The sequence below is a fragment of the Podarcis muralis genome, chromosome 16 (assembly GCF_964188315.1).
Source record: "Podarcis muralis chromosome 16, rPodMur119.hap1.1, whole genome shotgun sequence".
In the NCBI taxonomy this organism is placed as follows: domain Eukaryota; kingdom Metazoa; phylum Chordata; class Lepidosauria; order Squamata; family Lacertidae; genus Podarcis; species Podarcis muralis.
In genome coordinates this window covers 12,939,924-13,081,627 of record NC_135670.1, presented here as the reverse complement: position 1 = coordinate 13,081,627, position 141,704 = coordinate 12,939,924, and the positions used below count along the sequence as shown (strand labels likewise).

Here is a 141,704-nt window from a genome sequence, read left to right as displayed (position 1 = left end):
GTCCTGTGTTCCAGAAGCGGTTTAGTCATGCTGGGCACATGACCCGGAAAGTTGTCTGTAGACAAATGCCGGCTCCCACCATTCCTCATCTGTGCAGCCTTCCTCAGCATGGTCCCTGACAGCATATAACTATGGAGACTAGTAGCTGTTGATAACATATGTGCGAGTAGAGCCCTGGTGGGTCAGGCCAAAGGAGACCCACCTAGTCCAGGATCTTGTTCTCGCAGTGAGCAACCAAATGCCTCCGGGAATCCTGCAAGCAGGAATGCCAACAGCAACTCTCCCCACTTGCGGTTCCCGGCAGCTGCTTTTCAGAGGCCTCCTGCCTTTGTCCAAAACGATAAGAAAAGAGACAGAGTCTGCAGTGTAAAAAATCAGGGAAATGTTGTCTGCCTCCTAAAATGAAAGGCTGCAAGAATAAAAAGTTTCCTACCTTTGGTCTGATCCAAGAGGGCTTTTCTCTCTTTTTATTCCTAAGTGGCTTTTCAAAACCTTGTTAATGTGCCTGCTGGTGCAGGAAAGGTCTTAGGGTGCCAGTACACTCATCCTCCTCCCAGGATCTTTAGAAATTAAATCTCTCTGCAGAGCGAAGAGCAGCCACACCTGTACACCAGTGGGCACCTAAATATATACATTGGGGAGGAGGTGCCAGATTGCAGTCACCTGACGCTTTTCCGAGTTCCAACCCCTCATCCCAATGAAACCACCCAAGGAGGGCAGAGCGTGCCCAGTGCCCACAGACTGAATTGTAGAGTTGAAAAACTGGAAGGGACCCCCAAGGGCCATCTAGTCCAACCCCATGCAATGCAGGAATTACAACTGAAGAACCACTGGCAAGTGGCCACCCAACCTCTGTTGGAAAAACCTCCGATGAAGGAGACTTCGCCACCTTCCATGGCTCCAGGAATGGAAACAAAATAACTGGGGAGGAGAAGGGAAGCAAAGAACCTTGAAAACAATGAGCGAGACACATTCATTTATTCAGGGCAGGGGTCAGCAAACTTTTTTGGGAGGGGGCCAGTTCATCATCCCCCAAACCTAGTGGCGGGCCGGACTGTGCACGCAGGACAGCACATGTGTGTGCCCATACACACGGCAGAGGGGGCCTCTCTCTTTCTCCCCCTCTCTCCCCCAACCTCTCCCCTCCCTCTCCCTACCTCCACTGTTGCTCTGCCTGCGGTTGGGAGGCGGCGGCGGCAGCGCCTCTCCTTTTTGGGCCGGTGGGGCCAGCAGGCGCACCAAGCTCCAGCCCACAGGGCAGCCATGGGGAGAGGCCAGCGGGTAGGCAACAAGGCTTCCTATCAAAGCCTAGCCCCCTTCCTCCGCAGGGTGGGGATAAGCCAGGAAGAGGGAGGGAGGAGACGCCACCGCAGTGAGGGGGGGGAATCGCAAAAAATAGCACCCAGGAAAAAAATTGGAAAGAAAAAAATGGTGATCGTGCCAATCCAAGCGGCGATTGCAGAACTGTTCATGGACAGGATCCAGAGGGCAATTGGGCCGGATCTGGCCCACGGACCTTAGTTTGCCAACCCCTGATTTAGGGTGTTTGGACGCCACTTTTCAAACACGCAAGAGTCTTAATAGCACAAGGATGGAAGAATGGAGGAAATCCCGACTATGGCAAGAGAAATGGATGGACTACGCAGAATTAGCAAAATTGACACACAAACTACACGACAAGGATAACTGTGATTTTAAAGATGAATGGGAACCCTTTACAAAGTATTTAAAGAAACAGCAAAATGAACTGGACTCCTTGGCAGGCTTTGAATAAACATTCACAAACTTTTTATTGATAACATTCAGATAAAAGATCTGTACAGTTTTGTAACATGCAGAAAACAACAAAGGTTGATAAACCAGGGAGAGGAGCTGAGGGAAGTCTGGGGGGGTGGGGTGGGGGGTTATGTTTCTGGGGAGGGGAAGGGGAAAAACAGAGGGGGGGATTTAAGGATTATATGTTTTTTGATAAAATGTGATGTTGAAATTACTAATAAAAAATAATTTAAAAAAATGAATGTCACTCTTCAGCCAAAAAAGGTTCCTAGAGCAGATTACGTACAATCAATAAAATCAAGGCGGTCCCAGCCTGACAGGCTCACAGTCGAAAGAACATGGCACACAAGGGAAGCAGGACGGGGAGGGGAGAGGCAAAAATCACACCCAGGCACCAGTTCTTAAATAAGTGGATCCTACCATGACCAGCTGGCATAGAAACAGTTCAGGAGTAGGGGGTGCCTGATGGAGCCGGTCTCTCAGCAAAGCGGAGGGAACGAGCCCTCATCTCTCCCACCGAGGCAGCCTGGTGGAATGACAGCTGCCAGGTGACAGTTGAGGGGGGTTGATGGAGCTGGGACATCGATATAAAACTCCAGAGAGAAACCTCTCATTACCTGGATTGTTCATGTCCTGGTCTGCCCTGAGAAGCTATTTTTAAATGTCCCCTAGGTGGAAGGGACAGCTGCCCATAATAATCAATAGAGAAAGCCAACATTTTAACATAGCAAGGATCGGATGGATACCAGTATCCGATCGGAAACGCAGGTATTTGGTCAGCCACTGCAAGAACAGGATGCGAGACTAGATGGCCCATGGGTCTGATCCTGCAAGGTTGTTGCGTTCTCATGTTATTGATCCCTTCGTGGGGTGGGGAAGCTCAGTGGAGAGTGTGCATACTAACTGAACACAGAAAGTTGAGCAACTGTAAGGGTCAGGGGACAGAAAACCAGAGGCAGGGGCGTAGGAGGGGGGGCGGACTGCCCCGGGTGCCCTCACTGAGGGGGGTGACATACGGCGCACCGCCCACCCACGACTCCCAAGCCTACCCCGAGCTGTCGGGGTAAGGGGGAGCTGCACAGTTTTGCCAGCAGCATTCCCCCTTCCCCCTTATTTTGACAGCTTGGGGGAGGCTTGAGAGTCGCTATCCTGAGCCTGGGGGGGCACCCTCCATACCAGGCCCCCCTCAGGAGCGCACCCACCCTGGGCAGCACGGACATATGTTCCACCGCTGACCAGAGGAAGTGGAATGGGGTAGCTGAAACCCTGAACAGAAGCTCTCCACACACACTCCAGGGCCCCACCTATATATCTCATCATCGTTAGATGAATGAATGGTGCGTGTCTTTTATTGACTAGCCTCCAAGGCCATTACAATTTCAGCATAAAGCAGCCGCATACAAAGGAAACAAAGATTATGCACACGCCTTACATCATGCACAGCAAGAATAAATGGTATCAAACAAGGCAGTCATACGAACAATCAATACAATTTTTTATTTACACAACTTCCCCTTATCCTTACGGGCTGCAAGAGCAAATTTGGCAACAGCCTTTGCAATATAACTTTTGTTCACCTTCTAATGCTTTAAAAACCTAATCAACTTGCAAGTAGGCTTCTTTCAAGTCAGCTGAAGTTTCCCCTGGCACAGTGTGCTCTCTCGCTATTAATGGCTGAAACAGATAGGGATAGCATGGGCCGCCCCATTGACTCGGCTGGAACCAGCAGCCATTTGGCTCCTCCCCTGTCAGAACCGCCTCCACCAGTGGCCAATGGTCATTTTACCTAGATGAATCTGAGGAAGAGGTGAGAAGGAGACGAAGAAGAGTTTGGATTTGATATCCTGCTTTATCACTACCTGAAGGAGTCTCAAAGCAGCTAACATTCTCCTTTCCCTTCCTCCCCCACAACAAACCCTCTGTGAGGTGAGTGGGGCTGAGAGATTTCAGAGAAGTGTGACTAGCCCAAGGTCACCCAGCAGCTGCATGTGGAGGAGCGGAGACGCGAACCCAGTTCCCCAGATTACAAGTCTACCGCTCTTAACTACTACACCACACTGGCTCCATCCGCCAGCCTGACCAGGACTAGCTGCCATTCTGCTCAGACCCACATCTGGGATTTTGGAGGACCTTGGATGGTCTGCCCTCAGTAGAACCCTCAGGACGCCCAAGTACCCAGTGCCCCTTGGACCTCCAAGTGGTTACACAGCTACAGCTTTTCTCCTCAAGCCATCCTACCCCAACATCCTCCCTGGCTGGGATTTTGTGAGCAACAAGCTTTTCCCTGGATCATATACGTTCCTTGGCTCTGACCCCTTGGCTCGACTCCATGTTCTCAGCTCCCTGCTTGAAACCAACACCCTTGACATGGTTGGCAAAAGGAAGTCCTTCTTGATCCGGCAGAAAACATATGGCATGCACCACTGCAAGATGTCAGGACTAGCTTAGGTGTTCTCAATAAAGGATTAGAGTCAGATCAATGGAGGAGGAGGTCTACCAAAAGATAGAAGCCGCATGTCAGAGCTAAGCCATAAGTCATCCCTGAGTAGAAGTCAGGAGAGCAGATCCAGAGACCGAGCCCAGAGACAGTCAAAAACTATCACTGTCCAGGCAACAACCTGCAACGACGTAAGAGTTCTGCTGGATCAGACCAAAGTCTCATTCAGTCCAGCATCCTGCTTCCCACAGTTAGGGGCAGCCCATCCTGTTTTGCCGCCTGAGGCAAAATGGGAAGGTGCTGCCCGACGCTCATTGCCGCCCCTGCTGAAGCCTCACTTACCAGAGTGGCACAGCTGCAGCTTCCAGGTTTTTGGTCCAGCAATACTTGCAGCCGTTGGTCTCTAACTATGCACTGTGTGAAGTGCTTTCTCTTGTCTGTCCTGAGTCTGAAAGGGAAGGCTTCATGCCACTTCCTTAAGCTTATAATACCATTATTATTTATTATTATTTATTATTCAATTCATGTACCGCCCTTTATCAGAAGATCCCAGAGTGGTGAACAACTTTTAAAACACATTAGGGGCAGTGGCGGAGCTTCATGCCCTGGCACCGGGGGGTGGAGAGCAGGTGGGGGCGGGGCTGGCACACACTGGGGGCGGGGCATGCGTCCTGGGGGCACACACTATGCAAACATCACAACGCAGGGCAAACCATGAAGCTTTTACAAAGCTGCATCCTTATGTCAGTCTAACAGGGAGGATGGGAATCGTAGTCCAACAATATCTGGAGATACACAGGCTCCAGTTCTGGCTAAGGGTGAGCGAATCTGTCAATTTAATTTTCTTCCCACTCTTCCCATCTCCACATTTCCACACCAGTCTGCAATTTCAGGCCCCCCAAAATCCTCACGGAAATTCATCGGCATTATAGCACAGGTTTCTCCTTCACAATTTTCAATGCAATTTCCCTAATTTAACCCATTCTTGCCTTTATTTTCACTCATATCTGCATTTTAATGTACCTAACCTATGCATGCCTGGACACATTACCAGGCTTGAGAATTACATTGCAAAATTCAGAAAAAATGTGAATTTTGAAGAATGGCTGCATTTTCGGTCTGCATATTGTTTCAGGAAATCTGAGTTACAGAATTTTGCCTCTCAATGTGACCTCATTCTCAAAGTGAATTTCTCTTGCATCCCTTGCTTTTAGCCCTGGTTGACTTCTAACGCTATGGAACCTCCATATACCATGGCAGAATAACTTAACGCTGGGCACAGAAACTACATTTAGACCATGCGTATGTTTCCCAGTACATTTCTGAAGCACAATTCAAAGTGTTGGTGCTGACCTTTAAAGCCCTAAACAGCCTCGCCCCAGTATACCTGAAGGAGTGTCCACCTCCATCGTTCTGCCCGGACAATGAGGTCCAGCGCTGAGGGCCTTCTGGAGGTTCCCTTACTGCGAGAAGTGAGGTTACAGGGAACCAGGCAGAGGGCCTTCTTGGTAGTGGCACCCGCCCATGGAACGCTCTCCCAGCAGATGTTAAAGAGAAAAATAACTACCAAACTTTTAGAAGACATCTGAAGGCAGCCCTGTTTAGGGAAGCTTTTAATGTTTATTAGGTTATTGTATTTTAGTGTTTTGTTGGAAGCCGCCCAGAGTTGCTGGGGAAACCCAGCCAGATGGTTGGGGTATAAATAATTTATTATTATTATTATTATTATTATTATTATTATTATTATTATTATTATTATTATTACAGTGCAGAAACTTTTTGGCTGGCTGCAGCTAGAAACTGATGGCCAGTTTTCCCTAATCCAGCAAGGCAGTTTCTCTACCTGTTTGTTTGTTTAGATGCTTTTCTGACAATAAGAAGGAGAACCCAGGTGCGTCAGGTTGAAGAAAGACTTTCGTTTTGCCCTCCTTTTTGAAGCAATCCCATGCCACAGCCCTCTGGATCCGACTTTGCCTGGGGCCTCTACATCTCACTTAGCATCTCCTTATGCACTCCTGTGCTCAGGCGTTGCCAAGATTTTTTACTTTAAAAAAAAAACCCGTCTCTTTCCTCCCTGTCCAGAGAACCGCAGCAACAGCACATGCACAGGCCTTTGCAGGGAGCCGTGAAGCAGACGGAGGGAGGGAGGGAGGGAGGGAGGGAAGGAAGGAAGGCATGCAGAGTAATGGTGGGGGGAGAGACTTGGAGCTGTCCAAAGAACATGAAGTCATCTCGCTGCCCAGTGTCCAAAAATGCCAGAGAGAGAGAGAGAAAGGAGGACTCAGGAAGGGGAGGCTGGGAGAGGCAGAGGCCGCAGAGCGGCTGGGCTCCCACAGAGAGCAATGACATCATCCTCAGGGGGAGCACTTTGGAACTGGGCAGGCGGGACCCGGCACCTGCCCTTCGTGCCAATTTCATTTTGCAAATGGAATTAAAGGGCTTCTGTTCATCAGAGGAGCAGTACAGGGAGAGAGTCTGCAGTGGGTGGAGGGCGCAACAGGAAGCCACACACACACACACACACACACACACACACACACACACACACACTGCCTCCGCCCCAATTAGCAGCAGGGCTTGATCGGAAGCAGAAGATCGGACTTGAAAGCGATCATACTTCTCCAAGCTGAACATCAGCCATTTTTAGGCAGCTGTCACTTCTCCCTCCTCTCCCCACCTTAAGCAAGGTACATTTCAAATGCCAGGCCACCACTGCCATTTCTCACAATGCCTCTGACTGCCTATTATTATTATTATTATTATTATTACACTCATACCTTGGGTTAAAGTAGCTTTGGGTTAAATCTTTTCAGGTTGCGTCCCGCAGCGACCCAGAAGTAACAGAACAGGTTACTTCTGGGTTTCGTCACTCGCACATGCGCAGACGCTCAAAATGACTTCACGTGCATGCGCAGACATGGCAAATCACACCCCGCGCAGAACGGATCCAGAACGGATCCTGCTCACATCCAGAGGTAAAGGGACCCCTGACCATTAGGTCCAGTCATGACCGACTCTGGGGTTGCGGCACTCATCTCGCTTTATTGGCTGAGGGAGCCAGCGTACAGCTTCCGGGTCTTGTGGCCAGCATGACTAAGCTGCTTCTGGCAAACCATAGCAATACACAGAAATGCCGTTTACCTTCCCGCCAGAGCAGTACCTATTTATCTACTTGCACTTTGACGTGCTTTCGAACTGCTAGGTTGGCAGGAGCAGGGACCGAGCAATGGGAGCTCAGAACCACCGACCTTCTGATCGGCAAGTCCTAGGCTCTGTGGTTTAACCCACAGCGCCACCCACGTCCCTGCATCCAGAGGTATCACTGTACTGTTGTTGTTGTTGTTGCTGTTGTTTCACTTGCTACCTAAAAGGTCTTCAAGCAACTTGCAATGTTTGTTAGTCACTTTTCTAACCACCCCCTACTATTATGTGAGTTGAGAAAGCAGCGTCCCCTACAGGGCCACAGGTTCCCTCCGCTGGTCTACACTGATCAGCACTGGTTCTCCAGGATCTCAGACAGGAGTCATTCCTGGTCCCATCTGGAGATACGAGGGACTGCATCTAGGGCCTTTGGCATGGAAAACATTACCACCAAGTTGCAGCCATTCCTCCAAACACCTCCTAACCCCCCCAAGGGTGGCAACTCTAGCGACGCTCGCAACTTTTAACAACGCCATCTCCATGTCATCAAAATGAATGACTGCAGATAGCAGGCCTGAAAAGAGAGGTGGTCCTTGGCAACAAGGGTTACCGTTGGCGCTTTTGGAATTGGAAGCACTTTGAGGGCAGAGACCTGGCCATTTTCATTCATTCCATAAAAGCACAACGTAGGTCGTGGATCGGGAACTTGTGGTCCTTCAGATGTTGTGGGACTCCGGCTCCCATCTTCCTTGCCATTGCCCACACTGATGGGGGCTGATGGAAGATGAAGGCCAACTGTCAGGGAGAGGCAAACGGGAAAAGATGAAAGGACAGAAACCAGCAGTTATAGAGAGCCTAAAGAGATCATCAGCAGCTTGTCGTCTGACAGTCAGTCTGACGTAGAGGGGGAGGAGGATGAGCCTGGGAAAAGTCATGCTGTACACAGAGGAAGTAAGGGGAGGAGTTTTCGCAGACTTGCATGCTGGGTGCGGAAAAGGAGGAAGTAACATTAGAGGGAGCAACTAAGGGGAAGGAGGCTAATGGAAATGCTGGAGATGTACGTTTGAACTTTGTCAAATAAATCAATTGTTTGGTACTGGCTGGGAGCCCGGAGTCTTATCTATGGCCAGCTGGACAGCACTAAGCCTCTGACACCAACCACAATTGGTTAACCACCCCTGTTTCAGAACCTTCCTGCCTGCCTCTACTGGCCCACATCACGTTGCCCCTGGATCAATGGCAATTGCATTTGGGTCAGCGCCTTTTCGAGTGGGACCTTGAAAAGTAAACACCACCCACCTCGCCTGCCCCCAAATTCCTGGGAAATGGCCTTAGGACAGGAGAGGGGAAGGTGGGGACTGAGCTGGTGGAAGTTCCCAAGGATTCAGAAGAGTTTCTTTTCGCACCAAGAAAAGAGATGGAGATGACTAGTCCCAGAATCTCCAGGAAGAAACAGGTGGAAGAAAGAACCTTCCCCATTCAGGTAAGAACTTAACAGGAAATAAGGACCTGAAACAGGGTGAAGCAAGGCCATTGGCTATATCTGAGGGAGTGGTGGAGCAGATCAGCCCAATCCATTGGCCCAGTTGGGACCTATGTGGTTTCTTCCTTCTCAGAACTCTCTCCAACAGCAACTTTATCTGAGGGAAATATGAGACATGTGTATGCAAGACTCACTTCGGCAGCCTGGCTAGGACCAACTGCCATTTGGCTTTCCTGCCCCCCGCCCCTGGCAAAGGAAATACTGGTCATTTTGCCCAGTCATGATAACAATCATACAACAAGTGTTGCTCCTCCCCATGCCTTTTCAACCAGTATCTCACCCTGCTTCCGTTGTGTCTATTAGATGGAATGTCATTATATTTACATAATAAACTGCCTATAGTGCATTGTCGGGAACACTGTCTATTAAAAAAAAAAAGGTATTAAATAAATAAAATGGCATGCTGTAATACAATGACAATGAATTTGTCGAAGAGGCAGAAAGGGGATAGGAAGCCAGAATAAGGATCTGCGGAGCAGGCATCAGGAGCACTGGGAGTGGGAGATGCTTTTGACAGCAGAGATATTTGGACAGAGGTGAGAGGACTGAGATGTGACAAGCAAAAGTCCAGGGGAAAGACTAAGGTTACAGCAGTCATGGCAGAAGATCAATGAAGGCCAAGGCACAGAATCAAAGATTTAGCCCAGGTAGAGGAGAAGCAGGTGGAGTCTTACCAGATAAAAAGAGAAGCAGTGGGAAGGGATAGAGTCATATAATATATTATTACATGCCATCTAATCTCTGAGTGGTGTGAGATTCCAGCGGTCCAAGCGCTTCCCCAGGGTTCATGTTTCCTTTGGAAATGAGGGACAGCGGAGGCTGTCTTTATGAGATAAGGTTTATTTACACATATATACAACCTGAGCCTACGATGGAGGGGTTCAAGAGGGTCCCGTCTCTCCCATTGCTGCAGCCTCTGATTCAAAACAGACAACCCACATTGTGCTATGTTTTCCCCTCTCCAGCTTGCCGCATTTAACAGATTGCAACCTCTTTTCTCTAGGTCACGTCATCACCACTGCAATCCTAAAACGGAAACCTGCTTTTTCTCTGCTAACCATTTCTCCATGGAAGGAGGGGCTCCACTTCCTTGCTGTCTGACACAGCCTATGCCTTTCTAATGGCTTTCACAATGGTTCTTCACCTACATTTTAACTCTTTGATGGTTCTTCTCCCAAGCACGAGGTTCTTCTCCAGGAGCCCAGAAAAACTGGCTTGGCACTTTGCTAAATCCAGTGTCTGGCAGTCCATTTCCTTACTCCAAGCATTGATTAAACTCCAACACCCACCAGACCCAGGAATTTAGGGGAGTCAAGGCACCCTCAAACCTATAACATCACTCCCTTCTAAGAAATCAGAGATCTGACCCAGATGTGTACTTCCCTATAGAAAAACAACAAAAAAGTTAGCAAAGGCATTAAAACACACATCATCAAGAACAGAGCATAAAACAAATTGCCTTTTAGCCCAGCACCAACACAGTAACATCTCATTCCTGTCAAACCAGTTTCCAGCCCCTCAGGAACTCTTCAGGCCTTCTTTTCTCCTTGGTGCACCTCAAAGGCTTTTCTCATTCTTCCCTTTGTGTTCAAACACACACACACAGTTATCCGGGGGGGGGGGGGATCCTTTTAAAAAAGTTTGCCCGCTCTCACCAACAAAAACGTGTAAAAGGCACAATTCAACAGCATTTCCAAAAAAAACAAAAACAAAAAAACCCATTTCTAAAGCTTGCAGGAAGGAATCCTGTAGCAAAAGAAAATAGTCCCAAAAAACACAAACACAAGCCCCCGCCCCCCATTAGGCAGCCCCCTGCATGGTCCTTTGCCTTGAGTTTCACAGAGTTCTCCATTCAAGTAGATCAAACAGCTACCTTGGAGCTAAAATCACAGGTTCAGTCTTCCTGGAAGCCTTCTCTCTCGCTTTGCCCCCTTCCCCCCAGTTGTGGATCAAACACACACTCCAGCCCCAAAACAGTTCCTGCAGCCACACACAGGGCTTCGAGACACAATTGTGGGATCAAACCTGGTTTCTCAGTAGCACATTGGGAGTCCCCTTCATCTTTGTCTATCTTGTGGCCCAGTCCACTTCATGTCCTGCTCCAAACTGCAAATCAAAGTCCTGCCACAAGGGCAAGAGGGGCACTTTCTTCAGAATCAGTTGGCCCAGTCCCCATGTTGGTTGTGCTAGGATCTCACCAACACCTTGTGGCCTCTGGAAGGTAGTCCACTTGCATATGCAGCCTTCAGGCTGGAAAAAGCTTCTCCACTCCTGCTATTATTAGATAGATTAGATAGATAGATTAGATAGACAGATAGATGATGATAGATAGATAGATAGATAGATAGATAGATAGATAGATAGATAGATATGATAGATAGATAGATAGATGATAGATAGATGATAGATAGATAGATAGATAGATAGATAGATAGATAGATAGATAGATGATAGATAGATAGATAGATAGATGATAGATAGATATAGATAGATAGATGATAGATAGATAGATAGATAGATAGATAGATAGATAGAGATAGATAGATAATTGAATCACTTAATATTTTCAAAAATCTTTAAGCACTGCATAAAGACAATATAAATTTCATTCAAACAAAAATACATGAAACCAGTAGGACATAGGGAAGGGCATTCCACAGCAGAAAATGCCCATTTTTTGAGTCTCCACCCCATGATATTCTGTAGGGTTCAGTACCCCAAGCAGAAAATCCCCAGATGAGCTAGCAGGTTGGACAGGCAGTCATTCAGGTAACCTAAAGAGGGACACAGGTGGCTCTGGGGTCTTGGGCTTGTTGATCAAAAGGTCGGCAATTTGAATCCCCATGACAGAGTGAGCTCCCATTGCTCTGTCCCAGCTCCTGCCAACCTAGCAGTTTGAAAGCACACCAGCACAAGTAGGTAAATAGGTACTGCTGCAGCGGGAAGCTAAACAGCGTTTCCGTGCGCGCTCTGGCTTCAGTCACGGTGTTCCATTGCACCAGAAGTGGTTTTGTCATGCTGGGCACGACCCAGAAAGCCGTCTGTGGACAAACGTTGACTCCCTTGACCTGAAAAGCGAGATGAGCGCTGCAACCCCATAGTTGCCTTTGACTGGACGTAACCATCCAGGGGTCCTTTACCTTTTTACCTTTATCTTTTAGGTAAGAGATTTGGGGCTCACTACAAAAGGCCTGGGACTGCAGTCCCCTTAATCATGCCCTAATAATGCAGTGGAGGTTAGTCCATTAGGTAAGGGTTACCATACACCTGGAATTTCCCGAGCATTGCCAGGATTTGGTCACCAGAAACAGTGTCCAGGCTCCGCAACTTTGGGCAAAACTTAAAAACAGCTCAACCCTACATTAGGGCATATGGGGCACTGCCCCATCTCAGTCTACCTTCAGCTGGCCCCCACCTGCCTCCCTTCTTTCTTACAGCCAGCCCAGAGGGTAGCCTTGCTTTTGCCCTTTGTAGAACTCAGCAGTGAGGAAGAGGGTGGATGGCCAAACTAGGACTGGCTGGCTCTGCCTGCCATTGGCTCTGGCGCCACCTACTGTCCGGCTCCCTGCCTCTCACCCCATCAGCCCCAACAGGCACCAGCCACCCCCGAAACAACCTCCATGCCTTTTCTTCAACAGAGAGAACTGGCCTTGCAAATTTTGGTCCTGAAACAGCATCTCCCATGAACGAGCGAGCGAGCGGCGCTCACACCAGCCAAGGAGGCTTCTATCGCTCCGCCCAGCCCTCCTTGCGCCTAGCAGAGGTGTTAAAATAAAGCAGCAGCACAGAAGTTATTAAAGAGAAAAAAGGTTGGCACGAAGGAGGAGGGAACAGAGAACATAGCAACACCTATGCGCTATTTATAAGGAGATAAAAATAGGAGGGGAGGGGAAAGGCAGATGGGAGCGGATTCCACCACAGTGACAACAGTAATAATCTTATCAAAAGAATCAGTCTTAACTAAAAAGAAAATGCCAGAGAAATTAATTGAATTGGGGCCGAGCTGTAACAATGTTATGACACGCATCTCATTGAGGAGGAGGCGGGGGGAAGAGCGTCTCTCCAGCAGATGCTGCAACGCTAAACAAGCTTGCTCAGGAGGAAGCAGCATTGAAATTAAGAGCACCTACACACGAGGAGACATTTAAGGCAGAGGGCGGGTGACCTTTTTGTCTGATGCTGAGCGCTACATTCCCCCAGGGGTTGAGCGGTCAGATGACATGTACCAGTAGTGGGCGGAGATGGAGTCTGAAGTGGGTGGGGCCAGAGGTAAAGCGGGTTGGGCTGCCCCTTTTTTTGCTCAGCCAATCATTTCTCTCTTTGGGGAAGGGCTGTAGCTCATGCAGGAAGAAGGCCTCAGGTTCAATCCCCAGCTTCTCTAGGTACAGCCAGGAAAGACACACACACTCCAAAGAACACCATAGCCTGGGTCCTTCATCCAGTGTTTACAACAACCTTGTAGGGTCAGCTGGTGTTTCCTTCCCTGTGCTGCAAATAAGGAGACGAAGCAGCAATAGGTCAGAGGTGGAGCAGCTTCCTTTCCCCCACCTCCTATCAGCTCCAGCCAGCATGGCCAGTTGTCAGGGATTGTGATGGCCTGGGACTCAGGCTCAGACTCAGAACCAGAGGAGTATCAGTCTGCACCGGATCCTTTGCCTCGGGCATCATCTGAACCAAGTCTGGGGTCTGATCCTGAAGAGTCCCAGTCTGCACAGGTTCCCCTGCAACAAACACCAGCTGGGCCGAGTCCGGGGCCTGAGCCTGCCCTGGCTCCAGATGCGGGGATTACCTCGTTGCCTTCAGCTGGGCCATCACTTACAGCTGCTCCACTACCGGTTGGGTCAGGGGAGGCTGAGGCAGTCCCTGAGTCTAGTAACCCACCAACATCTCCCGAGCTGCAGAGACTAAGGTCGGAGAGAAGGAGAGACCTGAGTACTCACAGGAGGAGTGCTCACCTTTGGGTGAAACAGGGAAGTGAGTCGCCGGGGGATCAGAGCCGGCCGCTACCCTGACAAAGATAAAAGGTTGTCGGACCCCACTCCAGGTTGCAGGAGCAACATTGCTATATGCTAGATCCTGCCTGAGATCCTGTACCTGTCCTTGCCTGGTATCCTGCCTCGTGTCCTGCCTTGGCCCTGTCGGACTGACTCCTAGCGGAACCTTCAGATTCGGGACTGGTCCTGGACCATGTATCATGGGTTACCCCCGGGCTCAGTGCAAGGATGCTGGCACAGGGGCACCCAATGAGTTTCATGGCCAACCAGGGTGGCGTTGAACCTGGGCCTTCCTGTTCCTAGTTCTGACACGCTGGCCACTACACCATGCTGGGTTAAGAGCGAAGAAGCATCCACATTTGAAGGGGTTGTCGAGGCAGGTGAGGCTCTGCTGCCTGCAATTATAGAGACCAGGTCCTGGTTCTCTGGCAGCAACAGGGCAGGGAAATGGTGAAAAAAGCAGGCTGACGTCTCAGCAATAGCTGAAAACAACTCAAGATATCATTCAGAGGAAGGGAGGAAATCATACCTCTGTTGAATTCTGCAGATGCCTCTGTAGCTCACAGCACAAAGCGCCAGTAATTGACAGGGCTGTCTAAACGCAAGCCGTTCTGTTTGCCACAGTTCATGCAAAAACGGGAAAACAAACTGGTGGTGGAATCTAGAGAGGGAGAAAGAGGGAGAGGGGGGGAAGGAGGGGGGTTGGGCCTTCAATCACATGGAAACATCTTCCAAGGCAACATTAGATCCAATTCCTGGCTAAAACGTTAAGAGAGGGAGAGCATGTGCGCACAGGGCTGGCATGTGATGTCTTTAGGGACTTAGGAGATATATGCTCTAACCCTCTTTCTCTCAATAGATCAGCTGCAAGTCTTCTCTCTTCTCGTCACTGTCAAGCGTGACCAAGAAACAGGACCCAGGGATGGCAATGATGCCGTTGCAAAGACAGAAGCCGGGACTATAATTATTCGAAGGAGCAGAGGGTGCCATCTGCATCAGGGCATCAGGTTTCGGGGTCAAGGGCTCCCAGTCACTTCAATGGGACAAAGTGAATGGGCTTTGCTTTCAAGGGAGGGGCCGCGTCTGTACACACACAGAGAGAGAGAGTGAAGGCTGGTCCATTGGGGCAAATGGCGCTTTCAGCCACTAACTTCAGTCTACCTATAACCAGCCCTCATCTGTCTGCCTTCTTACATGCAACCAGCCCAGAGAGTGTTGCTGGCTGGCAGCCCCCTGCTCCTTAGTCTCGGTGTTTCTCAGCAGGGAGGGGGAGAAGCAGGATGAGGAGGATGGGGGCAAAACTAGAATGAGTTGGCTTGCCAGCTATTAGCTCTGGCGCCACCTACTGTTGGGCTCCCTGCCTCCTGCTCTCCTAGTCCCAAAAGCCACCTCTGATGTCAAGGTGGCTCTTCAGTTAAAGGGCCCCAGCCTGCTCCAGCGATCTTTTACTCCAACAGTGGAGGAATAGACTGGGGCTGCACTGGGGCTTCTGCAATGGAGTCCTCTGAGTTAGGGGAGGGCAAGGCAGCATCCTTGGGCCAAAGTGGCGGTGGTACCACATCCTGTAAGGATGCACTTACAGGGTTGATGGTGTGTGCTAGTCCTCTTCTGACTCTTTAGTCCCACCCCCTGATCCCAGGGTCATAACGTGGGGAACTGGCAGGGGCCACTCAGGTCTCTCTCCCTGGCCCTCAAAACTCACCCCAGGTCACACCCTCCTTGGCTTTGCTTCCAACCTTCATCAAGTGCTTTTCCCAGGATGGGGTGTGTCCTTGAGCTTGGATCATGCATCTTGCTTGAGATCTGGGGTGAAGGGGTTCTAGGAATCTATTGCTTCTTTGGGGGTGGAATGTAGCAAAGGGTTACGTCTGTTGCTCCACCCACTTTCCCCCTCTGGCACCACCCACCACTGGCATGTGGGCCCTGGAAGTCTGCTCAGAATGAGGGTGTGGCCCTTGGGCAGGAAAGACCTCTCTGCCCCAGCCCTGGCCTGATACCACAACTAATGAAACCAGCCGTCATGCAGCTGGACCTCAAGATGATCAAAGTAGGACCATAAGATGTCCGTCTGTCAAGGATGCTTTAGGTGAGATTCCCTTGGGGGTCCCTTCCAACTCTACAGTTCTATGAGTCTAAGAACCAGATTCATTGGGGATCATGCTGTGAGGAATTCACCCATCCCTAAGGCTAAATATATAATATATAAATATGGTCCTCGCCGTAACTGGTCTCCCTCTGGTGCCTAACTGAGGTCTTCAGACTGTATACACAGATTATTATTATTATTTTCCCTCACCTCTATAGCACAGAGGCTTTATTCTTTTTTTCTTTTCTTTTCTTTTATTCTTTTTGCATTTCTTCTTTGCCTATAAGCTGAGCTGCAAACTCCACGAATACCTTCTCTAAAGTCTTTCATTTTAGGCTGCTAGATCGTAAGCTCTATATATCTCCCCTTCCTGCCAGAGCAGTAGAAATTGATTCTGGATTAGATTTATAATAGCAAACAGCACACATCTGCAAATGGAAAGCTCTCTCTCTCTCTCTCTCTCCCCCCCCCCTTCCTTCCCAGTTCAAACGGAGCCATCTGCTGCCCTCTTGTGTCAGGAGAGGCATCTGTGCAGCTAATGGGGGGTTGCTGTTGACAAATGGACCCCCAACACATTCTGCAAGACTGGGTTGAGGAACCCAGGGCCACATTTCGTTCTGAGCAGCCTTCCAGGGGACTCCCATTCCAGTGGTGGGCAGGGCAAGGGACAGAAATGGGAGGAGCAACAACCAACCATGTTACCTTTGTGCCAGTAGGATTGCTTCTACACACACTCACTCCCACAGCCTTCTCCATCCAGGCATGCAAGAAGCATTCGCACAGTTCCAAGACACACTCCAGACAAACCAGAGATGATGCAAAGCAAGGCCAATGAGCGATACAGCCAGAGGAGAACACCAGGGACCATATAGAGGTCTGCAGGTTCCTCACTCCTGTCCTCCATGAGTCCTAGTGTTTCTGGTAGCCCTGATTTCCATGCATCGAAAGAGCGCAAGAAGAGCCTGCTGCCAGTGGCCCACCTATTCCATCATCCTCTTCTCACAGTGGCCAACTAGGGGCCTGTGGGGAGTCTGCAGGCAGGACCCAAGCACAAAAGCACCCTCCCCTCCTGCAGTTTCCAGCATTACTGTCTCTGACCATGGAGGCAGAGCATAGCCATTGTGGCACATAGCCATCAATCTTCCAACATTCAAACCTGATGGTCATTGTCCTTCCATTCCTGGTAAAGCAGAGGCTCTGGGCAGATTGGAAAGATGCAGGCCAAGCTCAGTGGCTGAAGCTGGGGAAGAGGGCAGGTACAGGAAGGTTCAGTCAGGAGCCTGAGAAAACAAGGGTGATTTGAGTCCCATCTTTCAGGACCCTGGACAGTGCTCAGGGAGCAAAGGCTTTGTTCCTGCTAAAGGCTATTCTAGTGGGGTAGGAGAGATGAAAACAGTGCCAATATATTTCACATCTGGCAACCAATGTGCCCCTTCTGTTTCAGATAGAACATTGGTAAAAGAAAAGAAAAAGAAAAAAGCCCAGGACACAAATTTTCACGGTCCTCTAGTGGCTATGGTGGCTCATTTACCAGAAGTAATGTGTTTAGTATTAACTTTGGAAGAGTATACCCAATTGTGACCAACTAAACCTCCTATTTTGCTCCTCTAGGAGGCTTAGTTTCATCAGAATCAAGCTCATAGTTCAACTATGGCTCTGGCTCCCAAAGGTGGCATTGATGGCGGCCAACTTGGATGACTTTGAGAGATGATGAGACCAACTCATGGCTATCAATGGCTAAGCAAAGGCAGCAAACAAACAGGAAATGCAACTGGAAATTCAACATTAAAGCACTTCCTGCTCAGGGACTTCCTGTTCTGGGTTCTTTAAAGCTACCATTGCTCTTTGGAGCTTGCATGACAATTTAGATCTTGCTTGTTTCATCGGGAATAGCAGCAGATGTGCACAGAGCATTCCCCCCCCCCCAGCTCCCATGTCAATCCCTCAAATGTCAGTTTCTGTGGAAGCACCCTTGACGTCTTTTTAAAGAAGGAGCTAACCTTCTTACAGCAGGGAGGGGGAAACTGTGTCTTTTTCTCCCTGAAAGAAATTAATCAGGTTTCTTTAGTCTTTCATGGCTGAATTTTTAACACATCTCCAAGTCTGAAATATGTTATCATTTTTTTATTAAGCGCATTAATATCCAAAGTACCCTCACCACTGGCCGGGATAATATAATATTTTAATTAAACTTTTATGGTGTTCATTTCAAGACAGATGCTAAGTGCAGCTGTTCAGGGTTGAAGCAACTTCTCTTTCCTTTTACCTGGATAATGTTTGGAAAGAAGGAGGCCTGTCAGTGCAGTCCTTCTGCTGAAGTAAATGCCACATTGACCCAAAGTCTGGCAAAGGGGTGGGGAGCTTTTCCAACCAGAGGGCCACATTACCTTCTAGGCAATGTTCCCAGGGCCACGTTCTAGTGCTGGGCAGGGCCAGGGGGTTACAGGGGGTGGTCATGTACTGGGGCCCAAACCACCAGACTCTTTCATTTTACAAAAAAGATGTCACTCAGAAATCTATTAAAAAGTTAGAAAGCAAAAAGTAGAAGCAACGCTTAAGATACTGAAAGGTGGGCAGACCAACAAATGTAAACTGTGCCTTTTTACAGTTAGAAGAGATTTGCACCACAGTTAGAGATCCGTCTCTCTGTCCTCTATCCAGGCAAGAAAGTGGCATGATCCGGGTTCAAGGATATACCCTAGCCAGGCAAAAATACTTAAGGAGAGTGGAAGGCAGCGCCTGAGGAAGGATGTGGCTCAGGAAGGGGTGTGGCCTGGACAGGCCTGGAAGACCACATGTTTGGTTCCATGGCTGGGTTGTCTTTGATGTAGGTATTATTATTATTATCATTATTATTATTACTACTAATACTATTACTACTACTACTAGTAGTAGTAGTACTACTACCATCTACCAAGGCAGACAAATGCAAATGATGATTGTTGTTGTTGTTGTTGCTGCTGCTGTTAAGAAGTGTATTTGTATCCCACCTCTTTCTCCAAGGAGCTCAATGTGGCATGCATTGTTCTCCCCCTCCTCATTTAATTCCCACAACAACCCTGTGAGTTGGGTTAGGTTGAGAGGCAGTGGCTGGCCCAAGCTTCATGCCCAAGGGGGGATTTGAACCCTGGTCTCCCAGGTCCTAGTCCAACACTCTAAGCACTACGCCATGTTGGTAATACAGAACTAGATGGATTGGCTCAGTGTAGGGCACCTTCCTACCCATTTCCACCCACCTCTCTATTTTGTTTTATGCCACATTGTCCAAAGCCCCCCACCCTGGAGAAAGAAATCTAGAACCTGTCAGGAGTGCAGGGAAGGGGGAGATCATTTTGATCACGCAAAGGCCTGGGGAAATGGCCACATCTTCCCTATCCATTCATCCATTCCCAGGTGCCAATGCCCCTCTTACCTGGCGTATTTATTTAACATGCCCACATAAATCAGTTCCCCGGATCCCAAATGAATCAGTACCTGTGGGGGAGCTGGCCAGGGAGGGCCGGTGACTTTGCCAAGTCCCTGAAATAAACCTGTCATTCCTCGGGAAGTGCTGGCTCTCGATTGATCGCCGGCGTCTTAAGGGTTCCTTTGCTGCTTCTGCCACTGCCATCTTTCTTTTCTTAACTTACTGTTTTCAATTACACAACGAAGACCCAGAAGACAGGGGAAGGCAAGCATCTTTGCTCAACCCCAGAGAAACGACGAGGGGAGAAGGAGGATTAGCCAAGGCCAGAAGCCTCACCGCCAGCGGAAGGGAGGGGAAAGTTTGTCTAGGCAAATTTGATCAAGGGCTCTCCAAAGAACGGAGGATTATTATTTTTAAATTATTCATTATTTCTATGGCGCCATCAGTGCGAGGGAGACTCTGCTGTGCAATATAGGCAGGACCCAATCCCAATCCCATCTCAGGCTGGAATAGATGCACCACAGGGATGAGCCAATGGGCAGCTGTCAAGGAGTAAGGCTTAGGCCCCCTGGTTTACCACCACTTGGCGACTGCAACGTCAACCAGCTTAACCATCAGCTGATGACGGCAACATCAAGTGATGGCTTGCATATGTGTGGATTTTGTTGTTGTTGTTGTTGTTGTTGTTTAGTCGTTTAGTCATGTCCGACTCTTCGTGACCCCATGGACCAGAGCACATCAGGCACTCCTGTCTTCCACTGCCTCCCACAGTTTGGTCAGACTCATGTTTGTAGCTTCGAGAACACTGTCCAACCATCTCGTCCTCTGCCGTCCCCTTCTCCTTGTGCCCTCCATCTTTCCCAACATCAGGGTCTTTTCCAGGAAGTCTTCTCTTCTCATGAGGTGGCCAAAGTATTGGAGCCTCAGCTTCACGATCTGTCCTTCCAGTGAGCACTCAGGGCTGATTTCCTTCAGAATGGATAGGTTTGATCTTCTTGCAGTCCACGGGACTCTCAAGAGTCTCCTCCAGCACCATAATTCATGCCAAAAATGACTCCACATACGAAGACTTCCCCACGCCCCACCCGCAAAATTTCTCTGATGAAAACAGAGACATCTTATTCCAGAATGATGATGATGATGATGATGATGATGATGATGATGATTTTATTATTCATACCCCACCCATCTGACTGGGTTTTCCCCAGCCACTCTGGGCGGCTTCCAACATACATAAAAACGTAATAAAACATTAAACATTAAAAAATCTCCCCTATACAGGGTTGCCTTCAGATGTCTTTGAAAGGTTGTATAGCTACTTGGCTCGGGGGTCACATAACTCCATACCCTCCAACATTTCTCCAGTGAAAATAGGGACTTCCTAAGGTTAAACCACAGAGCCTAGGGCTTGCTGAGAAGAAGGTCAGTGGTTCGAATCCCCATGACGGGGTGAGCTCCTGTTGTTCGGTCTCAGCTCCTGCCAACCACACGGTGCAAGTAGATAAATAGGTACCGCTCCGGCGGGAAGGTAAATGGCATTTCCGTGTGCTGCTCTGGTTCGCCAGAAGCGGCTTAGTCATGCTGGCCACATGACCCGGAAGCTGTACGCTGGCTCCCTCGGCCAATAAAGCGAGATGAGTGCCGCAACCCCAGAGTTGGCCACGACTGGACCTAATGGTCAGGGGTCCCTTTACCTTTAAGGAAAAGCAGGACGTTCTGGGATCAAATCAGAAACCGGGATGTCTTCTGAAAATTCCAGAACTGTCCCTGGAAAAGAGGGATGCTTGGTGAGTCTGCTGCCTCCCTTTGACTACCCACACCCCCCAAATGGCACTGCTTTCCCATGGAAAGTCCACGGTCTTGGCTTTCCAAAACAGGCTCAATTATTCAGAGCAAGCATGTGCAACTCGACTTAATTGGCACCATCCCTTCTGAGGGCAGACTTTGGCTGCCTGGCAGGGGGAGGAGGGGGTGGGCACACAGTGCCTGGGCACAGACGCCGCGGCCCCCCACTTCCCTCTAAATTCCGACACCGTCAACGTTTTGTTTATCAGTCTCAGATGAAAAAGCCAACAGCAAGCTCGTCCGGGGAGAAAGGCGAAGGGGGGGAGAGAGAGAGAAAAGACGGAGGAAAGGCTATTAAGCGGCATTAACCGTATCTAATTAAACCTTTTCCGTGCATTCGTTTGGCGATTACGAGACCCTTAGAAAAGAGCGAATGGGAAGGGAAAGGGCAGGGAATGGTGCCAAAGCCAGCGCTTTGCAAGAGGCAAAGAAGAAAGAGGGGGTTTTTTTCCCCCTCTTTGCCTTCCACCCGCCCTTTCTTTTCTCCAAACAGCGATTCGTTCCCCTCCCTTTTTTCCTGATGGATAATCTTGCTAAATATTTGCTAAAGGGAGAGCAGATTCACACAAGCCCCCCCTCACCCCCAACCATGCTGCCCCCCCCACCCAGGGCACCTCACAAGGCACACGCCGCTTGTTCAATTATTTACTGACTTTGCCCGCCGCGCAGAGAGCGCGCTGGGAATGCAAAAGAAAGCGAGTCCTTTCTCTCTCTTTAACGTTTCATTGTAAGGCGAAGTCACAGCAGTGACAGGAGATGGGTGCAGGCATATATATATATATATATATATATATATATATATATATATATGGATGGATTGGGCTTCTGAAGATGGAAGGGGGGAGGGGGAGAAAGAGAAAGGCAGAGGCTCCTCGCCGTGTGATAAATAGAGCTGTCACTATACTTGGTGATTATCACATCTAAGGAAGGCCTTCCCCTGACCTTACTCCAAACAGGAGGAGAAGATGTCCCAGTTCCTTAATGCTGGGAACCAAGGCCTTGCCCTCCCCGTCGGCATGCTTGCGTCAGGAAGATGCTCTTCCGTACGGCTGGTGGAAATCGGTGCCGAAATAATTAAGGCTTGTCTCTGGTACAGGCAAGGCCTGGCGTCACGGCCAACGTTGAGCTCAGTCCTTGCGCAGGCTGACATGGAGTCATGTCTGGCCTACGTTGCAAATGGATTGGGAGGGTCTTGGGGACGCGGGGGGAAGTTTGGTTTGGTTCGCAGCTTGTTTTTACCTTATTTGTTTATTTATTTAGAGCACTTACCCTGCCCTTCAGCCAAAACAGTCTCCCATAGTGGCTTTGTTATTGTTGTTTAGTCGTTTAGTCATGTCCGACTCTTCGTGACCCCATGGACCAGAGCATGCCAGGCACTCCTGTCTTCCACTGCCTCCCGCAGTTTGGCCCAGAGTGGCTTACATACAAGCAAAACAAGGCAAAAATTACCCACAGGCTTACAATTGGGGGGACGGACGGACATGACACACAAGGAAAGGGTGACAGGGAGGGAAGAGGAATTTTTAAAGAACCTTCTCCGATTTATGCCTCCTGACGCAAAGCGTGAACTGAAACGTAGTTGGCCTTCAGAATTCACGCTCCTCCGAATTTTGCAATGCGAGTTCTCCTGCCAAACAAAGCGTACAAAAATGTGTGCCGTTGGATGACATGTGCATGTTAAGGGAAACTGCTTGCAAAGGTCTATATATTGCATTGTTCTTATTCCATCTCCTCAGATTACGAGAGAGGAGATTCTGGCTAAACACCAGGAAGGACTTAGAGATGTTTGACGGTGGAATGGACTCCCTCAGAAGCCACACTTGAACAAAGGGCCTCATGGGATGTCCAGAGGAAGCTGGTCCATTGGGGCAAATGGGGCAGCGCCCTCTGTCAGCCCCCACCTGCCTATCTTCATACATGTGACCCACCTGGGGAGTGGCCTTGAGTATCAGCTTCTCCTCCTCTCTGTTGTCCCTTGTAAAACTCAAGAGGGAATGGCAAGGGAAAGGGCAGCTCTGGCTCCAGTTTCCTTTTAGGATCCTCACCCTCTGCCTTACTGGTATCAATGTGCACCAACTTCTGCTGGGTGAAACCCCTGAGTTTTTACCCCTTTGACCTGCTGGGTTTAGCCTTCCGCAGACCTGACACACTTATTTCGAATGGAAAAGCTTGTCTATTTATTTATTTTTTTTAAAAAGCACCATTAATGAGAATAAATGAGGTGGAAACTGCAGGTTTTAGCCTTGCCAAGCGGATCAGAGCATCTCCATCACCTCGCTAATGCACTATGAGGAACTTAATTAAGACATCTTCATGTAGCAAGACTGAATGGGGATCTTCTTCCTAATCCCCCAGAGATTTAATATTTCTTCTGCCCAACCCTTGATTTCACATGGTGGGGAAGTGACTTAAAGCAAAATTGGGAGTGCATTCTCCTTCAGGGGAGACATCCCAGGAATATCTCACCAAATCTCAGCTTCTTATCTGTTGCAGAAAAGCCCCTAAATCAGGCATCCCTGGCAGGGTGGCCTCCAGGTCTTGTTGGACTCCTATCACCATCAGCCCCACTCATTGGCTATGCTTGCCGGGGCTGATGGGAGTTGGAGTCCTGCAGTACCCGGAGGGCACCATTGTCTATGCCTGTCCTAGCCATTCTGATGTTGTCCCCCACTCACCAAGATCCATGCAGCCTTATTTATGTACATATTCCAAATGCACAGGCCTGTGTTTTGATTCATTTCCTTCTCGGTTATATCTGACTCTGTTTTTTTAAAAACAGATAAATCAAATAAAATGTTTACTTTGTTAACTACATGGTTCCTTGGCGAAATTTCTTTGTGAATCAGGAAGACTTTGGGTTGGGTTCCACTGGAAGAAACAAAGCAAGCTAGGTGCGTCCCTCTGCTGCCATCTAGTGGCCATTCTTCACCATGCTGTGACAATGCACTTCAAAACTCTGCATGGAGGAGATAGAAGATTGGCCCCTTCGGGACACCTTACTGGGGGACCCAAGGGACTGAACACTATCCTCCAAGCACCAGCTTCTGGAGTCCACCTTCAAAGCAAGAGTGGAATCACTGTGGCCGTGTGCTCCTGATCCTGAGCTCATCCAGCCACCCAAGAAGACCACCATGGCTGATGGTATCAAAAGTTGCTGAGAGATCAAGGAGTATCAACAAGGTCACATTCCTCCTGTCTTCTGGCACAGATCATACAGGGCTTCCCTGGACATTTCTGTGGCAGAACCAGGCCTGAATCCCAAATGAAATGTCAAAATGAAGATAGGGAAATACTCAAGTCAGTGGGCCAAACAATAGCTTGTCCCTTGAGCCTCCCTCCAGGCCAGCAGGGGGCGCTATCAGGGTTCAAGGATACATTCCTGCCAGGCAAAAACTCTTAAGGAGAGCGAAGCAGGAGCGGCGAGGGGTGTGGCCTGCGGAGAGTCTTGAGGACCAGCTGGATAAATTTTGTGATTCCCAGTAGCTTATCTTTGGAGGCATAACAGTAGTGATAAAGAAGAGACTTATTCAGAGACAGTTCTCTTATTTATCACACCACGACTCAGTTTTCACCTTTGGCTGCTACATTCCGCAGCCCACACGCAGCTTACAGATTGGTGAGTATCTTTATTTTGAATATTCTGTTTCACCTTTCCCCCCTCTAAAGTTCAGTTCTCTGCATTTGCAGAATGTAATGATGATGATGATGATGATGATGATGATGTTCTCATGAAAATCATCAAGCAACTGTGTGCAAATGTAGAATCTCAGAACCACAGAGTTGTAGAGTTGGTTTGTTGTTGTTTAGTTGTTTAGTCGTGTCCGCCTCTTTGTGACCCCCTGGACCAGAGCAAGCCAGGCACTCCTGTCTTCCACTGCCTCCCACTGTTTGGTCAAGCTCATGCTGGTAGCTTCGAGAACACTATCCAACCATCTCGTCCTCTGTCGTCCCCTTCTCCTTGTGCCCTCCATCTTTCCCAACATCAGGGTCTTTTCCAGGGAGTCTTCTCTTCTCATGAGGTGGCCAAAGTACTGGAGCCTCAGCTTCAGGATCTGTCCTTCCAGTGAGCACTCAGGGCTGATTTCCTTAAGAATGGATGTGTTTGATCTTCTTGCAGTCCATGGGACTCTCAAAAATCATCTAGTCCAACCCCCTGCAATGCAGGACTCACAGTGAAAGAATCCCTGGCAGGTGCCCATCAAACCTCAGTTTAAAAACCTCCAACAAAGGAGAGTCCACCACCTTCTGAGGGAATCCGTTCCACTGATGAACCGCTCTGCCGGAAAGGTATTCCTAATGTTTAGTCCAAACTTCCTGGCTTGCAGTTTTCTCTCCTTCCTTGGAAGTTGGGGGTGGGGTGGGGGGCATCTGTCAGGGATTCTTTAGCTATGATTCCTTTATTGCAGGAGGTTGGACTAGATGGCCCTTGGGATCCCTTCCTGCTCAACCATTCTGGTTCTGTGATTCATACACACACACACACACACACACACACACACACACACACACATTTTTATTGGTTTTTTAACATATCAGTTCCAACAATCATATAACATAACTTCTTTTCTTATACAGTGTTTTAGACTTCCGTCAACACCTCTGGTGATTTTTTCGTTCTTTATCACGTATTCCGCATTTCTTAATTTCTCTATTACTCTTCATTATCATTAACTAATAATTCTCCTCATAGTCTTTCTTGCAATATTTCAAACAGTCCTCCTTACAAAACTTCTTGCAATCCTACTAGCGTAATCTCTTCATTACAGTTACTTTTCAAATAGCTCATATATTTACTGCAGTCTTCTAAGAATCTCTTAGTCCTGCAGGTTTCGAATCCTTCCTGTTAATTTGTCTAATTCTGCATAGCCCATCCATTTCATCTGGTTCTGTGATTCTTCAAGGGTCCTAGCCTGGCCGCTCAGGGTTCTCTATGCGTCGCACGTTGTCCTTCCCCGTCTCCTGATTAGCCAAGCCTAACCTTTACAAATCAGGGCACGTCTTCCCTGCACCGCCCGCCCACCGCCCGCTAACTCTCACAAGCACAGCCCTCTCTAATCGCCCACTTCATTTGAAGTGGTCAGAGAAGTCCTCTACCTTCGCTTACGTCCCTTGAAAGAGGATGAATTATCTCTCTCCTTTTCCCTCTCCTCCTCTGCCTTCCTCTTCTCTCTCTCTCTCTCTCTCTCTCTATATATATATATATATATATACAGCACATTGATTCTCACTTCCTTGTGTTCCCCTCTCCAGTGTCACAGTCTGGTTCAGCATTTTGCAGAGCCTGCTGCGTGAAATGTGAGGGTTTGTAGGCACGGCAGGAGGAGCAAACCATTTCTAGAACAGCCGGCAAGAAAGCCTGAGGCCGTCTGCTTAAGCACTTGGTGGGAGGCGGAGTGGAGAATTGAAGGAGAACCTGACCGCAATAGACATTAAGTTTGCCACTTCCTCCTCCATCCCCCCCCACCCCACCCAGAGACAGATGTTCTGTTCCTTTAGGAACTGCATGATAGGCAGAAATGCAAACACCCTGGCTTTTCCTCAGCGGGGAGATGCAGGGGTGACAGAGCAGCTGCGCCGGTTGGGTTTCTGCCTTGCATGCAGCTGCTGAGAGAAATGGGGCTTCTCCTGAGAAGGGAAAAGGGACGCCTGGCAGCTTGAGGAACGGATATAAAATCTGTGCACAGCTGCAGAGCTTGAGTGCAAGATGTGAACCGCCCTGAGACCTCCAGGTATAGGGTGGCATATAAATTCAATTAATAATAATATGAATAATAATATATGTGAAAGTGTGTGCAAGCTGAGAGACTGTAGCTCAGCGATAGAACATCTTCTTTGTGTAAGTTGTTTCATCATCATCAAACCTTTATTGGCATCACATGGAAACATTCAGAATACATCCAGAATAAATAGGCCAGTGCAATCTCCTCGCCATTTCAACAGTACAGTCATTTGCCAAAGGGAAGAAGAGGCGAGCAATCTATTTCATCTCTGTGGGTCTCCAGCAAGGGCAGGATCCTGTAGCGTACTTCGGCGACAAAAAATCAAATAGAGGAACTTAGCTACTGTCTTGGTGAGTTCCTGTGCAAGTTGTTGCCTTGCAGAGTTCAGCTCCTTCCCCAGGTCTCTGGAACAAGGATGGGGAACCTCAGGCCCAGGGGCACAAATCTGCCCCTCCAGGTTTCTCCGGCTGGTCCTCAGGACTCTCCACAGGCCACGGCCCTCACCACTCCTGCTTCACACCCTCCTTGAGCGTTTTTGCCTGGCTGGAATGTGTCTTTGAAGTCTGATAGCACCTACTGCTGGTCCGGAGGGAGGATCCAGCGAGGTCTGTGAGCAGGAGTAGAAAAGCAAGCCTACTGTACAAAGGTGAAATTCGCAATCTTTGCTTCGTTCACTTTTGCTTCTTGGCCTTCCAACCACAGTCATGATTGCGTGGCGAGTTCCCGCCTCCCCCTCAGAAATAAAGACACGAGACACAAGAATTCGAGTTAATGGGTCAAATTAGGCCACAACTTTATTAATTGCAGGAATTGAGCGGTATTGGCTTAGGCATTGGTCCTATCAACTAACCAGCTTCAGCCCGCTTGCTTGAAGACTGGTAAGGGTTAACCACCAGTAGGGGGAGTCCCGCTGATGCACATCAACTAGGAGCTCCCCCGGGGTCACTGCTCGGGGGCGTGCCGTGGGCCCACACCTCCATAGGCTTAGGACAAAGCCACGCCCCCCGGAATCCTTTACCGGACTACCCTTTGTTTTGGGGGAAGGTGATGGCGCTTCCTTCCCCCCCTTCATCTGCATAATAATAGCCCTACCAATGCCTAACCGCCAATGCCGAGAAGTTGTGACAATTTGCTACAAGGTAGGCGAAAACCAAGTGGTTGCTGCCAATCTGCCAAATGGAAAAATTCCTACCAGGCCCCTTGACGACGACCAACCGAAGTCCAAAGCTGATCAGCTGAGGCACAAGAAAGAGGAAGCTCCTCGGCCGCGCCAGCCATAAATAGAGCCGGCCAGGCCTCCCAGGCCAGCCGATTGGTGACGCGTCCGAGGATTCTCCTGGTATCGCAGAGGCTGAAAGCCAGCCCCTGCGTGTGTGGGGAGGGGCGTGAAGCCCGCAACCCCACCTCCTCCCTAGCTCGGAAGTGGCTTTGCCCCCAGAACTCTCCCTGGACCACACCCGTTGCTAGCAAAGTAATTTAAATACTGTAATACAGACTGCGCAAACCAAACAAAGCCAGGGTATAACTGAGGAGAGTAGAACAGAGGAGAATGTTTCTTCAGCTGAAAAAGGTTCCCTGCCCTAGATGGTGAATTTCCAAAGGGATGGCTAGGTGCATCTTGTCTTCAGTGCGCACATGTATAAAGGCAGGTGCATGGACACTAAGGTGCTGTGATGTTTCGCATGTTGCTGTCGCCATTCTGAACTGACAAGAGCACCCTGCAAAGTCACCGTGTCTTTCAAGATAACTCAAATGAAACAGAGCTATCTGGATTCATTTCAATCCAGCTTCCGGGCACCAAAACTGCCTTGACCATCCTGATTGAGGACCTTTGTTATTATAATAATTGTTTAATTTATACCCCGCCCATCTGGCTGAGTTGCCCCTGCCACTCTGGGCAGCTTCCAACACATATAAAAACATAATAAAATTTCAAACATTAAAAACTTCCCTGTACGGGGCTGCCTTCAGGTGTCTTCTAACAGTTGGGTAGTTCCTTGTGTCCTTGACATCTGGTGGGAGGGCATTCCATAGGGCGGCTGCCATTGCTGAAAAGGCCCTTGGTTCCCTGTAGCTTCACTTCTCACAGCGAGAGAACCGCCAGAAGGCCCTCGGAGCTGGACTTCAGTGTCCGGGCTGAACGATGGGGGTGGAGACGCTCCTTCAGGTATATAGGGGCAGTGATGTTTAGGGCTTTAAAGGTCAGCACCAACTCTTTGAATTGTCTTATCTCTATTCCTATCTATGGGCCCATGTTTCTTTCATGAATGGATTTTGTTTTGAGCTGTTTTTAATGCTGCATTTTATATTTCTGTAGCCTACCCTGGGGCCTTCTGTTGAAGGGTGGGTAGTAGTAGTCATACAGTGGTACCTCGGGTTACATACGTTTCAGGATACATACGCTTCAGGCTACAGACTCCGCTAACCCAGAAATAGTACCTCGGGTTAAGAACTTTGCTTCAGGATGAGAACAGAAATCGCACGGCAGCAGCACGGCAGCAGCAGGAGGCCCCATTAGCTAAAGTGGTACCTCAGGTTAAGAACAGTTTCAGGTTAAGAACGGACCTCCGGAGTGAATTAAGTACTTAACCTGAGGTACCACTGTAGTAACAACAACAACAATAATAACAGCCACCATGGCTAGTAACCACTGACAGCCTTGTCTTCCGTGAATTTTTCTAAACCACTTTAATAGCCCTCCAATTTGGCATCCTTCCCCACATCTCCAACTGGGCTAGGCGGGCTTTTGCTGGTGGGAGTTAAGAAAACCAACTAATGAGAGCATTTTTTGCAGCTATTGTTCTTGTTTTAAAGATACTTTAAAAGCAAGCGGTTATATTTATCATGCTTGGGCAGAAAAGCTTCCACACTTCACCCAGACATTGCCCTCTTGTAAAAGCTTTAATTGCAGCCGTGCCTTGGTGGAGATAAGCAGGCCGGAGTCACCCCCACCTCTGGTTCCCATGGCAACGGCTCCATAGTGATGCTCTGAGAGCGGGCTGGCCTGCAGAGACCTCCCTCCAACACCCACAGTGTGGGAAAGTAGAGCGAGAGAGGAATGAGAGAGGTGGACAAGCCCCGGAGTGTGACCAGCTGAGATACAAATAACTCAAGAGCGGCAAGGCTCATGGTGGCTAAAAATTGGAAGGTGGCAAGCACAAACTTATGCCCACTCGACCACTTCGATCAGCAGAATGGCCCTGTTGCAGCTGCCACATAAAACCCATTCCACATTTGTAAGCACTTGATATTTTAGGGTTGGCAGCACCTATGCTTTGGAACTCCCTGCCTCATGATAATAACGAAGTGCCTTCACTGTACTTCTTTCGACACCTGCTAAAAAACATTCTTGTTTAGACAAGCCAATTGATATGAGGTTGTTGTTTTTTATCCATTGTTATTTTAACATTTTGAAAGTTTGAAATTATGGTTGCTTGTTTCTTAGCAATGATATTATCGTTTTATCTTTTTCATAAACTGCTTTGAGGTTCGTTTGGGGGATTTTTTACACGCAAACGTTATAAAGATTTTATGAAATAAATAGCAGACGAAATCCTAGGCACCAACTCTTATAGGGCTGAGGTGTCTTCTGTTTGGATGGGGCTAAGCCCTCCAATCTTGAGGGGCCAGGCCTCGTGGCAGCGGTGGCAGGCCTCACCGGGGCTCGCAGTGGTGGTGCTCACCAGGCCTTGCAGTGGCAGCCAGCCTCGCTGGGCCTCACAGCCACCGTGGCCTCCCGCTATTGGCCTCCTCCTGATGCACATCACAGAATGTGTGTGATGCTCCCCCCACCGCAATGTTGGGCACTACTCAACTCAGTGCCTTTGGACGGTATCAAGAAGGAGGTTAGCACTGATAAGAATAGCACTGCTGGATAATTATTATTATTATTATTATTATTATTATTATTATTATTATTACCCCGCCCACCTGGCTGGGTTTCCCCGGCCACTCTGGGCAGCTCCAAACAGAATATTAATAATATTGATAATATGAATATTAATAATATGAATAATACAGAGGTAACTCGGGTTACGAACTTAATTCGTTCCGGAGGTCCGTTCTTAACCCAAAATCGTCCTGAGGCACGCTTTCACTAATGGGGCCTCCTGCTGCCACCGTGCCACCAGCGCACTATTTCTGTTCTCATCCTGGGGAAAAGTTTGTAACCCGAGGTACTACTTCCGGGTTAGCGGAGTTTGTGACCTGGGGTGTTTGTAACCCGAGGTACCACTGTATTAAAGTGATAAAATACCAAACATTAAAAACTTCCCTAAACAGGGCTGCCTTCGGATGTCTTCCAAAAGTCAGATAGCTGTTTATTTCCTTGACATCAGATGGGAGGGTGCCACTACCGAGAAGGCTCTCTGCCTGGTTCACAACGGTCCATTTAGTCCACCATCCACTTCTCACAGCTGCCAGCCAGAGGCCTCTGAGAAGCTTGCCAGCAGGACCTGACTGCTACAGCAACTGGAAAAGCAAAAGCAAATTGCTCCTGGCAGTAGAGGTAGAATGGAGAAACTCCCATGTTCTGTGCAGGCTATGAGAAAAGGAACGCAGACTGGCCTATTTCATTTCATTCCATTCCATTTCTGCAGTTTGGAACCCTTTTATTAGATTTGCAACCAACAAGGTATATGGATGCAGAAGCATGCATGGCTCACGCACCCAAACCAAGAGATGGGCAAATCTGTCTATTTCTGTTTCTCTTGGTTTCTCACTTTTCCAGCCTTAGGTTCAGTGCTCCACATTCCTTCACCACTTTACAATTCCCTCCCCACAAGTCCTCATGAAAATTTATCAGCATTTCGGCACAACTCGCTGCAAATAGCCTTTTTTTTTTTTTGCAAGCAGTTTCCCCTAACATAATGCGTTTTATAGGTTACTTTCCCTAATACATGGGTTTTGTGCACACATTCCCCCTAATATGCATGTTTTTGTATGCATGACTTGGCTGGGAAAATTACACCACAAAATTCAGAGCAGTGCGAATTTCTAAGGATAGTGTGTTTCAGTCTGCATATTATTTCAGAAAGCTGGAATTAGGAAGGTTCCCATTAAAATCCTAACTGAACCGAATTTCCCCTCCATCTCTACTCTCAACTCTGGATCAAATATGGTGAGATGTTCTGAACTTCTCTTCAAACTCAGGAAAAATATACATATATAACAGCCACATGGGCCCATGTACAGGACTCAATCTGCTTATTTGACTTCTGTAGTAAGGATTCTTGCATTCTTCCTTATTTGATTGGTATCCAACTAAGTTCTCCTTAGAGCAGACCTGTTGAAATTAATGGGTCTGCCACATTGGTTGGTTTTTAATGACTCTGCTTTAAGTAGGACCAAAATTAGATGCAACCCTTATTTTTACTGTATCTGTTTGAAAATATAAAATTATTCCTAGACTCATGGAGCTGCAGAGTTGGATGGGACCCCAAGGGTTATCTAGTCCAACCCACAGCAATGCAGGAATCACAGCTCAAGAATTCCTGACAGCTATAATCAGTCCTGTAATTCAGAGTAGACCCATTGATATTAATGACGATGGTCCATTAATTTCACTTGGTCTCTTCTGAGTAGAACTTAGCTGGATTCAGTCAAAAGGCCATGAAGGCTTCCACATTTCAGAAGGATAGGTGCAGTATTTTTTTCCCCCTGCAAAGGCAGCCATTACAATTTGGGGGTGGGTAAAAGAAAAAGAAAAAAGAAAGATTCGCTTTATCTCCCTCCGTGTTTCGTGGGAAATTGGTGTGAAAATTGCAGGCACAAGAGAAGTTCCAAATAGCAGACAAATTGGTCCAAGGGCTTTTGTACTAGGCACCGTTCAAGTAGAGATGGACATTGGAAGAACTAAAAGGGATTTGCCTTTTGGATAAAACCGTTCCATCGGATTACAACCTAGATGTATCAGTCTCTTTCCCCTGCTGCACTTTCTGGCTTCTTCCTTAAGCTAGGAGACATAGCTCCCCCAAAGCACTGAGATTGGACTGCCATACATACGGGAATCCAGGAATTGGGCTGCAAAATGGTATCTGGGAGGATTTTTGCATCAAAATGTCCAGGGAAACGTATGTCAAATAGAGCAAATTTTCCAGGAAAAGCTCAACAACTTTGACCAAAAAACATAATAATAATAATAATTTATTACTTATACCTCGCATATCTGGCTGAGTTTCCCCAGCCACTCTGGACAGCTTCCAATAAAATATTAAAATACAATGGTCTATTAAACATTTAAAGCTTCCCTTAATAGGGCTGCCTTCAGATGTCTTCTAAAAGTTTGGTAGTTTTTTTCCTCTGACATCTGGTGGGAGGGCGTTCTACAGGGCTGGTGCCACTACTGAGCAGCCCCTCTGCCTGGTTCCCTGTAACTTGGCTTCTCGCAGTGAGGGAACCACCAGAAGGCCCTCACAGCTGGACCTCAGTGTCCGGGCTGAATGATGGGGGTGGAGACGCTCTTTCGGGTATACTGGGCCGAGGCTGTTTAGGGCTTTAAAGGTCAGCACCAACACTTTGAATTGTGCTTGGAAATGTACTGGGAGCCAATGTAGATCTTTCAAGACTGGTGTTATGTGGTCTCGGCGGCTGCTCCCAGTCACCAGTCTAGCTACCGCAAACATGTTTTGGGAATATGGCAACCCTAGCACAGGTAAATCATTTCCTCTTATTACAAGCTAGGTCTATCAGTCATAAGAGAGCTCATCCTCTGTGCCTTCTTCCCATTCTTGGGTTTGCCCTCCTTACCCCTATAATCTCAGACTGTCATTATAACATTATGCTAAGGGCAGAGGTATTGCTTTTGCTTTCAGCAGATGCTTGTCTGTAGTCATTTTTTAAATGTCCGCATCACCGGGGTGCCATGAAGTGCTTCAGAGGTCCCACGTTGACTCATGCCACTGTCTGGAGATCTCACTTCAAGTTTGACAAGCTCAAAATATCTCAGAGGCCTCCTGCTTCCCCTTAGGATTTGGGATTTATTTGAATTTGAGGCACATGCCTAATCATTGAGAATTTAAACCTATGAATTTCCATCCAGATATTTTTAAACCACAGATTAATGTGGAAATGAGATGGAATGGACTTATGAAAGGACATATGGAAAGAGACAGAGGCTGGAAGTAGATCCATCCATCACTAGATCACCAGACTTGCATCAATCAACAGGCAGTGAGCAACAGTCTGAACCAACTGAAGTGCTCATGAGAGCCCAGCAGGGGGTGAGGAATGAATGGTTTTTTAAAAGTGAGTTAATCTATATAATCTGGTGAGTTCCCTGCCTACCTAATCTCCCTCGCAATATTTGACATTGAAGAATTTGGCAACAGTGGGGGCACTGAGTGCCAAGACTCAGATTCACCATGCAAATATTTTTGCAAAAGAGGACACCTCTGCCATCATTAGAAGGAAGTTTTCCAGATCTACTGCAGGTATGAGTGAGGGTATGGGAGGACTTCCAGAAAGCGTGGAATGAGACGTGGTTGCAGTGAGGTCTACAGCTGGCATGTGGCCTCTTAGGGCCCACAGAGAATCTTAGAATTGTAGGGCTGAAAGGGAACCCCAAGGGCCGTCCAACCCCCTGCAATGCAAGGGTCACAACTAAAGAATCCCTGAAAAATGGCCATCCAGCCTCTGCTTAAAAACCTCCAATGAAGGTTGAGTCCACCACATAGAGATTAGGATGAATTAGAGGTTTGTCATATTGGAGGCAAGTGGCCTTTCTAATTCCTTTAGAAAATCCTCATGGGACCCTCTATTCTCACTGGAGGAAAGAATCACAGAATCCTAGAACTGTGGAGTTGGAAGAGACCCCAGGGGTCTTCTCCTCCAACCCCATGCAATGCAAGGATCATAGCTAAATTACAGTCAAAACAAAAAAAAATTCCTTCCAGTAGCACTTTAAAGACCAACTAAGTTGGTTCTTGGTATGAGCTTTCGTGTGCATGCACACTTCTTCAGATACACAGGATCTGTGTATCTGAAGTATCTGAAGAATACTGTGTATCTGTGTATCTGAAGAAGTGTGCATGCACACGAAAGCTCATACCAAGAACTAACTTAGTTGGTCTTTAAGGTGCTACTGGAAGGAATTTTTTTTGTTTTGACTATGGCAGACCAACACGGCTACCTATCTGTAACTGACCTTATCAAAGGAAACTTCAAAATGAGACTTCATTGTGTAACTGGGGCCGCCCCTAACATTAGCCAGAGGTGATCGTATCACATAGTTAACATATCAATATTAGCATTCTTCAGTTATCAGTTATGGCTGTTGTGAATGACCATTAGTTACTTTGCATAGATTTACGCTTAAACACAGTGGTGGCACATTATACTTTTGGAATTCGGTTCCACCCAGCCTCACCATTTACAGTTCTTTACTCCACACAGACCCCTGAACTCTTCTGCAGCATCTGATGAAGAGGAAGACTCTAGACCAGGTTTCCTTACACTCTAGAAAGAAGCTGCAGAATCATGGCATGACGACTGGAAAAAAGCCCCCCCCCCACACACACACACACAAACACAACAAAAACCCTTAAATTCACATAACAAAAACATAGAGACATCAGAATTTTCAAATGTAGAGGGTCCATAGCTTGGCTTTTGAAAAATTGGAGTCTGCAATGCTTAGCTAATTAGGAGCCACTGTCTCAGTGCAGTGATTCCCAACTGGTGGTCCATGGACCCCAGGGTGTCTATGTAACTCACCCGGGTGGGTCTGTAGCACCATTCACATAAGTAAAACTACCATATCAGAATTTTCAAAAGTTAGGGGGTGCATGGCTTGGTCCTTAGCTAACTGGGAACCACTGGTCAAGATCATCCATGCCCCAAGGCCTATTCATGCCCCAGATTCACTGCCCATCTGAGTTAACAAAGTATTGGCCCTGTGCATAATTTTAGTTCATGTGCAGAAAAAGATGAGGACCAGTCTCCTGGAAGTGCAAGATGTAGACAAAAGCTATTGTGGCAAACCTGTGGGTTGTGTTTTTATACACACACACACACACACACACACACACCATTGCTCTTCTTTAACAAAACCAGAACGCTGTGGAAACTGCTTTTCGGCATCAGCTTATTTCCAGGCGGGGGCGGGGGGGGGATGCTGGCAGACGCACACACTCCCAGGATACAGCTGTTACATTCAAGCTCAGGCATCTTGCGCTGTCCGTGGTGCTGATATTCAGATGGACGCTGTCAACTAAACAGATATTTCAATCCCAGCTCCAGGTTTTTGCTGTCTCTTCTTCCCTTTGTGGTAGGAACAGAGATATCCGATGAATTATATATAGAATTTTTCCTCCCCTTCCCCCTCACCAAAGCAGAGGGTGGGGGGACGCTGAGAGGAACCTATTCGATCAGCAGAGGAAATGGGATCCCAGCTCCACGTTTTCACTCTGCCCCCTTCGACAAAGCTGTACAGAAATAGCAGGATGCTGGAATTGCTCGGCAGTGATGCAGAAGGTACGTGCTTTTTCAGTTCTGGTCCTGATGCTGAGCTCGTGGTGAGGTCTCTGTGGCGCAATGGACGAGCGCGCTGGACTTCTAATCCAGAGGTTCCGGGTTCGAGTCCCGGCAGAGATGGTCTCCAGGACAGGTGTCTTAATTTTTCGCTCATCTTCAAGTAAGGAATGCTAATTAATTATATTTCACTCCAGAGGGTTTCAAACGGAAAATGAACGGCTGTTCCTGAAATCCCTGGAGTCATGCATTCTGTTTCTGTCTCGTCCTCTATCACCAGATTCAAAATGCATGGTCTCTCCTTCCTTTGTATTTGTTTATTTTCTGTCTTGGAACACAGACCTCATTTTTTAATGTTATTTTTTTATGTTATTTTTTTTTATGACCTCATTCTGTCTTGGAACACAGACCTCATTTTTTTATGTTATTATTACCATATTATTGTTTCCTATGGTAAGCAGAACCCCTCCCTGTTAGTACTATAAACCTTGCAATGTACAGTATTTGGGGACAGATATTTTCTTTGCAGTGAAAAATGTGTTTTTCAAGGGTTCACCGATTCCGACCAGCTCAAGGCTTATCAGAAAGTCCTCAGAACCCCAGAAGAGACTCATTAACAGGTCTGTCGGATGGGTGCTTTACTTTCAAGTAGAGCTCAAACACTCTTCTCATCAGTAGGCTTTCCGGCAGCAGAATTTCGACACATAAATTATTAAAGCTGACAAAACATAAAATCCATAAGTTACACACGCACATAAAAGCCACTCTTCCATTTTATTCTCTACTCTCCAGAACTACCTTGTCACTGTTTATTTACATCCCCAGAAAACAGGCTACTGATGGCTATCAGCCACACTGGCTGTGGTCTCCCTCAACTATTGGAGGCAATGGGCCTCTGAAAACCAGTTCTTGTCCACTGCAAGTGAGGAGAGTAGCTACTGCCTTCACATCCTGCTTGTATACTTCCTAGAGGCACCTTACTGGCTACTGCAATTAGAATGGTAGACTTTTACTTGATCCAGCAGGGTGGTTCTTATGTTCTAACATCAACACACACACACACACACACACACACACACACAATCAGTTTCACTTTTCTGGGTACTTGCTAGGGGCTCTGCTTTTCAGCCGCCTCCTGCCTACTTCCCCATCCCTCCACATCAGTCCTGCTCCCTCACTGTGCCCCTGGCCTTTATGTACCTGTGGTGAGCATGACAAAAACATCAGACGAACTGCTATCACCCTACAACTCCACTGTCAGCCAGGGACGCGGACTTATAAAAAATATTGGGGGGGCCCGGGAAAGCTCATGAATAATAAATAAGCTCATGAATATGCAAATAAAGTGGCGCCGCCTCCTCGTGAGCGAATAGGGGAGAGCGTGCTGCGCCTATTAATCAGCTCCAAAGGAAATTGGGTGGAGCTTTTGCTCGGGAGGGAGGGCAGGAGGCATGCAGCCCGCCCCTCCCTGTGCATTTTGGGCTGGGGGAGGGGCGGCGATGGCGCTCTGCTGGAGGGGCGCCGGAGATTATTGGGGGGGCGGAGCCCCCCCAAACGAATTTTTGAGGGGGCTCGGGCCCCCTCAAGCCCCATGGAGTCGGCGCCTATGCTGTCAGCTCAGCCATGTTTACTTCCAGTTGGGCCACACAGAGGCTCATGCTAAAAGCAAGCTAAATAGAACATCCAGGTTCAGAAGTCGTGTACCTCTGACTACCAGTCACTCAGAACAGGCACCTTTATGCCCTTCTTGCAAACTTTATGGAGGCCTTCGATCTTGCCACTGTTGGAAATGGGTGCAGATAAGGATTTAGGCCAGTTGTTTTCAACCAGTGTGCTGTGGCACCCTTGGGTGCCTTGAATGATGGTCAGGTGTGCTGAGGGCAACACTGGCCTCTGTCCCTCTTTCCTTCCCTCCCTCCTCTGATGCCCTCTTGCATCTCTGCCTCCCAAGGCTTTCACACCTGTTTGCTGCAGCAGCTCTGGCTACAAGCTTCTAGAGCTGGTCGGGGGTGCTTCCCTGGCCCCTGTGGAGCAGTGTGAGGAGGCACTTCTCTATGGGGCAGGGTGGGGCAGCTCAGAGACCAGGTGCAGCAGCTGCGGCTACCCAGAGGACTCCCAAGGGGAGGGGAGAGGAGAGGGGGCTGAGGGAACACCCCACAAGGGAGGGTATTTGAAAAGGGTTGAGGGGCTGGTGGCTCTGGAGGCAAGGAGTGACGCAACTGGGCTCCTGAGCCCCACAGGGGAGCTGCAGAAAGAATGTAATTGGTCAAGGGAGCCATGGACCCAACAAGGTATTTAGGCAGTTCACACAAGGCAAAACCAACCACTGTCTACATCAGGGATGGGGAAGCTGTGGCCTTCCATATGTTGTTGGACTACAACTCCCACATCGCTCACCATTGGTCATGGATGACACCATAGACTCTTGGGTTGACTCCAAGAACATCCCAGGTGCCACAGGTTCCACAACACTGCTGAACAGTCTGCTTGACAAGATGAGCTCCAGTTGGCTGTTCATAGATCCTTCAGCCACTAATATCCCCTGCACCCCAACCGTATTCATGAGATTTATACCCCGTTGGCTTAGTTCAAAAATGCTCATGTTCCTACGTAGTGTGCTCAAGATATCAGCTTGTAGCCATGATCCAGAGGACAGCAGGTGCAAGAGAATCGTCCTCTTGCACTTACCCAAGCACTGATGCATGGAAGCTTGCACATAACCCTAGGAGCACATATGTGCAGAAACAGATGGATAGGATGTTTTCCCTCATCTTGCCCAAGGAAATGTCCCCAGTCAAACATTCCTTCTCTAATGTTGGCTTCTCATTTTTTCACAGGGATGGATTGCTACCTGCAGGGAACCAGGATCTTGATCTCCTCGTGACAGGTTAATCGTAGGTGTGCTGGTCCCGTGGGTTACCCGAGAGGCGAGGTCCAAGTCCGGTCCGTGGTCAAAGGTGCAACATGGAGGCAGTCCGTAGTAGCTGAAGCTGGGTACAGGGCAGGGAGTCAGGTGAAGTCAAGAACAGGCATGCAAGCAGGGAGCCAGGGCAGGGCAGGAAGGCAGGGTTCAGGCAGGATCTAGCAACAAACAATGTTGCTCCCGCAACTTGGGACTGGGGCTGGCCGGCTTTTATCTGCCCCAAGGCATATGGCGGCCCCGATCCTCTGGTGACTCGCCTCTCCTGGCCTGGAGGCGAGCACTCCTCCTGCGGGAACTTAGTTCCCTCCGCCTCTCTCCCCTAAGCCTCTGCAGCCCAGGAGAGGCTGGAGGGTTATCGGACCCAGAGGCAACCTCATCTTCCTCTGACGGGGCTGAGAATGGAGCACCTGCAAGCAATGGGTCCTCCATCCCCTCAGGAGCCAGAGCAGACTCGGCTGGTGCCGAGTTGGATCCAGCACAGGTGAGGACCCTTCAGGCTCATGCCCCAGCCCCGGCTCAGCTGGTTCTGGAGCCGGGGAATCCTGTGCAGGCTGCATCCAACTCCAAATCCCAGGCCATCACAATTGGTGCCCATCTGTCATGACCCTGGAGCCAAAGTTCTCATCTTTGGGGGATGAGGCTGAGGTCTCTGAAGCATAAGGGGAAGGATATGCAGGGTCAGTCCCAGAAGCACTCACAGTGTGCTTCTGGGGTGTTGCACTGCCACCCTCTGCCTTAGAGGACTTTGCTGCTGAAGAGCCAGGGAGACCTGAAACTGCCCTCTTTGTTACAGCAGAAGGTGACTGGAGAAGGTCCGATCCTTTAACCAAAGCAACATCTCGCAGAACAAGTGGTGGCAAAAGTTAGGTTGCACTTCCACTGCTGCCACTGCAGCTATATAAGGGCTTATCTTCAGCTTATTTCTTGCCAGAACAACTTCAGAGTTATGTGTTCCCCCAGAGCACAGCCTGAACCGCATCCCACATCAATACTGAACCTTGTCCCACCTTGCCTTATCTTACATCATGAAAGGGCCTTCAAATCATGGAATTGTCAGGTTGGGAGGTACCCCCAAGCATCGTCTAATCCAAAGCATCCATGACAGATGGCCACCCAACCTCTGTTTAAAAGCATCCGCTGAAGGATAGTCCACCGCTTTCCGAACAAGTCTGTTCCACTGACTTGCACCCTCATAAAGTTCTTCCTAATGTTTAGACAGGATCTCATTTCTTGTAATATGAACCCATTGATTCAGGTGCTACCCTCTGAAGCAGCAGGAAACAAGCTCTCTCCATCTCCCAAGATGATAAACGGTCTGGAAACTAAGCCTTATGAGGAAGGGTTGAGGGCACTGGGCATGTTTAGCCTGGAGAAGAGAAGACTGAGAGGTGATAGGATAGCCACCTTCAAATATCTGAAGATCTGAAATATCACATGGAAGATGGAGAAAACTTGGGTTTTTTCCACTCCTCTAGAGGGTATCAGTCAAATTAATGGATTCAAATTGCAAAAAAGGATATTCCAACTAAACTTTAGGAAGAACTTAGTGATGATGAGAGCGGTTTGACAGCGGAATGAGCCACCTCAAGTGGTGGACTCTCCTTCATTGAAGCTTTTTCAACAGAGGTTGGGTGGCTATTGAGTTGTGATTCCTGCATTTCAGGAGTTGCTCCTTGGGGTCCCTTGCAACTCTCTAATTATACGATTCTAATATCTTCCCCTTCTCCCAGCCCAAAAGGGCAAAGCTTCTCCTCCATTGCTATGCTACCAGATCACCCACATTCAACTGTTGTGGCCACAGTCTGATGACAGACATTGCACCATCAAAACGCCGTTGAACTCAACAGATGCATCACCTGATTTCTGAAATCTTCACAAACCCTTTAGAGATCACACCAGCTCAGCCCACCCACTCACTTACCAAGTCTATAGAGATAACATCTGCAAAATAACCCCTTATGAGACCTTCACCCAAATACACCTAATCTATTTTTCCTTCCTCTGTGGATGTGATCACAAGGCTCTCCTCCCAATCTTCTAATGACTTTGTTTACATGCCTGCCTCTGATTTCCCCAACGTGACCGCAAAGTTTGTTTGGCGTCGGAATAAAGTTTGTTGCAGTTTTAATGAGCACGCTGAGGTAGATAGATTAGATAGATAGATAGATAGATAGATAGATAGATAGATAGATAGATGATAGATAGATAGATAGATAGATAGATAGATAGATAGATAGATAGATGATAGATGGATATAGATGATAGATAGATAGATGATAGATAGATAGATAGATAGATAGATAGATGATAGATATAGATGATAGATGATAGATAGATAGATAGATAGATGATAGATAGATAGATAGATAGATAGATAGATAGATAGATAGATAGATGATAGATAGATAGATGATAGATGATAGATAGATAGATGATAGATAGATAGATATAGATAGATAGATAGATAGATAGATAGATAGATAGATAGATAGATAGATGATAGATAGATAGATAGATAGATATAGATAGATAGATAGATAGATAGATAGATAGATAGATAGATAGATAGATCTGGCATTGTCATCACCTCTGCTTACCAGGAAAGGAGGACATTTGCACATCTCCCTCAAAATGAGGAGCAGGGAGAAGTATACGCCAAAGAACTTCCACTCAAGCTAGAAAGTTAACATTCGGAACAAACGTAGCCTAAAGACACCCTGAAAACTAAGGAAGTCTAGAACTGGGTCACGCTGACACCTGCCCATCAAAAGGTGCAGGGCCCCCCCCCAAAAAAAAACCATTAACTTCCACACATGCTGGGAAGATGAAATTTATTGTGCACACACTGGCCTAATAATAATAATAATAATAATAATAATAATAATAATAATAATAATAATAATAACAACAACAACAACAACAACAACAACAACAACAACAACAACAACAATAATAATATACCCCGCCCATCTGGCTGGGCTTCCCCAGCCACTCTGGGTGGCTTCCAAAAAAATATTAAAATACTATAATATATCAAACATTAAAAGCTTCCCGAAACAGGGCTGCCTTCAGATGTCTTCTAAAAGCCTGATAGTTGTTGTTCTCTTTGACATCTGGTGGGAGGGTGTTCCACAGGGAAGGCGCCACTACCGAGAAGGCCCTCTGCCTGGTTCCCTGTAACTTGGCTTCTCACAGTGAGGGAACCGCCAGAAGGTCCTTGGTGCTGGACCTCAGAGTCTGGGTAGAACGATGGGGGTGGAGACGCTCCTTCAGATATACTGGACCAAGGCCGTTTAGTTTGATTGTTAAAGAAGTCTGGAACTGAGTGGATCTCAACATCCGTCCACCCCCCAAAACTTAGCCTACTTACACATAAAGTGAAAAGCTGAGATATGTTTTGGGGAGGCATAAAGCAACCTTAGCAAATCCTTTTGTACACAATCATAAAGGAGTCCAATAGATTCTGAATATTGTTTTATGTTGTGTAAGTCTTAATTTGAGGTCTGTTGGTATTGAGGCTAAAACTCTTTCCCACTGTCTGGGAAATATTGAAAGCTCCAATTCTTTATTCCAATCCAAGCACCTATCTGATTTCGCCTGGCAATTGATTCCAGGCTGCGAGAGCTGCAACACTAAAAATTCGCTCCGGTTCATGTTCCTCCTGTCCCAAAATGTACTGGTCCCAGTTCAAGTATGTCCTTTCACAAAACAAACTAGTTTAGCTCAAGTTCATCCAGATGAACTTCTTAGGTCCAAATATTATTATTGTTAGTATTATTATTATTGGGAGGGAATTGTCATTTCAAATGATAGAAGGTGCTTTGTTGAAATATAGAATCCACAGGTTCCATGGACAAGCAATAAGATGTCAACAGGAGAAGGTTTAAATTGCCCCCAATAAAATGAAATAAAGTTGATAAAGATGGATCTCATCAGAAAGATTTGTGAGGTGGGTGGATGTTTCTGATAACGGGTGGATCAATACAACCAGCACCTATGAAAGTTCTTCAAGAACTTCTGGCCAAATTTCATTTAGAATGTTTATCCCCTTACCTTCTTATGCCTCGTTAATTGCCTTTAGTTAATTACCCCAGAGGGAAGGAATGGAACTGTGATGGGACACATCCCTCATACCAGCCTGACGAGAACTAACTTCATATCCCCCTGTTCCCCACAAACAAGCCACTTGACACACAACTCCCAAGTGTTGATGATGAGAGTCCCACATCCTCCAGAGAAGAAGAGGAAGCAGCGAAAACAAATGCATTTAGGGAGGAAATCCCAGAACTGTTTGTTAAGTAACACTTTAGGGATACAACCAAAGATTCCATGGGGGGGAGGGAAGAGACCGGAGCTCAGCCAAACAGATCCATTTTAAAAAAACCAAAGCAGGTGTTGACATGGGGTTGTAGACAACTAAGTCCTACTCACACAAAACCCACTGGAATTGGCAAATCTAAGCTAGTCATGTCAATATACTTCAATGAGTTTCCCTGAGTTTACTGCAGTTTACTTCCCCGAGTTGGCGAGGCTCACTTGATAATGGCAAGAAATAAAGCCCAGTCCTGTAGAATACCCTGCCAATGGAGATTTAGCAGGCACCTTCTGTGCCAACTTTTAAACAGCTGCTGGATACATTTCGGTTCTGCCAGGTCTATGCAAGCAATTAAGAACACACCTTTCCACAATGGTTAGCTGATGTCTGTTTTAAACCGTTTTTTAATGGTTTTCAGTATATGGTTGTATATAGTTTTCAATATACAGTTTTATATATTTTTGTTTAATCAGCTTTTCTATTTTTTATGAAGTAGTGGTATATAAATATTTTTCTATAAATAAATACGTGATGGGTCTAAGTCGGGCTAGCCTTGGATACAACCCATGGCAGCTACACATCTCAATGTCAGCCCCAGCTGGCATGTCCAATAGGAATGATGGAAGCTGTAGTCCAACAACATCTGGAGGACACCAGGTTGGGGAAGGCAAGGTGGGTTGATGATCTGGCTCTCTGACTTCATATAATGCAATTGAGAGTCAATGGCAGAGCAGCTCTGGAACATAAGAAGAGGCCTGGATCAGACCCATCTACTCTAGCATCCTGTTTTCATGGTGGTCAACCACATGCCCTGGGGAGAAGCCCACAAGGAGGACCTGAGTGCAAGAGCACACTCCTGCCCTGAATTTCCCAGAAAGTGGTATTACTGCCTCCAAGAATAACAACAACTATTATTATTATTATTATTATTATTATTATTATTATTATTATTATTATTATTATTATTTATATGCCACCCAGCTGACTGAGTTGCCCCCAAACATTATGGGTGGCTTCTAATAAAATATTAAAAACACAATGGAGGTAAACATAGTTGCAATCAGTAGCCTTATCTCCATGAATTGGTCAAATCCCATTTTGAAGCTGTCCATGTTGGTGTTCTTCCTTGCGTCATGTGAGAGGTAATTCCATAGTTTAACTCGGTGTTGTGTGAAGATGCACTGCCCTACATCTATCCTAAATACCCCATCACTCAGCTTCTTGGTCACCAAGTTCTAATATTATATGAGAGAGAGAGAGAGAGAGAGAGAGAGAGAGAGAGAGAGAGAGAGAGAGAACCTTCCTGCCATCTCCAGTTAAAACAGCCTCAAGTGATAGAGTTGAATAAGACTTGTGGCCTTTGAGAGTCTCTGCCAATCCCTTTTCGGGGTGCACAGAGTGGATCCTAAGTAGAGCTGCTCAGTCATGGATACAGCTGCTCAACTGTCTCATTCCTTGAGTCAGAGCAACTGAATCTGTATCCACTGCTCATGTCCTGGTTCATGACTAAGGGCTTCCAGATTTCACAGTCCTGTCCCCGTTAGCATTTGCTGACCACCATGGGACTTTTTAGGGTTTGGGTTTGGGATGGGTTTTTAGAAGACGCCTATGCGTGAATTTGTTTTATGTGTGTAGATCAGTGCACACTGACCAATGCCCAGTCTTCGCAGCAAGGCTCTATTCCGGTGGCATGAGTATCACGACGACCAGTAGATTCTTATCTGCTGCAGCCTTCATCCGCCTTCACAGCCATTGTATCTTCCACCTGTTCTGCCACTGAGAACTTCTTGGATCATTCTTTGTCTAGCTCCTCCCCTTGACCTTACAGCCTTGGGTGACCTTGCTGGGAGTACGAGACTCCCGATGGCTTCGCTCACAAGGCTCATAGAAATGTGCAAGCCCATTCACCACAACAAGGTGATGATCCAGCAAGTGAGCAATCATAATAGACAATACTAGTGTGTTTGGAGAAACATTCTGACATGCTAAAGCAGTTTCATAGGTACATATTCCATTTGTACGTACATGCATATGAACTGAGTACACACAGTGTTCTGGAGCAGTGGTTTCCAGTGAGTTTTGCTGATTTTCCCAACTGGGATAGAAGAACCACTGGAGGTCCAGCTCCATCTTCAACCAAGGGAGGGCATGTTTTCTCTTCTGACCCCAAAGGACCAAACTAACAAAGAACAAAGCCCCTCTCTCTTGAGAGATGAGATGAGTAGGGAAAAGTGATCGCCACGTAAATGGGGACGTCAGATGAGCCCTTCTGGAGCAGACCAAAGTCCTATCTAGTCCAGCATTCAATTCTAGTGGTGGCCAATTAGATATCTCTGGGAAGCCAAAAATAGGGCATGAGGATGATAACACTCTCCTGCTCATAATTCTCAGCAGCTGGGGGCAAAATTCTCCTCACCCTGGAGGTAGCATATAAACCATCACAGCTAGTACCTGTTAGGAACAGACAGCTTCAAAAGCAGCTGGAGACAGACAGGGAAGCAATCTCTATCACCTACTATGCTGTTCCCAAGACAAAGGATAGATCACTGAACAGAAGGAATAGCATGCACCTATGAAGGTGTTTTTAATTTCATGACTGCTGTCACCATCTGCAGTGATCATACAACTAAACAACAACAAATGAAAGTGCTTCATGCCAGAAACCACCAAGATTTGGAGAAGGCAAATAACACTGTCTCCTTTCCCTAGCTCCTGCAAAAAAATTGTTTGACAGAGAAATATATGATTTCCTTCATGGTGGTAAGCAGTTACACCCATTCATTTGCTCCAGATGTTTATTGTTTCATTTATTTTTAAACTATTTGGAACGGGGGATTCCATTGCTAATGAGATATACATTGGGGTGGAGAAGGATAGTCTAAAGAATGGTGCAACCCAAATTATCTCTTTCCATAGCACAGCAACACTGGAATTCATCAACATCCAGTCAAGCCGAAGATTCAGGACAGACATAAAGTACTTCCTTCCCACAGCACATAGTCAAACTATGGAATTAGTTCCCACAAAATGTAATGATGGCCACCAACTTGGACAATTTTAAGAGAAGATTAGACAGGTTCGTGGAAGATAAGGTAGGAAGGAATGGATACTCACCATGATGGCTCTGTTCTCCCTCCACTGCTGAGAACATTGTGCCTCTGAATCAGGGATGTGCAAACATTTTCTTCCGATATTCATTTGCGCTTTCATCTGGTATTTTGCGATCTGGTATAATTGCTTTATTTTGCACAAATCTACCACTTCACTGTCTTTTGCTGCAGAAAAGACAGTGCACATATTTATAACATTTCTAATGTAGCACACAACAGGCACACATATCTCAACCATCAACTAATATTTACAAATCTTCCTTGCTTGTTCCCTTTCAAAGTTAATGAATTTCCAGAAGGGTAGCCCTCTAAGGGTTGGGGGTTTTTGCAGCAAAAACAACACCATAACAACAAAGTGGCTAGGGCCAACTATGGCTGCAAACCTAACCATGTCTTCTCAGAAGTAAATCCCATTGAATTTGGTGAGGTATGTGGGGAAAGGATTCCAGCCACTTCTGCAACTTTGGTTTCACAATTCAGTATAACCTTGTCATCTTTTTTCTCTTTTTTGTGACAACTTCAAATGGGGGGGGGGGGAGGACATGAATTTTAATTTAATTTTACTTCTAGAAAGAAGAGTTATGGGTGGTCAAAAATCAGCAGTCAAATCAAGTTGATTCTCCCCATTTTGACAAATATGTTAGGTCTTCAACTGTGGAGCACAGGTAAAAGCTGCAGGTAACAAATATTCCACTTCTTTCCACGTGAAAAGAACAAAAATAAGTGGTGCATTCCTTTTTTAAAAAATCATAATAGGCAGCGGATTGAGGTTGAAATGCTAAACCCACTTATCTGGGAGTAATCATCACTGGATTTAATGGGTTTTACATCTGAGTAGACATGGTTAGGATTGCAGTATTGGTGCACATAGGCTGCCCTTGGCAACAAACAACACTTCAGAAACAAGAAAAGCAAAGAGGAAGTTGCATACATCAATGAATATGTAAATAATGTACATTGCTAAACAATTTAGTTATCTCTTGAGAGAGTGAGTTAAAATTTTGATGGTAGAGAACTAAAGGAAATAGCCTTCACAGCAAAGGATCAAAGGAACAGATGGAAGGAAATTTGCTTGATAGCCCTTTTTTCAACAGATTCCTCCAACTGAATACCAGTTACTGGGGACCACAAGTGGAAAGAGCGCTGTGGCACTCAGATTGTGCTTTCAGGCTGACCCCAGGATGTTGAAGTGGATGGGCCATCGGCCTGATCCAGCAGGGTTTTTCCCCCTGGTGCTCTTGTAAGCTATAAGGGAGCTGTTACTTCTGCAATGAATTAGCCTGGACCGAAAACTTCAAATAGGAGCTGAAGGTTCCATCCCTTCCTGGTTTTCCATCATACCCTGGTGCCCATTGGGACTGGTGGAGCAGAAGGCAGGAAGCCCACCCACAGGTGGGACCAGGTCCAATGACAGGCAGGGCAGAGCCAATGATCGGTGGAGCCTACTAATACTAGTTTTGCCCCCATCCTCCTCCATGCTGACTTCTACAAGACACTGAGAATGAGGAGGGGGTAGCTGACAGATGATGCCATTCCCTGGACCAGTTGCAAGTGAGAAAGCAGGCAAGTAAAGGCAGACTGGGGCTGGCGGGACTGTGGCCCATTTGCCCATATGGACCAGCCAACACAGGCTTGCACATACTTCCCCATCCTCCTGAGTAGCCTCACATGCAGCTCTGAAACTCCTGCCTGGTTCATCACCTTATCTGTATCTCCAAGTGGCCCTTGGAGAACTGGAGAGCCAGACAAGAGCCCCAGTAACAGGTGTGGTGGCCTCTTGTCCTGGGTCAGGGATATCTGGCTCACAGGTGCTGCAGAGATCTGCTTGCTATTCTTCACAGACTGAGACTATGGGAACATGGAAAGGAGTACGGTCAGGGGACAGTTCCAAGAGTCAAATAGAGAGGCCTGGAGGGCCAAATTTGACTCTCAAGCCTGAGGTTCCCAGTTCCTGAGATTTGTAGAGCTTGGTTAGTAGTTAACACATTTAATTCTTCATGTCAACAGAGCTTTTTTCCACCTGGAACTCACCGGAACTCAGTTCCGGCACCCCTCAGGTGGGCGCCATTGCCATTCTAAGAGAACAAGGGAGGCATTCACAGTGAGTTCTGGCACCTCTTCTCAGAAAAATAGCACTGCATGTCAAGTATGAAACTTGCTTTGATAGCTGAGAATTTGAAGTCTTCTGGAGGCAGGCAGTGAAAACTGAAGAGGAATCAGTTCCTGGGAACCTTTCTCTCTCCAACATTTATCTCTGCTTAACTCTCTTTTAGTGACAAAGGTTGAGAGGGAGGATTGGGGACAATTCACTGCGAAGGAAAGATAAAGTGAGTTACCAGCAGAGTTTCAGGAAAAGGGAGTTGGATGCTTCTGCTTCCTGGTGTGTTAGCTCATGGTGCCCTCCAGCCTGTCTCTGGAGGAGTCTTCAAGACGGATAGTCGGAATGCAGCTTAGGCAAGAGCGATTTATTACCATCATCGGCTGATTTTTTTATTGCAAATGTAACCGAAAGAAAAAAGAAGCTGTGTCAACTCCCATTGACAATAGGAAGGATCAATCAACCCTGATTTAAACATATATATTAATATAGTCAGTCTACATGTCCAAACAGATAACCAAATGTGATCAGCAATTATAAGATGTACTAACAAATGTAGACAGACCACTAAGATATACAGGTAATTGAGGAAGGGATGGTTGGTATCTATACTTCCAGCTATTGAGTGCAGGTCCTTTACAACCCTGGGGACCAGCATGCAAGACCTATTTTTGTTTTACTGACCTTTTAATGGTTATTTAATTATTATTAAACAGTACACATGCTTCACAAGCAAGGACTACTTTTAATGTGGTCTTCTGCAGCCATTGTCTCTTTCTCTGTGCCCATATTTCATATTTCTCCTGATCTAGGGGAGATGGAAGTCCTCAACCAGACTGAGGTCACGGAGTTCATCATGGTGGGCTTCCCAAACCTCCAGCGCTTCCACAAGCCCCTCTTCCTTTTGCTCCTCCTTGTCTACCTCTTCACCATCTTCGGCAACCTGCTCATTTTCACCATCATCCGCACCGACCCCAAGCTCCACACGCCCATGTACTTTTTCATCAGCATCTTGTCCTTCTTGGAGATCTGGTATACAGCCACCACCATCCCAAAGATGCTCTCCAACCTGCTTAGGGAAAGGAAGAGCATCTCCTTTGCCGGATGCCTCCTGCAAACTTATTTCTTCCACTCGCTGGGGGCCACTGAGTGCTACCTGCTCACAACAATGGCGTATGATCGGTACATCGCCATATGCAACCCTCTCCGCTACCCATCCATCATGACAACCAAGCTGTGTGTTCAAATGGCTGCTGGGTGCTGGATCTGTGGCTTCATGTGTCCTGTCACTGAAGTCATCTTAGTCTCCAAGCTCCCTTTCTGCGGCCCCAATAAGATTGAGCACATCTTCTGCGACTTCCCACCATTGCTCAGCTTGGCCTGCACTCACACCTCCATCAACGTCTTGGTTGACTTTGCGGTCAACGCCTTCATCATCCTAGTGACCTTCCTGCTCATCATGGTCTCCTATGTGAAGATCATCCAGTCCGTCCTGAAGATCCAGGCGGCCGAGAGTCGTGAGAAGGCTTTTTCCACCTGCGCCTCCCACCTGACGGTTGTCCTGCTCTTTTTCGGAAGCATCATTTTTATGTACGTCAGGCTGAAGAAAAGCTATTCTTTGGAATATGACAGAGCATTCGCCGTGATCTATGCTGTCCTCACGCCATTGGTCAACCCAATCATCTATAGCTTGCGGAACCAAGAAATCCTAAGAGCGATAAAGAGGAGGATCAGGATGAATATGGCAGAGCTTCTGTCATGAACTTCACCATCCTCAGCCCGTTAGTCAACCCAATTCTCTGCAAAAGAGATGGGAAGCCCAAGGACCAAGTGCAGCCCTCCACACCTCTCTTTCTGGCCCTCAGGCCTTTCTCAAGGCCACACAACTTCCATATCCATTGTACCAAATGCTAGTCATGCTCAGAGTGGCCCCAGTGAAATTATTGGACATGACTAACTTAGTTCTATTAATTTCAATGGGTCTACTCTCAGTAGAACTTAGTAGAGCAACAATAATAATTCTCAGTAAATGATAATACATGCCAAAACAGGATTTCCTGGGCTATATACACTATATGTAAGTTTGGGGCCCCTGCATCCCACCCACCCCACAATTTATTGACAAGAACTGCTGCTTGTTTACATATATTAACTTAGCCTAGTCTTCCTCATAAGGCTGTTACAAATATAGATATAGAGGGGATGTTCATCAAATTTGCAGATGGCACCAAACTGGGAGGAGTGACTCATATTTCAGAAGATAGAATCAGGATCCAATATGACCTTCCCTAAAAGATTGGAGAACTGAGCCTAAACTAACAAAACTTATTTCAGTTGGGACCAAGAAAATCAAGGCTCTGGAAACCAAGCCTTGTTGAGGCAACTGGGTATGTTTAGCCTGGAGAAGAGGGGACTGAGAGCTGATACAATAGCCCGCTTCAAGTATCTGAATGGCTGTCACATGGAAGAGAAGAAGAAGAAGAAGAAGAAGAAGAAGAAGAAGAAGAAGAAGAAGAAGAAGAAGAAGAATTTATTATTTATACCATGCCCATCTTCCACAGCCACTCTGGGCAGCTTCCAACAAAATATTAAAATACAGTAATGCATCAAACATTAAAAGCTTCCCTAAACAGGGCTGCCTTCAGATGTCTTCTAAAAGTCTGGTAGTTGTTGTTCTCTTTGACATCTGGTGGGAGGGTGTTCCACAGGGCGGGTGCCACTACTGAGAAGGCCCTCTGCCTGGTTCCCTGTAACCTGGCTTCTCACAGTGAGGGAACTGCCAGAAGGCCCTCGGCGCTAGACCTCAGATGGAGCAAGCCTGTTTTCTGCTGCCCCAGAGGGGAGGACCTTAACCAAAGGATTCAAATTATAAGAAAGGAGATTCCAATGAAACGTTAGGAAGATCTTTCTGAGGACAGTGGAACAGCAGCCCTCGGAAGGTGGTGGACTGTCCTTCACTGGAGTTTTTTAAACAGATTCTTTAGCTGTGATTCCTGCGTTGCAAGGGGGCTGTACCAGATGGTCATTTCCAACTCTACAATTCTATTATTCTATAAAAGGGGGGAGGGGAGAAAAATATACACAGCCTTGAACATTTGTGGAATGCCCTCCCATCAGATGTCAAGGAGATCAATAACTATACAACTTTTAGAAGACATCTGAAGGCAGCCCTCTATGTTTTTATATGTGTTGGAACCACCAGAGGGGATTGTATTCTTGTGGTTGGGTCCTGCTTGCAGGCTTCTTATAAGCATCTGGTTGGCCACTGTGGGAACAGGATGCTGGACTAGATGGGCCATTGTCCTGACCCAACAGAGCTCCTCTTGTGTGCTTTTGTAATATCATTCATGCCTCATGTAAAATTTAGGACCCACGGACAATTTGGTACCCATGTCTTCCAATATATCCTGGTTGCTATAAGCACAGTTTTGCTTTCTGTAATTTATTACAGGGCAGTTAAAGTCTGCATTGTAATGTGTTGCCCTGGGCAAGAGAAAACAAGTAACAAATGTAATAAAATAAATGTCCATCATTCATCAGCAATGCCAGCTGGAACGAAGAGGAAGCAATCAGAGATACAGGGTGTTTCTCCTTCTGGAGGAGGAAACTTCTAATTAAAGGCACAGTAGCCTTGAAATGTCTCGATACGATTTGCCTATCTGGTGCTGCAATTACTATTTTCATGAAAATATTTGGCTGACTCTGAAAATAGAGAACATGAGGTATATTCTCAAATGGCTGCTTCCATGGGACGTATAGGCATAATTTAAGCAACCTGTCTGGTAGCACACATAACCCTCAAAAGCCCACCCACTTCCATTTGTAAACATGAAAAATATCAAAGTGATTGCTTTACAATAATCCCACACACACACTTGATCACTTTATTTTGTAAGATGCCACTTTCTGACCTGGTAAGAGAGGGGGGGAAACATTTTCACAAACTGGTGCCAAGGGGGTTAAGCCTGGCATAGGGACTGATTCCCAGAAATAGTATCAATCCAGCCCATCAGGTTTGTAACAATGAGCTCCCAAAGGCCAGATGCAAAATACATACGTAATCCACAGGTAACTCCTGGAATTAGGCAGCCAACCAAGTCCACATTTAAGCCACAGGTTGGAGACCCATTTGATGCCTTCCTGATCTGCTATTCCCTTGAACCTTTAAATGCTGCAGGAATCCTTGTACGAAACGAGAAGGCAGGTAAGTGCCTACTTTGGAAACGTCAGTTCTCTGGTGCTGAGTGTGCTTTCCTAAAGGGGGGGGGAAACATATTTTGCATTTATTGTGGGTTTCTAATTGGGAAAGCTTCTGCAGTGGAGTGTGCTATGAAAACAGAGCCCTGTTGGGTCAGGACTAAAGGTTCACCCACAACAGGTATGGGGAACCTCTGTTCCTCCGGATCACAGCTCCCATCATCTCTAAGCTTGCTGACTGAGGGGAGCTAACAACACCTGGAATTCTGCAGCTTCCCCGCCCCCCTGAACATGTTTTTTCTGGCTTTTTCAACGGTGTTTCAAATATACACAATTTCACTTAAATGTTCAGTGCCTTGGAACGTAACCCCCCATGTAAATTGGGAGTTGCCTGTATTGTTTCAGAAAGTGCAAATTGGGCAAGCTTGCCTTTAAATGTGAATGGAATTGCTCCCCCATCCCTAGAGCACACACACACATTTTATCTGCACAACAACCCTGCAAGGAAGATGAGGCCAAGACACAAGCATGGTTGGCCCAAGACCACCCAGTGGCCAAACATGGATTCAATACTGGGTCTTCCTGTTGAAGTATAACACTGTAGACTAAGAGATAGAGCCAGGGCTTTTTTCCCCAGCTGGAACACGCTGGTACAGTGTTCCAGAACCTATCAGGGACCCCAGAAGTGGAGGGAGAGACCTGATCAGCCTCAGCAAAGCCCTGTTGCACCTCCTCAAAGGAGACATCCTCTACAGACTCCAGAGAGGATCTCCTCATGAGCTGGGGGCACAGCAGGGCTTTGCTGAAGCCAGTGTGGTATAGTGGTTAAGAGCGGTAGATTCGTAATCTGGTGAACCGGGTTTGCATCTCCGCTCCTCCACATGCAACTGCTGGGTGACCTTGGGCTAGTCACACTTCTCTGAAGTCTTTCAGCCTCACTCACCTCACAGAGTGTTTGTTGTGGGGCAGGAAGGGAAAAGAGAATGTTAGCTGCTTTGAGACTCTTTTGGGTAGTGATAAAGTGGGATATCAAATCCACACTCTTCTTCTTCTTCTTCTTCAGCCTCCCAGCTAACAGCTGGCATGTGGGAAAGCCATACCTCAGCTGAGCAAGCCCCATGGAAAACTAACACAGGAAAATAAAATAATAAATTCTCTCTCTCTCTCTCTCTGTCTGTCTGTCTGTCTGTCTGTCTCACACACCCACACACACCTATCATCTATCATCTATCATCTATCATCTATCTATCTATATCTATCTATCTATCTATCATCTATCTATCTATCTATCTATCTATCTATCTATATCTATCTATCTATCATCTATCTATCTATAGTAAGCAAGGCTAATTAGGTTAATTTGCTCTGAGTTTTTATGCTTGGTGTTTATTTTATTATGATTTATATTGCTTAAAAAAATAGCTTCTTATGCCCAGGACCAGGAAAGAGGAACTGGCTACTGCCCTCATGTTGGGCCAGCACTGGGGATCTGTCCGTTTATCACAGTCAGTTGTGGCCCCTGTGCTCATGGTGACAGCTGATGCAGGATTTGGGTGTGTGTGGAAAGTGAGGTGGTCATAGCTCAGGTGGCTGCAGCCGTGTAAGAGGTAGCAATGGAGTAGGAAGAGGTGGCATCACCACTGGGGATGGTTAGGGCCTGAATCACACCAAGTTGGGACATGTTAGGCACAACAGTGCAGGGGCGGGGAAGGCAGAAAGGTGAGGTCAAGCAGACCTGCTGCGGCCGCTGAGTATGTGTAGAAGAAGAACAGGAATTGCCTGCAGTGGGTGCAATCCTGCAGGCTCCAGGGATCTGCTTCACCTTTGTATTCCCTGCAGGGAACATGCTGCCAAAGCAATAGCAGCTGGAAAGAAACACACATTTCTCCTTCTCCCTGCCCCCTGCCCAACTATATAGAGGTTTTTTTAAAAAAATGTGATTAAATATTAAACCCCGGTATAAAGGGCTTATAAAGTTCCTAGGCTTGTGTTCATCAGTGTAGAAAGGGCAGTGAAGTCTTCAGATCCTGGAGTCCTTAGAGTCTATCTTTCCAGCCTTGCGGCATTAATCCATATTCAATGGCTCCTTTTGATGTGCAGGTATTTGGTTGCCACTTCTCTTTTGCACAATTCTATGTCCACAACTTAAGGGACGCGGGTGGCGCTGTGCATTAAACCACAGAGCCTAGGACTTGCTGATCAGAAGGTTGGCGGTTCAAATCCCCACGACGGGGTGAGCTCCCATTGCACGGTCCCTACTCCTGCCAACCTAGCAGTTCAAAAGCACGTCAAAGTGCAAGTAGATAAATAGGTACCGCTCCGGCGGGAAGGTAAACAGCGTTTCCGTGTGCTGCTCTGGTTCTCATGGTCATGCTGGCCACATGACCCGGAAGCTGTACGCCGGCTCCCTCGGCCAATAAAGCGAGATGAGCGCCGCAACCCCAGAGTCATCTGCGACTGGACCTAATGGTCAGGGGTCCCTTTACCTTTACCTTATGTCCACAACTCACATTTTTCCAGATCAGGTTCTAGAGGAGATGGGAATCCTCAACCAGACCGAGGTCACCGAGTTCATCATGATGGGCTTCCCGAGCCTCCAGCCCTTCCACAAGCCCCTCTTCCTCTTGCTCCTCCTCGTCTACCTCTTCACCATCTTTGGCAACTTGCTCGTTTTCACCATCATCCGCACCAACCCCAAGCTCCACACGCCCATGTACTTTTTCGTCAGCGTCTTGTCCTTCTTGGAGATCTGCTACACAGCTGCCACCATCCCAAAGATGCTCTCCAACTTGCTCAGCGAGAGGAAGCGCATCTCGTTCTCTGGCTGCCTCCTACAGATCTACTTCTTCCATTCGCTGGGGGCCACCGAATGCTACCTGCTCACCATCATGGCTTACGACAGGTACCTGGCCATCTGCAGCCCGTTGCGCTACCCAGCCGTCATGACGTCCAAGCTGTGCATCAGATTAGCCGCCAGCTGCTGGGTCTGCGGCTTGCTAGGCCCCATCGCCGAAATCGTCTTGGCTTCCAAGCTCCCTTTCTGCGGACCCAACAAGATCGAGCACATCTTCTGCGACTTCCCACCACTCCTCAGCTTAGCCTGCACCGACACCTCGATCAACGTCCTGGTCGATTTCACGGTCAATGCTTGCAAGATCCTGGCAACCTTCCTCCTGATCATGACGTCTTACCTGCAGATCATCAGGGCCATCCTTCGGATCCGCTCGGCCACCGGCCGGAAGAAAGCCTTTTCCACATGTGCCGCGCACCTCACTGTGGTCGTGATCTTCTTCGGGAGCATCTTGTTCATGTATGTCCGACTGACGAAAAGTTACTCCTTGGATTATGACAGAGCGCTGGCTGTTGTATACGCTGTCCTGACCCCTTTCCTTAATCCGATTATCTACAGCCTGCGGAACAAAGAAATCAAGGCAGCCTTAAAGAGAACGTTCCACTGTCAGAAAATAATGACTAGAGAAATGGAGCAGCCTTGAGGGAGTGAGGCTGGAAGTAAGGCTGAAATACGTAGGGAGAGCACCAAGGCTTTGCTCACACACACACATCCAAGGGCTGTGTGCCTTTAACAGTTCCATGATTGCCCCGCTTAAAATCTAGAATCAACTAGTCGGCGTAGGCCGAGGAGGCTAGTCAGGAGAGCAAAGTGGGGCAGAGCTCTACCCATATATCTTTCTGCACCCCGGAAGCCAAAGCTCTGGCCCAGCAGTCCTGTGCGACATCCGCAGTTTCCTATTATCCAAGGATTCCCTGGATTTTCTGCAGGCCAATCACAGCTATGCACAGCACAGCCAATCATAAGCCTCACTTATGGCCCGCAGGTCCCACCTTTCACCCGTGTCTGTGGAAGTGGAGGAACAGGTGGAAATCTAGGGTGAGTCAAGCCCCTAGGAGGCTCCCCTCTCAGTGGGAGGGATATGGGGGCTGTGAGGGAGAAGTGGGGTGAAAGAAAGACAAGAGAGAGCGCAACTGGCGTGAGGAAAGGGCAACAGGGAAAGCTGGTGAGAAGCTTCAGCCCAGAGGGGGAGGAATTGAAGTATTGGGGCTGGTTAGGAAAGTTGAGGGGGCAGAAATCCTCCAATGGTGGACTTGAGGGAGCAGGGTTTCCAATAAGGCAAGGAACCTTTGCAAAGGGAAGGTTGTGGGAGCCTTATTGTGGGGTACTTACCTGAGGAAATAAAACATACAAATCATGGGGTCCATGATTATAAGGCAGTCCCTGACTATCCTTGGGAGTGGTGATGGGGTTGGGGTGTGACTGGCAGGTAATTAATAATAATAATAATCTGAGCACAGAATCCAAATAATAATTGCATTCTTATCTATGCATTCACAAGTTAGTTCGGTTCACTTAAAAATGTGGACCAAACAAGATTATCTTCCATCTTTACTACACACACACACCCTACAAAGACTCCCCAGAACTCTGTCCATGGTCCTGATGCCACTCCTAACTTGAACTGTCTGCCCATTTCTGCTTCCTATCTAAAATTAGTTCAGTCAACCCTTTTCAAGAATGGAAGCTCTTCTCCACCTCTGGTCAATGGCTTTTCTGGTGGTCTCAGCCTGGAACAGGACACATTCACAAACAAATGAGCAGTTTGGTTTAAAATATATATATTTTTAATAAAATGTTAGCTTGAAACAGTATTATTGAACATTTTAAAGAAAAGCACATTTACATGTACTTCAGTTCCCATACTTGGAGCATCTAAATATCTCTGGGGAGCAGCTTGTGTCAACAGGAGCATTTCAAAGATGGCAGAGCAAATGCGAATGGATTTGAGTGTGGCGAACAGAGCCTAGGTTTCCACAGTCTAGCAGTCAGTAACACAGGGTTTTGTTGGAAGGATCTAGGACACAGCTGCCCAGAAAAAGGATCGGCTGAGTACAACCCCCGGAACCAGGCCTCCACAACCACACAAAAATCCCCACATCTCTTCAAGAAGCCTTGTGCCGCTAAGGAAACAGAATCATCAGGAAATGGCCAGAGGACAGTCCTCTATGTCCACATAACAGGTCAAATTGAATACGGCAAGCAGATGTTGATAATGAAACCACTAAGGGTGAGAGTTGCTCAGAGGCCAGACCTTTACGTCCAAATCAACAGCAATGGTGATTGCTGTGAAGACCCTGAAATGACAGCAAAACTTTCTGAGCAGAGCTCTCTGTGACCACAAGAACAGGCAATAAATAAACTCCCTGGAGAAGGAGGACAAGTCAGAGCTCAGCTCCAATGATTGCTAAACAGGCAGCAGTGAAATTGGTGAGGGTTTTTAATAAGACTGACCAGCTGCAGATGAGATTCACGGGATGTTGGCCAAGCTATCCCAGTCATTAGGCAGGATGAAGCCACTTCCTCAAGTGGCGGAATGACCCCAGCTGGCATGCCCACAGGTGACCTGGCTGCCCACCTGCCTCTGCCAATGGCAGAGAAGCAGCATCACCACCAGCTTTGATTTTGAGCAAGATCATGTCTATTTGGGGTGAGATATCTCCCCAAATGAGCGCCATCTTGCTTGGAATCTGCACCAATGGCAGTAGTGCTTGCTTCTCCGCCGGTGGCAGATACAGCAGGGCACACAGTGGAAACAGAGCAGAAGGAGCAGGTAGGGCATGGCAGGAGCAGCAGCAGGGCAGGACAGCCTTTCCCATTTTGCCTCAAGTGTGAAAACCAGACACACCAGCCCTGGGTGTTGGCCAAAGCTTCCAAGACCACTTAAGTGATGTGAGATAAGCTGCAAGGTGGCTTCCTCTGGGTGGTCACCATATAAGGCCTCTATAACTACCGCATGGAAGATGGAATGAACTTGTCAGGGAACTGCCATTGAAAGGCGGGAGGGGGGCACAAGAATACAGGGAGCCTCTGGCGTTGCTCGGAAGCAGCTCTTCGTCAGGCAGTGGAGAGAGCCACGCCTCCAGTGAAGCAGAGAGGGAAAGGAGAGCCGAGGCGAGGGAAAGGCTCACCAAGCCCAAGGGCTTCGCTTAGCCTTGCTGGTCAGGAAACAGACATGCCGCTTCCGTCGCCCAGTTTTCGCAGAGGGATGAAACGGAAGGAGGGGAGGCGTAGATTTGGGGTGTCTAAGTTCTTATGTTGGGGGAGAAACCGGAAGGGGCCACTCCCGGAAGATGCAAGTGACTGAGACAGACATGAACTTTGGGTTTCTGCACTGTACATAGTTTGCACTGTAAAAGACAGGTCGGAGTCCTGGCTGTTTACTTGCAAGCAACCACCTGCAAACCTGACAGAACTAATTGGTCTTCCACAGTGATGAATAGGTGTTTGCAGGAAGAAATGCGTGCCACAAACAGGCAGGTTTTTTAAAAAAGGGCAATCGCTCTGTGGTGATTGTTGTTGTTCTTATCCTCATCATCGTTTTATTCATATGCTGCTCATCTGACTGGGTTGCCACCAGCCACTCTGGGGGGCTCCCAACAAAATGTTTAAAACACAATAAAACATCAACCATTTAAAACTTCCCTGAACAGGGCAGCCTTCAGACGTCTTCTAAAAGTCAAACAGTTGTTTATCTGGTTGATATCTGGCAGGAGAGCATTCCATAGGGTGGCTGCCAATACAGAGAAGGCCCTCTGCCTGGTTCCCTGTAGCTTCACATCTTGCAGTGAGGGAACCACCAGAAGGCCCTCATCCCCCGCATCTTCAGGCTGGGTTGAAAGAGACTCCTGCCCCAAATCCCAGACAGCCGCTGCCAGTCAGTGTGGACAATACTGAGCTGGATAGGCCAATGGTCTGATGCAGCTTCCTATATTCCTACGGGGCTGGAGATGTTTCCACATCATTGTAATGGGTGGCAATTCATGCGAGAAAAGCCATTGCAATGGGAATCCCACCAATGGGAGGGGGAAAGGAAATCCCCTTGACAAGGGCCAAGCTGAAAGCACAGAACCCCACCCACTCCAGTATCTCAGAGCTGCTTGCTGAGTTTGCGCACTTGTCTCTCGCGGGACTCGAAAGCTATCTTGGCATCCATCAGCTCGGCCAGAGCCTTGCGTATTGCCTCCATCTCCTGCTCAGCCTGCTCGTAGTTCTGGGCCAGCTCCCGGTTCTCCTGCTGCAGCTCCTTGAGGATCAACGTGACGTCCTGGTTCTGCCGCCTGCAGCGGTTCTTGAGCTGCTCTGCTTCAGCAAGCAAGGTCTCCACCGTCTTGATCATGGACTCAATCTGCTCCCTGGACATCGCTGCAAAAGGGGAATATTTTGCTTAATTCTTTTAGAAAGAGGAGCTTTTGGGTCAGATCAAGGAGGCATCTAGTCAGTTTGGGCCGGTCCATTAGAGCAAATGAGGCACTGCCCTACCAAAGCTCAGCCAGACCCCATATTCCTGCCTTCGTACTAACAACCAGTCACTGCAGTTGGTGCTGCCTGTCAGCTCCTTCCTCCTTAGAATACATTCACACACCATGCATCAGGCTTCCTCAGCCTCGGCCCTCCAGATGTTTTTGGCCTACAACTCCCATGATCCCTAGCTAGCAGGACCAGCGGTCAGGGATGATGGGAATTGTAGTCTCAAAACAGCTGGAGGGCCGAGGTTGAGGAAGCCTGCCATACATTGAAAGCACAATGTTTCCACTTTAAAGAGGCATGGCTTCCCGCAAAGAATTATGGGAGCTGTGGTCTGTTAAGAATGCTGAGAGTTGTTAAGAGGCCTCTATTTCATCCCCCCTCCCACCCAAAAAAACTACGATTCCCAGAGTTCCCTGGGAAGAAGGGTTGGTTGGTAAACAACTCTCAGCAAGAGCCAGTGACAGGCAGAGCCACTAATTATAATTTTGTCCCCATCCTGCTCCTCTCTGCCAAGTTCTACAAGGGGCAACACTGAGACTAAGGAGGAGGAAGAACCTGGCGGGCAGGGCCATCGCTTGGTTTGGTTATAAGAAAGAAGGCAAGCAGTTGGGGGTTTACTGAGGACAGGCTGATGCTGGTGGAGCAGTGCCCCTGTGATGGCCTGGGAATCCGATTCAGAGGATGAACCGGAGGAATCCCAGCCTGCACAGGAGTCCCCGCCTCCAGGGCCGGCTGAACTGGGGCAAGGCCTTGATTCTGAGGCGCCTGCACCTGTGCCGGATCCTCAGGAGCAGGCACCAGGTGAATCCATTCTGGCTCCAGAGGTAGTTGAGGACTCAGTGCCTACAGGTGAGTCTCCCCCTGGGCCCAGTAACCCTTCAGCCTCTCCTGAACTGCAGAGGCTCAGGGCAGAGAGGCGAAGGGAACTGGTTTCTCCCAGGAGGAGTGCTCACCTTAAGGCCAGGAGAGGCGGGTCTCCTGGGGGCCGGGACCGCCCCTGGCCTCAGAGAAGATAAAGGCCAGTCAGCCCGGTCCCAGGTTGAGGGAGTAACGTCGTCGGTGAGTACCTGCTCCTGTCCGGACCCAGACCTGACCCTCCAGTGTTCCTGTCCCCACTCGGCTTCCTGCATCGGGCCTCGCCCCGCTCCTTGCGAACTGTTTCCAGGCTAGTGACCCAGGACCGGACTTCGACTACGTCAACGGTAACCTTCCCTCCGGGACCAGCACAGCCCCACTTGTCCTAATGGACCAGACTCCACTGCAGATCAGTGCAAGCAATCCACTAGTCCAGAACTGGCTGCGGATCTCCAAGATCTTAGACAGAGAGAAGCTTCCTGCTGCTTGATCCTTTTAAAAGGAGATGCCAGCTGGGACCTTCTGTATACAAAGCAGATTGAACTACGGTCCCTGTCCTGGAACTGATACCACAACAGTACAGGTTCAGTACTGTCTGCTCTGACCAGCAACCACTCCTCAGCATCTCAAGCAGAAAGAGAGTCTCTCCCACCATCCTGCTACCTGACCTTTTAAACTAGAAATTCTGGAGACTGAACTTAATATTTTCTACATGCAAAGTGTGCTCCCTTCCATGGTGCTTTTGTCTCTTCCCAACTAAGAAGATCTCCAGGATCTGACGGGGGCTGTTTTCATAATTTGCTCTCAGGTCTTTGTAACTTGAGATGCCAGGGATTGAACCCAGAACCTTTTGCAGCTGTCCTGCCACTGAGCTAACCAGCCCTTCCCTCAGGCCCGAGGCAGTTTCAGTTTTTATAAGACAGTGTCAGTTCTTGGACTTGAAAGAAACCAAAAGACATGGAAGGCTCTTTAAGAGTGGTCCAGTAAACTACTGAGATGCCATATTCTGCAAATGTTGAATTTCCCAATAGATGCTGAAAGGCAGTCCCACATAGAGCAGATTTAATTAGAGTGACATTATTATAATAATTATTATTAATAAGCATATTAGTTCCTTTTTTTTACAAAAGTAACTCAGAGACTCGCACCAATAATTAAAAAATAATGAACCTGTCAATTATGATACTCCCGGTTTCTCAGGAAAACATCTGTTCATGTTTCTGCAGTGGTGTGCGATTCTTTCTTTGAATAAAAGCAACGTAGTGGAAGTTTGTCAGTATTTTAGTGAGAAGAATTTCTCCCCATGGGCACTTTTTTCTATGTAGCTTTGGCTGACACATTTGCACGAGAATTCTCTCTAACTAAATGCATTTCTGTATGCTATTTTCACTAATGTATGACCTGTGGGAAGACAGGCAGACATAGTTGGTTAGAGAACTTCACTGTAAAATTCAGAGAATTGATTTGAGAAGTGCAAATCAGGTCGTTTCTCATTCAAACGCAAATAAAATTATAATTCTCCTCCATCCCTACAATGACATCTACCAAGGAGAGGGGGGGGGGTTATGGCTGTAAAGCAAAAGGCCTCACATTATGGGCTACTCCTCCCCCACCTCCCCAACACACCTCAGGTCTTGCCACTCAGGAAAAGCTGCTCACTCACCAGCTGGGCTGCAGGAAGGCCTGAAGTAAGAGTTGAAAGAGAAAAATCCGTCCAGCTTTCCTGCTTAAGACGCTCAACCTAAGCAACTGGGTCTGTGTAAAGAAGGGGCCTTGACTCCTTCTGCACTGTCAGGCCACAGGAGGGGTGCTTGATCGATCAGCTCATCAACATGAGGGTCCCTGAGTTTTCCCAGACAGCGACACGGAAGCAGATGCAAAGGATTGAGGAAAGGGATTAAGGCAAGCTAAATCCAGCTGAACATTCAGAGGCTTTACTGCCTCCCTGCTCTCCCGACAATCCACGGCCTGAGCCTCGACTCCAGTTAGGGAGGAATGAAAGCAAAGAACCATCGACTCTTTCCCCTTGGAGAATGCTCAGATCCTCTTAACTCCCCAGAATGCTCTGGGATCTAGGGAGATCTCAAGCAAAGCAGAGCATCCTTCCGCCTGGAAGTGAGTGGGGCAGGTAAACCAAGGATTCCTTCACTCTCTGTGCAAAATGAGAAAAGCAGTCTCCTTAGGGCAGTGGGGCCTGGACAATTTTTTTGAGGAATGCGACATTCGCAGGGAAACCAAAATGCTTGTTTGCTATTGTACTACCAATCTTACTGTATGCTTGTGAAACATGAGCCACTTATAAACGTCATCTCCAACTCCTCAAAAGATTCCATCAATGGTGTCTCCAAAAAAATTTACACATCACTTGGGAAGACAGGCGAACTAATGCCAGTGTACTGGAAGAAGCCAAGATCACCAGTGTTGAAGCAATGATTCTTCAACTTCGTTGGACTGGTCATGTTGTGCAAGTGCCTGATAATCGTCTTCCAAAGCAACTACTCTATTCCAAACTTAAAATGGAAAGTGTAATGGTGGTGGTCAACAGAGGTTGAAAGACTGTCTCAAGGCAAATCTTTAAAAATGTAGTATAAACACCAACAACTGGGAAACACTGGTCTGCGAGTGCTCCTATTGGAGAACAGCCTTTACCAAAGGTGTCATGGGTTTTGAAGACACTTGAACTCAGGACGAAAGAGAGAAACATGCTAAGAGGAAGACACATTTGACAAACCCTCACCATGATCAACTCCCGCCCGGAAACCTCAATCCCCACTGTGGAAGGATGTGTGGATCCAGACAGAATTGGCCTCCACAGTCTCTTACAGACTCACTGTTAAAACCATGTTTATGGAAGACAATCTTTCTTGGCTATGAGTGATCACCAAAGAAGAAGAAGAAGAAGAAGAAGAAGAAGAAGAAGAAGAAGAAGAAGAAGAAGAAGAAGAAGAAGAAGAAGCAGCCACTTTGCCCCCACCCACCCAAGCAGCCCTTTCAATCCAAGGGCTGCATTCCTTAGTCAGCAACATTCTCAAGGCCACATGCTGGGTGGGGCAAAGGATTCAACTCTTATAATAAATGATGATGATGATGATGATGATGATATTTTATTTATATCCCGCCCTCCCCAGCCGAAGCTGGGCTCAGAGCGGCTAACAACAAAAAAAGTAACACAGCATTCTAAAATCAATTCATTTTAAAATCAAACCAGAATCAAATTAATGGCAACCATTGGGCTAGAGTTCTACGAGGATTACCAAAGGAGGGGGTCAGACTGTGCCTTGGCCAAAGGCCTGGTGGAACAGCTCTGTCTTGCAGGCCCTGCAGAAAGATATCAAGTCCTGCAGGGCCCTAGTCTCTTGTGACAGAGCATTCCACCAGATCGGAGCCACAGCCGGAAAAACCATGGCTCTAATTGAGGCCAGCCTAACCTCCCTGTGGCTCAGGACCTCCAAAATGTTTTTGCTTGAAGACCATAAGGTCCTCCGTGGGACATACCAGGAGAGGCAGTCCCGTAGGTACGAGGGTCCTAGGCCGTATAGGATTTTAAAGGTTAAAACCAACCACACTCACAAGTCAGATGGTTTCACAGACAGGTTGGGCACAGAGGAATGGTGGGAGCAACCAGCTGGGAAACCCCCCAAGAGCAGAAGGCTCAGAGCCAAGGGACAACAATGGTTGGACAACAATGAGTGGTCCGAGGGAGGATAGGGAGAAGACTGGGAAGAAGAAGTGTCAGAAGCTGAAGGAGTAACAGGGCTTAGTGAGCAGGGGGAGTCTGTGGCAGAGAGAAGTCCAGAATCAGAGGCAAAGGCAGAAACGGAAGCAGGACAGAAGGAGGAGGGAGGCCAAGACACAGAGATGGGTCTGACTGGTGAAGAGGCACAGGTGTCTCCCCTTCCTGCTGCAACAAGCTCCCTTCCTGCCTGGTCTCCCAGAACCAGGAGAGGCATGAAGAGGGCAGGGGGAAAGAGAGCTTCACGCAGGCGCAGTCTCAGATTGCTTGGGGAAAACTCTGGAGAGGAGGGGACTTAGGCAGCTGTGAGGAGGCAGGGACCTTTAGTCTCTGCAACTGCTTCATGGGGGCAAGACCTGCCAGAGATGAGTTGCTGTGCTCATTAGGCCTGACACTCCTGTGCAGATCCTGTCTTTGCTAATAAAGAGTTAACTCCACTTGCTCAGGGTAATTTACTGCTGGCTTGCTCCTCTCAGATGGGCCTCTCTTCATCTAGAACACTAATTGACTGGAAGTCATCTTGCAGTAACTTAAATTGTTTTTGCACATGGAGGTGTTTTTTTAATTGCTTTTACATGTGAGAGCATTTTTTTATTTTGTGTGTATGTTTTTTAATGGTTATAATTGTTTTTTCCGTATGAAATGGTACAATTGTTTTTACGGCTGGTGTTTTTATTGTGAAATCGCTTTGGGATATTTTTACAGGAAGAGATTCGTTGAGTTAAATAGATATTTTTTTTAAGTTGTACCAATACATGGCAATATGCAAATAGTGTGCGAATCAACATTCCCTTTTGTTTTTACTCTCTCTCTTTTAGCAATGCTTTGTTGGCTGCCTTTGATGGCACAATCCCCTTTCTGAGAGGATTTCTGTGCTCTGCAACCACCCACTCTGACTTCTCTCTCTCTCTCTCTTTCGCTTGCTCTCTCCAGCTGGAGCATGCTCCCAAACTCTAAAAGCACCCTTTGGTAATCTTCCTAGTCTTTCTGCTCTGCCACCTTTACAATCTCATTATCCCTGGCCATTAAAAGAGAGAGAGAGAGAGGGAATCTATCTACCTATCTATGGAGAGAGGGAGCTCTTTGCCCCAGGAAGGGCTTATCTTTCAGGACTTCCTCTTTTGCCAGCTGCCTAGGAATAGCTCCATCGATTTACGTTTACATCCAGGGAAATGGATCCCTATCACAGTCAGCCTCAGGAATCCTCCAGTGACTTCACAGGCTGTTTCAGAAGAGGAGGGAGGCTGAGCTGTATATGAATAATAAATTATTATTATTATTATTATTATTATTATTATTATTATTATTACTGTTATTATTGTTGTTGTTGTTGTTGTTGTTGTTGTTGTTGTTGTTGTTTTATACCCCACCCATCTGGCTGGGTTTCCCCAGCCACTCTGGGCGACTCCCAATAAAATATTAAAAACCCAATAAAACATCAAACATTAAAAATTTCCCTAAACATCACTGTTGGCAATGAGGGGGAATATTGTGGTGTTTTGTAAACTGATGGTCAAGAAACTCACCTGGCTCAAGGAGTTAAATCTGGCCATCTGGGCCTTTCTGAGTGGCCCTCAAAACTCTCCTCAGACCGCAACCCCTCACTGGGCCTGTTTCACACCCAAGTGTTCTTACCAGGTTCAATGGTGTCCACAGTTAGCGCCCAGATAAATGGACTTGGTTGCCTGGATGGAGGACAAAGGATGGTGTGGGTGGGTGTAAACTAGCCTACACACCAGGGCAAAATTTGCATTTCTAGCTCAGCCTACTTTTGCCTCTTGTCCCACCCACCACCAATATGTGGCCCTCAGAATGTCATGGCCCTTGAGTTGAAAAATAATTCCCCATCCCTGTTGCAAACTATGGGTGACTTCTTTTTGTTGTTGCAAAAATTAAAACGGGCCTTTCTAAGTGTGTGTGTGTGTGTGTTTTTAACCAGAGACTCATGTGGGGCATGTTGCCAAATGAACCAAAAATGAAGAAAGGAAATGTTGCTATCTTTGGGGGCAGACTCTGTTCTTACGACTTGAGCAGAAGCCGGGCAGACAAAAAATTAGCAGGTGTTGCTCTTGCATGTCAGCTGCCGTGTTTCTGCGTGGCTAGCTGCTATTAAAGGGTCAGAGAAAGAATGTGGCAATGCCAGGAGAAGAGAGCAGGGCTCGGATAGGAGGCCTACTCTCCTGGGGTGACCCATGGGCTGTTGCCGGAAAAGAATAAGAAAAAGAGGAGTGGGAAATGGGGAACATGTTGAGGCAAAAAGAAAGGCCGTCCATCCTTTATGTCCCTAGTGGGCATGGCACCAACACACAACAATCTTGGCCAGCTGCCAGGGTCCTCCAGGACCCTGACAGGGCCCACTGCTGATGCCTGCATCACTCAGGAGCATTGTGGGAAATTAAAATGGCACCTTCCTGATGCCCTGTGCTCATTCAGAGTCGTGCTTCTGCCCATCACCACCACAGCCCACATAGGAAGCTGCCAAACCCCACAAGTGTACCGGGGGAAAAATAGAACATCCCTTTTTTTTTTTTTTGCCACAGAATGGCGGCCATTTTGGTTGCTGTGATCTCACTCGATTGCCAGACACAATTTCTCAATGCAATTTCCCCCTGAAAAGTGCTTTTTGGGGGGCACGACCTTGCGCAGTGCCCCAAAATGCGCATTTTTTGGCGTTGGGGGGACTGCAGCGCAAAAACAAGCAAGATCACAGCAACCAAAATGGCTGCCGTGCTCTCGCGACAAAGAATAGCAAGATGGTGTCCTGGAAGTAGCATCCTCGATTTGGGCTTCAAGGTGTTGGAGGGTATGAGCTGCTGTGCACTGAGTTAGACCAGTGGTCCGGCCAGCTCAGTAATGCATGCACTGGCTGGCAGTGACTCTCCAGGATTTTAGGTAGTGGACGTTCCCATCTCTACATGGAGATGTTGGAGACTGGACCTGGGACCTCCTGCATGCTCTGCCACTAAGTTACAGCCACAGCATGGTAGGAGGTAGCTCCAGGAGAAGGTCTAGCCAACATAATGAATCCAGTAGTCCCAGTGGTCTATGTTGCTTAGCAACAATCGCAAGAGGCCTAGCAAAGCATCCCGACTGTTGCATAGCTAGACCATAAGAGACTTCTGTTGCCGCCATCTTTGTGCCGACCAATAACAACCACACAGGGCAGCATCACCCCCTCTCTGTTGCCTGGCAACCACAGCAAAAGGCCAACCTTCCCCCCCACACCTCTTTGTTGCCAAGCAACCATTACAAGAGGCTTAGTACCACCATTTCTGTTGCTTAGCTATTCACATTCGAGACTGGCGGTGCCATCACCACTTTGTCGCCTTAGCAACGTACACCGGACAAAGTAGGGCTTAGCGGAGTCGTCAACAAAACAGACACCGCACAAGCATATATCCTGAAGAGAGTTTTATTGGCTCCAAGCACGGTGTGGGTGGATGGTTTTCTTCTGTCACGAAATCTGATTTAATCTTTGGTCTGGTGGTCTGAAAACAATCTGTCAAATAAAAGACGCTGGGCAGTCAAAAAAACACCCCCAGAGCTGGTAATGATCCCGCCATGGAGGCCCCTGGCCCCTCCCCACGAGCTATTCGTAGCGGTGCTTGCGCCTCTTCGCCGCAGATCGGATCATGGCGGCTGCCACACCCATCATGCCAATTGTCCCCACAGCAATGGCCTCGGTGACCTGGAAGAAAATGGGAGAAAACGGTGGGTGAGCTATGAGTCAGAGAGAAATTAACAGAAGTTGCATGCTGATGTCACACGCCCGACACACACTTCCGCTTGTCGTGTGTCTGAGCGGCTTTACCTTCGCCCCCACCATTTTCTTTCGGATAAACCGCTCTTTAGTGCTAAATCATCACAAATGCCAAACCCCTGGTTTTCTTGGCAGGGAGCGGGTAGGCAAACAGAAGTGTGGAGAAGCCCTGTCTTCACATCATATCCATTCTTCTAATCCCGGAACTGGTGACCATAATAATAAAATTCATTCATTCATTCATTCTTCTAATAAATGGTTACAAACAGACTTGTATGGAGGGCTGGCTGAATCTGACCCCATCTTACATTTAAAGAGGTATTATACCCACTTTAAACAGTTGTGGCTCACACACACCCCCCAAAAAAATCCTGAGCATGCTGAGAGTTTTTAGGAGTCCCCTACTCCCATCACAAAACTACAATTCCCAGAGTAGTTTAACCATCAATTCCTCTTTGCAGGGATCGCTGGGAACTGTGGAGCAGGTGGGTCCATCTGTCTGTTTCACTTTCTCTCTGTTTCTCATTTTTCCTCCACATTTCCATCTCAGTTTGCAAATTCATCGGCATTTCAGTATGAATGTCTCCTATATATACATACACATGTTTTCGTATGCAATTTTGCAAAATATGCACTTTTTAGTCATGCAGTTTTCCCCAATGTAATGCTTTTCCCCCAAAAGTTATATTTTTTACTATTTATGCTGTCCCCAAATGTGCATTTTTTCTTACACATTTCTTGCCTGGAGAACAACATTGCAAAATTCAGAGAACTGTGAATTTTGAAAGATAGTTGTGTTTCGGTTTGTGTATTGTTTTGGAAAGCCCAGATTCAGTGTGTTTACCTTTAAATGCAACTTTATCCCCGATCCATACTTGTAAAGTAGGGCAGGATCGTGATCCCTACTTTGCAGAAGGGGAAAACACTGAGGCTGAACGAATACTGCCTCACTTCAAGTGAATTTGAGGCCACACTTGAACCAGAGACTTCCTGGTTTACAGTTTACTCGCTGCAATGCATTAGCTCTAATAGGGTAGGCTTTGGGGTAAGAGGGAAGCAGCAGGTGTATTGGGATTTTTGCTCCAGAGAGTTGAAAGCGCTACAAAAAAAGGACATCACTGCTGCCATAGTGAACGTGCTCATTCTGCTCTCTTTTCTGGTCAAAGAGGTGTTGCAGGTTTTTGGCCTTGCTTCAGGAACCTGCAAAACCTGTCTGAGCCAGACATGACAACATAACAAAAGAAATGTAAAGCAGAAAGAAAGAAGCCTCCCTCTTTCTCTTCAGTATACCCGAAGGAACGTTTCCACCCCCATTGTTCTGCCCAGACACTGAGGTCCAGCACGGAGGGCCTTCTGGTGGTTCCCTCACTGCGAGAAGCCAAGAACCAGGCAGAGGGCCTTCTCGGTAGTGGCACCTGCCCTGTGGAACGCCCTCCCACCAGATATCAAAGAGAACAACAACTATTAGACTTTTAGAAGACATCTGAAGGCAGCTTTTAATGTTTAATAGACTATTGTATTTTAATATTCTGTTGGAAGCCACCCAGAGTGGCTGGGGAAACCCAGCCAAATGGGCAGGGTATAAATAGTAAAATGTTGTTGTTGTTATTATTATTATTATTAAAATATCAGACTCCAGCCTTATTTCCATGTTGTAGAAAGGGGAAACACTGAGGCTGAACTAACGCTGTCTCACTTCAAGAAAGGAGATTCCAATGAAGAAGAAGAAGAAGAGTTTGGATTTGATATCCCGCCTTTCACTCCCCTTCAGGACTCTCAAAGCGGCTAACATTCTCCTTTCCCTTCCTCCCCCACAACAAACACTCTGTGAGGTGAGTGGGGCTGAGAGACTTCACAGAAGTGTGACTGGCCCAAGGTCACCCAGCAGCTGCATGTGGAGGAGCGGAGACGCGAACCCGGTTCCCCAGATTAGGAGACTACCGCTCTTAACCACTACACCACACTGGAGGAGCTGGAGTCCAGCAACATCTGGAGAGAGGAATCACTTTCTGCGAGTAAGAGCTGTTCTGCAGTGGAACAGACGTCCTCGGAATTTGCTGTGATTTCTGAAATGCAGGGGGCACTGAACTAGACTGGGCCCCTTCCAGCTCTACATTTTGCAGTTTTACCTGGTCACTCATTGCAACTCCATATCGCAGGTCCATCACAAAGTGTTCACAGTTGTGGCTCGTCAGATTGTAGGGCATCTCCCTCCCAACCAGCTCCTCTGCCCGCTGGAGGATCTTGGCAAGTGGCAGCACAGGAATCGTGAGGTCGTGCTTGTTGTTCACTCGGAACTGGTCTTTCCTCACCACGACATCAAGCCAGTCCTTCTTCACGTAAGCTCTGTCAGACAAGACCGCCAGTACGCTGGCAGCACCGTTTGCAAGGCGGTCGCCTGGTGGAGGGAAGGAAGGAAGAGGTGGGGATACTCCAGAATCTACAAGCAGGGCAGGAAGAACTGAAAGGACAAATTAAAATAGGGAGATCTGGGGAAGCAAAAGTTTAGAGCACATTGATCACCCTCCTGCCATTAAGATGGTTGTTGTTGTTGCTGCTGCTGCTGCTGTTTCCACTATTATTTATTACTAGACCATCTGTGGAACACTCTATTTAAAGGAAACTTGTTTTCATCTTCTGGCTCCCACAATGCCTTCCTACAAGGAAACATGAAGTCTCTCCAGATGTTGCTGGACTCCAGCTCCCATCAGGCCCTTAAGTCAGCATAGCCAAGGATGACAGGAACTGTAGTCCAGCAATATCGGAAGGACCACAAGTTCCTCATCGCTGCAACAGGCATGGGGAACCTTTGGCCTTCCAGATGTTGCAGAACTACAACTCCCAGAGGCCCCCTCAAGCATGGCCAAGGGAGTTGATGGGAGTTCAGCAACATCTGGTGGCATGAAAGTTTCCTGCAACAGCTCTTCGAGAACCTCCGATCAGACCAAAGGCCTTTCAAATTGAATGGAGTATTTGAAAGAGCCTGGTTGTCTGGAACCCTGAACAGAAGCACTTCCATGCTGCAACGCTTTGTTGCAGGCGGCACTTGCGCCTTCTACAAGCCATGTACAATCCTTGGAGTTCTGCACAGAATACCAGGAAATGCTCTAAAGTGTGTGCGTGTGTGTGTGTTATAAATTAAGGTTACCAGATGTCCCCGTTTCCTGGGGACAGTCCCCAGATTTACAAATCCGTCCCCATTCAAAATGCATTGAAGTTGAAAAGTGTCCCCAGATTCATTGGAAAAAATCTGGTAACCTTATTATAAATGGTTCTTGCTGTCATTCTGTTACAAAGCCTGAACAGCTCAGACCTCTCCCACAAGAAGAGCCATAGCTGGGGGGCAAGGGGCTAGCCAGGTGTTTTGCCCCAGGTGAAGCCTCCAGAGGGGTGCCATTGAGACTCCCAGCCTCTGTGTGTGTGTGTGTGTGTGTGTGTGTGTGTGTGTGTGTCTGTGTGTCTGTGTGCACGCGTGCGTGTGCAAATGTGCATGGGGGGGGTGCCAAACTTGGTTTTTGACCTGAGTGAAATAAAGCCTAGTTTCGCCCCTGCCCATAAGCCATCCTAGCAGCTCTTGCCATGAAAAAATTCTTAAGAAGGAGTGTTAGGATCCAAGCCACAAAGTTGCCCCTTTAAGGCCTTCTGCAACCCAAGGAAGGGGAGGGGCCTGAGTGGGTGCGGTCTGTCCCTGAAGGTATAACAGGCTTCATTCCACTCCAAGACATTGTAGGAGCAAGGTATTTCATGGGCTTTGTCCTGGGCTGATGGGTTTTCATGGAAACTTACATTCAGGAGCTAAGTGAACAACTTTGCCTTCCCCAACATAGATGGCCCAGTGCTGATAACAAGAGCGGAAGATCTCAATGAGGTCGCCAGGTTTAATTTCATCCTACAGGTAAGAAAAGAAAAAGAAAATTAAAGAAAGATTGAAGTGGGGGTTTTGGGTGGTGCTAAAAGGCTGCTGCTTGCCCATCTCCCAGAGATGAGACAGAAAGGTAGCATTTCCTTTTGTGGCCAAGATTGCTGTTTCTGGTTCCATGCCCAGTGCTTCACCCCAGGGGTAAAGGTAAAGGGACCCCTGACCATTAGGTCCAGTTGTGGCCGACTCTGGGATTGTGGTGCTCATCTCGCTTTATTGGCCGAGGGAGCCGGTGTACATGCTGGTCATGTGGCCAGCATGACTAAGCCGCTTCTGGCGAACCAGAGCAGCGCATGAAAACGTCATTTACCTTCCCGCCAGAGCAGTACCTATTTATCTACTTACACTTTGACGTGCTTTCGAACTGCTAGGTTGGCAGGAGCAGGGACCGAGCAACGGGAGCTCACCCCGTTGCAGGGATTCGAACCGCCGACCTTCTGATCGGCAAGTCCTAGGCTCTGTGGTTTAACCCGAGTCCCTATCACCCCAGGGGTAGCCAATGCCAATAGTCAATGGATGTGGCTGGACTACAACTCCCATGTATGCTGACAAGCACACGGCATCCTGCCCACTGCACCTGCTCATTCATTTCCGCTCCGTATCGTAGCTCCATAACAAAATGCTCGCAGTTGGGGCTGTTGAAGGTGTAGGGCATCTCCTTGCCCACCAGCTCCTCGGCTTGCCAGAGTATCTTGGCCAGGGGGAGCGGAGGCTGCGTCTCGTCATGTTTATTGTTCACCCGGTACCGGTCCTTCCGCACGACGTCTTCCAGCCAATCCTTCTTTACGTAAGCTCTGTCGGGCAAGACCGCCAAGTCATTCGGAGTTCCATCCGGAAGATGGTCACCTGGGGAGGAGAAGGAAGAGTGGGGAGAGACAGAGTGAGAACGGGACGAAAACAGCACATCTCTCCATCTCTCGGCAAGCTTGCCTGTCTCCCCATCTGTTCTCTAGGCATTCAGACCCCTCTTAAGATCCCGTAACCAAGTTGGCCATTACGGTTCCTGAGCTCAAGGAGCAGGTTTCTTATCTACGCTTGGCAGCAATTGGGTGCCATTTTAATCAAGATGGCAAACTGCGCCTTTCAAAACTGCAGTGGCTTTAACCAAGGAGACAGCTGTACAGCTGCAAATGAAACGTTTTAAGTGTGTTTTTAAGTGCATTATACAAATGTGACACTAGATGGCGATGGTGAACTTATGGCAAATTCAATATTTTCTGAAAAGCTTTTTAAAGAAGCATTTCACAGTGTTTTTTAAACATGTGTCTAGATTCCACCCAAATTTGGCATGGTGGTTGTTAAGATCAAAGACTCGTTTTTCATCTGTGTTTGGATACAATTTGGGTGCCATTTTGAATGCAGGTGCAGGACTGAACCTTTTGAAGCTGCATTTATTTTGAGGTTTCTTAGAATTCCTGAGCAACACCAGTTACTAGGCTGCAGGTATATGTTAAAACTGGATTGATGCAGAGAGGCTTCGCAAGGCCCAGGCAGCCATTGGAGGCAGCCATGGAGATGCAATGTTGACAGGTGCATCAGAAGTCTTTTAGCCCTGACTGAAAAAGAGAGGAGCTAATATAAGAGCTATTGTAAGATTATTTTGAAGTGGATTCAATATTCCATTAAGTCCCTTTGTGATGATTGCATATTTGTCCCCACCTGTGCTCTGTCTTGCTCCCCAGCTCCATCTTTTCCTTGACTCTAGTTAGCATACCTCATGCTAGTTAGCATCCCCCCACCACAAGAGCCTCCAGTTAGTATCCCCCCACCACAAGAGCCTGAATCTCCCCACACCTGCCCTGTGGGGCTCTATGAATTTGCAGTATTTACTTCACCTCTTTCTTTCTTTCTTTCTTTCTTTCTTTCTTTCTTTCTTTCTTTCTTTCTTTCTTTCTTTTCTTTTCTTTTCCTCCCTCCCTCCCTCTCCCATTCCTTCTCTTCTCCTCTCACTCCCCACCCCCTCTTTGGCCAAATGGACCCATGGCCCAGCTTCGACTGGCAGCCAGGGCAAGGGGAAGGGATGTGTGGTGGGGGCAGTCCCAGGTGTCTCCACTGAGGGGGGTGACAAAATGCCAGACAGCACTCACCACTGGGCCTGCAGCACGCCCGAGCCATGCCCCACGGAGCATCCTGCCCTGGCTTGCCCCACCCCAGGTGCCCGATCGGCTTGCTCCACCACTGGGCCAGGGCACCCACTTGTCAACCACATGTTGACACCAGTAAACTTTGCATCTCTTATTGAACCGTAAACAACTCATCCCCATCTTCCTAGCTTGGTGTTAAATCCCTTGGAGCTAACTGAGGAGTACCGCAGTGTGCTGAAGTGCATTGTTTGGGTACTTCTACTCCTGCCAGTAGGTGGTACTGTTGCTCTGCTTATCATCTGCTTAAAAGGCACAGCATCAGTGCAATTGTAAGAGAGGGAGTCGTTGCAATGGTTTGGGAAGAGAAATTCTCCCAGGCTTCAGATAAGGGAAAATTTGGACTCTTGTACTCCCACCACCCCTAACAGTTGCCCACGCTAGCCAGGGGTGGTTGGGAACTGGAGTACAACCACATCTTGAGCGCCAAAGTCTCCCCACCATGACTCTAGGGATAGTTCATCAGAACCGGGATAAGTGGCCACGAGTCTTGCTGAGCTCACCACATTCAGTTGCCAAGTGGACAACCTTCCGATCCCCAATATAGAGGGCCCAGTGCTGACAAGAAGAACGGAAGATCTCAATGAGGTCTCCAGGTTTTAATTCATCCTAGAAGGAAAACAGGAGACAAAGTTTAGTTGCTGCTCTAAATCATCACAATACCACGATGGGGGTGGCCTGCATTTGCATATCCTCCAAGCCAAAATCTGGGGCATCATCTTCCCGGACGCCATCTTCCCATTTTTTATCATAAGAGCATGGCGGCCATTTTGGTTGCTGTGATCTCACAGCACCGTGTGAGATTTACAACACTGTGGTTTCCCCTCCCCCAAAAGTGCTTTTTAAAGGCACAGCACCCCAAAATATGCATTTGGGGGCACCTCAGAAGATTGCAACCCTGAAAAAGCGCTTTTGGGGGGGATTTTGTGCCGTGAAATTGCCTGAGATCGTGGCAACCAAAATGGCTGCCGTTCTCTTGCGATAAAAAACAGGATGTTCCACTTTTGCTGAGACACTTGCAGGGTATGTTGTTTTCCATACTGTTTTATTTGTAGCAACCTGGAGTGTAAATTCTTCAGTTTGATAAGAATTATACTTTGTTTTTCGTCTGTTAGCTTAGTAAAGTTATTTAGCAAATCCGCTTCCTCTGGTACTGACCAGTCTGTTGAATCTGGGACACGATTATTATTTGATACTGTGGATTATTTGATATTATTTGATACTGTGGTAGGTGATGAAAAAATCCTTCCCTCTGACTGAGAGCTTCTTTAGCTGTAGAACAAGTGCCAACTTTGGATGAGTAGACAATATTACTTTTCGGTGCAAGCAGGGGGCTAGGTTGATGTGTCTACAGAATGCTGGTATGGAAAGTCTTTCTGCGCTAAGTGAGCCTTCTTTTCCATGATTATGGCTGGAATTCTGTGGGTGTTGAAGATGAGCAGAGTTTTTTAGTGTCCATCTTTGGAAAGACCTTTGGTTGTTTTTAAATTGACGTTGTCAACAGCGACACCTAGAGGGCCGAGCAGGAATGGATTGGCATTCACGTCAGCTGACCAAATTCACAGGCAGGCTGGGACTGCAGCCTAGATGGCGCCCTTGAGGCAGTCGGCCCAGCTAACTGTAGAAAGGAGATACGTCCACAAGCACAATTTCTGAGAACCCTCTAGGCAGCTGGCCATTGCCATGTTCTTATCTGGCTCTGTGCCCACCCACCCACCCCAGCCTGCCAAATTCTGCTCATGAGCTGCCGGATGTTCAGTTCCCTGCCCAGAGGGCCATTCATTTTGGAATCGAAACCCTTGCAAATCCTTTTTCTGGGTTGCTGGATCCAGACCTCCTGTGCCTTTTTAAACAGCTGTGCTGTAGGGGGGAATTTCACCACTTCCTTCTTATCACAGCTAACTGCATGGCTGCAGCAGAGAAGCTGCCACTGGCAAAACTACTCCCTGCTGTGCTGCTCTTAAAGAGACAGGAGATTTCTTCAGTTTGTTTTGGAGGAATGGTTACGCTAGTCTGGTGAGTGTTTCGGATTGTATCTGTCGCCATGTCCTATTATTAGAAAAGTTAACCAGCAAACATAAGCTTAAGCTAGCACGGGGACAAGCAGAGGGGGGTTCCTTCACCCCGATATCTCCCCTTTATCACATATAAAGGTAAAGGGACCCCTGACCATTAGGTCCAGTCGCGGACGACTCTGGGGTTGAGGCGCTCATCTTGCTTTATTGGCTGAGGGAGCCGGCATACAGCTTCCGGGTCATGTGGCCAGCATGACTAAGCCACTTCTGGTGAACCAGAGCAGCGCACGGAAACGCCGTTTACCTTCCTATTTATCTACTTGCACTTTGCTGTGCTTTTGAACTGCTAGGTGGGCAGGAGCAGGGACCGAGCAATGGGAGCTCATCCCGTCGCGGGGATTCAAACCACCGACCTTCTGATTGGCAAGCCCTGGGCTCTGTGGTTTAACCCACAGCGCCACCCATGTCCCCTCTTTATCACATATACAGCACAACAATAGAATTGACCTATTCCACCACCACCACAGCATATGAATTAATACATCCAGTATTTTTTCCTTTAAAAAAAAAATGTTATGTACTCTCATTTTCCTACTCATATTGAAATACTGCCCCTCAATGAGGCCAAACTTAGATTCACAAAATTTTTAAGGGTATGTGTACCCCCAGAAAAAAAGTACTGAATATGCCTAATCTGACCCATACAGACCAGCCAACCAGCCTGCAATAGTTCTGGGAAAATCCGGATGTATGGCAACCCTTGTCGGCAGTGCCATTTCCAGCAATTTTACTTTAAAGAAGCTCCAAAACATTTTTAAAAATGCATTTTTTCCCCCAAAAAAACTCCTTTGGGCAAAATGTAAAAAAAGTAAACAACCCACCCTTTTTTGTCTGGATTTTCACTGTTTGAAATATGGCAAAACACACACACACACACACACACACACACACCCTACAAAAACCCTGCACTAGAACGAAAGAACATTATCTCTCCCCACCTCTGTCTCCTCTCTTTTCCCACAGAATGTCTATGACAAGAGTGTCTCTTACTGCATGTAAACGAACTGTGAAAAAGACTCTATGAAATGAAAGTGGAGACGCTATACAGTATGTACTTTTTTGTTCCACAAGAAAATCGTCAATGAAAAGTAAGGGGGGGAGGGCCCTCTCAAAAGTCTCCGTGGTGGAGTCTCCGTCTTTGGAGGTCTTTAAGCAGAGGCTTGACAACCATATGTCAGGAGTGCTCTGATGGTGTTTCCTGCTTGGCAGGGGGTTGGACTCGATGGCCCTTGTGGTCTCTTCCAACTCTATGATTCTATGATTCTAAGTCAACAAATACCATAGCACGAATATTTCAGAGGTGGTGGTTCTCCGCCCACCCCCCCTCCCAGTTATGACGAAGCTCCCTCTGCTGGCAGTTTTGTGCTCAGCAGGAAAAGAAGAGAAATGGGAAGATGAGCATGTATTACACATTTCTTCTTCATCATCTTCCTTTCCTTTTAATAGTCTGCCCTTTCACCAAACAACTCAAGGTAGCCTACAAGGCTATATCTCTCCCCCTGCCTCCCAACCTGCCTCAGCTTCACAACAAATCTGTGAACTAGGCTACACTGATAAATGAACTCCTGATTCAGTGTCGCCTAATGCACTTCCTGGTTTAGTGGGGATGTGGACCCCTGTCTCCTTTAACTCCAGCCTTCTAGGTTTATTACAGGGGCAGGCAAACTAAGGCCTGGGGGCCGGATCCGGCCCAATCGGCTTCTCAATCCGACCTGCGGACGGTCCGGGAATCAGTGTCTTTTTACATGAGTAGAATGTGTCCTTTTATTTAAAATGCATCTCTGGGTTATTTGTGGGGCATAGGAATTCATTCATTATTTTTTTTCAAAATATAGTCCGGCCCACCACATGGACGGTGGACTGGCCCACGGCTGAAAAAGGTTGCTGACCCCTGGTTTATTAGGTTGCTCTGCCAAGTTCAGCCCGCCTTCAGCTAGTCTCCACCTGCATGCCTCTTTCCTTACAACCAGCCCAGTGTGCGACCCCAGATGTTGGCCTCAGTGTTGAGTCTCAGTGTTGCCATTGTAGAATTCAGCGGGGAAGAAAAGGAATCAGCTCCACAGAGGCTGCCCACGGCGAACGTCCCGGGGGGCGGGGCAGCAATATCTCACATACACACACCCCAGGGATGACACTCCAGGCGGGCCACACCCACCGCACCCCCCCTTCCTCCACCAGTGCAGCTCCATCTAGCATTGGCTCTGGCTCCACCTAGTGTTGGCCTCGTTCCCACTGGGCACTAGCCTCCACTGCATCAGTTCATCCCAACATCTGGAGCGACAGAGAGGAACCCTGCTCTATCACCACAAATTCCCCTGCCTGCAAGCAACTCTCCTGCATTGCAGGCGGTTGATCTAGATGACCCTGGGTGTCCCTTCCAGCTCTGTGATTCAAGTGGTGCACGGGTCGCAACTTACCCGCTCAGCTGGGTTCTTCACCCTGATGAAGAAGGCTGAGTGGTTTTGCTCCTCGTCGTTCATCTTCACTAGGCTTGGTGTGTTATTCTCAGTGTCGGCTTCCAATGGGCATAGCTAGGGAGGAAAGCATTTGGGTAAAGCACAGATAACTGGTGTTCCTCCTTCTCTCATATCTATAAATCAAGGGCCAGCCAATGAAGGTGAAGCTTCGTATAAATGCATACAGAGTGTCCCAGGTTTGAACCCTGGCATACAGCTATTGGTGGTTAATAGCCACCGTGGATATAATAATAATAATCCCTGTAGCTTTGCTTCTCGCAGTGAGGGAACCGCCAGAAGGCCCTCGGCACTGGACCTCGGCGTACAGGCAGAACGATGGGGGTGGTATACTGGGCCGAGGCCGTTTAGGGCTTTAAAGGTCAACACCAACACTTTGAATTGTGCTCGGAAACGTACTGGGAGCCAATGTAGGTCTTTCAAGACCAGTGTTATGTGGTCTCGACGGCTGCTCCCACTCACCAGTTGTAGTTTCCGGGTCACCTTCAAAGGTAGCCCCGCGTAGAGCACATTGCAGTAGTCCAAGCGGGAGATAACTAGAGCATGCACCACTCTGGCGAGACAGTCTGCAGGCAGATAGGGTCTCAGCCTGCGTAGCAGATGGAGCTGGTAGACAGCTGCCCTGGATACAGAACTGACCTGCGCCTCCATGGGCAGCTGTGAGTCCAAAATGACTCCCAGGCTGCACACCTGCTCCTTCAGGGGCACAGTTACCCCATTCAGGACCAGAGAGTCCTCCACACCAGCCTGCCCCCTGTCCCCTAAGAACCGTACTTCTGTCTTGTCAGGATTCAACCTCATGCTTTAGCCTCCTTATGCTTTGCCTTGTCCGATAGAAGGCAGTATGCCAGTTTCTGGGACTCACAGGCAGCAGGGAGTGCTGTTGTGCTCAGATTCTGGTTTCCCAGAAGCCTCTGGGTGGTCACCATGAGGACAGGATGCTGGACTAAATGGGCATAATCCAGCACATTCTTGGATCTCCAGCTGGTTTTGGACTACAACTCCCATCATCCTTAGCTAGCAGGGCCCAGTGGTCAGGGATGATGAGAATTGTAGTCCAAAACCAGGGACCCCTACTTCTGATGCCCTGCTGCTCAGCCTGGATCCTCAGAGACTGCATCCTTCAAGACCTGGGCTGGAAAAGGGGCTCCCACTTCTCTTCCGTGAGGGCCTTGCATTGCATCAGCACCTGCTCACTAACAGAGGCAGCCTGCCCAGTGTGAGGCAGCAGAGAGCATAACGGAGTGCCAGGTTCCAGGATAGACAGCTGCCCCTTACTCTACTCACCTCAACAAGGAGGAGAGGCCCCACCCAGCATGCAGAGAAGGGCTTGAGAACATGAACTCTGGTTCAGGGATGGGAAAGTTTGGGCCTTGCAGAGGCTGCTGGACAGCAACTCATATAGCTCAGTTGGTAGAGCATGAGACTCTTAGTCTTAGAGTCATGGGTTGGAGATCCATGCTGGGCAAAAGATTCCTGCATTGCTGGGGGTTGGACTAGATGACCCTAGTGGTCCCTTCAACTCTACAGTTCTATGATTCTATGATCCCTGGGACCATTGGTCATCCTGACTGGGACTGATGAATATCTGGGGGGGTTAAAGTTCTCCCACACATCCCACTCAAGTGGGATCAAATTTGCTCCCTGTCCAGGGTCCTGAAAGATCTGCCTCAAGTTCCTGAAAGAATCTGATCCTGGCTGAACTCTGCCTATACTCTCCCTCTACCCCAGCCCATTTGGCATACAAGTACTTATAAAAACAAGAAGCAGCCATAGATTGTCTGAAATGAGGTGGGTGAGAGAAGGAAGGAGAGAGAGTGAGGCTCAGAGCACAAATATAACATCCTCTAAAGCAGAGTTTCCTAAACTTGGATCTTCAGCTCTTTTTGGACTACAGTTCCCATCATCCCTAACCACTGATCCTGCTAGCTGGGGATGATGGGAGTTGTAGTCCCCAACACCTGTTCTAAACATTGATCCAAGAGCCTGGGATTGTGCCTAGATCAATTCTGGGTAACCCACCAAGCCAATCAGGCCTGTGTAACAGCCTGTATTTTTCAGAGGGGTGGCTTCCTGTCTGGCACTGCAAAGAAAATGAGAATCAAGACACAACATCCAGTTGTTGGGCTGGGTGTGAGCTGGCCACAGATTGCTTGAGGCTGCTCTGGATACTGACACATCAGTCAGGCAAGATTTATTCCAAGAAGGCCTTGGCAGCTGGGAACACACCTAGGAGATCCATTGCCTAGAGTGGGGAAGGGAGAATTGCCCAAGCACGCTCACTTTCTACGTCTTATTAGAGGATGGGTGGGGAACTTGTGGTCCTCCAGATAGAGCTGGACTCCAGCTCCCATAATCCCATGAGCATAGCATGATGACACAGGAAGACCTAGATCAGGCCACAGGCCCATCCATCCCACCTTCCTGTTTTCACAATGCCCACCCAGATGCCTCTGGGAAGTTCACAAGCAAGACCTGAGCACAAAAGCGCTCTGTCCCCTCCGGTGGTTTCCAGCAACCCTACTCTGTTGTTGTTTAGTCGTTTAGTCGTGTCCAACTCTTCGTGACCCCATGGACCAGAAGACGCCAGGCACTCCTGTCTTCCACTGCCTCCCGTAGCTTGGTCAAACTCATGCTGGTAGCTTCAAGAACACTGTCCAACCATCTCGTCCTCCGTTGTCCCCTTCTCCTTGTGCCCTCCATCTTTCCCAACATCAGGGTCTTTTCCAGGGAGTCTTCTCTTCTCATGAGGTGGCCAAAGTACTGGAGCCTCAGCTTCACAATCTGTCCTTCCAGTGAGCACTCAGGGCTGATTTCCTTAAGAATGGGTAGGTTTGATCTTCTTGCAGTCCATGGGACTCTCAAGAGTCTTTTCCAGCACCATAATTCAAAAGCATCAATTCTTCGGCGATCAGCCTTCTTTATGGTCCAGCTCTCACTTCCATACATCACTACCGGGAAAACCATGGCTTTAACTATACGGACCTTTGTTGGCAAGGTGATGTCTCTGCTTTTTAAGATGCTGTCTAGGTTTGTCATTGCTTTTCTCCCAAGAAGCAGGCGTCTTTGAATTTCGTGGCGCAGATGGTGACAGCAACCCTACTAGTTCCCCCCAAATATTTTCCCTTTGCAAAAAAGGGGGGAAATTTATTGTAGGCAAACACAGCAGGTGGGGAACTGTGAGAAAAGCTTCATATCAGAGGAGGGCCCCAGTCTTGCCACTCGCCACCTGGTCTAGGGCAGGGTCTGACAGGCCATATAAGAACTGCTGCTGGGCAGAGAGGGCTCTGTTTTTTGTTTTTTTAAAAAATTGCTGTTATTTTTTACCTATGGCATTTAAACTGTGATATTAATGCTGTATTCCTAGTTTTAGATTTTGATTTATGTGGAAATTGTTTTCCATTTGGTTGTGTATTTTTTTGATGTGGTTTATTTATTGATGACTTTCGTAATTATGTAAATCTTGTCATGTTGTAAGCTGCCTTGAGCACTGAGTTATTGTTTTGTTGTTTCTGTTTTAACTATTTATTTGTGCTTTTATCTTGTGTTTTTATCTAGCGAATCACCCTAAGATCTTTCGATGAAGGGCGGTATATAAATCTTAATAATAATAATAATAATAATAATATCTATGATTATTGTGGTTTCTTGAATCGTGGGCATCATCCAGCATAAAGTCTTCCCTTAACATTGAGGTGCAGCTCCAAGGGCCTTCTGGCAGTTCCCTCACGGCAAGAAGTGAGGTTACGAGGAACCAGGCAGAGGGCCTTCTCGGTAGCGGCGCCCGTCCTATGGAACGCCCTCCCATCAGATGTCAAGGAGAAAAATAGCTATCTGAATTTTAGAAGACATCTGAAGGCAGCCCTGTCTAGGGAAAATTTTAATGTTTGATGTTTTATTGTGTTTTTAATATTGTGTTGGAAGCTGCCCAGAGCGGCTGGGGAAGCCCAGCCAGATGGGCGGGGTATAAGTAATAAATATTATTATAATTAATTAATTAACTAACTAACTAACTAACTCAAAACCTCTAGGTGGGAATCGACAATAGTTCAGCAAAATAGATGTCAGTTCCTTTCTACACACACATAGCTCTCTGCCTTCCCCACAGGACCCATGGTCATACCAAACAGGGACAAAAGGCTGAAAATACCAATATATTTTGGTTTCTGTGTATACACACACACCAGCTGGTGCATGCAGTGACTAAGACCATCCTCTTACCTCATCCATGAAATCACTAAGAGGCCTTAGTGAAGCCATTATTCTCTCAGCCTCAGCTGCAACATGAGGGAGCAGTGGGTAACAATCATGGCCTACTTTGCAAGACCATCGTCAGGGTGACTTGTAATGTTCAGACGGTGCTGCCTAAATGCCATTCCAACTACGACTAATACCAATTTTAATCAGTGCAGCTGAAAGTCAAGGGCAGCCGTGTCTGTTTCAGAAAAGCTATTTTGGGTCTGGCCTGTTGCTATAATAGGACATGTAACGAATAAATACTGGTGGCCTTTCCTTATGACAATGAGTGATACGGCTTGTTTATTCAACAAGATTTCTCCAGCACCCCAAGGTGCGTTTTCTCATTTGCAAATTCATTTCCATTTAATCACTTTAAAAGACAGATGATTAATCAACCAAAATTAATATGCATTAATCGCCCGCCCCCCTCTGCCTGTCTTTGCCTCCCTCCCCATCCCTGCCACTTCTGTTATTTAACTTCGGCTAAAATTTAGATTGTAAACCCCTTGGGAGCAGGGGCCTGTCTAAGTCAACAAATGTCCTGTATATAGATGACTATATCAGTCCTCGCCAACCAGATGTGTTTTTTTACTGCAACCCCATTTGCCCTCTGCTGGTGAGGCTAATGGGAATTGTAGTCCAAAACAGAAACATAGAATCCTAGAGGCTGGAGGAGGCTGCAATGGGGAGAGAACTCAAGAGGAGGAGAACACTCATTTGGGATCTCCACAGTCCCGCAAAACAGGAGAGCCCATCGCACCTCGTCTTAGAAATGAGGCCGCGGGCACAGAAACCACTGGGACTTCTTCCCTCAGTCCTGAACATCTTGCCTCATTCCTGAACTCCGGAATTCCGAGCTCAGTGTCTGCGGACCAAGCCTATACCCTTAACTTCCCTGATGGAAGATCTCTTTTCTTACTTACACGTCAGGGCCGCCTCCTGTGAGTGTTGGGCTTGAGGTAGGTACAAATTCAATACACCCCAGCAACCACCGCAGATAAAGTAGAGAAAACTAGAGGCAGAAACCCCCCCTTCCAACCACGTACAAACCCTCGTGTACCTGCAGTGGGCTGTCAATTTTTCCCTGTGGCAAATGAATTTAACCACCCATTTTCTACCTGATGCTTGGAGTGACATCACAGGGAAAGCGCTACCTCATCTGTTACCAAGTAACCATTAAATACTGTTGGGAGGGAGGGGAATATGTGAAGTGGGGGAGTATGATACCATTTGCCCCACCAACTCGGGAAAGTATTTACTCGCTTTTTCTCAGTTCCTTCATCCATGGGGACAAAGTCACTCGAGAGACTGCCTTAGCCCTTACATTGGGGCTAGGGAACCTTTGGCCCTCCGGGTGTCGCTGAACTACAGTTCCCATCCCAGCCATGGGGCTGCTAGGAGTGGGGGTTCAGCAACTTCTGGAAGGCTGGAGGTTCCTGTAGAATTTCCTCTGCAAGTTCCAAAGATATCACAAGCCCACTTCACAGAGCAGGGCTTTCAGTGTGGCTGCCCCTGTTCTGTGGAACAGTGTTCCTGTTGAGATACAACAGCCATAGGAGCGAACTCCAAAGGGCTGAGGTCCCTTACCTGGGCCCGCTCCCCAAATATTTTATTCAAGTTGGCACCCCTGCACTTTCTGGAAACAATATAAAAAAATTCCTTCCAGTAGCACCTTAGAGACCAGCTAAGTTTGTTATTGGTATGAGCTTTCGTGTGCATGCACACTTCTTCAAATATCTGAAGTGTGTATCTGAAGAAGTGTGCATGCACACGAAAGCTCATACCAATAGCAAACTTAGTTGGTCTCCAAGGTGCTACTGGGATTTTTCTTATTTTGTTTCGACTACGGCAGACCAACACGGCTACCTACCTGTACCCGGAAACGATATGTTGCATCAGCAAGCTATCCTAGCTAGATAAACTGGTCTCTGCCACAAGTGTCTACATTATATTGTTTTCAAATTGATCTGCTGTTATTTATGTGGTGCCACATTCTGGATTAGTTGTAGTTTGAGTCATCTTCAAAGGTAGCACCACGTAGAGCACATTGCAGTAGTCCAAGCAGGAGATAACCAGAGCATGTACCACTTTGGCGAGACAGTGCGCAGGCAGGCAGGGTCTCAGACAGCATACCAGATGGAGATGGTAGATAGATGCCCTGGACCAGGACAGCTCATCACTGTGTCCAGGGACTGCATCGCCTCTCCTATTTGAGGTGTTACAGAGAAATAAGTTAGCCCCCCATTCCTCTGGAGACATTAAGGAGGCAAAGGAGAAATTCTAATCCACATTTACAATTGCTTAAAGACCAGAGAGGGAGACATGTTTTTAAATAATTATTTACATATTTATTAAGACTTTAAAAAAATAAAATCCACCTTTCTATTCTAAAAACAGAAGCCACAGGGCATTTTTTTTACAAAAGTCAACAGACAAAAGGTACCTAAGACAAAATTCTAGGAGAGAAACAGCAAGCAGCAGTCATAAAACAGGCTGTCGCAAGCTTGTCTCTCAATGTGGCTATCTAGAAAAGGGGTATCCTTTAAAAGAAAAAAGTAGTTGTTTTATCTAGTGTCCAAAAAGACATAAAAAGGAGAGCTAGATAAATCTCCTGCAGCAGAGGATTCCCACAGCTCAGGTGCCACCACTGAGAAGGCCGTGTCAGTCATGCCCACCAAGAACACTTCAGGTGGTGAGGAAACAAGGAGTGCAAATGTAGCATACCAGCCTCCTCTGAGGAACAGAATGCGCAAACTGGTTTCTGTGGCTTGTACGCAGCTAAGTTCTGCTCAGAGTAAACCCATTAAAATTGATTAACCCTGCTTTAAAAAAAGGTAAAGGACCCCTGACAGTTAAGTCCAGTCGCAGACAACTCTGGGGTTGCAGCGCTCATCTCGCTTTACAGGCCGAGCAACGGAAGCTCACCCCGTCGCAGGGATTCAAACCGCTGACCTTCTGATCAGCAAGCCCAAGAGGCTCGGTGGTTTAGACCACAGCGCCACTAGCGTCCCTTAAGCTTGCTTAGGCATGCCTATTAACTTAAATGGGCCAGCTCTGAGTAGGGCTACCATTGGCTACAACCCTATGGTTCAGGTCCTTATAAACGTTCACACTTGATTTCTGGGATAATATTACATACAGAGTTAAGCATCTCTACTCCTTCAGGGAACACTTCCCACACTCCCCACATGATATGTGCTCTTCCTCTGGGAATCCATGCAGATTGGGCCCACAGCAAGAGTGGGTGACAGCAGTGAGGAAGACACTGGCATGTGGCGTCAGGACACCCCCAACCTCTCACTCCACCCCCCACCCCCCAAAAACCCCTTGGCACTGAAACCGTGAGGTTTCTATAAGACGCCCTTGAAAACATCCCCAGTATAACAGCACAAAGTCAACATGTTTAACCTTCACTGAGCAGAATCTTGCGTTTAAAAACGAAAGCGTCGTCTCCTGAACTGCACTGATTTCAGAATATGAAACAGACTAGGAAAGAGGCTAAGCTTCTAACAGGAGAGCATTCCCCGCCACGGGGATCGGTGGAGGAGTGCGCAGCCATTTATTCCTCTCTGTGCTTTCTGGGCAGGAATAAACTGCTGACCACTGTCGCCGCAATGGCCACAAGGCCTACGCCGAAGAGCCCTACTGTGCCAGCAACCAAGGTGTCTCTCACCTGCAAACAACACAGAAGGAGAAACTGTTAAGCTGTATAGGCCTCTAGGATGTTGCTGGGCTACCTGCCAACATTTCTCCAGTGAAATAGGGCCGTCGTAAGTAATAATAATAATAATAATAATAATAATAATAATTTTATTTATACGGCATCCATCTGACTGGGTTCCCCCAGCCACTCTGGACAGCTTCCACCATTTTATATTATGTTATATATATAACATAATAAAAATTAAACATTTAAAAACTTCCCTATACAGGACTGCCTTCAGATGTCTGCTAAAGGTTGAATAGTTACTTATCTCCTTGGCTCGGGGGTTGCATAACTCCACACCCTCCGATGCAAACAAGGACGTCCTAGGGAAAAGAGGGACATTCCAGGATCAAATCAGAAACTGGGACGGCTTCTGTAAATCCAGGACTGTCACTGGAAAATAGGGACACTTGGAGGGTCTGCTTAGGTTGATGAGCGTGTTAAGATACAGTTCAGCAAGATCGAGATGCTTCAGAGTTTCATTTTGCTGTGTGTATGTGGCTTTATATTCAGATGGAATGCACCAGAACTCTGTTGCAGCACCTCTCAGGTGGGCGCCATTGCCATTCTAAGAGAACAAGGGAAGGCGTTCATGGTGAGTTCCGGCACCTCTTTTTCTAGAAAAATAACACTGTTATATATATGTACAGTGGTACCTCAGGTTACATACACTTCAGGTTACAGACTCCACTAACCCAGAAATATTAGCTCTTCAGGATGAGAACAGAAATTGTGCTCCGGCGGCCCGGCGGCAGCAGGAGGCCCCATTAACTAAAGTGGTTCTTCAGGTTAAGAACAGTAACAGGTTAAGAACGGACCTCCGGAACGAATTAAGTACTTAACCCGAGGTACCACTGTATGTGTATGTAAATAAAATCCTATAAGGTATCCTAGATGCACCAGTCTGCAGTGACCTTCATTCCAAGAGAACTGAACTCTGCATATGCACAGGAAACTCTGGAGTCCCTAAGCTGCTCGGCAATTGGGGAACATGCAACATCATTCTCACTACAGCTGCTCCAGGAAGAGTTTTTACAGCAATACATTGGGAGAAAGGGGCTGATAAGATTAGCGTTTTTTCCTGAAGGCCACAAAATTGCTCTGCCCTTTCGAAGCAGTGAGACTTGTGCTAATCTGGCACACTGCAGCCACGGCTGTGGCCCATCGATACGCACCTGGTCGCTCATAGCCGTGCCGTAGCGCAGCCTGGTGACAAAATGTTCGCAGTTCTCGCTGGCCAAGCTGTAGCGGATTTCTTTGCCCAGGAGCGCCTCCGCCTCCTGCACGATTTTGTTCGCCGGGAGCGGCTCGTATTTCTGATCGTATTTGTTGTTGATGCGGCAGACGTCGGCCCCGACGACGCTCCACAGGAGTTCCTTCTTCACCACGGCTTTTTCGGACAGGGCAGACATCAGGCTGGAGGTGCTGGCCTGGTATAAGTCATCTTGGAAGACACAAAGGGAATATCAATAATGCAGTAGGCCTGTTTTTGTACTCCTCTCTAGCCTCCATTCAGACAAGCACGAGGCATGATCAGAGTTCAAGGACACATTCCAGACAGGAGGGTGTGGAGCAAGGCTGGTGAGGCTGCTAAGGGCCAGGTAAAGAGGACTGGAGGGCCACATTTGCCCTGCTCCCCCCAGATCTGAGTTTCACCAGCCTGTAATAACATAATCCATTGTGATATCCAATATCTTTTACAATAGGAATCATTTAAAGAAAGGATCCTGCCCATTGATAATTCAAGTCCACTCTTCTTCAGAATTGACAGTCCTTGTGCTCCCTGACTTTGTTCGCCCACCTTCATTTTTCAAAATCACCCATGTAGTTATACAGGATGAGCTTTTTAATACACAAAACCAGAACTAGAAGACTAGCTGTGCCAAATGTGATCCTATAGTTCTGGTTTCTCAGCAAAAAGATAAAAATAAAAAGACCGATAGCCGTCCCCCTTCACCCTCATCATCCCAAACAAAAAAGTCTGAAGGATGCAGCCCTTTTAAGGTAGGACTAGAGTGGAGATAGAGTGTGTTGTAGTGGTTAAGAAGAAGGAGAGTTTGGATTTGATATCCCACTTTATCACTACCCAAAGGAGTCTCAAAGCAGTTAACATTCTCCTTTCCCTTCCTCCCCCACAACAAACACTCTGTGAGGTGAGTGGGGCTGAGAGACTTCAAAGAAGTGTGACTAGCCCAAGGTCACCCAGCAGCTGCATGTGGAAGAGCAGAGACGCGAACCCGGTTCCCCAGATTATGAGCCTACCGCTCTTAACCACTACACCACACTGGCTCTCTTAAGAGCGGTGGACTCATAATCTGGTGAACCAGGTTCGCTTCCCCGCTCCTCCACATGCAGCTGCTGGGTGACCTTTAGGGTGGTGGTAAAGCGGGATATCAAATCCAAACTCTTCTTGCTTCACCCGCTCCTTGGGTGTTTTCTCTGAGCTTAAATGTGTCCTTGAACTCTGTTCATGCCCAGGGCCGTAGCTAGGGGGTGGTGAGGTGGGCCCATGCCAGGGGCACAGGCGATGGGGTGGGGTGCAAAATCAGCTAAAAAATATGTCTAAAATATAAATATTAATTATTGCCTCATAAGAAATGGTTTTAAATAGAGGGTGAATTGAATGGGTGGAGGGGGGGTTGGAGGAGAGGCGGAAAGAAGAGCTAATTTGTCCGTGGGTAGGGGGCGCAATCTGGATGGTTCTGCCAGGGTGCAAGATCACCTAGCTACGGCTCTGTTTATGCCCCCTGTTTCCCTGGATGGAGGGGAGAGGGTGGGTGGGTGCGAGTCTGGGCCCGATTGCGTGGCAAGGTGTGATCCAGGGGAAACTGCCAAGATGCACACCTCTCTAGAAGCAGCCTCCTCCGGACCCAGGGCCCTAATCCAGCACTCGTGAAAAGCCCCACAGCTTTCTGCGTTGTGAAAAGGTGGCCAATAATATCCATCTTGGCAATGCCCAGCATAGAGGCACAGGATCAGTTGGCAATGCCGGCAACCGTAGACCCTGCCTGACTTGGCCGTGCACCCGATACAAGCCTGAGGACCTTACCTGAGGGAGCCAGGTGGATCACGTAGCCGGAACCCACGTAGATGGCCCAGTGCTGGTAGCCCACACGGGAAATCTCTATCAGGTCTCCAGGCTTCGGCTCTATCTGTCGAGAGAGAATCAGAGAAGCGAGTGCCAGGAGGGAGCTGATGTGATAAAGGAGTGTAAATCAGCAAGGTGACAATGCAGGCAGGACTGTGGCAGGAAACCGAGGATGCCAGAAAACCGGGAATTATGTTCTCATGTGGTGTAAATATGTACAATTTTTGGGGTAAAGGGTGTTTAAGGAGATAACAGAAATCACTGGGTTAAAGCTGACCAAAAGTCCAGAGGTAGCATTATTATCAATTTACGGTGGGGTGGAAGGTTCACAGGCTATGAAGGGCTTGCTCACAAATTTATTGACAGCTGCACGAATTATTATAGCCAGGAAGAGGAAGGGGCAAGCAGAATATAAATTGGAAGAATGGTATGAAGAAGTGTGGGATACAGCTATTAATGATAAATTAACATGTGCTATTAAGGTAAGGCAGGGAATATGCAGGAGAAATGATTTTGAGGAGATATGGAAGGTGTTTGTAGAATTTATACTGTTCAAATGGAATGGGGTCAAACCATCGCAAGAGATGTTGAAATTTTGGGAGGTTGGATAGTTACAGCGGAATGGTCTCGGTGGTGGGGTGCACATTTTTATTTTTATTTATTTATGATTATTACTTTGTAAATAAAAAAGGACTGTGGCAGGAGGGCAAACGCTGAAGAAAGCTTTGTGCTGGGATATGATTAGATGCTAGGAGAGGATATCTTTATTAGATATTATCCTTCCTCCCTCATGTTAGTGTGTTCAACAGAGTCCCATCCCTTTGCTTCCCTGTTTAGGGGAGTTTTTAATGTTTGATGTTTTATTCTGTTTTTAATCTGTTGGGAGCTGCCCAGAGTGGCTGGGCAAACCCAGCCAAATGGGCGGGGTATAAGTAATATGTTGTTGTTGTTGTTGTTATCATTATTATCATTATCATCATCATCATCATTATTATTATGAATCTAAATAAATAAATAAATTAATAATAATAATAATAATAATAATAATAATAATAATAATAATAATAATAATAGTAATATTTATATGCCACCCATCTGACTTTTTTGCCCCAGCTACTCTGGGCAACTTCCAGAAAAATATAAAAACGCCATAAAACATAAAACATTAAAAACTTCCCCATACAGATAGGCTACTTTTAGCCTTTTAGTTTTAGTAATCCAGGTCGCTTTAAGGCAGACTGGATTTTCCTGGTATTACCTCCTTTTCTCCCCCTTAAAATAACAATCACATACAAACAGTTGCAAAATGTAAAAATAACTTTTTTCTCACTCAGTATATGTTTTGAAGAATACCAGAGATAGCAGCTAGGTGCAGGCAGGCAGGCTTAAAATGCTAACTGAGTTCCTAAAACATACTAAGTCTATCTTAAATACAGAGTCTGAACTGGGGCTCAGAATTACAGGTGTTGTCATGGGTGTCCAGTGCCACGCACCACGGCCTGATGTCATGATTGACATTTTTATGCTGCTTTTCCGTATAAAAACATGCTCAAACCAGCTCACGACAGAACCGCTAAAATTCAGAACAATGCATCATTACAATAACACTCACATACTAAACCATTTCACAACATGAAGCAATAATAAAAAAAAACCACCCCAATTTGATTCCATGTGTCAAATCGAAAAGCCCTGTCATTTAAGACACAGCACCGCCTTTGTGTGTGTGTTTTGCCACAGTCCTATGAACTAGAAACTTATCATTTAACAGCAAAAACAGCAATCACTTTGAATGTCCAGAGGCCTGTCTGGACGCTTTGCTAGGAGTTGAAATCCAACCTTGAGCAGCATAATCCCTGAGGGCACCCACAGAAGGCTATATTTAACTCGGCCGAGAGATGACAGAGAGACGCTTTAGAAGCGGCAGTGCTCTGTGACACACCACAATGCACACCAACAGAAATGGCTGGAGAAACAGCAGAGGCCATTTGGCTTATCTGTCAACTGCAGTTGGTACTTACATAGCCAGACATCTTGAGGAGCTGCAGGCAGGCCGGCCCGGACGGATACTCCACCCTCGCCAGCAGACAGTGGCTTAGTTTAGCGATTGTGGACAGCTGCAGGCAGGGCGGGGTGAAGGCTCTAAATCGCCTTTGCGCTGGAAGGGGCCTGGGCTGAGGGTGTTGAAATGGGCAGAGGCAGGCATCCCAGAGGGACCGGCTGACTTGCCAAAAGCCAAAGCCGAGGAAACTGGAGGAAGCCTCTCATTAATTTTCTTTTCCTTTTTTTTCAAAAGGTGCGATATTTGTGTTTCGCCAGAACGTGGGCCCTGCCAACGAAAGGGCAAAACATTCCCCTGGATTTCTCATGCAGAGGAAAGGTACAAAAACATACACAGAGAGGCTTGTAAATAGGGCATTGTTTGCAACCATCTCTGGCTGCCTACATGCCATGCATTGAAAAGGCCGGCCCTCCCTCTCACCCGCCAAAAGGAATTGTGGGAACTGCAGTTTTAAGGGTGCTGGGAATTGCAGGTCTCTACAGTTCCCGGGATTTGGTGTGTTCGTGTACATCGATGTATCACAAGTTGTGCTGCTGTTTAAAAATCAATCAATAATTTCTGAAAGGATGTAGACCTTGGCAGTGTCACGAAGTAACATATTTTTCGGAGAAAATACTTGTGAAATACTGGCTGCATGCACACCATAAATTTAAAGCACACACACACACATACACACACTTGAATACTGGCCAATGTAAACGCCAGTTGTGGGCAGCTCATGGGAGTCAGAATAAATGTTGTTGTGTACATAGCCTACATCTGTGAATGCTGGCATAAATAAAGCCTTGAAGACCCCCTCTCCAACTCCCACAAAGGGCAGGCACCTTGAATATACTGTTTTAGACGCCTGCTGAAAACTTGTTTGTTTCATCAAGCGTATTTGTAGACACATGATTTAAGTACATTTATTTTAAATGTTTTAATAACAGAGGGGTGTGAGGGTGGATTTACACACACACACACACACACACACACACACACACACACATTTGTTCTCTATATAACTGAAAATGTACACAGCTTGGAGATGTCTGTGTGTGTTGTGTTTTGAGCAAGCGATTAATATATTTCCTAAATAAATAATCCATCAGTCCAGCCATTTTATATTCATGGAATTATTTTACTGATCTCACTTATAAAACATTAGAAGAACAGCTGGTACAAAACGTACCGTAAAAAAGGAGCAGAGTCACCACATCGCTGTTGTTAGTGTAGTAACGGGAAAGCTTGCTGCCCTGTTACAGATTGCAACATGCATTTTAAAAATCACTTTTTTGTTGTTATTCATTTTGAAGATTTAGACTCTCGCCTCTAATCAACGGGTGCCCAAGGTAGCTTTACAGGTTGCAACAATACAAACGCCAAACCCTCCCCTCCCAAACCCTTCGTCCTCTGGGTGATGGATGGCTCTGTTCTGTAGTCCCAGAACAACTGGCAGAAAAGTTAAGGGAGGTCAGACCCTCCCTGCATCTGCTCCTTCTCTGGACCAGTGGAGGAGGCCAGACTGACCTCTCCTTGGATGTGCTTTTTGGGAGGCATCCCTTCTGCTCTGCAGTCCATCATCCTCTCTTGCAGGGACAGGCAACTTGTAGGGGTGGCTGGTACCCACTGGGATTGGTGGGGTGGAAGGCAGGGAGCCCAACAGTAAGGTGACACCAGAGCCAAATGCAGGCGGAGCCAACAAATTTTACTTTCGTCCCCATCCTCCTCCTCTCCTCCCTGCTGAGTTCGACAAGGTGCAACACTGAGGAGTTGGGCAACTTTCTGGATTGGTTGTCAGGAAGAAGGCAGACAGGTGAGGGCTGGATGAGGGCAGGCTGGGGTTGGGGGGGCAGTGCCTCATGTGCCCAAATGGAGCAGACTCCACTGCCAAGAGAGTCCTATGTGACTCTCAGCTGAATTTCATGTAGCTGGAGGAGTCCCAAGGGAGAGGCAGGGAAATGGAAGGAGAGTAGACAAGCCCTCTGCAAGCGACTGATTCAGACCACTGGGAGAAGTAATTTATCTCCCAGGCAGTTTGCTTGGATATGTCCATTTTTGGTTGCTGGCTTCAGCTCCACCCTCTGCCAGTATGTGGCCCCTGACAGGCTATCCCTAAGGAAATGCAGCCCTTGGCAGAGAAAAAAGGTTGCCCCCACCCCAATTGTGATTTTACTAACGTATTATCATTAGCTACACAATAAAACTGACTGATAGCAGCTCCTGGAAGATTCCCTAAAAAGATGTTAGGCAGGCCACTTTCAATGAGCATCAGAAACTGCATCTTATAAGGAGAGATAAAGAGACATAGCACAGGGCAGGGGTGGCCAGCTTCCAAGAGACTACGATCTACTCACAGAGTTAAAAACTGGCAGTGATCTACCCCCTTTTGGGGGTTCACGTAAAAGTTGCTGAGCTGCTTTAGGGAAGAGGAAAGCGACATTGAGCTTTTTTTTTAGGAAGGAAAGCCCTGTTTTTGGTGGTTCAGGTCATTTTAGGGATGCAGGCAAAGATGTTGAGCTTTTTTTAGGGGAGCCAAAGTTTTTTAGCTTCTTTGTGGGGAGCCACTGATCTACCAGTGATCTACCACAGACGTCCAGTGATCTACTGGTAGATCACAATCTACCTGTTGGACATGCCTGGCATAGGGTAAGGATTTCAGCCAAAATATTGGCTTGGGGAGGGGTGAAATCATCAAGCTGGCCACCACATCCATCTTACAGCTATAAGGTCTTCATTTTTGCAGGGATGTTGCCAGGGCAGTTTCTATGTCTGAGATGCTAGAGAAGCAAACACACACACACAAAAAATGGTGTTGGGCTCAGACCCTGAGCACCTCACCTTTCAGTTATTTTTTAAAGTCAAGTTTCTAGTCCTTATGACTGTGAATATATACTTCGAAAGTGTGTGTGCTTGGAAGCTGGAGTGGGTGCTGAATAAGATGCCCAGAGCCTTGAAGTAGGCCTTTGGTATCCTGAATTAGGCTCCTTATCCTTTCCCACTGCCAGCAAAGCCAGCACAGATAGCACAAATCACTAAAAAAAAGTACAGAATAAATTAGTCAGGCACCCTCATTAAATTGTTTTACATGCCTATTGACAGCAAATTTTATTTCAGCAAGCCTACCTAGACATATATCTCACCTATGTTTGTTTGAACAACCTTACTGATTTCCTCAGAATTTTAATCATAATTATTTTATGTATATTAGTTTTTTTAAAGGTAGCTTTGTGGATTTTAGCTGTGTTCTATCTAGAAGTTTATTACATATAGCACTTAGAGAGCTCTTGCCTTATCCAATTTATGAATCTTTCAAAATAAATAAATAAACTAAAATGCAGAATAAGAACAAAATATGCAAATACATGCTATGCTGTATTACTGTATTAGTCAGAACAAAATCAAGACTAATGGACATGACCAACTTAGGTCCATTCATTTCCATGAGCCGAAGTAAAATTTGGATACAATCTACGTGTGCTGTTTAGAACCTACACCTTACCACACCCCCATCTAAATCCAGAGCGCTTTATCGTGCAGTGGTATACAGAAATTCAGCCCAACAGGGAGTGTTAAACAAAAGAAATGAGTGCTGAAAAACACCTCTACCACTGCCAGTTTAAGCTATGCTCTCCTCGTGGTTCATGTTTAGCTACATTTCTGCTACAGGCCTAAGCTACCAACTAAAAACTCCTCTGTTTAGACTTCCGGTCTGCTGCGGAGGGAATGGCGGCGTGCTCCGTGTCGTCGGAGTAAAGAACTACACGGTTCGGGCTGCTAGGGCTCCGGGGGGAAACGCCAGGGCTAGGTGACTCCCCGAAAAAACCCCACGAGTAAGTGGGGGACTCTAGGGGTCCAGCAGAGCGAGAGAACTCGCTTCCCCCTGACCACCCCGTCGCTGTTTGCAGGGGGAGAAGGGAAGAGGCTTTGCCCTTCCCAAACTGGTACCAATCCCTGGCACTGCCCATTGAACAGCAGGAGCAGGACACAGCCTGTGGAGGCTCATGCCCCAAAGTAAGAGCCCCCAGCCATCTTTTGGGGAAGGGCCGTTGAAGCTCAGTGGTAGAGCAACTGCTTGGCATGTAGAAAGTCTCAGGTTCAATCCCAGGCATCTCCAGGTAGGCCTGAAAATGTATCCAGGAGGGATGTCGGGGAATTCCAACAAAAATGGAAGGCAGAAGCAGAAATTGCCGGTGTTTGCTTATTCGTTCCGTGTCCGGAACGAAAATCAGTATGATTGGCATTTGCTGTTGCATTCAGTCTGCAATCAAAACCCAATGGATCACACTGTTCCCCTCCATTTGGATTGTGTTTCCTTTGCACTGAAATGAATAGAATGGGATAACGTAATGACAATATAACTTACACAATTACGTAAATGATGCAAATTGTGTGGTTTTGCCACGGCAGACAGCACGAATGACGTTTGGGGCAGAGGGCGAACTGCGGCAGAACAGAGACAGCACTGCAGTTGACAAATACAGGAAGGGATGCTCTCCTACATCCCTAGTTTCCAGTCCGAAACCCTGGAGAGGTGCAGCCCATCTGCATGGGTAGTGCTGCGCTAGATGGACCAATGGTCTCTAAAGGCAACATCCGACATTCCAATTTTCCACTCCAGGGAGGCCGTGAAGAACTGCTTTAGACTTGGGACTCAGAGAGAAGCAAGCCACTCTCAACAAGGAGTTAAGAAACGGGAGAGGGCGTCCAAGGCTGTGGCCCAAAATGGGAGCAACTATTTTGCTTCTTTGTTGGTTTGTTGGTTTGTTTCCCCAAAGAGGTAATTGTTCAAAGAACACGAAACCTGAAAAAGAAAAAAACCAAGGGAGCACGGAAATCTCAGAATCTCTGTTATTGGTTCTGTTATTGGTTCTGTTGTTTCTTCCTCTTGACCACGGCAGCACCAAAGAGTCCCAGGGCGGCCAAACCCAGCCCTGCGATGCTAACCCCCACCAGGGCATCTCGGACCTGCAGGATCAAAGGGGGAGCCAAGTCAGCAAAGACCACCAAAAGGATGTTAAGTATAAATGTTTAATTGCACACTGAAATGGAGAATGCCTGTATGTATACTGTGGAAAGGGTTTAACATTGGAAATTTCCATTGAAGCTCTCTCTGAGCTCTGACTGAGTTTAGAAGAACTGTTGTTGTTGTCTGCTAGCTTAAACAGGAGTATTTAATCTTAGAGCGTGTGATTAATTTATTCAATTGCAAATCTCCATCTAGAAGGGAGTTGCCCATTAGTCCTTCTCTGGATGATACAGAGAACAAAACAGTGTGTAAATGGGCCTCTCAAGGAGCTGCATAGCTTTAGGCTGGATGTGGGCTAATGCAGGTTATGAGAGAGACAGAGCATTGATTTTTGCTCTGATCGTAACTGTGTTATTTAAGAAGAAGATAAGCATATGCTTTATGGAATTATCTGCATGTCTCATTGGTGTTTTTGTACCTGTTTTGAATAAGTTCTGGTTAGTAAAGCTTTGAATAATACTTATGGGTCTGGACAATTTTTATTCCAAAACAATCCAATGGCTTCATGCTGCACAATGTAAGAGTCCTGCTACTACAGGATCAGGCCAAAGGCCCAGCACCCTGTTTCACGCAGGATGCTATCCTTTGGAAGCTATCCAAGTTGGTGACCCTCACTCCATCTCGTGGGAGCCAATTCCATAGTTTAATTACGTGCTGTGTGAAGAATAACTTCCTTTTGTCTGCCCCAAATATTCAAAAATTCTATTGAGTGGCCCCGAGTTCTAGCATTATGAGCTTGCTTGCTTTCTCCTCCCTCCCCTTCCTATTTCCTTGTGTGCCGTGTCTTTTTTTGAAGACCATGAGCAGGGAGTGGCCATCTTAGATCTGCTTTTTCCTTTTTTGCAAGCTACTCTGAGAGCAGGGCGCAAATGCCATTGAGTAAATAAACAATAAGAATAGTACCTGATCACTCCTGGGCACACCATAGCGCAGCTCGGTGACGAAGTGTTCGCAGTTTTCGCTTGTGACTTTGTACTGCAGCTCTTGGCCCACCATCTCCTCGGCCCGCTGGACGATCTTGGTCCTGGGCAGTGGCGGCAACTTTGTGTCGTGCTTGTTATTCACCCGGTAGCGGTGCTTCCCTGCCACCTCCCGTAGTAGCTCCTTCTTCACCAGCGCCTTGTCAGTTAGGGTCGACATGATGCTAGCGCAGCCTGCTCCTGCATATTCAGCTGGGGGGGGGGGGGTGGAGAGAGAGAGAGAGAGGCTGTGATGGGGGAAAGCTGGCTATGAAAACCTTTTACCCCTGTCCCCTCAATGCTCATACATTTAAAGCACACAGATTCCTTCCCCCAAAGAATCCTGGGAACTGTAGTTAATGCTTCACAGAGCCCTTAACAAATGAATTCTGAGGGGCAAGCCATGTGTTTCTATAGGGCATTCAGTGTGCTTTAAGACATATGGTGTAGATGTATCCCTTGGGCCACCTCAGAATTGAGATGCCTGTAAATGGCGCTCCGTACCACACCCATTAGGGTTTCACTGGCATTTTCTCTCCCCTTTGATCCTTTTCAAATGGAATATGTCATTTGTTGACGGAGAATGTTCAGGTGGTAGCGAGGACACAGAAAAAGTTTTTGGTGCAGCACCAATTTCAACCAGGCAGAGGGCCTCCTTGGTAGAGGCGCCCGCCCTGTGGAACGCCCTCCCATCATATGTCAAGGAAATAAACAACTACTTGACTTTTAGAAGACATCTGAAGGCAGCCCTGTTCAGGGGAGTTTCTAATGTTTGATGTTTTATCATGTTTTTAATATTCTGTTGGGAGTTGCCCAGAGTGGCTGGGGAAACCCAGCCAGATGGGTGGGGTATAAATTGTTGTTGTTGTTGTTGTTGTTATTATTATTATTATTGACATAAAATGCTGAAAACCTTCCCCTAGGCCTATGGAGGCTAGGCCCCTGATTTAATGCCTTTAACTGCAGCTTGACCAGCAAAGATGAGCAAGGTGCTCTCCATGCTGTGAAAAGCTTCATACCTGTAGCATTTTCACAGACCTGTAGAGTTGGAAGGCACCCCCAAGGGTCATCTATTCCAAAAAACCCTGCAACACAGGAAGCAAGCTGCATTTAAGATGCACAGGGGAAGACCATCTTAATCTTACGATTCCTTACAGGGTGGAGCCAGGTGAATCACAAAGCCGTTCCCCACGTAGATGGCCCAGTGCTGGTATCCAAAGCGGAATATTTCAATCAAGTCCCCAAGCTCCAAGTCATCCTGTAAGAAGAGGAGACAAGGGGAAAGAGTTAGTCAGCCACACTCAGCAGCAGCACGTATGGAAATGGGAAGAAAGAACTAGGAAACAGGGGCACTGCCAGAGGCAGCCTTAATTGAAGTCTGGACGATCTGGGCTGGAGTGAAAATGAAAGAGAAGGATGTATCAGGAGTGATTTGGGTTGGAAATTAGTTGGCTTGCTTTCTGTGACATGTAAATCATAAATCTGTACCTATACCATGTGGGGTGGGTCCATTAGAGTGAATTGCACAGAGATCCACCAACCTTAGTCTGCTCTTGGCCAGGACCACCACCACTGCCTACCAGCTTCCCCCGTCATTTCGTGCTGCCCTTGCAGATGAGGACGGGGACATTAGAATTAGCTGGGTCTGCCTGTTATTGGTTCTGGCTAGGGCTGGGCTGGAAGAAGGTACAGGGTTATAAAGGCTAGGACTAGCCGTCTGAGAAACAGTTTCTATCCAAATGCAATTTTTGTTTTAAACGCAGTGTAAGGTAGTCTCTATGGGAGTATATTGTATTTCATTATGGGGTATCAGAGTTTTTAGGGGGTTAACCAGGCTGGGATAGCAGGCTTGTTGGTTTTTGAATGTCTGATGTAGATTTTTTAAATTTCGTTGTTCTGTATGGGACAATGACAATAAAGATTATCGTATCGTATTGTATCATAACCAGTTTGAAGTCCATATTACAATACTGGTTTCGTAATTTTTGACATGGCAATATACTGTATTTTTTGCTCTATAAAACACACTTTTCCCCTCCTAAAAAGTAAGGGGAAATGTGTGTGTGTCTTATGGAGAGAATGCACAGAGAGCGAGAGCTGCACAGCGCCCCTTCAGCAAAGCAGGAGGAGAAACAGAGCCCCTTCCATTTCTCCTCCCGCTTTGCTGGAGAGTCGCTGAGCAGAGAGGGAAAGAATTTTTTTCCCCTTGATCTCCTCTAAAACTAGGTGTGTCTTATGGTTGGGTGCATCTTATAGAGCGAAAAATACAGTATCACAAATCATGATGTGTGTATGCTATGCAAAAATTATGACAGATGGAAAACCATGAAACCATCCAGTGCCTCGACACGACTCCATCCTTATTTCAGACATTGTGATACATTGGTGTATAGTGATGTTTAGCGGGTGATATATCACAATGCTGAAAACCAGGTATCGCCCAGCCCTGGTTCTGGCTCCACCTGTCCCCAGCCACGTTTCCTGCTAGCCTCTTTGCCTACTGCCTTACTGCTCTCCACGGACACTAGCTACTGCTGCTCTAGGTATTACCTGCAAATGCACACCTTAGGCAAACTTGTTCCTATGGGCTCCCGTGCTCCAAATCGTTCAAATGCCTAGCAACGCCCCTGCTAGGGAAGTTTGAAAGAAAAGGCACACAGAGCCCGCAAACAAAGCAAAAGTCAGAGCCAGTGAGTCATGGGAAAGCTCAGAGCATCGCAGGGGCATTCCAGAGCAGTCACAAACGCAGCCCTATGAAAGAGGGCACAGACTGTTTCTGGGTCTGATGGAGGCCAGCTGGAATCCCATTGTTTCTGCTGCAGTTCTAATTCTATCATCCCATTGTAAGCAATTCTTTGGTGTGCGTGTTGTTGTTTAAAAAAAATGCTTTTATCTGTATTGTGTTTATGCCTGCATTATTCTAATGTCTTCGCATTGTGTGCACCTCTGAGCACTCTTGTTGGGGCTTTTGGCAGGGTATGTAATATTAATATGCAAGCATTGATGGCCGAGGACAGAAATATAGAATATTTATTTCAGTTCCCAATTCTGCTTGGGAGCACGCAGTGGAAAGTATGTTTCATTTATTTTGGAGGAAGCTCAATAAATGTAGCACAGTTAAGTTGCTCCATCAGTTTCTGGAGGCTATTTTTCAACCTTTCAAATCATTGATTATTTCCCAGCCTATCCATAGGAGGGCATTATTGGAATGCACTAGATTTATCTTAGATACAGGCAACATTTTTTACATGCTTCTGCAATCAATTGCAGATTGGATACAAGCTCATTCATTTCCTGCTGATGGTTTTTTAAAGGTTTTTTGGGGTTTTTTAACTTTCTGCACAGAAATAACTTTCTTCCACAAATATTCAGTAAACAAAGGGCTGAAAACTTTATTAGAACCCAGGCAGGGCTTCTCCTGAATCCTGCAGGGATGCAAGTCACTATCAGTCAGAGTAAAAAAGTAAAACTGAAAGTGCTTTTCCCCTAAGAGGCTCCTTTCTAGATTCCTATACTCAGCAAAGGAACATCAACAAATTTCGTCCACAAAGGATGCCACCTGCACTATTAAAAGATCCAGTCTACAAAGCTAGTCTCCTGTGTAGTGATCATCATTTGTGTCCAATTCTAACCTTACTCAGGAGTCCTACTCTAGTCCTACTGAGAGCCAGAGTGGAGCAGTGGTTAGAGTGTCCAACTAGGACCTGGGAGGCCAGAGTTCAAATCCCTACTTGGCTATGACACTCACTGGGTGACCCTGGGCCAGTCAATGCCTCTCTTAGGCTAACCTACTTCACAGGGTTGCTGCAGGGATTAAATGAGGATGTCATCTTGAGCTCCTCAGAAAAAAGTGGGATATAAATGCATACATGAATAAATAAGAGCAGACCCATTGAAATGAATGTACATAACTAATTTAGGTCTACTCTGCTAGGACTATCTTTGGCTACTAATTCCAGAAGAGCTACGCTGCACAGCTTCGGCTGCAAGGTCCCAAAAAGGAAAGAGAAACTAACCTTTCACAGGTTAGTCAGAGGCCACAGAGAGAGGCACACACCAACGCAAACATCACGACAGAGTCAAAGTATTTTACTCCCAAGCAGTGGTGTAGCATGGGGGAGGACTACAGGGGCGACTGCCCTGGGTGCAAAATTCTGAAGGGGTGCAACCAGGCGCCCCCACGACAAGCTCTCTCATCGATGCCGTGTGGCTGAGCTTCTGCCGCCTTCCAGAGCTGAGGGGAGGCAAGCCAGGATTTGGGGCTGGGTCAGAGCCTCCTTCTCCTCCTGGCCAGCGAAGGAACGCCTGCATGCACCATGTCCCTGGGCTGGTCATAGGCAAGGTTAGGCTGGCTCCCCCTTGCGCACTGCACGGTGCATTGCAGGGGGTTGGACTAGATGACCCTGGGGTTCCCCTTCCATGGTCCTATGATGTGCTGGGCCCGCAGGGAAGGAAGGAGGGCAAGTGTTCAATGGACACACCAGAATCCGCAACCAGAGCCAGAGCACAGGCAGAACCGGTCTGGCAAGTGTCTATTAAAAGCAGAGCAGACCTGTCAAAAAAGGGCATCTTCTGTGTATAAATCAGGGAAGATCTGTGACAATGGATTCATTGGGCCAGGAGAAGCAGCTAACAGGTATTGACAGGTACCTTGAGTCACAGGAGACAAGTCATGCTCTCAAATTTATGTTTGTGATGCTTGAGTGGTCTTTGGCTATGGGGCTGGGCAATTTCTAAAGTCTGTAAAAGTTGTCACACACCTTTGTTCTGGGTACCCTCACCCCCTTGCAAGGTGGGTGGGGGACTCTTGTTACAACAGAAAATAAATATTTTCCTTGATTTCCTCAACTTTTTCCAGCCTACACTCATTTTTTTCAGACTTAAGGGATACTGGATCTCTCGATGGGGAGTTGGGCTGTAAAAGTCCAGCCCTCATTTTTTGTATAACACAGGGATGGCTTCCCACATTTCAAAGGGAATACACTTTATCACTGGAAAAAGATGGGAGGAAGGGGTTGCTCTAAGCACCATTTAGTCCAGAACCCAAAATCATCTAACTACACCACTGTTCTCTCCACAATCAGCCAAAGCAACAGATCACTTCTGCGCCACACTTTGTTACCTTAAAATAATGATCCAGTGCCCACCCCCAACACAGCTCACTTACCACATCAAATTCTGGCACCCTGCTGTGCATCGCCATGATCACCAGGACTGCCACTTCCTCCTTGTCACCAGGGTAGGAGCTTTGCAAAAAAAAAACCCAGGAGCAAAGGGCTCGAAAGTTGACTAGAGCTAAAGCAGGAAGGATCCTGACTGCTGCCCGGGACTTAACAAACAGCTGGGAACAAGCAGGGACAGGAAACTCTGCCACTAGCGGAAAAACAGCAGACTCTGCCACGTCAAAATAACTGTACAGTCCAGTAAGGGACTATGTCCAAATTCCTAATTACTCACAGCAGATATTACCCATGATGAGGACAGGGTCCTTTTTCGAAAAGAGAAAGAAAAAGTCAGCTGTGCCAGGCAGGGCAGGGCTGAGAAGCAGACAACAAACAGGACCCGCTCAACAGGAGGAGCCTCAAGCATAGATTAAGCAGGCGTCTTTCCTGTTAACCTTTACACATCTGCTGAAACCTTTCATCCGCTGAAACTTAAGACGGTATTGCCAGTCTCACGCTCAGCCAGTCCTACCTGAAAGAGTTGCTATAAGAATAAAAGTGAAGGAAGATCAATATATATGCCCTCCTGAGCTCCTTGGAGGAAAACCAGAAATCAAATAAATGTTTAAAATAAACCTATTCAGGGCCAGTTCCTTGTTTGAGGGGACTCTGGGCAAAGTGCCATCTTCTGGGAGGTCCTATTACATTGACAGGCCTCTTCAGGTCTGCCTGGCAATAATGGCGGCAGCGCTAATCCATCTTTATTTCCTACAGTGCCCTGGGGTGCTCAGCGTAGTGTCACTCTTGAGTACAAAGAGGGGAGCTCAGGGTGCTGTGAAATAAATAAACTCAGTGTGCCTTACCAGATTGGGAGACGGCGGCCTGGAAAATTTATGGTTGCTCTTCCTTTTGACATCCATGTTTCCATGTGCAACAGCTAAGGCAGTCCCTGTGAAATCAAATCCGACAAGTTACTTTTTAATGCTCCTGATCTGCTTTTTGGAGCTTTTTGGAGAAGATAGATTCACTTTGATTTCTAAGTAGGCCCTCAAACCTACCTAAGGTTTGGTAGGTTTCTTAAAGGGCAGGGTATATAGGGTTTCCATTGCTGCAGTTGCGGCACTGGATTCCCTGAGGTTTAATGGGGAGAGGGGATTTTTAGCTTCAACCATGGGAGGGATTATGGTGCTGGAGGAGACTCTTGAGAGTCCCATGATTGCAAGAAGATCAAACCTATCCATTCTTAAGGAAATCAGCCCTGAGTGCTCACTGGAAGGACAGATCCTGAAGCTGAGACTCCAATACTTTGGCCACCTCATGAGAAGAGAAGACTCCCTGGAAAAGACCCTGATGTTGGGAAAGATGGAGGGCACAAGGAGAAGGGGATGACAGAGGACGAGATGGTTGGATAGTGTTCTCGAAGCTACCAGCATGAGTCTGACCAAACTGCGGGAGGCAGTGGAAGACAGGAGTGCCGGCGCGTGCTCTGGTCCATGGGGTCACGAAGAGTCGGACACGACTAAACGACTAAACAACAACATGGGAGGGATTCTCATTTTTTCGTTTACTTCTCAGTAAACATGTGCCCTGGTAGGATTGTGGCAATTCTGCAGCCTGATCTTTTGTATTCTTTTTTGGGAGCAAGTTTCCCAAGGCTGAACTATGGGCAAGGCTTTACTCTTGAGTCAGTATGCATAGAATTTCAGCTTTAATATTTCAGTGTTGATTTAGAATAAAAATAACTTTTATTTAGTTGCTTTTTAAAAAAAAGAATTGTAAAATGGCAAACTAAAAGGGGACTTTTTAATTTAAAAAAACCTACAGCTATACGCTACTTCAGTGTGGGAGAATCTGAGCATTTTCTTCAAACTTCAAAGGTGCAACAAGGAACAGTCGCTGCCAATGTTAGGTTCTGAGAGCGATGAATCTTTCCCAGAAATCCTGTTCAGCTTTCTTTCTTTTTTTATTTCAGACAAGTTGACATCAGGAGGGAGCAGGAGCACAGAGGTGTGAATTAAAGTGTGAGGGAAGGCAGCACAAGGTGGAAGAAAGCAAGCAGAGTCAAAAAGGGAAAATGAAAACGAGACGGAAAGGCAATAGCAGCAGGTGAAAGGAAGCAGGAGGTTAGAAAAAGAGTAGAAATGTTTGAGAAGGTAAAGAGAATGTGCCGGAAGAAGGGGCGGCAGGGAAGAGGCAACAGGTAGACAGACAGCTGGTGACAGAACGGATAGTGAAAGCAGGCGACACACATGGAAGTGACAGGAGATGAATGGCTGAGGAGGCAAAAAGAAGGCAGACGATGAGAGAGGAACACAAAGGCAAAATAGGGTGGGGGACAAAAAGTGCAGGAAGGCAGGGAAAGAAAAAGGCAGCAGCAGCAGCAGGTGACAGAGAAATAAAGGAAATGATAGGACTTTGGGGGGTAACAAAATGCATTCACAAATAGGAATGATGACTTGCTGTCTTGCACAACCACAAGCTTCACTGAGGAGAAAACCACTGGAAATCAAAGCGAGGACATAGCTACGAAAAGGGTTCAAATGTTTAACCAACAATACATGAAATACTGGTTCACTTGTATGGGGGGACAGGACGGACAGTATGTCAACACCTCAGTGTGTGATATGCAGTTGAAGGGACAGGATACCCAAATCCTGTCTGAAATCACCCCAGGCTTCAATAATCACACCAGGCCTCAAAACTATCCCAAACTCCTTTTGTCTTCTAAAAATCCAAAACAGCTTTTCTCTGCTTGTCTCTGTTTTTCTCACAAGATGCTGTGCATAGGCAAAATGTTACTTTTAAAGGCTAATGAATAGGCTCTGTCATTGCCAAGAATACTCAGGCCTGAGAAACGAATCTTATCTCATTCGGTTGCAACATCTTGGACATGCTGAACCACCAGGGCTCCTCGACCCACCCCCTCGGCTTCTCATTCCCCCTTTCCTGGGAAGAGTCCCAATAGTCCCAAGACAGGAGCTTTCTGTTCATGCTCAGAGGAACTCATGGGGCAGGACTCTGGAAGGAGGAGAAAGGAGGAGGGAACTGGAAAGGGGTATATATGCTTGTGCACATGATTGTAAACTCGTGCATGCTTTTGTGGACTATCACACTTGCTCCTTCTACCAGTTCATGGATGGTAGAAATAAAAAGCCTTTTCTCCGAAACTATTCCTTGAATGTCTGTTGACTCCCACTTCCCTTTCCCAAGCGCAATATTTTTCCCACCCGAGGGCAAAGCCTCATAAGGCTACACAGTGAAAATGTAAAAGTCCCAGGTTCTGGGGTTGGGAGTCCAACGTGGGTCTGGACAGACTGAAGATGACTGCTCTAGAAAGGTTTCGTTTACCTTCGTTCTGACTTTTAGCATTTTAAAGCCTGCTTCGCAGCTGGGCTCGATTGCTAGAGCTACCTGTTTTATAAGCAACCTGCTCCCTGTGTCATTGCTAACTATGATCCAGACAGGTTGGTGTTGGGCCGCCCTACCTTTGAAGAAGGAGGTCTGGCGAGGTGGCTTTTTGCTTCTTCTCAACCCTACAACTCCTGTCCTGAACGTGCCAGGGGGGCCCCTGGTGGGCACCCCCACTTGGTCTCCTTTGGCTTGCATATGGGGTGCGTGGAGTAGGCCCCCTGGCTTTGCCACCAGGCTTTTAGACGTTCTTGCCAGTTGCTTATCATAAGAACAAGGAGGTTGGGGGACACAACCCCCAAAGCCTTTGGGGATGGTCCCCCAGGGACGGTTGGCTTTCCCCATCGCATTATTTTCCGGACGTATCACTCGGCCCCTCTCTGATTCATCCCCACAGCACACTCTCTTCCATACTAGGTTCAGACACTTCCGAGTGGAGGCAGCAGTTTCCTTATTCAGTGGGTATTCTTTCCGACTCAGCACTGAAGGTTCCTTCGGGACTTTTGTCATTCTCTCAGGTCCCGCTTTCGCTGAATTTTGGGTTGGAGGTGTCAGCAGAAGCACGCTGTTCTCACGGAGCAGAGGCTGGAGTGGGGCTGAGGTCATGGCTTCTGCGGTGCCCCCTTCTCGAGCCATCAGGGTCTTTGGCTTCTGGGTGGCCTTGTGGCAAGGGCCCCTGTCACAGATCCTCAAAAAAATTTCAGACATGTCACTGGTCTGATTGGTTTTTTTCCAGCACAGCTGGAGGTGCCCATTGAGGGCCTGAAGAATTATGACAGCCTGGTAACCACCGGCAACGGGCCTAGTAGTAGCAATAGTGACTCCATTTTGCCAGGGGCTCCTGATTGGACTGTTGTTGTTGTTGTTTAACTTTTATTGATAAATGCAATACTTACAAACACAAACCAGAACACTAAACAAACTTATTATACATACACCTCTCGACTTAGATTACAAAAAAAGAAACAAACATACAAACTAAACATGCAGATATAAATTTTGACTTCCCTCCGCCTATATGTGGCTTCCTTTGTTTCTTTTCTTCTTTTCACTGTGTTATCAATATTATTTTTTACTATCTCATCTTATACCCATTTCTTCTTAATTTTTTACTCTATAAGTTTCATTCATTGCATATTGATATATTAATACCAGAACAATGTTTTTGGATGTATTCCTTCACGCAAGTCCACTCCTTTATCAGTTTTTGGTCTGATTGGCCTCTTAACACTGCTGTAAGTCTTGCTGATTCTATCAATCAATCAATCTTTATTACGGTTCAGAGACCCAACAAATCATTACAAATCAATACACAATTCATACAGCCTACCTCCAGGTTAATCAAGCATTTTGTTTAGAATATAGGGCTCATTTGTTCTTGCAACCACCGATAAAAACTTTGCCACTGCTAACGTTCTAGCTTTTGTCCGGTCTTCCAGTAGGAACCTGACATAGTGAGCCTCTGATTTTCCCGGGAAAGGTACCAGCAAGGGTAGTATCAGTTCAGCCCTGGCCTGCTCATATTTTGCACAATGCAACAAAATATGATTTATGGAATCGATGTCTTGAGCACACGAGCAAAGTCTATTGGTCTGTCTCCCCCCCCCCCCCAACTGTATTACCTGGGTTATGAAGGCGCCCAAAAGGTTTTAAAGCAAAGATTATGGGACAATGCACACAGTGACTTGCTGATTCTATATATTCACAAAATCTTATTTGCCATTCTCTTATTGAGGGAGTTTTTCCCCCCTTCCAATTTTTTGCTATAATTATTCTGGCCGCAGCGGTTGCATATAAGAAAACTTTTTTCCTAGCGGCAGGAATGTCAGTCGATATAATTCCCAAGAGGTATGCCTCTGGTTTCTTTTTACATTGTATTTTAAGCTTTTTTAAAAAAAGTTCCTCTTGAATGTCACTCCAAAATTGTTTAATATACACACACTCCCACCACACATGATACATGGTTCCTATCTCTGTTTTGCATCTCCATCACAAATTAGATTTTGATTTGAGTTTGAGTCTCATCAGCTACCCTCACCTGGTTTAGCCGGCCAGTTGAAGCCATTTCCCAGGGGTGTGGCTGCTGTCGCATGGTGACAGCTTCAGGGAGCCACAGGTGAGAGATGAGTTCAGGATAAGGACCAACGGTGGACAAACTACCCTAGAAGAAGTAAGATGTGTCTCCCGCCAGAGGTACTACCTCTTCCATAACACCCCGTAACGTCTTGTTCATTCATTCTAGTACATTTCGTATTCTGTTTTGTAATATATGTTTGAAGTGAGTGGACACAGCATTAATTTTGGGAGGGCCACATATTTATCTTTGCAGTTCCTGAACCACAAATTTACCTTGAAGATATATTTCTGGCAAAGGATTAGTGCTCTGATCTTTTATGCAGCTTTCAGGGTCAGGATGCTAAGCGTTCTTTCCAGGTCACATTTGAGATAAGCTGTTGTACCAGGATCAAAGGTGGTTCATGAGGAGTACATACGAAACTCATGCCATGAGCCATAGAAATAAGACATGTACAAAGTTCAGACTAGCACCCATCCTTACAAGCCAGAGGCAAAAGTGAGCGGAGCAGTGAATGTAAATGCTACCTTTGTGCAGTAACCTAATTTCTACACACCCTCTCTATCCAGCCAAGCAAGAGGCATAATCAGAGTTCGAGGACACATTTCAGCCACGTGGAAATATACAAGGCAGGCACAGAGCAGCATGTCTTTGCCCTATCCTATCCAAGAGCTTCTCAGGTAGTGTGTGTGTGTGTGTGTGTGTGTGTGTGTGTGTGTGTACATCAGCTGAGCCAATCACACCACTCTCCTTGTCAAAGATGTGCCCAATGCTCACATGCATCTCACATAGCTAGCTAGCTCGCTCCCTAGCCCATCACGTTACTTGAGGGGAAAGTGTTTTCACATAAAATCATGAATCAGAGCCATAATCCTTCCTTTGCAAGGGGGTTGGGCTAGATGATCCCTGTGGTCCCTGTCAACTCTAATATTCTAGGATTCTATAAAGTGAAAATGGAGAATCATAGAGCTGAAATAGGGAAGGGCCCTGGTGCAGGAGTAGAGCCTTGCATGCAGAAGGTCCCACATTCAACCTTCAAATTATCCAAGCAGGGCTAGAAATGTTCCCTAGCTAAAATCCTGGAGAGCTGCTGCAGGTCAATATAATGACTGGACTGAGCTGGATAGCCCAATGGCCTGACTCTACATAAGGCAGCTTTCCTAAGTTCCTAAATTATAAGAGGGATGCAATCCACACTTTGCAGGCCTCCCTGTAACATATATGGTTATTTCACTGTCTAGGACTCACCAAAAACACTTATCCTACTACCACCCTCACCCTGCAGAAATGCGCTTTCCCATTTCTGCCCTCTACTACCTCACTTTTTTAAAAAATGGTGCTGAAACTTCGAACAGCAAATAAAGGAGGAAGGAACTTCATGCATTCCTGCTATGAGCATGTCAAGAGTGCTACTGTCTTGAGGCAGACAACAAAACTGCAGGAGGTAGTGGAAGACAGGCATGCCTGGCGTGCTCTGGTCCATGGGGTCACGAAGAGTCGGACACGACTAAACGACTAAACAACAACAAGGCAACAGTCCAGGTTTTTTTGCAGCACAAAGTATCCAAATTGACAGCCCTTCCTTATATATAAAATGCATAATCCAGAAGACAGTGGAGATCTTAATTGTGTGACTTCCCCATTAAGTAGAAAGGCAGGTCCTCAAAAAATAAGCACGTGCATTGCACGCAGCATCGATCCCCGACATCTCCAGAGATGGGAAAGACTAGTCTAGGTAGGAAGTCCCTGGGTAGCTACTACTACCAGTCTAAATTAGCTAAACTGAGCTAAACCAGAGATAGAGGAGATACGGCCCACCAGGCGGTGCTGGACTACAATTCCCATCCTCTCTGACCATTGGTCATGCAGGCTGGGGCTGATGGGAGTTGGAGTCCAACAGCCCCTCGACGGCTACAGAGTTCTCCAATCCTCAGCTAGAGGGGATCGGTGGTTTGATTCAGCACAAGTCAGATTCTAGAAAGAGAGACGCAAAACAAACCTTTAGCCGGGCGGCAGTCCTGCAGCAGCTGAGAATATCCTGGGCCGAGAGAAGAGCAGAACCAGGAAGGCTGCAAATAACAAACAGTGACGTCATGCTAGCTCTGCCTCCTCCTTCTGTCATCTGGGGAAGAGCAAAAGGAGAGGGGGAAGCGGGGGATTAAGGCCTGGGGTTGCCGCCCCCTGGTGGAGGAAAGTTTGTCTGCAACATAAAAAAAATTCCTTCCAGTAGCACCTTAAAGACCAACTAAGTTAGTTTTTGGTATGAGCTTTCGTGTGCATGCACACTTCTGAAATGTTTTGACTATGGCAGACCAACACGGCTACCTATCTGTGTCTGCAACATGTTAATTTCGTGGCTTAATTCAAGTTTAAAGGAGCCTCTCTCAACCTTGGGTTCCCAGGTGTTGGACTACCCTCCCATCATCCCTGATTGCTGCCTCAGCTGGCTATGGATGATGGGAGTGGTAGTCCAATGGCACATGGGAACCCAAGTAGGGTTGCCGTATTTCAAGGAGTGAAAATCCGGAGACGAAAGTTGGTGGTTGTTGAGCTATTCTTAAAGAAAATCGGCCAAAGCGACAGTGCCGAAAGTGCTTGCCATGCGTCCGGATTTTCCCGGACACCGGTTGTGGTTCTGCTGTTATGTTCCAGAAATTCCGGGTGAATGAAAACCCTCAGGTTGAGGAATCATAGAATCAAAGTTGGAAGGGACCCTGAGGATCATTCTAGTCCAACCCTCTGCAATGCAGCTGTCCCATCCAGGGATCAAACCTGAAACCCTGACATTATCAGCACTACACTCTAACCAACTGAGAGGAAGGCTGCTCTATGCTGTATTTTGCGGGAGGGATTTGGGTGCATATACTTGAAATATAGATTTGCACATTTATTTACTATTTATTAGTTATTTATAACAATATTTGTATACTGGTGTATCATTCACAGCAATAAAACCATAAAACTGCACAACAAAACCATAAAAAGTGTGGGGGGGGGTTAATGGCATCAATTAACCATTGCAGAACGATGTGTTCTTAATTGCCTGCATAGGCCTGGTGGAATAAGAAAAGTTGTGTCGCCCTACCACAACAAATCCATTAAAAAAAAAAAGACTTTTGTGGTTTGGAAAGTGACAAGGAAATGAACTGAGAAGTATTGTATGAACGAGATAATGGGAGATAATGGGGGACATGTAAACAGCCTCAAGCAAATCAGGATGACTGCACATTGTAGTATAACAGCCCCATAAACAAATCAGAATGAATGCCCAATGAAGGTCATCCACAGCACCCTGCAGACCTCCTTGTTAATGTGCATTCACCATGGTTTATGTTCATGGTAGTATCAGGGCACTTCCAGATGGCATTAATGCAGTAACACTGCAGAAACATCACAAACAACTAATAAAGCAGAATGATGCATGGACAATCCGGCATAAACCCTGCCAGTGACACACTATTATTGCAGCAATGAAATGTTGCAGGACACACCTGCAGAATCAATCACCAGCCTGGAAGGGTCCTTTGTCTAACTACCACGAGACGTTTGCACGAGCAGATCAGGACAAAGGCTGGCGAAGATCCTAAGGCTCTTTGCCACTCCAGAAAGTAAGTGCTCCCCTTTGGGTGTGAACAGTGGTGTACTGGAGCCGCGATGAAGCAATGGAGGACCTTGGTCCCCTGTAAAAGGTAAAGGGACCCCTGACCATTAGGTCCAGTCGCGGATGACTCTGGGATTGTGGCGCTCATCTTGCTTTATTGGCTGAGGAATCCGGTGTACAGTTCCGGGTCATGTGGCCAGCATGACTAAGCCGCTTCTGGTGAACCAGAGCAGCACACAGAAATGCCATTTACCTTCCAGCTGGAGCGGTACCTATTTATCTACTTGCACTTTGACGTGCTTTCAAACTCCTAGGTGGGCAGGAGCACGGACTGAGCAACAGGAGCTTACCCCGTCGCGGGGATTCGAACTGCCGACCTTCTGATCAGCAAGTCCTAGGCTCTGTGGTTTAACCCACAGCGCCACCCTGTACAACACCCAAATTTGGCACCCCTCTGCCTCTTGTGCCCCATTCAAAATGATAGTTGCAGCATCCCCAGCAATGTACCCGAGGCTCTGCACCCAGTACAACCAAACAGGTCACTCTCCCCTAAATCCAGCTCTTGATGAAGCAATGCCTTGTTGCTTCATTGTGCAAGGGCAATGATGTTCTCACCCGGGGCACTATTTGCCTTTCTTCTGCGTGACACTTAGATCTTGGCAGCTGCCTTGGCTTCATATGCTTGAACTATGTTGTTGTTGTTGTTTAGTCGTTTAGTCGTGTCCGACTCTTCGTGACCCCATGGACCAGAGCACACCAGGCACTCCTGTCTTCCACCGCCTCCCGCAGTTTGGTCAGGCTCATGTTTGTAGCTTCGAGAACACTATCCAACCATCTCATCCTCTGTCGTCCCCTTCTCCTTGTGCCCTCCATCTTTCCCAACATCAGGGTCTTTTCCAGGGAGTCTTCTCTTCTCATGAGGTGGCCAAAGTATTGGAGCCTCAACTTCACGATCTGTCCTTCCAGTGAGCACTCAGGTCTGATTTCCTTAAGAATGGATGCGTTTGATCTTCTTGCAGTCCATGGGACTCTCAAGAGTCTTCTCCAGCACCATAATTCAAAAGCATCAATTCTTCGGCGATCAGCCTTCTTTATGGTCCAGCTCTCACTTCCATACATCACTACTGGGGAAACCATGGCTTTAACTATACGGACCTTTGTTGGTAAGGTGATACTTTCTCCCAAGGAGCAGGCGTCTTTTAATTTCGTGACTGTTGTCACCATCTGCAGTGAACTATGTTATTGAGCTGCAACTCTCATCAACCCTAGCAAGCAAAGAATAATAAAGCCCCCACTTTTGTGGAAGATGCTGCTGTTTTGGCAACGTAAGTTGTGGCACAGAGAGAACTGAACAGGAATTAAAATGCAAAATGATGTGTTACTCCTGGAGCCCAGTGCAGAGTACCTGATTTGAATGCAGAAGGTCCCAGGTTCAGTTCCTAAGAGGATGAGGCCACAAGTGATAGAAGCCATTCTCTGCTGAAGTCAAAGTCAGACAATCCTGGGGAGGCTGGGCAAACAGCCTCACCCGACACAACGCAGCTGCCAATGTATTTGTATATTTAAAGAGGGTCTCTGGAAGGACACACACTGCAAACTGGGTGTAGAAAAAAAGAGCAAACCCAGATTTGGGAATTCTTGATGTTGCAGAGTTGCTGTAGCTTAGCAAGTGTGAATCTGGTTCGAACCATGAATGATCAGTGGGAGGGTATATTGTGGCCCATACAAGAGTAGGTAGACTACATGCTTCTGGAGACAGAAATCATGGGCATGTTTCCTGGGTGACTATGCAGACTGACCAGAGAATGTGCATATTGCCCAGAGAATGTTCAAAATGCACTCAAGATGTGCAGATTCCCCAAGGTTTGATGGAGATTATGCACAATTCCCTCCTCACAGACAGATTATGTACACTGTCCATGAGGCCTGGTAAATGTGCATAATGGCCGGTTGTTATGCACATCATCCATTCAACTCACATTAGTGTGTGTGTGTGTGTGTGTGTGTGTGTGTGTACACACATGGGGAGGGAGGAACAAACACACATCAAAACACAGTTTCAGTATCTTGGTCTTTATTTTTGCAGTTGCAAAGTGGAATGCAATTCTTTTTTGCGCTTTATAAATATGATTTGGCATCTACATTCCCTCCCCCACAGCGTTGGTCCCCGGCTGAAAGTTCTAATACAATGACTAACAAGCTCACAGAGGGAGTTCTTAAGACGAGGAGGCAAGGAAGTGCTCTCAACAAGAGAAAGGAATGATCACGCAACCTGGCTGTATGAGCACATAACATGGGCAGTTGTCAACAGAATTATTTCTTGGGGCAGGGGAGTAGCAGGTCCCCGATTTGAACTTAACACTCCCCTCCCTTCTGTGTAGAACCTGTGTGTTCCAAAGGGAGCCAAAAAGAGCTTCTTTCTTTCCTAGCCAATCTGAGCTGCAAGCCAATTTCAACTGGTACGTGGCAACACAGAGAGGGGCATCCCCTTGCTATACGATACATCCACTACAGAGAGTGTGCGAGGAGGGAGATTTAAATGCAAGCTGACACTACTCATTGCCTGGTTGCAGAAAGCAGATAACAGGAGTTGCACCGTCTTGTTCTGTGCTCCTGGCATAACCCTTCAAAAAGACATAGGTGCAAATAGGTTGCCCACGCCCCATTTCTCCAAAAGGTTACAGCAATGAGGCCAAGAACGACTCATGCATCCCTTCCCCGCGACCAGGTTATCGTGCAAATGTGCCCCTATACGCAAGTGAGAAAGAGTTAAGTTACCCGTCGACGAGCAATAGAACAAGTGGAATGTTACAGCCACCTGGAGCTCTAGCTAAAGTCGCCCAGATGACTTCACTGCCATCACAGCCTTGGAAAAATGTTTCAGCTCCCGCCCCGTGTGTTTGCGCATACACACGCTGTAAACCGTTAACACGAAACATGTGCCGTTGGGAAAGGGGCACCGTGAAAAGCTGTCCCACAGGTGTGGGGGAACCCTTGTTGCTGAACTCCAGCTCCCATCAGCCCCTGCAAGTACGGTCAATAGCCAGGGATGATGGGAGCGCCAAAGTTCCCTCACACCTGGTTCACCAAAAACACAAGCTATGGAATGGAAAGGTCAGTGGGACCACGCAAGTGAGGCCACCCCAACATGCAGAGCAGAAATGAATATTAAGCCGTGTGGTGCCAGTTTTCCCCCTCCGCAATTCAGTGGGCCTAGAAGCTGTCAGTGTCTTGTGCTTTTTGATCAGGATATTATTCCAGCTGCAAAGGGGAAAGAGGACAGCAAAGCAGCAAATGGCAAGGCCGAGAAGGGAGCCCCCACCCCTGGCCTTATAAAGCTATTAAAACCTGCGCGGAAAGAAGGAAACCAGGAATGTGAGAAGAGGCGGGAGTAACTAAGAGCCTTGAGCAGAATAATTTGTGTGTGTGTGTGGCACAGGAAAAAGGGAGAGATGTTGGAACCGAAACAAGAACCAGACCCTCTGACATGACATTTCTGGCATCCAAGCACACTTGAACGGTCACATGGTGGGACAGGCGTTGTTTGTGGGGAGAGAAGGCTAGTGGGGTTAAGGGCTTTGTTTTGAGCACTGTGCAGAATGGGAGTCTGCTTCCTCTTTCCCCACCCCCCCAACCCTCAAATAAGACTTTAAGACTGTGAGCCCGCTTGGCCAATCCTCCTTTCCCCAGTCCAGGCGATGGATCTCCTAAGCCTGCTCCCAGCCTTCTTGGAATAAATTTCACCTGACTCACAGGTCAATATCCAGAGCAGATTTGCACAATCTGTGTCCAACCAAGCCTGACCCAGCCCACAGACTGGAGATTGCATCTTGACACACACACTTTTTTTTCGAAGTGCCAAACAGGCAACCTGCCCTCCACCCAATAAAAGGCTGTCACACATGGCTGTTTGGCTTGATGGGTCGCAGGTTGCTGATCTAGGCACATTCCCAGATCGCTGCCGAGAGCAAGTGCAGCCAACAGATATCACAGAAGTACAACCAGCATCAGCCCAAGGCAGCAAGAAAAATGGACAGGGATTATGGGAGTTGTAGTCCATCAACATCTGGCAGGCACCATTGGTGGCTATCCCCAGCTTCTACGGTACACAGAGAGTTGCAGCCTACTACTCCCACTCAAGAGTAGACCTACTGAAATAAATGAGTTAGTCATGTCTTGCGGGTCTATCCTGAGTAGGACTAGCATTGGATGCAACCCTCTGAATAGAGGATTCAGCATTGCCACGGGTATTTGGCTGCGCACACAGCCAATTCGTTCCCACAGAGACACCTGCCTGGAGCCTGGCATAGGGACACACTCGGTCCCCCAGCCCTCACAACGCATCACGGCTGCGCGAGAGCGAAAGCAGGATCGGAACTGGGGGCAAAAGGACAGAGACCACAGTCTCAGCGCCTGCAGGATGCTAAATACATCAGTTCTTCCCTGAAAGAAGCCTACCAATACTGTTTTCTAAGGCAACAGCAGGGCTAAGTGAGGGGTCCCTTCGCTGCCACAGGCACAAGGGTGCTTGTTCAGCATCACAAAGGCACAAGTTGCTTCGGATTGGCCCTGGCACAGACCACAAAATCCGCATCTTCCACTTTGGGGCAAAGGAGCCCCAAAGGAGGAGCCCCGCCAGCAAGATGGCCGCAATGAGCTGAAGCACTGGAGGTTTCGCTGCCGGTAGTGGTGCAGCTGGTTCTTTTGGGGAGGGAGATAACCGCCGCCTCCCATCCCCAAGAAGAATACACAGAAAGAGATAAGAAGGGGGTAGTGGAAGGAACAAGATCAGCACCTGATGTTTGGGGGGGGTGCCCCCCCCCCCAAAGCTCCCAGGCAAGGCACAAACTGGTACAGAACGTTAAAGCTGATTTTTCTTTTAAAGTGCACAAAAATTAAAAGGGAGGGGAGCAAGGGGAGCAGTTCTTTTTTTAAAAAAGAAAGAAATATTAAATGTGAAGGGAGCAAATAATATCCGGAACCAGAGGCTGAGTTGCTCTCTAGAAGCCCTGCAAGCGATTCCCGGGTTTGCAGGCTGCAGCGAGACGATCGCTTTGGCCACGAGTTTGTAGCTTTCTCTTTCCTGCTAAGACCTCACTTGCTTTTCTTATCCTCGGGTCTCGGCCTAGAGGATGACGGCCTGGAGGATGACGGCGAGCTGCTTGTTTCCGCAACCTGAGTGGAGCTGTTTGTGCGGTTGGTGGCCTGGGGAGAGGGCAAGAGGCGGAGAATGGTTAGGTCATACGATCACAGGGTTGGATCACGGGGTCCAACCCCCTTCAATGCAGGAATAGTATTCAAAACATTGAATTGTCAAAAGATGTAACAGGTGGCATTCAGCCACACAAATGCCTTCTGAGGAATTGAGATTCCTGCTCCTCCCTCCCTCCATTTTTTTCTTTTCATATTTATTTGAGGCCAGGTCTACACATGAAGCAGCTGCTGCAAAAAACAGAATTGAGAGCGAGATCCCACTTTTGAACAGGTCTCCTCTTCCCCACCCACCTCCCATCAGACGTCAAAGAAATGAACAAATATTCAACTTTTAGAAGACACCTGAAGGCAGTCCCATATGGGGAAGTTTTTAATATTTTGTTGGGAGCAGCCCAGAGTGGCTGCGGCTACCCAGTCCGATGGGCGGCATATAAATAATATTATTATGTTAGGAACATAAGAACAGTCCTGCTGCATCAGGCCACTGGTCTATCCAGTCCACCATCCTGTTCGCACAGTGGCCATCCAGATATCTCTGGGAAGTTCACAAGCAGGAGACAGATCTAACATTACTCTCCCCGCCTATGTTTTCCAGCAACTGGGATCCAGAACAGTGGCGTAATGTGGGTTGTTGGCGCCCAGGGAGTGAAAGGTGGCTGCACAAGCCCAAGCCCTCATCGCCAACCGAGCTGCAGCGGTCTGAGCCTGCGATGAGTGAGGCAAAGCGAGGGGAGGGAGAAAGAGACTTGAAGTCACCTCGTGAGGAGGGCAGACCTGAGGGCTGTGGCATCCTGTTCGCAAAGGTCGAGGCAGCTGCCAGAGCCTCTTGCCTCAGCCAGCCTAAGGGTGGGGCACACAAGGGCCTCCCTTTACCAGCCACAAGGAGGTGCCGCTGCCCCAGCCCCGAAGGCCTGGTCTCAGTGAATGAGGGAGCCTGTCGTGGGGGGTGCCTGGTTGCGCCCCCTCACACCCTTTCCAAAATCTGCGCCCGGGACCACAACCCCCCTGGGCCTCCCCACGCTACGCCACTGACCCAGAGGCATATTGCCTCTGCCATCACACCGTTTCATTATGGTGGGTGTTTCTGTTGGTCCCTGAATGCCATGCGATACAGAACACTACATATGGAAGCACAGGTCCATGTGGGGCTATCTCCTCGGGCTTCCACCGTTAATCCACCTGGTGCTTTGTAGGCCGCCACTCACCCTATCCAGCAGGAACTCGGCCGTAGTGTCGATGATGACGCCCAGCTCGCGGTACTGGCCTGAGTAGCGGATGTAGCCCCAGGCCAGGAGGCAGAGGAGGAGGATCCCTACGAGAAAGGTGCAGAGCTGGGCAACAAAGCCGAGGCCGATGTAGTTTGAGAAGTTGGAGCCCATGTAGAGGGAAATGATGAGGCTGAAGATGGCGGCAGGTGTCCGGAACGTGTTGAAGATGTTCTTGCTCTGGTTGTGCTTGCAGAGGTCCTCGTAGATGCTGTTCATCTCCCTCACCAGCTCCTCCTCGTAGCGCTGGCTGAACTCCTTGCCCCCCATCTTTTTGATGGTCTGGAAGTGCTTCAAGGCCATGGCGCTCTGCACGCGGTGCTTCTCCTCCAGGAGATCCGGCGCAACATACGGCTTGTCGCCGCCACACAGCTGTGGGGCAGGACAGGGGATACAGGTGTTAACACAGCCAACCTTCCAAAGCAGGCTAAGAACAACGCTGGCTGGTGCTCACACTGGGTGGAAGGCAAGGAGCCTGACAGTAGGTGGCGCCAGAGCCAACGGCAGCCAGCACCAACTCACTCTAGCATCTCGCCATCCTGTTTGCTGCTGAATTCTACAAGGACATCGCTGAACTAAGCAGGAGAAAACTGAACAGGAACTGCCACATCCTGGACTGGTTGCAAGTAGGAAGGAAGGCAAGGTGGGCGTTGGCTGAGGGTAGACTAAGGTAGATGGGGCAGTGCCCTATTCACCCTAATAGACCAACCTCCACTGGCTATAAGCATCCTTTTTAGCTCAGTCCTAGGAAGCTGCCCCATCAGAGGTCAGACTATAGCTTGGAAATGGTGAGATAAGGGAGTTCCATTTGTGGAGAGAGTGTCATTGTGCCCCACCTTGGGGAGGAAGTATCAGACGTGAATGCCTACTACCTCATAAACTTGATGGGCTGTCTTGGTTGTATTTATGTTCTTTGGGCCTGTTGGTCTCAACTGTTTCAGTTCAGAGCAATGTTTAAAGAGGAGCTTCTCTAACTGTTCTGTGTCATCACTTTAAAATGTGAATTTCTTGCCGTTTTATTGCCCCAACCCCAACTCCGTTCTCACCTTCTCCATATTGGTGTAATACATGTCCTTGGCCGAAGCAACAGCAGCCAGGTTGTTGGCTTCGGCAGTAGCCTGAGAGCAAAGATCGTAAAATGAGAACAGGGATGTAATCAGTTCCACCGTCTGTGCCCCCCTCCACCCCCCCAACAAGGCATATTTCCCACTTCTGCAATCTTATGCCCTCCCCCCAAACTGGGGTACATGCTCAGCAAACATGCCTTTGCAATCATAAGGACCAGAAACTCCATTGCTTTAGAAAAAGAAAAAGGAAGGCTCGAGAAAAGCGGAGTTGTTTGCAGGTAAGTGAGTTCTACATCCCAGACTGCAAACTACCCACTTGACCAAGTGCCCTGGCACCAGCGTCAGCCAGTGTTAGAAACTCAGATATATAAGCTGGATGCCAAATGGCTCCTTAAACCAAGGTTGCAGTTGCCAGAACAGAATGTTTAGTTACCTTTTGGTTCCTGAAATTCATTCTGGTGGTGCAGAAAAAAATACCATGGAGAAAATTCTACAGGATGTGTTGTCAGGGTGTGAAAACAGGCAAGACCCAAGGATCCCCAGGCATGCACCTCCTAGTGCCTGGGCATCTTTAACTGATAGCCGGGTGCAAAACGCGTCTGATGAATTTCAAACACTGGCGTCAGCAAGTGCTGTGGGACAGCCAATCTAGCACCCATCACAAACAGGGAGGCGCTTAAGACCGCAGGGGGCGTGCGGTGCGGAGGGAGGCAGTGGAGAGCATGGCACCTGAGCTCCACGCAAAACCTCTGAGCAAGTTTCTCCCCTTGGCATGTTTCGTGTAGCTGCCTTCTATCCAGCTTGCCCCTCTGGATCTATCTAGCCCTGAAATAAGATAGGAAACTGCCTTCTGCTGAGTGAGACTCATTGGATCCATTTAGATTGCTAATGCCTAGCAATGGCTCTCCAGGGTTTCAAAGAGGAGGCGTTATTCCCAGCTCTACCCGGAGACGCTGGGAATCGAACCTGGGACCTTCTGCATGCTGAGCATGTGCTCTCCCGGTGAGCCAGGGCCTTCCTCTTAAGAAGGAAGCAATGTGCCCTTCTTCCCACAGACGCAATGGTCCACCTAGCCCAGCAGTGTCTGCACTGACTGGCAGCAGCTCTCCAGGGTTTCAGGCAGAGAGTCTCTCCCAGCCCTACCTGGAGATGCCACTGGGTGGGACCTTCTGCCAAGTGATGGCAGCTCCCCAAATAGGAACATACTGTATCTTGCTACCCCAGGTAAAGCTCACCAGCAACATGGACTTGGGATGAGGCAGGTCTTCCCCCTGGTAGATCTTGATATAAGCCTGGAGGGAGGTAAGGTCAACAGGGTTCAGCTACAGTCCTTTGCCAGTAACAAGAATACCAACACCCATTAGTTAACAAACAAACTGAGATCCAAAAGAATAGACTGAATCTTGAAGCTGGAATTTCAGGAGGCTGCTAAGGAGTCACGGGAGGATGTTGGAATACCCAGTGCCAGTGAAACTGCTATCGAACAGAGAAGGAGTGGTGTTTAATCTGTCTGAGTCACTTAAACAGTGGGGATTTCCAAATGGAGCAGTTAATAGTGAATTCTAGCTTTGTTGCTGGGGCTATATTTCTCTCGAACCATCCTCCTTCAAATGGCCAGATCCTCTCTTTGGATGGTTAGGAATGGGTAGACAGTCTTCTGACCAAAGGCACTGAGAAAAAGAAACCTATCGGCCTTAGCGGATACATTTGCGATACAACCTCTGAAAAGTTATTATAGCTGGGACTGGCAAACTTATTTTGTTCTTCCACTAGAATGTCTAGTAACAATTCAATACAGTAACTTAAAAATAAAACAAGAGAGTCTTAGGTGGTAAAAGTACTAGCTGCCAGAAACAAGTGACACCTACAACAAAATGTCGCATTGTGGAGTGATCCTGCTCTGCGATCTAGCCAGTCGTGCCCTCTCCCAGGATACTCCATTCCATTCCCCCTCTGGCTTTCTATTTCTTTCCATTAACAGGCAGTCAACCTTCTATGCCCCAGGAGCAGGCTCAGTCCTCACATCCGTGGAAGCAGAGCAGAGCCATCGTGGCTAGTAGCCATCGCTAGTCCTCTCTCTTCATGGATTTGTCTCATCCTCTTTTAAAGTCGTCCAAGTTGGTGACCATCACTGCCTCCTGTGGCAGGGAGTTCCACAGTTTAACTACGCACTGTGTGAAGAAGTCCTTTCATTTACCTGTCCTGAATTACCATTAACATTCAGCTTCACTGGATGCTCACGAGTTCTAGCGTTTAAATGTGCCGTGCATCATTTTACAAACTTCGGACATGTTACCTCTCACCTGCCTTTGCTCTAAACTATAAAGTCCCAAACGCTGGACCCTTTCCTCATAGGGGAGTTGTTCCATTCTGGCTGCCCTTTTCTGAACCTTTTCCAACTCCTCTTTGAGGTGAGGTGACCAGAACCATATACAGAATTCCAAATGCGGCTGCACCACAGAGTGGGCTGGAGCTGATGGGGTCCCGCGACATCCCAAGGCACAAGGGATCCCCACCCCCTGCCTTAAAGGTGGGGAAAGAAAGAGAAACGAAGCATACCCTGAAGTACTCCAGCAAGCCCCGACAGGTCACTTTGGAACCGTTGATCTCCTTCTCCAGGAGCTGGCTGGGATCCAGCACAAACGGAATGAGCTTCTGCAGCTGTTCTTTAAACTCATCTGCAATGTCTGCGGGAAAAGAGACAGACAGGGTAGGAGAGAATCGAAGGAAACTGCTCTCATTGGTGGATAGCCAGAATTCTGCGATTCCACATAAAAAAACACACCAAACACAGCACTAGGTACACAAAAGGCACATCAACTTTCTTTTTTAAAAAAAAGATTGACAATTCTAGTCCTCATGACGGCAAAGCTATTCTTTTTCTCTCGTCCTCCCAATAATTTCTATTGGTTTTCATGTAAATATTACTGTACAGTGGTACCTCGGGTTAAGTACTTAATTCGTTCCGGAGGTCCGTTCTGAACCTGAAACTGTTCTTAACCTGAAGCACCACTTTAGCTAATGGGGCCTCCTGCTGCTGCCGCGCCGCCAGAGCACGATTTCTGTTCTCATCCTGAAGCAAAGTTCTTAACCCGAGGTACTATTTCTGGATTAGCGGAGTCTGTAACCTGAAGCATATATAACCTGAAGCGTATGTAACCTGAGGTACCACTGTATTTTAATATTTGGTTGGAAGCCACCCAGAGTGGCTGGGGAAGCCCTGCCAGATAGGCGGGGTGTAAATAAATTATTATTATTATTATTATACCAGAACTACATATAACTACAGTAACTTGTCCAGTGGCACACATATACAGCACACAGTACACAATCAATGTTTATTTATGGATCATCAGTTCAAGTATCCTCTCCACAGAGATTCTGATGGCAAATCCATTCTTGAAAATTTGTGTTCAAAGCCAGGGAAGCAGCTGATTTGGAAAGCAATACAGTTCCTTGACCTTCCCAACCACAATTATTTCAGATAAATATACTGGGTTTTTTAAAACAAAAACAAAGTACATGACACAAAAAGATCAACATGATAAAAACCTAAAATGACAACCAATTGCAGGAAAAATTGAGCTATTTAAAAATGAAAGCAGAATAATCAAATCAGAATCCTCCAAAAACCCAGTTAAACAAAATCAAGCACATTTCTCTCAGGAGGTTGTCTAAATACAGACCAGGAGACTTTTTCTCCCAGGTACCCCCTGTGGCTTATCTCAGATAAGTGGAAGGACTTGAACCTTGAAAGCAGGACCTCCGAGACATTCATATGGGCAAAAACAATTCTGGAGATATTCCGGTCCTAAACGCTTTAGGGCTTTTAAAGGTCAAAGCATGTGTCTTGAACTGAGCCCCAAAGCAAACTAGTGGAAGTCAAAACAATTATGCAAAGTAAGGAAGTGTGCAAAATCAGTTATGCAAATTTGAGAGAGCAAGTCAATTGGCATACAGGCCACAGAATTTCAATAGCCTTGTTGGAAAGTTACATATACAGTGGTACCTCAGGTTAAGTACTTAATTCGTTCCGGAGGTCCGTACTTAACCTGAAAATGTTCTTAACCTGAAGCACCACTTTAGCTAATGGGGCCTCCTGCTGCTGCCACGCCGCCGGAACATGATTTCTGTTCTCATCCTGAAGCAAAGTTCTTAACCCGAGGTACTATTTCTGGGTTAGCGGAGTATTTAACCTGAAGCGTATGTAACCTGAAGCGTACGTAACCTGAGGTACCACTGTATATATAAAATATTCCCCTCCACAAAAGCACATACAAGCACTCCCTTGGGTACCTCTGAAACATTGCATCACACCAAACAATGGTTAAGGAAGCTTAGCCATTGGTTTGTGGGACAACATAAGGGCTAGTCGCACCAAACCATGGTTTGGTGGTACATGAACAGATCCTTCAGATCCCTCGGGCTCGTGCACAACAATGCCCGCCCACCAGATCACAGTTTTGCCTTTTCACCTGCTGCTTCCACGCCCTGCAAACCGGGAACAAGGCAGAGTTTCTAATCCTGGCTTGCTGAATTTGCCATTGGACAACACGGGGCCCATACCTTTCAGACGCCCATCAAAATTCGGACTGGTGGCCACTTTGAGGCCTGGATGGGGCAGGAGGAAACAGTTGACGTTGGTGAAGCAGGAGTGGATGTGTTTCCGGACATGCTGGATCTCCTCGTGCTGGTGAGATTTCACCTGGTGGTGAGAAGGACCATAAGTCATCTCACACTTTTCTTTTTTTTTAACGATGAGAGAATACACAAAAAGAATTTCAAGTTAAGAACAATGTTAATTTCCAAATTGGAGGAAATATAAACAGACAAAGTTAAGGAGAAGGATGCTTGCATGCTGCAATGTGGTAGTAGCCTTGAGTTTGTCAGCTTTCATTTAAAATAAAAACCCAGCGGAGGTTCTAGTCCTGTAGTTACTTTTCCTAATAATTCCATGCCATGATGACCTCCTCTCCGCCAGGTCTCCTCCAACGGGTTCAATTGCTTTTGGGTTTGTTTGTTTACCTGCAAACGCTTGTCCAAGAAGCGCATGCCACCTTCCAGGCCGTAGTGGTACTCATATGGGAAGCTCCAGTCACGGACCAGGAACATCAGGGTCTGCATGGGGTGAGAGAGGCGGAAGGACTGAGAAAGGTCCTCAAAAATAGATCTTCTGAGAAAGTTTGGCTCAGTTCTGGCAGACAGGGAGGCACGTGTGGCTGGGAGAGCTCCTTGAGAACCTAACCCAGTAAACCAGGGGTGGGGACACTGTCCATCTATAGTCCAGCATCTTGCTTCATGCAAAGAACAGCCAGATGCCCCAATGAGAAGGTCATGAAGAGGACGTGAGAGAAACAGACCTCCCTCCATGGAAGCAGCTCTGCTTCTCCTGAATGAAATGGGAAGCCCCCTCCACCCGACTGGCGGGGGTTTTATTTTGGGGGAGGATATACAGTACAGGGGTACCTCAGGTTAAGAACTTAACTCGTTCTGGAGGTCTGTTCTTAACCTGAGGTACCACTTTAGCTAATGAGGCCTCCCACTGCCGCCGCGCGATTTCTGTTCTCATCCTGAAGCAAAGTTCTTAACTCGAGGTGCTATTTCTGGGTTAGCGGAGTCTGTAACCTGAAGCATCTGTAACACGAGGTACCACTGTATTCTGCAACATATCATTGAGGCAATAATAGTGCTTTCATGATGGGTTTCATACTGGGCCATCCACGCATTGTTCCATTTTAACAGATGTTCGGCGAGGCTTCCCCAGTGTTGCCGCTGTCTGGAGGGAGGCACTCTTTGCACATAACCATGCGACACCATCAGAAGCAAAAACCATCACGAATGTGCCATAGAAAGGATGCCTGAAGAGGCCATGTGACATTATCTTTATTGAGCATTCCTTCTGGTTTGTTTAAGCGGGTTGGCAGTTTAACAACAAGGAGCATTCATCCTGGTTTGCCTGTCTACGTGCCTTGCAGTGCAAGGAAGGTGGGTAAAAAAACAACCACCACCACCCACCCTGGGACATTTGCAGTATGAAAAGTTACAGGGAAGTAATAGGGCAGGCACCAATGGGAAATGAAGCAATACGTCCACCTAGAATTTTTTGCAAACACAAAGGACTGAAAGCGGGACCGCATCTAACTGCCCCCATCATGAACACAACCAACCATGAATGCACCATAAAAAGGATGTTTGGAGGGGACCGGAAATATGTCAGGCAAGGGAGAATAACTCAACTCTAAATACAGTGGTACCTCGGGTTAAGTACTGAATTCGTTCCAGAGGTCCGTTCTGAACCTGAAACTGTTCTTAACCTGAAGCACCACTTTAGCTAATGGGGACTCCTGCTGCTGCTGCGCCGCCAGAGCACGATTTCTGTTCTCATCCTGAAGCAAAGTTCTTAACCCGAGGTACTATTTCTGGGTTAGCGGAGTCTGTAATCTGAAGCGTATGTAACCTGAAGCGTATGTAACCTGAGGTACCACTGTATATACAAACAGAAAATCCAATTTCACCGCTCAGTTCAGTTCTACAAAACTGATCCACCTCTCATTGCACTCCACTGTTCCTTGCAAGCAGCTCAGAGCATTGTCCTTTCCCCAACCCACGCCCTGGGGAAAAAAATCCTCAGAACATCCTGTGAGGAAGGTTAGGCTGAAGGACTGTGAGTGCTCCAAGGTCTCTCGATAAGCTTTGTCATTGAGCAAGGATTTGAAAAAAACCACCCCTCTGCCCATTTCTCCCCACTGACCCTTGAAATCTGCATCAAGCTTCCATACAGTGGAGTAACAAATCTGCAGACTCTGCAAATCTGGGGTGTGCATGGACTGCGGGAAGTGAGGGCCCACCAGCCAAGACTGTATGTGTGTCTCCCACCTCCTGACCCAGCCCCATCTGTTCAGATGCATACCTGGAATGGTTTGAGGAAGCTCTCGTCCATGGCCAGGCGTCCATACTCTGTAAAGAGCTACAAAAGGAAATCAGAATTTTGCTGAATTTTGTTTAAAGATCTAAAGCAGCGGTTCTCAAAAAAATTTTTACTCAGGCCACACTCTCAGAAAAAGAAATTGCTTGCACCACACCAAATTTTCTACTGATAAGAAATGCATTGGAAAACAAAAAGAAACAACGCAGTATCACTCGATGCTCTTGCTCTCATTTTGAAAATATATCCATATTCTGCAAATAAATAAAAATTATTTTGATACAGTACTATCCTGTACTGGGACTATACCATACTATACTACACTACACTGAAATGTTTAAGTGTTCTTTGATGGTCCTTGAACCTTCCTGCCATGCTTGCCATTCTCTCCTGCCACACTCCCTTTGAGAAGCCCTGATAAGGGAGTGGCAGTAACTGGTGTGCCCCTGACTCCGGGTCTCTCACAGCTGAGTTCAGAAAGTATAAAGAACACAGAAAGAGCTCTGCTGGATCAGACCAGCATCCTGTTCTCACAGTGGCCGACCAGATTATCATCACAGTAACCCGCAAGCAGGACTAGAGCTTGTTCTACGTGGAAACCACTTAGAAGCCTATCCTGGCATCAAGCAGTAAGTATAAATAAATAGGAATTATAGCAACCACAACAACAACAACTGTATCCCCTGTTGTGTTCTGCACAGCACCATGAGCATTGCAAGGGGAAATGTTTTTCTTATTTTTCTTATCACCTACCTGTAGCTGCTGCAGATCATCTTCCTGGATGTTCTGAGACAAGTTGTAGATCTAAAAAGGGGGGAAGGGACAGCTGCAATGGTGAAAAAAATCCAGAAGGGCAGCCGCCTTAGCCTGTTGCAACAAAGACTCTTATGGCTCATTAAAGATTGCCTTAACAGGTTTAATCTGGCAGAAGGTCCCAGCCTTAATCCCTGGCATCTCCAAGTGGGGCTGAAACTCAGGACAGCCGCTTCTCAGTCAGTGGAGGCAACACTCAGCCAATGGTCTCACTCATCATAAGGCAGCTCCCTACATTCCTAGATGCTTTCACTTAGACTAGCCCAGGGCTTCCCAAACTTGGGTCTCCAGCCATTTTTGAACTACAACTCCTATCATCCCTGACCGCTAGTCCTGGTACCTAGGGATGATGGGTGTTGTAGTCTAAAAACAGCTGAAGACCCAAGTTTGGGAAACCTTGGACTAGCCTTTCTTCAGGGCCCAGGGATGAATAGGGAAACAACAGGACAAAATTCCACCAAGTTTTTAGATCTTGTTCTGTTCTGCAAGCTTTCACTTTCTGGGATGGGATTTAAATATACATAATTAAATATAACCCCCTCAGGTCTCCAAAAGGCTCCCAAGCTCAGACTCCTGATTGGATGGGTGAATATACAGTGGTACCTCTCGTTACGAACTTAATTCGTTCCGAAGGTGCTTTCTTAACCTGAAACTGTTCTTAACTAGAGGTGTGCTTTCACTAATGGGGCCTCTTGCTGCCACTGCGCCACTGGCACACGATTTCCGTTCTCAGCCTGGGGCAAAGTTCTCAACTCGAGGTAACTCTTCCAGGTTAGCGGAGTTTGTAACCTGAAGCGTTTGTAACCTGAGGTGTTTGTAACCCGAGGTACCACTGTATATATTTATTTACTTACACACACACGCTTACACACACACACACACACACACACACACTTCCAAGGCCAGGAGAGGCCTAGCGACACAGACTGCCTTTCCAGAAACAACCCAGCTTTGGCTTTTCTGTCTTGATTGTAGCTGCCTTCCCCTCCAATCAATGAGGAGTCCCATCACACGCTCATGGCGAAAGCCCTTGCCACACCTTATTCAAACGACGACCAAAAAACAGGGGACACTCACCTGAACAGAACTCGTCATGGTGCTGAGAGCAAAGATGGTGGCGCAGTCCTTGACTGTTGACTGGCTGTCAAAAGCTCCCTGGGTGTCCATCAGCACAACCGCCACCTGGAAGCACAGGTGAGAGCATCAGGCTCAAGAGATGCTCCAGTGCTCCCTCCACCTCACAGTTTTCCACTCTCCCCACCCCCTGGCATTCTGTGGTCTCTGAACATACTCAGTCCTCGCTGGGTTATTATTTCTTTAAGGGTGGGAGTGGCTGGGGAAGCAGTGTGGCCTGGGGAAGAGTCCAGAGGACCTGATAGCAAGGACCGGAGGGTGTCATGAAACAGGCACAGAGGCTGCAGGGGTAGCTGGGTCTGGGCTCAGAGCTGGCTGTGGAAGTTAGGGAGAGCATGGGGTCTGAAGTGATGGGGAAAGAGCTCCCAGAGACACTTCCCAGACCATTAGGGCCTTTAAGGCACTGCTCAGGCTGCACAGAAAAAGCATTTTTGTTCCTGAAATTCTGATTGTGGAGCTAAAATATAACTGATAGAATTCTACAGGATGGGGTATTAGTGTGTGAAAACAGTCTGGCTAATTTCTAAAACTGCTATAAGGAAAGAGCCTGGACCCTCGCAGACACCTTCTCCTGAGCCAGAAAAAAAACCCAGACATTTCCCACTGCACATCAGCAGTCCTGCAGTGTCAGAAGCGCAGCAGGAGAGAGGCGATGGCATGAAGGAGGAGCACCCATCTTCAGACCACAGGGTTGGCCCTTTAAGGTTCTGGCGTTCTCCCAAGGGGGTGGAGCTTGGAGGAGGCAGTCTGCAAGAGGGCCTTTGCTGGAGAAAGTTGCTCACGTGGAGCTGTCCATGGTGCAGAAACCTTTGACCAACTGAGCTTCTTTCACCATGGGTTCCGGCAACAGACCAGAGGACCACATTTGACCCTCAGTCCTGAGGTTTCCTACTGTGGCCATGGAGGGGTGAAGAAATGTTTTCGCTTTCCATTTTAATCAAATTCCAACTCCTTCTCAACTGCCCCCGTACCTTCTTTCCACTTGGTTTCTCCACAATGAAAACTTCGCTCCAGATTTGGATGCCTGTGGTGTCCGGGTCAGATCCACCGCGCCAGGAAAAGCCTGTCAGGGGTTCATCCTTGTCACCCAGCCAATTGGTGCTGCCCCCTTCTTTCTGCGGAGCAACAGGGAAACAGCACAAATAAGGAAACTGTGTAGTACAACAAGAATGATCCATCAGGCTCCCAGGCTCCCACGTCTCCCCTGTAAGAGACTAACAGCTCCTGCTTTCAGTTTTGACTTCCAGTAATATTACAAACCTGCAGATCCGTGCTTGATTCTATCTCTAGCTAAACAAAACAAACCAGAACCAAAACGTGGTCTGATATCATGATGCAAAAAAGCCCAAACAAAACCTGATTGAATGGTTCCACCAAAAGTTTGGGGACCGAAGATGAACAGAATGTAGGCTCTTTGCAAATAGGAGCCTTGTGTCCGTTTTGTTTTACTTGTGAAAATTCTCTCTTAAGCTCCAGGTGCATTGTTTTAAATAATGCTTATTTTTTTTATTTATAAAAAAATATTTATATACTGCTATTCATTTTTTTAAAAAAAAGCAAAGCAGTTTACAACAATTGTACATAAAACCACACAATAAAAATCATATCAAAAGTCAAAATCAGAAATCAGCTAAGCATTGCGGAAAGATGCATTCTTAATTGGCTGCATAAGCCTGAAGGATTAGGAAAGTTTTCAGCAGGCATTTAAAAGTTGGCACAGAAGGCACCTGCTGAATCTCTGCTGGCAGAGTATTCCACAGGATTGAGCTGGTGACACTAAAGGCTTGATTCTTTGTTAAATGACCCTCGTCAATTTGGAGAACAGTCAGCAACACTCCTGTAAATAATCTCGAGGACTGAGATGGGCTGTAAGGGTTCATTCAGGTGCTCCCTGTGGTACACTGGCCCTAGGTCGTTCTGGGCTTTGTAAATTAATAAAGGGCCTATAACAATAGCAACAGACAATGAACCAGCGAACGGGGGGGTGGCTCACCTGTGTGTACATATAACGCAGCAGAAAGTCCAAGAGGAAGGATTTGCCTTTGCGGAAGGCACCAGCCACGGATACCACCACCACGTCGAGGTCCCGGATAGCATCAGCCAAGAGGACACGGCTCAGCGCCTTCTCATCCAGCTCAAAGGAGTGCTGGTCTTTGTGCACCAGCACAATCTGGACTGGGCCAGGCTTCGCTCCCCCCATGGCATCCCCAGCTGCACAAAGGAGAGAAAGGGAGCTGGGTGTCAATAAACAACAACAACAACAACAACCAGGCTAGCAAGGCCTGCCCACCCCATACATTTAAAGCACGTTTATAGTACTTCAACAGTCATGGCTTCCCCCAAAGAATCCTAGGAACTGTAGTTTATCCCTCAGCGAACTACAATTCCCAGCACACCATAACAAACCACAGTTCCCAAGATTCCATGTGCTTTAATTGTACGGTATGGTATAAACCAGGGGTCAGCAACCTTTTTCAGTCCACCGTCCCTCAGACCATGTGGTCTGAACGAATTCCTATGCCGCACAAATAACCCAGAGATGCATTTTAAATAAAAGGACACATTCTACTCATGTAAAAACACACAGATTCCCAGGCTGTCTGCGGGCCGGATTGAGAAGGCGATTGGGCCGCATCCGGCCCACAGGCCTTAGGTTGCCTACCCCTGGTATAAACACACAACTCTTTGGATATGCTAAGATTAGCATGTCAGCAGTTTCTAGTGCTTTTTTTACCTTTGCATGTAAATAAGGTAAAATAATTTGTGCCGTTGAATTGTCATGTCTCAGGACATTAACAGGTATTTCAGCCATAACAGCTTCCAAGGAAAGCTTTGACTGGATATAGCATTTAAACCACATGAAGTACACATTGATTCCCCCACCCACAATAATCTAGTTATTTGAGCTCAAGTAATTTTTGTCACGGGGGGGGGGGGAAGATAATGAGAATCACGCAGGAGTAAAATTAACCAAGCATACTCTTTTCAGTTTTGTTAAGCTGAAGATCAGATCTAACATATTTGGCTGAGGTTGGATGGTCATCTGAACTTGATGCTTCAGTTGAGATTCCTGGGTTCCAGGGGGCTGGACTAGATGACCCTTACAGCTCTACAATTCTTTGATTCTATGATCTCAATCAGTCTAGGGCAGGGGTGAAAAACCTGTGGCCCTCCAGATGTTGGTGGACTCCAATAGGCCTGGGCGATGTGTCAACACATCGTCCAGGACCAGTTTGTGGGCTAGATCACAATGGCATTTGGACTCTGTGGTATATCACAGGTGGTGGCTTGTCAGCCGGCTAGGATCTTAACTTCTTTCTCTGGCCAAGGAACTTCCTTCTGCTGGACACTGGCAGTGGAGGGAGTGGTGGTAGCAGTTTCACCCTGGTGCCTCACAGGGCTGGGGCCGATGCTCCATCATTTTCAAGATCGTGGTGTATCACTTTATTGCAATGTTTAGCTGGTGATACATCACGAAAACCTGATATCGCCTAGCCCTAGGCTCCAACTCCCATGAGCCCTAGCGAGCATAGCCAATGGTCAGGGATGATGGGAGCTGTAGTCCATCAACAAGTGGCAGGAGACACACAAGTATCTCACTCCAGTCCTGGATTGATTAAGATTCAAACACACACACACACACACAGAGAGAGAGAGAGAGAGAGAGAGAGAGAGAGAGAGAGAGAGACAGACAGACAGACAGACAGACAGACAGAGAGAGATAACCTCACAGAGTTGTTGTGGAGATAAAATGGGGAGAAGAACCATCTAGGCCACCGAGAGACAGAGAGAGAGAGAGAGAGAGAGAGAGAGAGAGAGAACCAACCTCACAGAATTGTTGGGAAGATAAAATGGGGAGAAGAACAATCTAGGCCACCTTGAGCGCCTCACAGGAAAGGTAGGATTTAAATGTCAAAATAAATGTCATATATGCACAGATACAGAGAGAGATACACCATGTGCATATGTGTTTGTGTTTCTGCCTTGGTATTAAGTGGCACAGATGGAATACTCTTGCCAGGACTACTGAAATTCTGGCACGCTAGAAACCCCACATGCATACACACCAGATGCCCCACAGATCGACCTGTGCATTATTAGCGCAGCAAAGAGGAGCCCCGCTCATTGGCTTCTCACCATCCATGTGCACGGAGCCGAACCGATCCAGGAGAGGCACTTCCAGAGGCGAGGGTTCACACCTCCATGGCTCTCGCCGGCCGGGACCACTCACCGCCCCGCGAGGCCGGGTCAGAGGAGCCCACCTGTGCGGGCAGACTCTGCGAGATATTATGGGCCGCCTGGGGGTGGCATCCAGCAAACTGGGGCAGCTCCTCGAGGGCCGCGGCTTCTGTTGCAAGCCTGGCTTCTTCTTCTTCCAGGCTTTCATGAGCTTTCAAACCAACGAGGGCAGCAGGAGGCTAAAAGGAAGAGGACAAAACCCATCCTCTCTGGCCCAAGGAGATCATAACAATCCGGTCTCCACGGCAACAGCAGCCAAAGGGCTCACTAGGCCGAGTTCCAAGGAGGAACCATTATTTCACTCAGGTTTCTATCCTTTCTAACCCTCCTTTCCCCCTCCTCAGGAGAGGGCCAGAAAGAGGGGTCTGGAGGGCCACACAGCCTGAGGTTCCCCACAATGAAACGCTTTTGCTACGCGAAAAGAAGCCTTTTTCTTTCTCCCCTGAACTCAGCAGTTTGCAAGCTGTCGAGTTAGGACCACACCAGCCTCCTCTCTGATCTTCTTATCTGCCTGGTTGAAAAATAGGCCAATTAAATTAACATCACCTTTAAAACCTCTGTTTTCCTGCCCAAGTAATTCAATAGGCCACCTGCTCTTAGCACTGCAAGAGCACAGGCTAGGAGGAAATTAAACACAAGGGAACTTTTATTTTTTATTTATTTGCAAATAAAAAATATTTCTACCCAGACAACATTAAGGAAAAAATATTACGGCAGCAAACAGCATTAAGGTAAATAAAATGGCATTCATAAAGGAAATAAAAAAGACATCAGAGAATGGCTTAGAGAATCATGGAATTGCAGAGCTGGAAGGGGCCCCAAGGGGCTTCTATTCCACCCCCCAGCTATGCTGGAATTACAGCTCAAGAATCCCTGACAGGTGGCCATCCAACCTCTCGTTAAAAACCTCCAATGAAGCAGAGTCCACTACCTTCCAAGAGACTTGGTTCCACTGTCAAACAGCTCTTGTTGTCAGAACGTTCTTGCTAATGTTGGGTTAGAATCTTCTTTCTTGCAATTTGAATCTATTGGTTTGGGTCCTACACTCCAAAGCAGCAGAAAACATGCTTGCTCCATCATCCATGTGGCAGCTTTTCAGGTATCATATCACCTCTCGGTCTTCGCATGCAGCATGGAGTGGTTCTGTAAGTTCCCTAGATCTGGATCCTATACCTTTGTTGATGCAGCCTAGAGTTGCATTAGCTTACTTTGCTGCTGCATCACACTGCTGACTCATGCTAAGCGTGTGGTCTACCCTAGATGCTTTTCACATGTACTGCTGGCAAGCCAGGTGTCCCCCATCCTATATTTGTGCATCTGATTATCGCTGCCTAAATGCAGAGCTTTACATTTGTCCCTTTTGAAATTCATTTGGTTAATGTTTATGTTAGTTTTAATGTTTGTTTTTGTAAAACACTTTTGGCATCTTTTGAAAAATCGATGAATATACGTACCGTATTTTTCGCTCTATAAGATGCACCAGACCACAAAACACCCAGTTTTTGGAAGAGGAAAACAAGAAAAAAAATATTCTGAATCGCAGAAGCCAGAACAGCAAGAGGGATCGCTGCGCAGCCTGCATTCGCTCCATAAAACACACACACATTTCCCCTCACTTTTTAGGAGGGAAAAAGTGAGTCATAGAGCAAAAAATACGGTAATTAATAATAACAATAATACAACTATTGTTCCATACACACACACACACACCTGCTTATTTAGCTTATTTCCAGATCTAAGCTGCCAACCTCGGATAATCAGAAGCAGCATAATGCAGAATTTGTTGTTAGGCCTTCCCTGTGGGCTGCTGCTGCCGCCGCCTAGAGCAGCTGTGTGCAAGGACTGGCACTGTTGCAGCTGCTAGCAGGTAAGAAAGGTTGCTCAAGAACAGCAGAGATAAAGCTAATATTGTGTAGTAGTTACCAGAACATAAGACAAGAACTGGGGGGGGACGACCCAAATTCAAATCCACACCCTTCATTGCAACATTTCAGGTTATGGGTCCAAACATATTGGCTGTGTCTACTTGAGAATTTTCAGGGGAGCTAGGGAACAGGGGGAAGAATCCAGTTAAAATGTCTCCTGCAAAGATTGCTGCTGCTAAAATACCTTCGTCAGAGATGCCCTAAGCTACTTCTGGCAAGCCGCAAGTTCGGAAGAGGGTTTTCCACACTCCTCTGAAACGTAAAACTTCCGTGAAAGGAAAAAGGCAACACTGAACACACCCAGTGGGGGGGGGGGTGAATACAATTCACTCACATACCATGAGCTCTGCCAGCTAGCTGCTGCCTGCAGTGAGTCAGAAACCTCAACCGCTCCCTTGAAATCTCGCCTGTTTTGCATTTAGCAGACGTTGCCACTTGTCCGGAAGGGAAGCCTCTCCACCATCTCCCTTTGCTCCATGAAGCAGAGGCCTACGTAAGTGCTATCTCTACACAACCCATCGCATCTTCTGTGGTCTCCCAGCACCTCAGTAAAGCAGTAGCCCTGTTTCTGCAAACTCAGCTCATAAGAAAAGCATTAAGGCAACAACCATTTCACTTGCCTCCCCGCTCCCCAAGTCACAACTGGCATTTACAGATATGCTGCCTCTAAACAGGGAGGTTCCGTTTAGCCATCACAGGCAATAGCCCTCAATAAACCTCTCCTCCTCTATGGAAGGACCACAGCTCAGTGGTACAGCATCTCCCTTGCATGCAGAAAGTGCCAGGTTCAAGCCCAGGTAGCTGTGGGAATGTCCTCACCCTACCTGAAACCCTGGGGGGTTGTTGCCAGTCAGTGTAGACAATACTGAGCTCCAGGGACAAATAGCCTGGCTCAGGATATGGCAGCTTCCCATGTTCCACGTCGTTGTGCAAACCCCTGTTTTGATATCATCAGAGCCCACAGAACCACCAGCTAGCTACGCCTCGTGGCAACAAACGCCTTAATTAAATTACTGTCATTGCTCATTAAATGATATTGTGCCTTCCAGTGGGGCAACAGCACCCAAGGCAACTTGGAACTGGTGAAAGAGCTTCAGAAGCATTCAGGCTGGACCAAAACAAAGTCCTATGCGGCAAGCAGATGCTTCTCAGAGAAAGCAACTCTCCCCAATCTTAGCAACCAGTATTCGATGGCATCGTGCCTCTGATCCTGGTAGCAGTGTACATCCATAATTGGTCTTATGCTTAAAACAACAGGAGGTAGTGATGGTCACCAGCTTGGAGGGCTTTAAAAGGTCAAATTCATGGAGGAGAGGAGGACCACATGGGTCATCTGCTCCAGCTCCTTTGAATGCAGGAATCTTTTTGCCCAACTTGGGGCTTGAACCCATGATTAAGAGTCTCATGCTCTTCCAACTGAGCTATCCCAGCAGTATTGATGGCTAATACCCACAAAGGCTATGTTCTATGCCACTGAATGCCTGTTTCTGGGAACTGCAGGCGGGCAGAGAGTGGCTGCGCTCATGTCCTGCTTGTGAGCATCCCACAGGCATCTGGTCTGATCCAGCAGGCTCTTCATATGCCCTTATACCACATAAAAATATAGAAAGCCAATACAACCACATCATAAACATTGTGAGCATAACCAAATATTTTAAAAGGTGCACTGGACGCTATCTTACGCCAAGTCAGACCATTGGTCCATCTAGCTCAGGACTGTCTGCACTGACCAGCAGCGGCTCTCCAGGGTTTCAGACAGGGAGTCTCTCCCAGCCCTACCTAGAGCTGCCACTGGAGACTGATCCTAAGGCGTTCTGATGGAAAGTGTGTGTTCTACCACCGAGCTGCAGCCCTTCCACTGAGGCTCATTGAAATAAAAGTTTTAAACTGGAGCTGAAACGCCATCAGGGAAGGAGCTCAGCAAATGTCCAGTTCCAGCTTTCGGGGCATCACTGTGGGGAAAGCCGTCTCCCACTTACCCACCAACCAAACTTCTGTCCATGGCAGTGGGAGGCAGAGAAGATCCTCCCCATGTGGGCCTGCATGAATGGAAAGGTTTAAGCAAGATAATGCAACCCTTCCAGTATCTAAAGCAGTTTAAGACTCGTGCTTTGTGCGTGAAGAAGTTGCCATTGCAGCAACCTTCTTCAGGAGTCTGGTGAAAGGTAAAATTGCCACACCACCTAGATCGGTGATCTCGCCCAACATGGCAGCAGCGTGAGAGGTGAACAATTGAGAAATATGTTGAAATACTGGTCAGGGAATTTGCCTGCCAAATACTGTCGAACCTGGAAGAGGGGCTTGTCCAAGCACAACATCCCTGCATTGCATGCATGTTTGAGGCGGATGCTAAACACGGGTGATTTAATGAAGGAAGACAAGGAAATAGCATTGAAAATAAGATCCTCCTTTCCATACTCCATCTCGGTTGAGCTTCCACAGAAGAAATCCTGCTCACACTTTTCTTAGAAGTGAGCCCGACTGAAAACAGTGGTGCCTAACTTCAGAAACATGTGTGGTTAAAAGTTCAAAATAAAGAATTGTGCAAGGCTCACTACCTTCAGGTTGTGCACAGAGGGACAAGAGAGGAAGAATTTTGTCTAGATGCTGCATTCTTATGAAGGTACCTCTATTCGTTTTATACCATCCCTACAGGGCCAACCCAAACTACCCCCTTCCAATGGCGTGTTTGCATTCTCCCCATATTAACCTCAATCCATGGGGCAGTGTGGCTCTCTAGATTTTGTTGTACTCCAACTCCCATCATCCTTGACCATTGACCATGCTGCCTGGGGCTGACACGAGTTCAACAACAACAGGAACCACAGAATTGTAGAGTTGGAAGGGACCGCCATCTAGCCCAACCCCCTGCAATGCAGGAATTGCCCGGCATGGGACTCGAACCCACGCTCCTGAGATTAAGAGTCGCATGCTCTACCAAACAAGCTACAGCCCCCCAACTCGGCCTCCAGAGGCATTCTGGCTCTACCACAGAATTTGCATTTAGTACTACAACTCCCATTATCCATGAGTATTTATCACGGATGGAAGTTGTAGTCCGATGCATCTTGAAAGCATCAGGTTGGGGAAGGAAAGTATGTTTCCACTGTCCCTGGAAAGGGAGGGGGGCTCCATGCATTTCCCCCACAAATGGTCCCTATCACTATATGGGGCTCTTTGCAAACTGCTCCAGAGGCACCTCATCCCTATCGGGGACCCACGCTCCCCGCCCCAACTTTGGGGGGGGGGTTCATACAGTTTCTCCACAGGGGCCTTATCTTCCATGGGGAGGGGGATATATTCCTATCTCTCCCCATAGAGGATATTAAACCCCCCAAAAAAAGTTGGTTGATCCAAATCCGATTAAGAAAAGAGGGCCCTTACCGCCCGCCGCCAGCTTGACACCGTTCGCAGCTACCGCCGCCGAAGGAATGACACGGATCCGCCTCCTTCCCGCCCTCCTTCCCGCCCCATCTCGGAGCAGGCAAGAGGCGGGGTCGCCGCCAGGCATGAAGCGGGGAAAGGAGGAGGGCAAGGAGCCTTGCGGAAGGGTGCATGCTGGGAATTGGAGTCCGAGCAGCCGCCGTCTCTCGCCCACGGAACTGGGTAAGGGGAATCCAAGGGAACTACAACTCCCAAGAGACCAAGGGGTGGAGAATCAAGAAAAGACGCGCTCTCTCGCTTTCTCCCCAAGGGAGGATCTTGGGAGAAGCAGACGGAAGAGGTCGGGCTTCTTTTGAGTCGCCAGGGAGGAGCTTTGGAAGCGCGTGCTGGGCAAGGCATCCTGTTTTTGAGGATACAGTACCTTTAAATCTTTATTATTATTTTTTTTTAAGCAAGCCGCTTCTGCGCAGATTTGCAGAAAAAGATGCTAATTTATATGCAACTTTATAAATAATCACAAATATTTACTTTATAAATAATGATTTGTAAATAGAAATCATCAAGACATAGGCAGAAGCTGCTGGATCAGGCCAATGGCCCATCTAGGACAGCATCTTGTTCTCATAGTGGCCAACCTGCGGGAAGCCTGCAAGCAGCATTCCAGCACAAGAGCACTGCACCAGCAACTTATAGAGGCAGAACATAGCCGTCCAGGCTAGCGGGTATCGATAACCTTATCCCCTTATCCCCCCCATGAATTTTTCTAATCCTCTTGAAGCCATCTAGGTTTATGGCCATCAATGCCTCCTGTGGAAGTGAGTTCCATAGATTTAACTATGCATTGCTTGAATTTCTTTTATCTGTCCTGAATCTTCCAAATGTCAGCTTCATTGGATTTCCCAGAATTCTAGTGTTAGGAGGGAGGGAGAAAAAACTTTTTCCTGTCCACTTACTCCACTCCATGGGCATAGGCAGGGGGGCAGCTGCCCCCCTTCAGGTAATAAATAAAAAAACTTAACTAACTGACCAAATCGCTTCACAGATAGCTCGGTTCTGCCCCCCCCCCAACATAAATTCTCACTACGCCCATGCTCCACTCTGTGCATAATGTAATAAACTTATATCTTGTAACCTCTTACTCACTTTTTCTCTAAACTAAAAAGTCTCAAACGTTGCAACCTTTCTTTGTCCACTCTATCATTTTTGAGATGAGGTGACCAGAACTGTACAAAATATTCCACATGTGATGTACTATTTTTTATTATTAACGTGTATATCTCCATTTTCCTCCAAATAGCTGAAGGTTACATACGGTACATGCTTCTTCCCTCTTCCCATTTTATCCCCACAACAACCTGTGAGGTAAGCTAGGCTAACAAACATTGCAATGGTTGGAGGATCTGGTATCTGTGTGTGTGTGTGGTGTCCAGGAGATAGATAAATTACAGTACATTAAATAACAGGAATAATAAAACAGGAGTTACAGGTCTGTCATGTGTCATTATCACAGTACAGTGGTACCTCAGGTTAAGTACTTAATTCGTTCTGGAGATCCATTCTTAACCTGAAACTGTTCTTAACCTGAAGCACCACTTTAGCTAATGGGGCCTCCTGCTGCCACCGCGCCACCAGAGCACAATTTCTGTTCTCATCCTGAAGCAAAGTTCTTAACCCGAGGTACTATTTCTGGGTTAGCGGAGTCTGTAACCTGAAGCGTATGTAACCCGAGGTACCACTGTACAGTCAAACCTTGGTTCTCACACCGCTCCGTTGCTGAACGTTTCGGCTCCCAAACGTTGAAAACCCAGAAGTAAATGCTCTGGCTTTTGAACATTCCTCAGAAGACGAACATCCAACGCAAAAACCGCTGTGCAAACATCCGCTGTGCAAAAACCTAGCTGTCAGCCAATCGGAAGCCGCGTCTTGGAACTTGAACATTTTGGAACTCGAATGTCCTTCCGAAACAGATAATGTTCGAGTTCTGGTGTTTGACTGTACAGTCATACCTCAGGCTAAAGTTGCTTCAGGTTGAGCGTTTTTGGGTTGCGCTCCATGGCGACCCAGAAGTAACAGAACACGTTACTTCCGGGTTTCACCGCTCGCGCATGCACAGATGCTTAAAGTGACGTCATGCGCAGAAGCGGTGAATCGTGGCATGCGCAGACGCGGGTTGCATTCTGCTCAGGATGCAAACGGGGCTCCAGAACGGATGCCATTCGCATCTAGAGGTACCACTGTATATGAATGGAAAGAAGTGGTAAGCATTGAAATCAGCTAAACAGTACATAAAACAACATAGCTGTTCAACTTTCAAGGCTGTTTCTGCTCACCCCTCTTATAGTTCTGTATCTTTAAACCAGACTGGGGAGCTCTGTTTTGGCAGCAGTACACACCTGCAGGCCTCTGCCACCAACCCAGATCTCCCCCAACCTCACTGCTGCTGCCTCTGCCCCCTCCCCATGAGCCAATGCCTGAGCCCTTCAAATCAGGGACTGTCATCTGTACAATAACATGCTTCTGGGAAGCCTGCAAATGACCTGAGTGCAACTGCATGCTCTCCACTTGTGATTCCCGGCAACTGGTTTTCAGAGGCCTGCAGTGGAGGTAGAACATGACCATTATGACAAGAGTTGTCAGCCTTTGGGGGCCTGTGGGCACATTTGCAAATTGGAGCTCTTATGGGCACGACAGACATACTGCAATATATTCTGTTGGCTGCTCTTGTCGTTGCTGGTACCTCTCCTGATCTGCAGCATATGTTCAAACATGAAGATAAACCAATGCCAAAATCTTTCCCTGTTTCATTTTAGGCTGCTAAAAGCACAGGAGCAGGATTTATTTAAAAAATTAAACATTGGCAATTGAGTTTCTATGTGTGTAGTACAGCCCTTTCAATAATGAAAGCGGAAAAGCTCACAGAGATAAAGGAACAATTGTTATCTTACCTACCATTCCTGCTTATCGGCCTTAAGATTACAAAGGTGTTTGTATTACGGATTAGAAGTATATTTAGAACTCTTAAGTTAAAGACACATTTATTTATATATTTAGTGCTCTTTTGATTCTGATGTGGAACCATAATCAGGGAATGGAA

At 47.3% G+C, this 141,704-nt stretch overlaps 6 protein-coding genes and 1 non-coding gene across 11 annotated transcripts; 3 read left to right on the top strand and 4 right to left on the bottom strand.

Annotated features, from left to right (window-relative positions):
- Nucleotides 1-36,465: 36,465 nt before the first annotated feature.
- On the top strand, nt 36,466-36,539 carry TRNAR-UCU (transfer RNA arginine (anticodon UCU)). Its single transcript has one exon. It is a non-coding gene; the product is annotated as a tRNA-Arg (tRNA).
- A 13,140-nt stretch (nt 36,540-49,679) lies between these two features.
- LOC114586963 (olfactory receptor 6N2-like) lies at nt 49,680-50,626 on the top strand. Its single transcript, XM_028710842.2, has one exon. It carries the CDS (start codon nt 49,680-49,682, stop codon nt 50,622-50,624), a length of 945 nt encoding a protein of 314 aa, XP_028566675.2. The 3' UTR covers nt 50,625-50,626.
- Nucleotides 50,627-55,596: 4,970 nt separating this feature from the next.
- LOC114586962 (olfactory receptor 6N1-like) lies at nt 55,597-56,553 on the top strand. Its single transcript, XM_028710841.2, has one exon. It carries the CDS (start codon nt 55,597-55,599, stop codon nt 56,551-56,553), a length of 957 nt encoding a protein of 318 aa, XP_028566674.2.
- An 11,811-nt stretch (nt 56,554-68,364) lies between these two features.
- Nucleotides 68,365-83,949, bottom strand: LOC114586304 (uncharacterized). Its single transcript, XM_077919991.1, has 7 exons — nt 83,559-83,949; nt 79,281-79,394; nt 75,292-75,397; nt 73,225-73,493; nt 72,515-72,617; nt 70,858-71,126; nt 68,365-68,656 (listed from the first exon to the last, which is right to left on the bottom strand). The coding sequence occupies exons 1-7, from the start codon at nt 83,595-83,597 to the stop codon at nt 68,558-68,560; spliced, it is 999 nt and encodes a 332-aa protein (XP_077776117.1). The 5' UTR covers nt 83,598-83,949; the 3' UTR covers nt 68,365-68,557.
- Nucleotides 83,950-85,920: 1,971 nt separating this feature from the next.
- Nucleotides 85,921-92,641, bottom strand: LOC114586305 (phospholipase A and acyltransferase 3-like). The gene is made up of 4 exons (XM_028709597.2): nt 92,392-92,641; nt 90,332-90,434; nt 88,458-88,726; nt 85,921-87,249 (listed from the first exon to the last, which is right to left on the bottom strand). The coding sequence occupies exons 1-4, from the start codon at nt 92,401-92,403 to the stop codon at nt 87,136-87,138; spliced, it is 498 nt and encodes a 165-aa protein (XP_028565430.2). The 5' UTR covers nt 92,404-92,641; the 3' UTR covers nt 85,921-87,135.
- Nucleotides 92,642-97,248: 4,607 nt separating this feature from the next.
- Nucleotides 97,249-111,200, bottom strand: LOC114586303 (phospholipase A and acyltransferase 3-like). Of its 4 annotated transcripts, none has more exons than XM_077919989.1 (6): nt 111,043-111,200; nt 104,425-104,510; nt 103,567-103,645; nt 99,555-99,657; nt 98,344-98,612; nt 97,249-97,379 (listed from the first exon to the last, which is right to left on the bottom strand). In XM_077919989.1, exons 2-6 carry the CDS (start codon nt 104,487-104,489, stop codon nt 97,275-97,277), a joined length of 621 nt encoding a protein of 206 aa, XP_077776115.1. In that variant the 5' UTR covers nt 104,490-104,510; nt 111,043-111,200; the 3' UTR covers nt 97,249-97,274. The 4 variants fall into 4 exon arrangements, with proteins under 4 accessions (XP_077776115.1, XP_077776116.1, XP_028565426.1 ...); XM_077919990.1 differs by lacking the exon at nt 111,043-111,200 and adding an exon at nt 107,047-107,150; XM_028709593.2 differs by lacking the exon at nt 103,567-103,645 and having other exon boundaries at nt 111,043-111,199.
- Nucleotides 111,201-114,701: 3,501 nt separating this feature from the next.
- ATL3 (atlastin GTPase 3) lies at nt 114,702-138,746 on the bottom strand. Of its 2 annotated transcripts, XM_028709461.2 has the most exons (14): nt 138,611-138,634; nt 133,200-133,480; nt 131,056-131,273; nt 130,034-130,177; nt 129,006-129,110; nt 127,869-127,919; nt 127,101-127,157; nt 125,216-125,308; nt 124,757-124,895; nt 122,750-122,877; nt 121,426-121,482; nt 120,170-120,241; nt 119,064-119,495; nt 114,702-117,849 (listed from the first exon to the last, which is right to left on the bottom strand). In XM_028709461.2, the coding sequence occupies exons 2-14, from the start codon at nt 133,447-133,449 to the stop codon at nt 117,739-117,741; spliced, it is 1,857 nt and encodes a 618-aa protein (XP_028565294.2). In that variant the 5' UTR covers nt 133,450-133,480; nt 138,611-138,634; the 3' UTR covers nt 114,702-117,738. The 2 variants fall into 2 exon arrangements, with proteins under 2 accessions (XP_028565294.2, XP_028565295.2); XM_028709462.2 differs by lacking the exon at nt 133,200-133,480 and having other exon boundaries at nt 138,611-138,746.
- Nucleotides 138,747-141,704: the final 2,958 nt, after the last annotated feature.

What these genes read in the sequence shown, in the direction of transcription:
- ATL3 (XM_028709461.2), bottom strand. Translation starts at nt 133,449, where the DNA reads ATGAAAGCCTGGAAGAAGAAGAAGCCAGGCTTGCAACAGAAGCCGCGG. An exon ending in GCTTCCTCAAACCATTCCAG is followed by an intron (nt 125,309 to 127,100) that starts GTATGCATCTGA and finishes CACCCCATGCAG; the next exon opens with ACCCTGATGTTCCTGGTCCG. An exon ending in TTTTGATGGGCGTCTGAAAG is followed by an intron (nt 122,878 to 124,756) that starts GTATGGGCCCCG and finishes CTTTTCCCGCAG; the next exon opens with ACATTGCAGATGAGTTTAAA.
- LOC114586304 (XM_077919991.1), bottom strand. Translation starts at nt 83,597, where the DNA reads ATGGCTTCACTAAGGCCTCTTAGTGATTTCATGGATGAG. An exon ending in CCACTTGGCAACTGAATGTG is followed by an intron (nt 73,494 to 75,291) that starts GTGAGCTCAGCA and finishes TCTCCTCCCCAG; the next exon opens with GTGACCATCTTCCGGATGGA. An exon ending in GAGCGGAAATGAATGAGCAG is followed by an intron (nt 72,618 to 73,224) that starts GTGCAGTGGGCA and finishes TCTTACCTGTAG; the next exon opens with GATGAAATTAAACCTGGCGA.
- LOC114586962 (XM_028710841.2), top strand. Translation starts at nt 55,597, where the DNA reads ATGGGAATCCTCAACCAGACCGAGGTCACCGAGTTCATCATGATGGGC.
- LOC114586305 (XM_028709597.2), bottom strand. An exon ending in GATCCACCTGGCTCCCTCAG is followed by an intron (nt 88,727 to 90,331) that starts GTAAGGTCCTCA and finishes GTGTCTTCCAAG; the next exon opens with ATGACTTATACCAGGCCAGC. An exon ending in GCACGGCTATGAGCGACCAG is followed by an intron (nt 87,250 to 88,457) that starts GTGCGTATCGAT and finishes TGTTGTTTGCAG; the next exon opens with GTGAGAGACACCTTGGTTGC.
- LOC114586303 (XM_028709592.2), bottom strand. Translation starts at nt 107,677, where the DNA reads ATGTCTGAAATTTTTTTGAGGATCTGTGACAGGGGCCCTTGCCACAAG. An exon ending in GGCCGCCGTCTCCCAATCTG is followed by an intron (nt 99,658 to 104,424) that starts GTAAGGCACACT and finishes CTCTTCTTACAG; the next exon opens with GATGACTTGGAGCTTGGGGA. An exon ending in GATTCACCTGGCTCCACCCT is followed by an intron (nt 98,613 to 99,554) that starts GTAAGGAATCGT and finishes CCCCCCCCCCAG; the next exon opens with CTGAATATGCAGGAGCAGGC.
- LOC114586963 (XM_028710842.2), top strand. Translation starts at nt 49,680, where the DNA reads ATGGAAGTCCTCAACCAGACTGAGGTCACGGAGTTCATCATGGTGGGC.